The sequence below is a fragment of the Genypterus blacodes genome, unplaced genomic scaffold (genome assembly GCF_046128005.1).
Source record: "Genypterus blacodes isolate CSIRO-AG114 ecotype Tasmania unplaced genomic scaffold, CSIRO-AGI_Gbla_v1 ptg000038l_1, whole genome shotgun sequence".
NCBI lineage: Eukaryota > Metazoa > Chordata > Actinopteri > Ophidiiformes > Ophidiidae > Genypterus > Genypterus blacodes.
This window is the reverse complement of record NW_027466851.1, coordinates 1,096,010-1,230,279: the sequence shown is the minus strand read 5'-3', so window position 1 is coordinate 1,230,279 and position 134,270 is coordinate 1,096,010. Positions and strand designations below refer to the sequence as shown.

The 134,270-nt window shown below is 43.6% G+C and overlaps 7 protein-coding genes, 1 long non-coding RNA gene and 2 pseudogenes across 11 annotated transcripts; 7 read left to right on the top strand and 3 right to left on the bottom strand.

Annotated features, from left to right (window-relative positions):
• Positions 1-1,801: 1,801 nt before the first annotated feature.
• ddr2l (discoidin domain receptor family, member 2, like) lies at positions 1,802-15,709 on the bottom strand. Of its 3 annotated transcripts, XM_076147484.1 has the most exons (21): positions 15,622-15,709; positions 15,330-15,512; positions 14,157-14,404; positions 10,533-10,631; positions 10,345-10,447; positions 10,143-10,218; positions 9,480-9,632; positions 8,218-8,365; positions 7,999-8,108; positions 7,567-7,752; positions 7,028-7,274; positions 6,811-6,900; positions 6,563-6,705; positions 5,874-5,985; positions 5,597-5,713; positions 4,474-4,718; positions 4,238-4,365; positions 3,765-3,962; positions 3,444-3,678; positions 3,104-3,253; positions 1,802-2,819 (listed from the first exon to the last, which is right to left on the bottom strand). In XM_076147484.1, the coding sequence occupies exons 4-21, from the start codon at positions 10,591-10,593 to the stop codon at positions 2,685-2,687; spliced, it is 2,637 nt and encodes an 878-aa protein (XP_076003599.1). In that variant the 5' UTR covers positions 10,594-10,631; positions 14,157-14,404; positions 15,330-15,512; positions 15,622-15,709; the 3' UTR covers positions 1,802-2,684. The 3 variants fall into 3 exon arrangements, with proteins under 3 accessions (XP_076003599.1, XP_076003600.1, XP_076003597.1); XM_076147485.1 differs by lacking the exon at positions 15,330-15,512 and having other exon boundaries at positions 15,622-15,687; XM_076147482.1 differs by lacking the exon at positions 15,622-15,709 and having other exon boundaries at positions 15,330-15,560.
• Positions 15,710-20,278: 4,569 nt separating this feature from the next.
• Positions 20,279-21,316, bottom strand: LOC142996569 (radiation-inducible immediate-early gene IEX-1-like). The gene has a single exon (XM_076147525.1). The coding sequence runs from the start codon at positions 21,245-21,247 to the stop codon at positions 20,645-20,647; it is 603 nt and encodes a 200-aa protein (XP_076003640.1). The 5' UTR covers positions 21,248-21,316; the 3' UTR covers positions 20,279-20,644.
• A 12,434-nt stretch (positions 21,317-33,750) lies between these two features.
• Positions 33,751-38,241, bottom strand: LOC142996580 (uncharacterized). 2 transcript variants are annotated; one of them, XM_076147538.1, is made up of 5 exons: positions 38,182-38,241; positions 36,798-36,877; positions 36,011-36,674; positions 35,028-35,279; positions 33,751-34,820 (listed from the first exon to the last, which is right to left on the bottom strand). In XM_076147538.1, exons 3-4 carry the CDS (start codon positions 36,670-36,672, stop codon positions 35,030-35,032), a joined length of 912 nt encoding a protein of 303 aa, XP_076003653.1. In that variant the 5' UTR covers positions 36,673-36,674; positions 36,798-36,877; positions 38,182-38,241; the 3' UTR covers positions 33,751-34,820; positions 35,028-35,029. The 2 variants fall into 2 exon arrangements, with proteins under 2 accessions (XP_076003653.1, XP_076003654.1); XM_076147539.1 differs by having other exon boundaries at positions 33,751-35,279.
• Positions 38,242-41,500: 3,259 nt separating this feature from the next.
• LOC142996557 (uncharacterized) lies at positions 41,501-110,949 on the top strand. Its single transcript, XM_076147509.1, has 18 exons — positions 41,501-41,665; positions 42,243-42,878; positions 54,454-54,513; positions 54,669-55,307; positions 63,072-63,131; positions 63,286-63,921; positions 84,841-84,900; positions 95,887-96,645; positions 97,250-97,291; positions 97,964-99,127; positions 99,708-101,094; positions 102,815-102,901; positions 103,021-103,090; positions 103,460-103,517; positions 105,541-106,299; positions 106,904-106,945; positions 107,618-108,781; positions 109,364-110,949. Coding segments are annotated over exons 1-18 (8,985 nt in total). The 5' UTR covers positions 41,501-41,664; the 3' UTR covers positions 110,725-110,949.
• Positions 44,285-47,583, top strand: LOC142996534 (GTPase IMAP family member 8-like; annotated as a pseudogene).
• Positions 56,109-61,558, top strand: LOC142996551 (GTPase IMAP family member 8-like; annotated as a pseudogene).
• LOC142996540 (uncharacterized) lies at positions 61,566-63,065 on the top strand. Its single transcript, XR_012961761.1, has 3 exons — positions 61,566-62,236; positions 62,382-62,437; positions 62,682-63,065. It is a non-coding gene; the product is annotated as an uncharacterized LOC142996540 (long non-coding RNA).
• LOC142996550 (uncharacterized) lies at positions 72,392-77,854 on the top strand. The gene is made up of 5 exons (XM_076147504.1): positions 72,392-73,386; positions 74,151-74,185; positions 75,652-75,684; positions 76,330-76,388; positions 77,065-77,854. The coding sequence occupies exons 1-5, from the start codon at positions 72,434-72,436 to the stop codon at positions 77,707-77,709; spliced, it is 1,725 nt and encodes a 574-aa protein (XP_076003619.1). The 5' UTR covers positions 72,392-72,433; the 3' UTR covers positions 77,710-77,854.
• Positions 110,950-112,024: 1,075 nt separating the features above from the next.
• Positions 112,025-117,164, top strand: LOC142996533 (GTPase IMAP family member 8-like). The gene is made up of 4 exons (XM_076147486.1): positions 112,025-112,119; positions 112,976-113,016; positions 113,726-113,785; positions 114,353-117,164. Exons 2-4 carry the CDS (start codon positions 112,992-112,994, stop codon positions 116,737-116,739), a joined length of 2,472 nt encoding a protein of 823 aa, XP_076003601.1. The 5' UTR covers positions 112,025-112,119; positions 112,976-112,991; the 3' UTR covers positions 116,740-117,164.
• Positions 117,165-118,752: 1,588 nt separating this feature from the next.
• On the top strand, positions 118,753-131,021 carry LOC142996581 (uncharacterized). The gene is made up of 5 exons (XM_076147540.1): positions 118,753-118,975; positions 120,918-121,014; positions 121,732-121,776; positions 123,706-123,781; positions 123,898-131,021. Exons 1-5 carry the CDS (start codon positions 118,918-118,920, stop codon positions 130,492-130,494), a joined length of 6,873 nt encoding a protein of 2,290 aa, XP_076003655.1. The 5' UTR covers positions 118,753-118,917; the 3' UTR covers positions 130,495-131,021.
• Positions 131,022-134,270: the final 3,249 nt, after the last annotated feature.

Sequence of the window (134,270 nt, the reverse complement as noted above, 5' to 3'; positions counted from 1 at the left end):
CACCATCATCACCATCACCAACACCAGCAGCAGCCAATCACAAAGCTCCCAGATCAGCTCCAAATGCTGTTAAAGACCCAATGCTGGAATGTTGTAGAACATCACACCTGCATTCAGCAAATGAGACACGTGAGACACGTGAGGACCAACATGTCTGCTGAGGACACATCTGCTGAAGACACGTCTGCTGAGGACACATCTGCTGAAGACACGTCTGCTGAGGACACGTCTGCTGCGGACACATCTGCTGAAGACACATCTGCTGAAGACACATCTGCTGAAGACACATCTGCTGAAGACACATCTGCTGCGGACACATCTGCTGAAGACACATCTGCTGAAGACACATCTGCTGAGGACACGTCTGCTGAAGACACGTCTGCTGAGGACACATCTGCTGAGGACACGTCTGCTGAAGACACATCTGCTGAGGACACATCTGCTGAAGACACGTCTGCTGAGGACACGTCTGCTGCGGACACATCTGCTGAAGACACATCTGCTGAAGACACATCTGCTGAGGACACGTCTGCTGAAGACACATCTGCTGAGGACACATCTGCTGAGGACACGTCTGCTGAAGACACATCTGCTGAGGACACATCTGCTGAGGACACGTCTGCTGAAGACACACTCACACATCTGCTGAAGACACATCTGCTGAAGACAGGTCACACATGCAAATTCACATAAAAGTTACAAACCTAAAGTGCAGGTTTGTATGTAAGTTGGTTTCTGTTCTATTCTAACCACACAATGACTTAAGATTAGAGATAATGTTTGATTCTAATGTTTGAGACCACCTGTAAGTCCTTAAAGTCTTGTTGTCTGGTTGTGTCAATGTAATTCACATTTCAAACATGAATTTGAATGTTCATAGTTTCAACCCAGGTAAGGGGAGCAGACTGAGGTGTGGAGATGTGAAAGAGCTTGGATCCAGACTGATCTGCTCTCTGTGGCTCTAACTGAACTCACACCAAAGAAAACCATCCACCCCCAAACAAAACTCACATTATCCTCATATCTGATATCTGATCATTGAGCTTTAAAGAAGCCCAACCTGTGACAGATAAGAGCCAGAAGGTCTGTGAGAGCTCCTCAGACAGACTGCAGCTCTGCAGGTTTGATGAGTATGTATAACTTCTGCTTTAGGGTGGAACAGTTCTCCAGGATCCACAGGTTTGGACGGAGTTTCTGCCTCTCTGCTGCCCCCTGCTGATCCCCGGCGCATGGACCCTTCACGCAACCTTGGCTTGGAAATTAAACTGTGTGAAAATGACGGTGGGTGATTGAGCCTGAGCCATAATGCAGTGAGCAGGTATCTGATATGACCACACTGATCCTGGACCAGGCTCGTAATTTATCAATCAAGTCTCATGCCACTTATCTGAATGAACAATCGCAGCGGCTACGTAGGTTAGTTAAGAGTCTTGTAGTCTTAGGTAGCCAAATGTTCTACAGGTTGATTGATAAGTTCTGAGCTCCTCAGGTAAGCATGGACTCATACAGTCACTCTGTACTCGCCGGCTGCTTGGCCAGAGGTTTGGTTTGAGACCAATGAGTTTGATTACCAACCTGGCAACCTGCTCACGTCACCATACAAACACATCCTAGCCAAGATGTCAAATGGCTCTGCAACGTTTATGAGCTTCTCCATCATTTTGTAGCTGACAGGACTTGATGTAGCTTGATTTGTAGCTTTGTAGTGTTGTAACAGTGTGGTGTGGTCCATTTGTGAGGTCATGTGACCCTTATGGGCAGCAGGAAGCTCCTCTCACATCATCACAGGTCAGTTTCCCTGGTTTAGAATTTTATTACAACAATGTCTGAAGGTCTCTCCAGACTAACACTCGTATTTCTCTTTGGTAACAAAAAGACAAAACACATCTTCTGATTTCATTTCAACGTTCCACAGTTCACGACCCACAGGTTTGTACCATGTGACCCTCAGACACACATTCAGATCCAGAAAAACACCAAAAATAAGAAATAAAATAGAATAAAAATCTAATACGCTACAACTTGAGCCAAACTCCAGTGTGGGTTAATATGTGGACACCAGTAACTGAAACACACACACACACACACACACACACACACACACACATACACACAAACACACAAACACACACAAACACACGTATACACGTACACACGCACACACACACAAATACAAACCCACACACACACACACACACACACACACACACACACACACACAGTGCTTCACAAGAATCATAACACCACAGGGACACAGGACACACAGACTACGCGTCTCCAAAAGAGGGAAATCAACTATTTGGCACCTTTGTTAACATGGAAACCATTTGTCAAAAAGGTCAGAGAGAAGAAGATGAACTGGTTGGATAAAAAGATCAATCAAAATGTGAGACTGGCAACAAAACTAAAACCAAAAAGGTGATCTTTGCAAGTCTGACATCACCAAATGTTTCTCTGTGAGTCGACTTCTTCCTCTACCTCTCTTTTGTCTCTGAGAAAAGCTCATCCTCACTTCCTGTCTGATGCTGGGCCAGTTTCCTCCTTCCTGTTATCTCATCCTCTGTTCTCCCGCATCAGTCTTTGGTCGCAGGAGTCCTGAGGTGCAACATTCCGCTGCAGAGCAGAGCCCAGACGCTCCGACCCGGCGCTCCGACCCGGTGCTCCGACGTCCCGGCGGCCTGAACTCACTGGTTGACGTGGGGCCTCAGAGCCTGGTAAAGACCCTCGAAGCTGGGTCGGTCCAGGATGTCACGACTCCAACATCGCATCATCAGCTCAAAGAGGGAGGGGGGGCAGAGTGGAGGGGCGTACAGGAGGATCTGAAGGGACAAACAGTTCACGGAGGTCAAGGCACAACAGGGTCACAAGCATGAAACCAAATAAACATTTGAGGACGTTTTCACACTCAGGAGCTGAGTTCCCCTCCAGCTCAGGCCTGTCGTCCATCTGAGACACCAGACAAAACCAAACCAGCTCTAGTGTTCTCTGCGGTTCCTCTTCTCTCACTGCAGCTTTGGCTAACTGCTAGTCTGCTAGCTAATTGTGTACCTGACCCCGTCCCTATTTTGCTGTGTCAGGTGTGGGTGCGTTTGATTGGTCTCACCTGTCTGCCCTGGTTCCTGAAGAACTCTCCAGTGTTCTCTATGACCTGCTCGTCAGACAGCAGACTGTAGGGCTGCTCCTTACACAGGGTGAAGATCTCCCACAGGGTGACACCAAACGCCCACACATCACTGGCTGTGGTGAACTTACCCTGAAGAACAGGTGGGAGAGAGACAGGAGAAGGTGAGCATGAGTGAGTTTAGTGATGAAGAGGAGAGTCTAGGAGTCTAACACCTTCTTCTTCCTAAACAAAGCAGAATCTTTCCCCCTGATCTTCTCTTCCTGTGTTGACCTCCCTTCTTCCCCTCCTCCCTTCCTTCCCTCGCCCTCTCCTCCCTCACCAGCAGGATGCTCTCCCAGGCCATCCATCGTATGGGCAGCACCGCTCGGCCTTGGATGCGGTAGTAGTCGCTGCTGTACAGGTTTCGGCTCATCCCGAAATCTGCGATCTTGATGGTGAGACGGCGGTCCAGCAGGCAATTCCTGGTGGCCAGGTCACGGTGGACGAAGTTCAGGGAGGCCAGGTACTTCATCCCCGAGGAGATCTGCACCGACATGTGGAGGAGGTCGGACAGACTGCAGAGGCAGAAGACACAACGGCTCAAAAACACACACTAGAGCACAAACACAGGTCGTCTAGCTCACGTGTGCTTTGCGTGTACCTGACTGAAGGTATGTTGTTGGCGTGTGTCAGCGTGCTCTCCATCTCCCTCTGTGACAGGAACATGTTCAGGTCACCGTTCTCCATGTACTCCGTGACCATGCACAGCGGGTCGGACGACACGCACACACACAGCAGCCGGATGATGTTGGGATCGTTCAGGCGGGACATGATCTTTATCTCCTTCAGGAAGTCGTTCCTGAAAAGGAAGTGAGATGATGAGGAGGAGGAAGTAGAGGATGAAGCTCTGCCTTTCTGCTCTCTGAAGTGACCTCCTCCCTGTCAGATTATTGAACAGGGGGTAGTAATTGTCCTTACTTAGCATAAGTGCCTCTCATGGGCATGAAAGCCCCGATGGAGGAGCATCAAGCTGCTCTCACCCAGAAATAGCGCTTGACCGCTTGGACCAACACAACAACAGACTGCAATGCTAATGTAACACACACACACACACACACAAACACACCCACACACCTGGCCTGACTGGTGGCGTCGGCCCTCAGCTGTTTCACAGCCACTAGCACTGGCCGACCATCTCTGTCTGGGAGGGGCGATCCCTCCCCAAGGAACTCTGGGAGACCCTCAGCCTCACACAGGTGGACCTGCAGAAGAACACAGACACACACACACACACACATTAATCACAGTTCTCCTGCATGAAACTCTTCCATATTGTTGATGGGCAGTGGCCCCACCCCCTTCGCGCTCACCTCTCCAAACTGCCCCTCCCCCAGTTTCTCCCTAAAGATCAGCTGTTGCCGTGGGAACTCGGCGGCAGAGATGTCCTTCCTGGTGAGTGAGTCCACGGTGAGGGCGGGCACGGCGTACATGTTGCTGCCGGTGACGCCCTGCAGACGCACGATGTCAGTCTCGGCGTAGTGAGGGGCGTTGCTATGGAAACACTGATGCGGTGTGCACTGTGTGACGTCGGGCTCGGCGTAGCCTCCTCCGCACGCTGGGACAGAGAGGGGGAAGACTGGACTTCAGTCGTTTGCTTTGTTTGAGTTGTTCGCCACGTGACAAAAACTTAAATGACACCACACCTTTCAGCTCTTACCACGCAGCCAGCCTGATGTCATGTGACAGGAAGTCAGCAGGAGGAGGTCATAGAGAGGATTACCGAGGAGGAGAGCTGAAAGAGGAGGAGCCCAGGAGAGGGAGGAAGAGAGAGGGAGAGAGGGCTGGGAGGTGAAGGAGACAAGAACCTCAGAGTAAAGCAGCATGCTGAGGAAACAAAGAGATGAAGGAAGGGACTATAAGACATCTGAGGTGATTGAGTCACTGTCCAGCAGGGGGCAGACTGCTGCCACTTACAGCTCTCAGCTCTGAATACAAGCGTCCCATTGCTGTTAGTATAGTTTGAGGTTGGAAGTGAAATGGAAACACTAAAAGTCGCAAAAGAAGTTACTCATTAATCTGTAAGAGACTTGTCTCCATGGTTACATAGGACATGAGGTCTGTGTCTAATGTCCTGGTTGGAGGTGACAGATGTTTCCAGAAGCATGACGTGTTTGGTTAGTGTTGAATTGAACGAGAGACGAAGTTAGAGAGAGACACAGAGTGGAGAAGTCTGAGGGTCCACATGTAAAGAAGTGGAGCAAAGGGAGCTGTGCAGCAGAGGCGCTAGTAGAGAACAGAAGAGGAAATGCAGAAGACATACTGGGCCCACCGCCTATAGTATGTAACTATGGTAACTCTAGCGTCTTCACTCAGTTCTGTTATTAACAGCTGAGCTCGCGTTGAGTTTATTCATGTTTGTCTGAATGTTCTTAGTAGAACATGATGTGATCAGAACTTCTCTTCATTCTTGTGTAGTACTGCAGTCCGGTTTACCTGAGGCCTCGGCGCTCTGTGACAGCTCCGGAAGTTTGTTCCTCAGCACAGCCGGGTTCTGGTACTGAGGGTCCAACAGGAAGACCCTCTCGTAGTGGGGGTCAGTGTGGGCGGAGCCTGGGGACACACAGGATGTACCAGTGAATGAGTGAATCCAGCACAAAGAGAATAAAAGAACCTGTTTTCTCAAGGTTAGCTGATGTAAAAACGCCAAAGTTGCTTGTTGAGGTTTTGCTCCTGCAGACCAATCAGATGGTTTGGATGGACGTTTGCTTACCTGCAGGACTGTGGCCGGAGCGGGGGGGCACAGGGGGGGTCTGGAGGATGATGGTGTCGCTGCAGGAGGACAAGCGAACCGTCACCTCCTCGTCCAGGATACGTCGAGGAGCCTGCAGGACAGCGGAGTGAGCATCAACACGCCACAACAGATACCACATCTATACCATCATGTCATATAAGCATGTGTATGAAAAGAGCAAAGCAACATGTAAACATGTAGCTAATGATACTTTATTGTAACCTTGAAGGCATATATGTGTAAAATGTGGAGCAGAGCGGGAGGTCAAAGTGTCTCCTCCCGACCTGGATTCAAGGTCTTCACAGTTATTTTCTAACTGTAGCAGCTGGATGTTGACATCCTGCAGCCCCACAGCACCTTTGGGTGCGGCTCACTCGGCTTCCTGAACAGCTTTATTGTTCAGCTTATGGCTAAATCATCCCCCAATTCTGCTTGAGTTCCATTTGAAGGGTCTAAGCTCCCGTTTCAAGCAGAGGACAAGTTGCGGTTCTTCCGGTTCTGTTTTTTAACTGGTCATATCTCGTCCAATAGCAAAGTATCAACAAAGAGCCAATGAGTAACAATGAGTGTGTTTAACGAACACACTTGGAGTTATGGCGACCGCGTGAATAGTCGTATGGAGTCGTACCCATAATGCACTTTGGCATGTCGGCCTATCATCTCCTCACCTTCTCCAGCACCTTGCAGACATACTGGCACCACAGGATGAGGAAGATGATGATGACTAACAGGAGGATGATGGTCACCAAGCAGCCAATCAGAACGGGCGTGTTCCCATCCTCTGACGCGTCGCTGCTCGACGGACTGATCGCTGAGGAGAGGAGGTCAGAGGTCAGAGATGACATGGCTGCTGCTCCACGCTAACTTCAGCTACAACCCATATACAAGGTGCATGGTGAGAGGTCAAAGGTCATACATGTTATTAGTGTGGTTGCCATAGTGCTTTCCTCAACAGGCTGCGGCGATGTCACCATCAGGGTCACCTGGGTTGGGAGTACGGTGTCCTCTGCAGGACAAATACAAGGATTATCCATTTCTTTGCATATTTACTATAATTGTACCAGTGTGTGTGTGTGTGTGTGTGTGTGTGTGAGTGTGCGCGTGTGTGCGTGTGTGGGGTGTATGTGTGTTACCTGACTGAAAGGAGATCTCGCTGAACATCATCCAGACATCGGCAAAGTAAAAGCGGCAGCGGATGGATTTGGCGGTGTGGCGGTTTAGCGGTACGGTGACGTAACGGGCGCTTGGGTTTCTGTCGTCCAGCACCGTCCTGAATGTCACAGGCTCCGCCTCCCAGCCAGCAATGAGGCGGGGCTTAAACCAGCAGGAGACAGAGGAGAAGATCTTCACTCCGCGGGAGAACATGTTGTTACTGTGAACCTGGAGGGAAGATGGGAAGCGTGAGCTACCTGCTGTGGTAGCTTCTTATGCTACAAGCTACTTGTGATTTGAAGTAGAACGTGAAAGAAGCATGAAGCCGTTTCTGCTCATCAGTCTGTAACAACTGCAAATGAGACCATGAACCTTCTGGTCTCATTTGCAGGACCGTCGCCTTGGCAACATGTCGGTTCAATTACCTAATTTGGATCAATGTGAAATATTGCATCACAACTCAACTCTGTGCTTAGCTTCACCACAAAGCTTTAGGGGGGAAGTAATCAGCGACTCAAACCTTCATGGAGGTGAAGTTTCTCTGCCTGTCAAACACAAACTCCATCTCCACAAATCCCTGAGTTCCCAGCGAGTCGTTCCTCCAGCCCAGGTAGTCGTAGCCCCGCCACACGTAGTACTGACGTGTCAGCAGGAAGTCGTCCTGGCCAATTACACCGTCCGTCAGTTGGCCCAGACCACCAAACAGCTTCCTATTGGACGAGACAGTCACATCAGGAACCCTGGAACTGGAAAAGAGCCTCCTGAGGATCCAGGTGATGGAGCTGAAGCCACCACAGGACCCTGAAGCTCAACAAGGCCCCGACCCAAAGGGCAGGTTTGTGTGTTGACTCCTTCAAGTGTGAATCATGGGTCACCATAGTTACAAACATCTCACAATGTCAGTGACCTCCTGTGTGTGTGTGTGTGTGTGTGTGTGTGTGGTGTGTGAGACGTGCCTCCTCTCGTGCACTCCGTCGTACGTGGAGTCGTTGAAGCTGGCGATGGGATAACCTGGAGGCATCATGAGCTGACCCTCAGGAGCGCTGTAAGAGATCAAACCGTCTGCCAGGACATGAGAGGAAGTACAGGTCAAAGGTCATGTTTAGATTACATCATCATTGCACATTAAGATTTCCTATTTCAGCTTGTGTGTGTGTGTGTGTGTGTGTACCTTCCCATGGACACCCGTAGAGCTCCACCCTCATGCAGACGGTGGTGGACAGCTTGGTGACGGGGATGAGGCGGACGTAGCGCGTAACCACGGGCGGGTGGAGGTCGTTAATGACAGAGGCGTAGGCGTTTTTGTTTCCCTCCATCACCTGGATGCAAACATGAAACATGCTGAGCTTTCACATGTAAATGCTTCTTCTGCGATGTACAGCAGGTAGGGAGCGCTGTTCTTCCTGACTAACCTGAGCTATGTAATACTAATATTCCTACAAAGTAAAGAGTTTCATTTCATGTCTCCAGTCTGCACCTGCGTCATGACCTTTGACCTTGTGTCATTCAATTCAATCACAAACACATCAGCTAACCAAGGACACGTCAAACCTTCTTCTCCAACTTATTTAGATTGATCCAGATATTAATACATTAACACATGGCCAGAAGAAAGTGATAAACCTAAAGCCAAACAAAGAACCTGTAGGGTCAGATGGAGGGAGACGTTCCTCAGAAACCAGGCAAAGATCATTCACCAATACAAAGTAGAGCTCGGTGGAACATTTCCATTTCCTTTGAACTGTCAGTGTTTCCATGGAGAAGTCTGTCCTGCTGTTTCCTCACTGCACACTCCTGTACAGCAGGTGGCGCCATTACACAGAAAGAGGAGGAGCTTGGTGCTTCATCTCACTCACTTGTACACACAAGACACCTGAGATAATAATGGCACCACTAGGGATGAAATCGGCATCGACTCACCTGACACCAGCATAAATACCTGTTTGTGATATTTGAGGGTTTTTGCTTGGTTTTGGTTCAATTTGCAACTTCAAAATGCACACAACCAAAGTCAAAGTAAACCTATACTATGGTCACCCTGGCAGACACCAAAGGGTTAACGGGTGACTTCCTGGATGAATGGAAACCTGCGGTCACACTGGGAATTCCCCAGGAGGAAACTACAGGCTGGGACAGAAGCAGGACTTTGTGTTTGAAATGTCTGGATGGTGTTGCTGTGGAGACCGGGGACCTCGAAGGCCAACAGGAAGTAGTTGCTGTGTAAATCTCACTTCCTGTGATAGACTCATGAATGACCAGAAACGCCTGAGATTGAAGCACAAACACACACCATTTTCCATTTCTTTCTCTTCCTGTTTGGGCCATTCTTTCCTCCACTGCTCACTTCTATCACTCCATCACCTGCTTCCTCTCCAGATGAGACTCTTCTTCCTGCCTCATTTCTCTCACGACCTGTGAAGTCAAACCTCTCACCCTGTTTCCCAGTCGGTTTCTCCAGGATTTCCACAGCAGACCGTCCCTGCTGTAGTTGAGGCGGTAAGCTCTGGCAAACTCGTTTCCGGAGTTCCTGGCATAACGTCCCTGAGTCCCGACCACTGTGAGGAACGTCAGCCTGCCCAGGTCCACCTGACAAAAATAACACACAGACAAAGATCACAGACCAGGACCTCCTGTATGTTGTCATGGATCTCTATTTATAGTAACTCGAACCTTTGAGCCTGAACCCTCTGTATGTTGTCATGGATCTCTATCCTATAGTAACTCTGACCTTTGACCCTGAACCCTCTGTATGTTGTCATGGATCTCTATCCTATAGTAACTTCCGGGTGCCTTCTCTCATCAGTCTGCAGCTCGTGTGATGTCGCTCCATAACGTGAAGTAGCTGAGAGAATGTAGTGCAGATAAACATGCAGGGCGTCGTGAGGACAAACAGTAGAAGAAGAACTGTAGAAGAAACAACAACATGGATCCATAAGGGTCCATTCAGAGACCTACAGACCTGAAGAGACGCACAAACATCTACATAACAACACAACTTACAGAGGAACACACAGAGGTCAGAGGTGAATGTGTAAAGAATGGACATTAGTATCTTTTTATATGTTTGTATCTTTTTAAAGCCACATGCATGCTGACCTGCAGGTACTGGCTGTCTGAAGGCTCCAGCTGTCCCTCAGGACACCAGGCACCGTCTCCCTCCTCACGGTTTAACCTGCACACACACACACACACACACACACACACACACACACACACACACAGCTCTTCAGTTTCCATCCTCACAGCAGGAAATGGAAAGGTGGAGGAAATGGAGGAAAGGTCAGGAGGTCACACTGACCTGGCGTACTGCGGTCCTGTCGTCTCGTACCATTGGCTGGAAGCTGTGATGTCATGATCTTTGATGCGGCCATCTTCCATGCCCAAAGCATAGCGACAATGTGCTGACGATATAAAACACACAAGTAAGAAACGCTGTACATGTGTCTGCGTGTGTGTGTGTGTGTGTGAGTGAGTGTGTGTGTATACCAGGGTCGATCTGTCCAAAGGCTGCTTTGGCGTGGAGGATCAGCAGTAGGAAGAGGTGCATGATGGTCTGCCGATCACACCAACACACACACTACATCTCTGTGTGTAAGAGAGAGAGAGAGAGAGAGAAAGACAGAGAGGGAGAGAGAGAGAGAGACACACACACAGAGACAAAGCAAAGAGACAGAGAGAGAGAGAGAGAGAGAGAAAGAGAGAGAGAGAGAGAGAGAGAGAGAGACACACACACAGAGACAAAGCAAAGAGACAAAGAGAGAAGGAGAGAGAGAGAGAGAGAGAGAGAGAGAGAGAGAGAGAGAGAGAGACAAAGACAAAGAGAGAGCAAGAGACAGAGGGACAGACAGACAGAGGGATATAGAGGTTTATGTAATGTGTTGCTCTGGCTCAGATTCCTGTGATGTTGCTCATCTTCTTACAGGATGATCACATGACTGAAGAAATGAGAGAGAGAGAGAAAGGGAGAGAGAGAGAGACTTCCTCCTCCCTCCCTTTGTCTCTCGCTCGTCCCTCTTCTCCTCCCCTTCCTCTCTTTTTGTTCCTCCTTCCTCTCCTTCCTTCGTCAGAACAAACTGGAGCCAAAAGCCTCAACATTCCTAACATTCAACGCAACCCAGATTCCTCTGTGTGTGTGTGTGTGACGCTCACACAAACACACAGGAATCTACATGTCTCTCTCTCTCCCCCCTCACTCTCTCTCTCTCCCCCCCTCACTCTCTCTCTCTCTCTCTCTCTCTCTCTCTCTCTCTCTCTCTCTCTCGCTCTCGTTTTCTGTCTGAATTCCTCTTCCTCATCTCGTCTCTTTCTTCTTTGTTCTCTAAGTGTCCTAGCTTCAGCTCAGATGTGTTACAGGAAGTTTGCTTTAGGTGTTTAGTTCTTTCATGTCAGTGTTTGTGTCCATGTGACCTTTGACCTTTACTGGGGAAGTTCAGCTGGTTTCTGGCAGCCTGGTCCAGAGGAGAGCAGACCTGCAGCTCTGTTTGCTGCTGCTGAGCTTGATGCTCTGCTAAGGGCTCTACAGAGCTCCTCCAGCAGGGGGAAGCATGGAGGGACTTTCTCTGGGTAAGGACACTAACTACACCCCTATATGTCCTGTCCCCATACGTCCTGTCCATTAGCTGCAGCGCCACTCAGTGGTCAGTCATGGTTGGGTCTTTATTTCAGGGTTTGGTCTGTTTTTGTGTTCAGTGAGTTTGGATCATTCAGCTCCACGTTTCCTTGCCTTCACCCCAGCAGCTCCATCTGAGCCGCGACCACACAACTACAACAAGGTTTGGACAGAACAACAGAATGTTTTTCTGCTCACACAACTGCTGAGCTCATTCACCTTTGAACTTTGCTTCTTTTTTGCATTAAACTGCGTGGAGTTCACACCTGGTGGCTTTCTTCTCTGCGTTCTCCTGTAGGAGGTGCTGTGAGTCAAGTTTGTCAGAAGCTCTAATGATGATGAAGCTGTGACTGCAGCTCAGAATACGAGCCTGCGGCCACAGAGCAGAGGAATGTTACTACACACACACACACACACACAGACACGCGTACGCACCCACACACACGCACTTGAACACACCTGGAACTCACAGCAGTCAAACACATCTGTGCAGATACAAGCTACTACATGCTTACACTTACACACACACACACACTCTTCTGTATCTCTTATTGTAACTTTTCAGATCTGTGTTCAGATATCTGAAGGTAAACAAACCCACTTAAAGCAATGAAGGTGAAAAAGTATCAAGATGTATCAATCTTATTATCAATATCAGCTTCATAGATTATGCAGTTACGGTTGAAGTTGAACAGGACAGGATGTCAGACTGACAATGACATTGCTATGCATTGTGAGACATCACTCTCCATTTTGGACAAACAAACATCAAACTTTCAGGATCTGTGAGTTTGGACCAAACAACAGGAAGCGTTGAGCAGTTTCCCCTCTGACCTCCTGAAGGTCGTTGACCACCTGAAGGTCGCTGCTCCCCATCCTCAGCGAGCAATCTAGCGAGCGTGTGGCTGTATGCAGGAAGCTCCACGCGGTCGCATCGACTGAGGCACACTATGCAACGCTGTTTTGCGTTTACTCGTCATCTGTTTCTGTTCTGTGGACGTCACAGTGACGTCAGAGCGACTCTATGAAGCACCGACCAGGCCACTGGTTAGTGCACTGAAGTTCAGTTCACTTTGAGTGGAAAACAAAGAATAAAGAACCTCAATCTAGCACTTTATCACACACACACACACAAACACACACACACACAGGCCAAGTGAGAACCTGACGAGAACGTTGGCACTGTAAACGGAGACGCTGAGCTTAGAGGACGGAAATAGATGAAGACACCAGAGAAGGTCAGAAGGTCAGCAACACACACACACACAAACACACACACACACACCACTCACACTTTCCTGATGAAATGTAAAAACTCCTTAATTTGTTTTGACAGCAGCCAGAGGCAGAAGCCGTGTGTTGCCACGGTAACCAGACTTCATCACTCTGCATCCTCATCTTGGCGTATGTCACTTCCTGTCCACTGAGCTCCCCGTGGCAGTCAGCATCTCACACAATACGTGTGCATTATCAGCAGAGTCTCATGTTTCCTCAGACACACGCAAGGTCAGAAACACAGCGACTCCCAACTGCATTTTAATTCAAATCTAAATGATCTACTATAAAGAGAAGAAAGTGGAATCCCGATGATTGAAGGGACTTCCAGGTTCCCTGAAATAAAGACCATAAACCCAGACTGTCCACTGAGTGGCGCTGTAGCACGGAGCAAGTGGAAGGGATATGAAGGGGGGTAGTTACTGTCCTTACCTAGAAATAGAGGTCAACAGAGTGTCTCTTCCTCTTACTGAGAGTTTAGTTTCAGTATTTATGTTTCTTATCTTCTGATATATTTACTTGGGATGAATACTCCTATAGAATAAAGTAAATACTGTAGAATTCTTACAGTTTGTGTGCCTTTGTTTGTTGTTTGTTAATAGTACAAATTTACATGTAGTGACTTAAACTATTTATTCTTTACATTAGTACATTAATGCTGCTACACAGGCATAGAGGACATCCGCAGTCATCGCCTCAGACATTTAGTTTGTAAAGTACCGCAGTGTTTGTTTGATGACTTTGGGCTGTTTCAAACATGGTACTCCTGCTGTATTCCTGCTGTACTTACATATCCTACCTATGGTACTGCAGGGAGAACACACATGCTTGACATATTAGCTCTGCAGTGTTCCTGTAGTATTCCTTGAGTATCCCTATAGTATTCCTGTAGTATTCCGTTAGTATCCCTGTAGTATTCCTTGAGTATCCCTTTAGTATTCCTGTAGTATTCCTTGAGTATCCCTATAGTATTCCTGTAGTATTCCGTTAGTATCCCTGTAGTATTCCTGCAGGGACTTGTTGCGTCTGAGGCCTGGAACTTTGTGGGCTCTGATTACTTTGATCGCATTTATATAAGATTGCTGCAGCAGTTAGTGATGTTTCAGCATTAGTCTGACTTTCTGTTGTTACTGCAGTAAAGCACTCAGTAATCCGCGGCCCTTAAATTGTCTGATCGCCGCTTTGTTTGGACCCATAAAGTGTCGTTAAGTGTCGTAAAGTTCTACCTGTCCGTCGCTCCTCAGCTGCAGCGGCTTTTCTCCACTTTTCCTGCCGTTTGTCTCGCTCCGGCTCCGGGCTGTGTTGTGGTTTCGTCCCGCTGGATTGAGAAGCGCTGATCTCAAAGGATCCGGATCATCGCGGAGGAAGAAGAAGGAGTGATCTTTGTCTTCCTCCCCGCTACTTTCCTTTTCTCTTTCTTCTTCTTTTTCGTGACGTTTTTTGTTCCAGCAGCGTCCTAAGGAAGATCTGCAAACTCCAGAGACACAAAAAAAACTTACTGTGTATTTACATCACATCCCGTTTCCGAGGAGGAGGAGGAAGAGGAGGAGGAGGAGGAGGAGGAGGAGGAAGGCAACATGAGACCCCCGAGCTTCTGACATCTGATAGGCTGCAACAAAGGAATTATGGGAAATACTTTTTAGTTCTTTCCATCTTTCTGACTGTATGTGCGCGCATCGGCCAACAGGGGGCAGCAGAGTTTTGCAGTATTGTAGTATGTGTTTGTGATGAAGTGAAGGGAACGTTTACATTTATACATGTTTGTGTTCCAGGCAAAATCCATCTACAATAATAGAAAATAATATAATGAAAATGGTTCATTGTTGAAGGCATTTCACATTCTTAGTGGGCAGCTATGTTTTTATAAAAAATAGAAGAATTTTATAAAAAATAACATATAAATAAATGTTACTTGTAGAAAGTTTTAGATTTTCTGCTTTGTAGAAAACAAAGCAGAAATGTTAAGACAAGAAAATTACATTTTTCAAAGTGTTCTTATTAATGCATAAAACTGATGGCCAATCAAATACTTACAGATGAGTACAACAGACAGAGTTCAGACGTGTAGGAGATGAAAATCAGGACATTTAAAAGGAGAATCAACCACTTTAGTGTGTTTAGTTTAGACTCACCACCAGGCGACGCATCACACACACTCTATTCGTGTGTACGCGGACCAAAGTGAAGCATATTGAAAATAAAATTTATACCAGGGGGCGACATTTCTCTGTATTGATGCACTCAACTCAAACTGTTACATCACGTCCTATCTTTGCTTTTGTTGCGTGTGTGTGAGTGTGAGTGTGTGCCAGATAAAGGAAGTGATATCACACTGAATGTGTTGTCATAATAAAAGCCCGAAGTTACTCAACCTGCTGAGTTAGAGGAAGGAAACTTACTCTGCCTCTCTCTCTCTTTCTTTCTAGACATTCTGGAGAACCAAAGGAAGAAAAGGAGAAATTCTTCTCACTGACAGCTAGAAGCTCTTCAAACACCCAGTGATCCTCTCAGAGAGTTCCTCCCTCCTGTGGTGTCAGACAGGTCACAGAGGCTCCTGAGCTGTGGAGGCACCAGACGTTTCGCTGTCCAAACATTTACAGCGGTGAGTCATTCATGAGCCTCACACAGCGTAAACAGCAACCAACCTCCAGCTTCCTCCTCCTCCATCCTCTTCATCTTCCACTTACAAACCTCATAAATCACAATCACAGCGTCATCAGCCACATGAACTCCATCCAGCCTTCACGTGAGCATCATCGCTTCACTGCCAGCTGCAGTTTGGCTCATTGGCTCCTTCCTACCAAGCAAACAACAAAAAAAGGTTCAGCATCATGGAAGATTGTGCGATTGTTAACATGTGAACATTATGGAGTTAGTGTTCATAAACCTGCTCAGGTACAAAGGAACAGAAACAAGACAAGAAGAAGTTTGCTGCTTGGAGAGTTTGGGTCTAATTTGTGTGTCTCTTCAGTTCTGTAGGTCTCTAATGGACACTTTTGGATCCATGTTGTTGTTTCTTCTACAGCACAAAGATAGAAGTTCTGCCCTCCACAATAAAAGGGGGGCGGGGGGCAGGCTTCATGATTCATGTGTGTGGGGGGTTTGACTGGACACATTCCAGCTGATGCAACCACACACACACACACACACACACACACACACACACACACACACACACACACACACTCAACAGCAATGGGCAGAAATGTAAATAAATCCCACTCTTGGCGTCACAGAGTCAGAGATGCTCTGATCTCTGTGTTTACTCTCTAGTGGCCACCAGAGAGATCATCATCATCATCATCATCATCATCATGGTCCATCTTATTAACCTGAGCAGCCGCAGGTTCTGGGTTCTGGGTTTTTCCACGCTGCTCCTTTTCTCTCCCTCAGAAGGTCGACGCCCACAGTCGGCTGGTGGGCGTGTGGCGATGGCGAGTTTGGGCCTCCTGCTCTTCGTGTCTCCACTCGTCTCGTCATGGCAGAACATTCCAGTCGCTCCTCCGCAGGCATTTTCTGTGCTACAAAAGGAAGGACAGATCAAAGAAAACAATCCAATGTTTCACCAGAAACTAAAATCTGACTTCTGTTGTCACAGCGACGGAGCAGCTGAAGGTGGAACATCAAAACCATCACTCACACTGCATTTGATCTACTTGAGATGTGGAAACTGACCACCAGATTGTGCTTCTGCTTTGTTGATACACTGCAATGATTGAAATTAATATGATCACAAAGGAATCCATCAAATGAATAAATCAAAGCTCAGCATCGGAATGTGTGTATGTGTGTCTAAGGGAGTGTACAGGGTGTGCGCACACACTAAGTAACATTAGTAACACTAAGTGCATCAGTGAATGTGTGTGACTGTGACTGTGTGTGACTGTGTGTGTGTGTCTGTGTGTGACTGTGTGTGTGTCTGTGTGTGACTGTGTGTGTGAGTGTGACTGTGACTGTGTGTGTGTGTGTTTATGACTGTGTGTGTCAGGTTATTATTAATTCGTACTGTTTATTAATACATCTCATGTAATCTGTGCAGTGATGGTGGCTCATTTAAGTCCAATGCTTCCTCTAGGAGCATGAATGGGTTCAGTAGATTTCGAGGCAATAAGCTCGACAGATGTTATGGGCGAAATGGGAAATGTGTCTGTATGTTAAAATGTAAAGGTTAACATTGAAATGGTTCATCCCCAGTGGAGAGGGAATGTTCTTGATTCTCCAGGTGAGATGTTGGTTTCTGTGTTTCTATTTATAGTTCTGTTAACTGTACAATCGTTAGACAACTGCCTTCATCTGACAGATTATTGTGTATTAAAATACTTGTCATTTTTTGAATACTTTCCAAAGATGTTACCGTTGGTAGAGTTCCCACGGTAACGCTCTGTCAGCTCAGTCATACCTCCACCATGACTGTAACATAAGAACATACCGAACATACCAAACGGCGGCGAGGTGTGAGGACTGTGTGACAGAGGAGGGTGCAGCCAGGACACGGTGATGTAATCCCCAGAGCCCATTACACCTGAATGCATCACCGTCTGCTTTCTCCCATAGAGTCACCTTACATACACAGGCTGTATCCAGTGGAGCGCCCCCTCCAGGCCGTGGCGCTCATGACACTGGATCCTTCCAGTGTCATGAGCGCCACGGCTCGAGCGTAGATACAGTCAGTACAGGAAGTTACGGAAATCTGACTCAACCTCTTAAACTCTCACGGTTTACAAAGTTTGAAGATCTTCATCTCCTTCACCTCTGAAATCCGACCGCTGTGAGTGTGTCTCTGACAGTTGTGTCATTGTGTAGATGTTTGTGCTTCTCTTCTGGTGATTTCGTGCTTTTAAATGGAACTTCAGGCGTCACGGAACGCTTGATTTTACTGAGAAATGATGAGTCGGCTTTTTTCTATTTTTCATGCCTTCCTGTCTGGTGCAGCCACGGAATCTCCCACTACACACACACACACACACACACACACACACACACACACGCACACATACATACACACGCCCACACACGCCCATACACACACACACGCGCGCGCCTTTGTAAACGTGATCCCCTCCTTTGTTTGTCTTCTCAGTTCCGGCGCTCCTTCGTCCTTCCCCTCCTCTCTGAGTGGGTGAGATTCACGGACTCATGCCGCTGGAATGTAGAGCGAGGGGAGGAGGAGGTGGAAGAGGAGGAGGAAAAGGAGGAGGAGGAGGAAGACAACCCTCTGGCCCCTCCTCCGCTGGGCATTGCAGACAGACCTTCACCTTTTTCTTTGTCACTCCTTCCGTTTCCTTCCCGGCACAGAGAATCAGCTGGAGGTTCCAGGAAGAAAGAAAACTCCAAAACTCCAAAACCCCAAAGTTTTATTCTGTACATTCCTGATTTTTTTTTAAAGACATATAAGTGGAGAAATGGTTGAAACGTATTGCTCAAAAGTAGAAAAAAAGTTTGAAAAAAGGCAGAATAACAAGCCCAGAGTCTCCTTGGTCCTTCCTGTGGGCTCGTGGGTCCTTTTCTGTTGGTCCGTGGGTCCTTCCTGTTGGTCCGTGGGTCCTTCCTGTGGGCTTGTTGGTCCTTCCTGTTGGTCCGTGGGTCCTTCCTGTGGGCTTGTGGGTCCTTCCTGTTGGTCCGTGGGTCCTTCCTGTGGGCTCATGGGTCCTTCCTGTTGGTACGTGGGTCCTTCCTGTGGGCTCATGGGTCCTTCCTGTGGGCTCGTGGGTCCTTCCTGTTGGTCCGTGGGTCCTTCCTGTGGGCTCGTGGGTCCTTCCTGTGGGCTCGTGGGTCCTTCCTGTTGTTCCGTGGGTCCTTCCTGTGGGCTCGTAGGTCCTTCCTGTTGGCCCGTGGGTCCTTCCTGTGGGCTTGTGGGTCCTTCCTGTTGGCCGGTGGGTCCTTCCTGTTGGTCCGTGAGTCCTTCCTGTTGGCCCGTGGGTCCTCCCGGTGAGCTTGTGGGTCCTTCCTGTCGGCCCGTGGGTCCTTCCTGTGGGCCCGTGGGTCCTTCCTAAGGGCCTTTGGGTCCTTCCTGTGGGCTCGTGGGTCCTTCCTGTTGGCCCGTGGGTCCTTCCTGAGGGCTTGTGGGTCCTCCCTGTGGGCTTGTGGGTCCTTCCTAAGGGCCTTCGGGTGCTTCCTGTGGGCCCGTGGGTCCAGCTTGAAAGTAGCTCATCTATTTCCAGAACAATGTACCTTTGCCAGTAAGGTACATGAGTAAGTAGTTAAGTGAGTAAGTAAGTAAGTGAGTAAGTAAGTATGTGAGTAAGTGAGTAAGTAAGGGGTCTGAGGTCAGAATGGATCAGAATCTTAATCTGGAGTCACTTTCATCACATTTGTGGACATTTTCACTTATTGGAAAAACTGTGACGATAAGGAAAAATTACAAGATAAGGCTGTGTGTGACCTTTGATGGATTGATCCAGAGCCACATGATCCAGATCCTGATGTTCAAAATGAAGTTCCGGTTCATATTAAATCACAAATTTGGCCCTGTTGTCATGAAGTCTGAGACTCCAACATGGTAACATAAACAGCAGCCAGGTCTTTCCCAAAGCCTGGAGGCGTCGACGACTTCATCCAAACCTCCACCATGACCTCCCACGCTGACCCAGATGTACACACAGCATGTATGAGGAAGAACACACTCACACTCCGTCATAAAGCTGTCACAGATCTTGAATCAGGAATCAGGATCTCCACTTGGGACTCAGATTTATGACCCAGATCACAACCAGCCGGAAAAAGTGAAGGTGAGTCTGCAAAAGTTGCAAAAATCACAGTGAAGCTGATGAAACCTCAGATCTTCCTCAGTGACGCGTCACACAGGCTCATTTAGGCCAGAAATAGACTTTGGGGTTTTTTGGCAGCTGAGCTAAAATAGATTCAAAGGTTTACATTTATACTGATGAAACGTCTCCTCTCAGTCCACACACTGTCCAACTGAGAAATGTGAACAATGACACATCTACACCTAAAATAAGAATAAACTTTCATATGAACATGAAGACGCTTGACGAGAAACTGAAGGATGAAAGCTGAGAACCTAAAACGTTCAACCTGGAGATTTATTTGAATTGCAGCAGTGAAGGAAATCCACACTGCAGAGCTTCTTAGAGCTTCACTTTAAGTGACATCATATTTGTTTTATACTATTTGTCAATATTCCAAATAACACAAGACAATTCTAGTGACTCTATAAAATGACCCAAAATATAAAACCTCAGAAAAGTTTGTGGAAATAAGCTGCGAGTCAAACTCTGAAAACTCTGAAAATGAATGCGTTTGTTATTCCATCAGTGTGAATGTAGAACTGAGATCTGCAATTTTCAGACTGATTTGATAAAGATTGAATAAGAAAATGCTGCAAAGCTGAACGTGTTTTTTTCAGACATTTTTATTACATTAAATAATACAATAAATAGCAAATATTAGAATAAATAACTACATTAGACATTTTCAACAACAACATTGAGTCAGTTTCAAGTGAAAGCGCAGGAGTGGGAGAGTTCAGAGTTCAGCTCCTCAGCCTGCAGCAGCGGTGAGACTTCAAGTTTCATCATTTATGTTCAAGTGTTCAAGCAGCTTTCAGTCCTTCAGTCCTTCAGTCAGGCCGTTGATCCCGGCCTCCTCGACCCTGATCTCGGCCGGCTCGACCCTGATCCGGGCCTCCTCGACCCTGATCCGGTTCTGCCCGACCCTGATCCCGGTCTGTTTGAGCCTGATTCCGGTGGGGCGTTCAGTTCTCGCTGCCCAGCCTGTGGTAGACCAACAGGGCCACCATGTAGCCGTTCCCGGCGCTCTGCTCATACACTCGGCTGAGTTCGTTCTCCAGGCTCGGGCTCGGGCAGGTGCTGTTCAGGAAGTTCTGATCCCACGATGAAGAGTCATGGCCTGTCACATTGTCCGCACAGCTGACCGCTGGGGCCGGAATACTGGCATCGGTGAGCTGCCGAACCTGCTCCTCCACAGACTGGAAGGGGAGAACCCGGTAGTCGCTGGCCGGACTGTCAGCGCTGCCCAGCGGCGTCTCGGCACAGGGCTCCTCGGTGTAGATCTGCCACAGCACCACCAGGCACAGGACCACCAGCCAGCGCTTGGCGGGGCTCTTCTCCACAGGCGGTAGGTACATGCGGACTTTAGCGGGATACATGACCCGAGTGCAGCGTTTCTTCGGGCGGATGGGCACGTAGGAGCGCACGGCGGTGGCCTGAGCCGCCGGGATCCGCTCGAAGGTGAAGATCTCCGGCTCTGTGCTGCGAGCAGCCATCCTGGAGAAGGCGAAGTTCTCCTGCTGATCCGTCTGGACGGACAGCGTCATACTATTGGACCGTGTGTACATGTCAGGCGTGTTTCTGTGTCGGTCCCGGTGCGTTTCGGAGGTTAGATATGCGTAAATGCGCGGAGAGCCCAGGCTTTATACGCTCCTTGTTTGGGTAAAGTTCTTTTGTAGACACGCCCACACACCGCAGGCTCCTGCCCCATTGCCTCCGTTTGTTGCTCAAGTGCGTAAAGAACCGAAACATGAACAGATTAGTAAGAATCCGGATTGACAGGCTGCGGAGAAACTGCCTGTCATACCTGAGCGACTGATCACTTACCACACCACATTCACATTGACTGAGGGGGTCAAAGAGATCAGACTAGAGGCTCAGAACTTATCATTCAACGGTGTACCGTTTGTTTTACACATGCAGCAGTTCTGTTACCTGTTGTATTTTGTGACTTTGTGGTTTACACATAAGATAAATAAAATACAGATTTAAAACCTTTATTTATCAATATTGATTTTTAAATTTAAAAAAGGAAAACATATTAAAAGCACCGAAGAGTCAGTAAGTCAAAAATGAAACAGTGGTGATCAGAATGTTCAGTTGTTTAAATCAATCAATCAAACGATCAATACAATAAAAGAAATAAATAAAATCAGAATCAGAATAAAACACACTTGTCCTTTTCATAACCTCTGATGATGGTTGAATCAAATATCTGAGTTTGTTCTGACGTCTCTCTCTGTGGAGCTTCAGGGGTTTTTCTTGCACCGCCTGTGATTTTTGTCACTGTGAAATCAGCGGATGTCTATGTTGCAAAACTGTTAAGTCACAATGAGGAGGAAGAGGCAGAAACCTGAGTGAGATCAGGAAGAAACTGATTTGAATTTCTCAGCAACTGTTTCACATACTTGTTTTGTACTTGTGGTTCACATTTTGACTTCAAATCTTCAGCGAGGAAACTTGGACTTGGACTTGGACTTGGACTTGGACTTGGACTTGGACCTGGACTTGGACATGTGCCCCTGTAGAACAGCTGGATGGAGGATTTGGCCCCCTTCATGCCTCATGTTAGCTCATCTCTGGGTCAAGTCCGGCACAAGGTGGCCCTCTGCAGTCCTAAGCTGCTGCTTAGACTCAGTCTCTGCAAACATCAAACACCAAAATCGTCGTTAACACATTATAAGTCACACTTGCAGTGATCGAAACATTTTGTAACTTCCATGTATGTGTTATGAGCTTCCTTGTCAATTTTGTGGAAATCAAAGCTTTCCTTAAAAAGTTAGAGCGAGTGTTCACGAGTGGCCACGGTCCTTCCTACAACTTTACTGCAGCTCGCTCCTCCCCCCGCTCCCAGCGAACTCAGAACCATGATGAAATGTGTCAAAGCATCGTGGTCCCGTAGTCCAGACACACACACACACACACACACACACACACAAACATTAAAGTGACTGTATATTCTTTTTATTTTATTGAATGACCACAACAAAATCCATGAAGTGGCATTGAACAAACACCATGGGGGGCTCAGCTGTCAGAGTGAACCCTGAACATCCGACTGTCTGACCTCAGCATGCGTCTACACAAGGTTCCTGGGTCCCATTGGGTCAAAGGTCACTCTTGATGCTCCAGCCGAGGTGTGAACCGTCTTGGTTTCACCGATCCAGGAGACATTTTGTCTTGTTGATCATCTAACTTCATAACGTCTCCATCCTTGATTCTTCTTCATTCTTACACTGCCTGGACAGAAACTTTCCATGGGGCTGCACAGTTGGCAGAGGATCGGTACTCAGCTGGAGATCCTCTGAATCTGTCCTAGCATGTTGTGCTGCTCCCAGCGAAGAAGTGCTGAGTCAGCGCTTCACAAGAAAGTGAGATTAGGGAGAACAAAAAAGGAAGGACGTTAGGAAATGAAGGTTTTGACGTTGATTTAGGCTCTGCAAATAACTCGAAAAATAAAGGATCATCATGGATAGGGTTGACTGATAAGTTGTGAGCCTGGTGTAGAACTAACTAGGCTCAGGATTTATGTAACACTGGAGTGAAAACAGATCAGGTATTACATCACACATCTGCTCACTGCATTATGGGTCAGGCTCAGAACTTAACAATCAACAATGGCTTGATTCACAGATGTTCTCAATGATGAATGTTTATGTATCTCAGCGACTCACAGTGCCCCATATTAGGAAAGGGATGCTCCAGCAGAATGTGTGTGTGTGTCCTGCAGACTCTCAGCGGTTTCAGATTCCTCCGATTCTTTTAGTCAGAGCTCATAGAGAAACTAAGGGAGAGCGTCTGTAAACTGAAATATGTCACAGGTATTCTTAATATGCAAACTCAATGTGAAAGCAAAGCATCCACAGCCACACATGCCAGCAGAAGCTCCTGCAGCCTTCTGTAGGTGGTCCCGTGTCCCTCTCTGGGCGACTGTGGAGGCTCCCAGGGGGCCTCTGGTTCTGTCACGATGGTGTGACTTAGATGAGCCAGTCTTGAAGGTTCTCAAAACCTTCAGAGAAGCTCTGGAGAGCGTGTGAATGTTCATTATAAAACCTTTACAGGAGGTAAATACATTTGAATTTCTAGGATAAAAGACTTCATATATCACAAAGAAGAATTTACTTTAAGTTTCAGTTCCCTTCTAGAATTAATAAGAGACTTACTGAAAAAAAGGTGGAGAGTGTCGACACGGTTGTGATTGGATTGTGCAGTTTTCGGTGGAGTCCCTCTGACTTTCACCAAACAAGAACAGAGAAAGAACATTTGGTTTCCAGGATATTTGCATTTTGAACGACTCCACCATGTTTCCAGGCTGAGTTAATGGTTCAGACGTTTGGCAGCAACCGACGAGTCAAACTGTGGTTTGGGATGAAAACCAGTGGCTCCCTGGATGAATGTTTAATATTTTTTCTTCGATTAGATTAGTTCAGATTCAACCTTACTGTCATTTCACAAAGTACCGAAGAAAGTGTAAAGAGCCTCAAAGTGTGTACATAAGGACAGGATAAATAATACCATATGAAAAGAACAGTGAAGGTAGTAACTATGCAACTGTGAGGTCACTTTGTTAAGTTTTTCCCTCTGTATGACTCCTCCGCCTTGCTTCTGAAAAATAAAGGTTCCTACTGTGTTTTTCCACATTTACTGTAAGTTTAATGACAAAGTGCAATTTGAAATAGATTCCACATGGTTTCTTTTACAGTGTGTGTGTGTGTGTGTGTGCGTGTGTGTGCGTGTGTGTATCTGTCTGTCTGTGAGTGTGTTTGTGTTTCATTTTACAGTAAATGTTTCTGAGGCCTGAAACCACAGAGAGACTCATGGGTAATTTCTGTCATCCAACTGCACACACACACATACACACACACACACACACACACAGACACACACACACACACACACTCTCTCAGGCTCACACTCTCCTGCCAGTTCACACAGAAACACTATTGCGCATTCCAACGCAAGCCCTTTGATTGGTGAGAATAATCACATGGATGTCAGGTTGTCATAACGACCATGTGATTTGGGTCATTGATGTCCTGTAGTTCTGATCAAAGTATCAGCTGACTGGCTTGTTGCCATGTGAACGGGGCCTACGTGCGGGCCAGGGGAGCGCTCTTCAGGCTTTGATCTCTACAGTACCTCCGGTCATAGACAGGGGGCAGCACAAAGACTCTGCCCTTAGGCTGCCCACTTGCCCCTCCCACAATGAAGTTTTTAAAATTTTCATCATCACTCAAATATTCAAATATCAATCAACTGCAATCATTTTGATCTTTTTCTTTCAAATAACTTTATATCTGTCAGTTAGAAGCTAAATTTCGGACTGACAGGAACACACCCACATAGTTTTGGATGAGTTCAGAGTCTGCTGTTCACACCCATACCTACACAAACACACACACTCACACACACACACACACACACACACTACACACACACACACACACACACACACACACACACACACACATATTTGTGTGTTGAATTGTTGCTAGATTGTGTCATTGCATGAAAGAGACAAAGAAGAGGAACAAAAAGGAGCACGACTGTGTGTGTGTGTGTGCATGCTTGTAGTTACACAAGTAGATGATGTAATCTACAGCTACTGAATGTTGAAAGAAGTTAATAATCAAGATGGTTACTCACTGCAGGTGTGTGTGTGTGTGTGTGTGCGAGAGTGAGAAAGTCAGGTATGTGGTAATATTTTGCACAAAGATTCCCAGGAACGTCACATCATCCACACTCAGTGAGCTAAAACGTGGCCGGCGCCCTCTACAGGTGGTTTCCCCAGGTGACCCTGAGGCGACACTTGAGACACATTTCTGCTTTAAATAGCTATATCCCTCACTGTCACCACACACAATAACTTCAAGATCAACTGCAGGCCTGGGTGTAAAAATAGGCGAATTATGTGTAACATGAGTCCAGGTCAGACTCGTCTTCATTCACCTTTGTGCTCTGAAACAGCAGCGTCCTTGTTCTTCTGAAGGTCAGACTGAGTGATGGAGCAACAGAACAGAACGCACAGACTATTTCACCACTACAACACTTAATATTACTGAGCAATAAATTCCATTAAACCATAGAAATCTCCATCTGGACTCAGTGGTTTTCCTGGAAACAACAACATGGAAACAACAACCAAAGGTTTGTTTGTTCCGGACAAATTACAATGACACACTGGGGCCCCGTGCCCCCCTGTGCCCCCCAGTGCCCTCTCCCCTGAGGCCCTGCTGTCTCACTTTGTGTTGTTTTTTGTTGTTCACTGCTGGAGTGTTAACTGTTTGTTCTTTCACACAGTCACATACACACATGCCATCACTGTACTGCCCTGACTGCTGACACACACACACACACACACACATTCAGGACGACCTCACACTGACTGCAGGTAACCTGTGTGAACCTTTCTATTAGTTTACTGCTCCCGTTCTGACTCTACACGTGTTTGCCTGTTTGTTTGTTTGTTTGCACATTTTGGGGGAGGAGCATAGCAGGTTACTGATCCATACCTACTGCCTATAGATAGCTATATTAATAAAGAGCCTTTAACCAGTTTATTTACCCTCTAAAGTCTGAGGTCACTTAAATAATCTTAGTTTTCATCAAATTTGCTGTAACAAAACCCTGTGACAGACAAACAACACTGCTCCTCTGTGAGAATCTTCATATTTCTAACAACAGTAAGGCTTTGAAACAGGTGTCTGCTTCCTGAAACATAATCTGGTCGGTGTGAATGAGTTTGCCTGTCTGTGCTGTGATAGACTGGTGACCTTTCTACGATGCACCGGCCTCACCCAGTGCATGCTGGGAAAGGCCCCAGTCCCTCGTAGATCATATTCAAGTTAGATGATGTCACACACTGAGGACTGAAATTTTCGGCAGCCAACTGACCTACAAACTAATATCAGCTGATCGTATCTGAACAGATCAGTGTGAAACCTCTGGGTGTGTATGTGTGTGTGTGTGTGTGTGTGTGTTTCCTTCTTGTTCTTGGTGTTGTTTCCTAAGGTAGCGTGGGCTGAAAAGAGGGATTACCTCCTTCCTATGAATCACTGACTGACACAAACACACAAACACATACACTCAATAACACTCCTACCCACACAAACAACCACACACACATACACATTATACTGTTTCTTCCACACTGCCTCTTGAACATTTGCAAGCTCATATCAGGTAGCGTCAGGTTACGAGAGGAGAGCCAGTCCAACCAGAAACAACTGACTTAAAAATACACACACACACACACACACAAACAGTGAGAGTCACACAAAACCTTTTCAGTGGATTTATTGATGGATGCCAACAAATTTAACACTACTAACTAACAAAGTAAGTTGTGGAGAGATTTGATACAGACAAAATCCTCCACAGCTGATATGACGTCATCATTTCAGAACAAATGGCTTTCAGCTAAAACCATTTTCATATTTATGAGATGTGAAAGTCGGGGAAGGGTCAAATCAGGACAAACACATTTAACATTACAAACATGTCGGCATGCAAGTCCTGGAGTCAGAGTGCTGGATGTTTTCCTCCTTTGTCCATTTTGTCCAGCTCACAGAGCTTTGGTTACTTCTATCCACCTGCACACTGTGTGATGTGTAGGCTCACAACTTATCAATCAAGTTGTGATCTGATCAATAATCTGAAGGTATCCAAAGTCTTTTTAAAATTTGATTTGATTCCCTACCTTGCTAGATTAAATCATGTTTGCATCTGTTCGTATTTGTCATCAACATATGGCTTCATACATCAGATCACTTTGATTCAGATTTTTTTGTCATGTCTTCAGATTGAAACTGAACCTACTTTGTTCCTAAGCAAACAACATTATGAGCTAAAAATGTGGAAGTTCTGCATAGCATTCTGCAACTGATGAGGTAAAACATGGAGGAGAGAACTTGGCTTGGTCTACAGAAATGCCTCATGGTCTCAGCATATGAGTCAGTCCTGTCGTAATCTGCATCTTCATCCTCACCTCCCACCTCTTAGAGTCTCTCAGTCACTCCTTCTGGAGCCTGTAGTCCATGTCAGAGACCTGTGACGGGAAGTGGCCCATAAATGGACATTGGTGGGTTTTTAGTCCCCACTCAAGCCACCACGCACTCCAGCGGAGTCCCTGAAGCCACGCCCCCTGGCTGAACCCGCCGTGGTTCCTCCACTGCCAAGCGCGGGCTTGCAGCCAGGGTTTCATCGCCCTCCTGGTGCTGAGGGGCTGTCATGTCTGGGTTCTGGCTCTGGAGCTCTGAAAGGACAGCAGAGGAGAACAGAACACAGTTATTATGAAGTCTTTTGTCATCATGTCATGAACTTGAACTTTATACCATTTCAACTTTGAGTGTTTGCTCTTTATACTATTTCAACCTTCAACCTTGAGTGTTTGCTTATTGCTTATTGTATTGTTACTTTATTTTTTATTGAATTTATTTCTCTTTGTCTGCACTATCCCCCTTGCTGCTGTAACACTGTAAATTTGGGACAAATAAAGGAATTCTGATTCTGATTCTGATTCTGATTGTTTCCAGTATATTCCAGTATAATCCAGTATTTCCATTGAGCTGTGTTTTTCCCAATTTGAAGTTACAAACTGAAAACTGGAAAAACACTCAAACTAAGGTTTTGAAGTGGATTTTGTGTTGAGTTGATGAAGAAGAACTCATCAATTTGTAATGTTAACAGACTTTGTGTGTCTGTGGTCTCTGTCTGATGTCCTGGTTGGAGGTGAAGGATGTCTCCAGAAGCATAGCGTGTTTGGTTTTGGTCAGTAAGAGGACAGAGAGACAAAGAGAAGAAATGTCTACGCGTCCACATGTAAAGAGGTGGAGCAAAGGGAGCTGTGCAGCAAATGTTTTAAGTTTTTTTTTGTGCTTAATTTAGGTGATAGAAGGGTGAGAAGTTTTTAGTTCTAGCACAGTGATTTTCCTTATTCTGTTTTGTTTCCAGGTTCTGACTTGTGTTGTGTAGAACTGTCTGGACTCAATTAAAGCCCCCCCAGCCCCTAAATGCCTTAAACTCCCTCCCAGCTCAGTCTCAGTGTCTCACCTGGGCAGGTCTGCACCTCCTCGGTGTAAATCTGGAGGAAGAGGAGCACGGAGAGGAGCAGCAGCCAGCGCTGGGCACGGTCCGGAGCCTCCCTGAGTGGGGGAGGCCTCCTGCTCTGAGAGGGAGGGTAGAGGATCCTCACAGGGCGGCGGCCTCGGGGACGGAGGGGCGGAGACTGACCAAGGCAGGAGGAAGAACATGATGGGGAGGGAGAAGAAGAAGAGGAGGAGAAGCAGGATGTGTTGGTTCCTTGCAAAGGCTCCAGAGCTACAGGGAGCGCCCTGCAGGAGGAAGAGGAGGAGGAAGCCATGGTCCACGCTCAGGATGTCCTCTGTCTGTCCTGCAGCAGAAAAAAGAACAATCTTTAATTCTTTCTTTCCTTTAAACAAAACACCAGCGATATTATAAAGTAAGTAGAGTTGTTCACTACGTTATTGTCATTGTTATTTGTCTCTGTGGGTTGTGTCATTGTGTAGATGTTTGTGCGTCTCTTCAGGTCTGTAGGTCTTTGAATGGACCCTTATGGATCCATGAACACGTGTTAGAGCCTCTGAAGCTCCTCTACATGACGTTTAACTACATACTAACATGTTGACTTCTGACCTTTGACCCTGAACCCTCTGTATGTTGTCATGGCTCTCTATCCAGGGGGTCGTGAGGACAAATTGTAGAAGAACGTAGATGTAAGGAGGGGTTAGCCTCATTATAGCATCACACAGTTCTATTTACTGAATCCAGGAGATACGTTGAGCTTTTATTGTAGATTGTGCTGTAGAAAAAACAACATGGATCCATAAGGGTCCATTCAGAGACCTACAGACCTGAAGCACAGACATCCACACAATGACACAACTTACAGAGGAACACACGGATGTAGTCTTCCTGAAAAATCATTACAAACTGGGTTTTGTTGTTGCTGTACTTTTCTCTATCTGATAAAGTTTTCTTGCTTTCATTATCATACAGGAAACATCAGGAACACTGATCGGCTGCAGGCTAAATCACTTCTCCACTCCTCCACCCCCTCTCCTGCAGAGTCAACCCTTACCTTCTGGTTTTCTCCTCAGGATCTCTTCTGGCTCCTCTGTTATTTAGATCTTTCTGAAATGGCTCTTCAGGACGCATTCATCTATTTTCCACTCTTTTATCTCTCTTTTTATTTCTCTCTCTATTTCTCTATTTCCATCACCTATCTGCTGCCTAATCCAGCTCAGAGCCTGGCTCTTTAAATAGCATCATGGAGGGGTGTGGTCAGATCGCCTCAGGCCAGGTAAGCCCCGCCCACCTCTCAAATTGTTGCTGTGGGTTGAAAATTATTTTTAGATGCACACAAACACCTGGGCCACCCCGCTAACCCTTCCTCTTCCTCCTCCTCTTCCTCCTCCTCTGGTGTCTGAGTCAGTGTGACTGCGAGGCTCCAGGTCTTACTGGGTCATCATCTGCCTTCATGACACAAAGGCAAGAAATCAGGACGCCAGAGTGCAAATTCACACAGTCGGGATCAGGATAGAGCACATTCAAATTCAACCTCCATCTCCTCTCCTCTCCTCTCTTCGACACCTTGTCTCCTCTCCTCTTTCCTTACCTCCTCTCCTTGCTTCCTCTTCTCATCTCCTTGTCTCCTCTCTCCTTGTCTCCTCTACTTGACCCCTCTACATGTCTCCTCTCGTCTCTCCTTGCCTCCTCTCCTTATCTCCTATCCTCTCTCCTTGTCTCTGTTCCTCATCTCCTCCTCTCCTCATCTACTTGTCCCCTCTCCTTGTCCCCTCTCCTTGTCTCCTCTCATCATCTCCTCTCCTCTCTCCTTGTCTCCTCTCCTCATCTACTTGTCCCCTTCTTGTCCCCTCTCCTTGTCTGCTCTCATCATCTCCTCTCCTCTCCTTGTGTCCTTGTCTCCTCTCTCCTCTCCTTCTCGCGTGCTGAGTTCACTCTTGTTGTTGGTTGTTTCTCCTCAGGCCTCCACCACAGAGACTCACAGAAACTTCAGGAATGTTGTTCGCTTTGATCCCTCACTGCCTCACTGTCTGCTCTGCACGCAACACACACACACACACACATACAACACACACACAAATGGTACATTTAAATAAATGTAAAGCTCCATATAAACACACAACTGTGACCAACCAAAAAAACAAATGAGACGTAGATATAGCAGGGATGTAAATCATAAATCACTGTGTGACTGTGGGAGTTTATATCTTGAGTCAGGGAACGTTGGCGACAGGTCAAAGGTCATGGGGATGAAGCAGGAAGTGAAGCTTCACCTTAAAGCAGAACACCTCATGATCAGATAACGTGTCAAACGCTGATCGCTGCATTGTCGTCGTCACAGGAAGTTACCCGTTATCTGTTTGCTCCTCTTCATCCTGAAGAAGCTGATGATACAGAAACATAATGACAGGTTTGCTCTCCTGCCATCTAATCTGCAGCCTGATGATGCTTATTAACACCTGGAGGAGGAAGCAACTAATCAGCATGTTAGGCAACATCTAACGAGCAGGGTGACTGTGTGTGTGTGTGTGTGTGTGTGTGTGTGTGTGTGTGTGATGTCATTGGAATAACTAGCATGATAATCAGCTGCCTGTATAGCAGATAGTGATTTGTCACATGGGCATGTTAGTGAAGCTACTTTGTAGTGAAGCTGTCACTCTTTAAGCTACAAGCTACTTATGGCTAAAAGTAGCTATGCTGTCGTGAAGTTAATCCTTCGCCTCATGTCCAGACCGACGCTATTAAACGGCAGAATTCCAATGAATCTGGTGTCACCATTTAATGTCTACAGCTTTTTGCTCTCACACATCTGCCAAGTCAAAGGTCAATATTCACCCAATCATTTGGGATCATCTGGCTATCGTGCATCTCCTGGAGACTCAGCCAACAGATTTGTATGGAGGAGGTTTGAGACTCATCCCAGGTCAGGTGTCTATGAGGTCAAACCCAGTCCAACATGAGCATCAGTCCAGCTGATTGGGAGATGGGATGAAAGCTATTCACCATCTGCTGGATCGGGTTCGAGACCCTTGGACTGAGCAGACCAACCAGGCTGTGTCTGTCCCATTCCTCACCACTTGATGGCAGTAATGTGTCACTCTGATGTTTACTGAAGGACAGAAACGAGAAGAAGCTTTGGCGCGAATAGAGAACTTTTCTGAAGCACCTGAGAGCAGCACAGACTTCTGAAAACAACCTTCTCAGCTCGGGAAAGCCAGAAGAACATTGAGGCATTGGCGTGAGAGCTGAAGACAAACGTCCTCCACGCCCTCACTTTCCACCACAAACTGCTTTGTGATCCTGCTGGCGTCTCCTCGTGTTTAATCCCGGGGGAAACGCTTCCCTCTCGCTTTCCGTGCGAAGAGCACATTACTGCAGTCTGCCCGCCGCTCAGGCTCAGGCTGGGACGCACACGCAGCCAACACAAACACACGCAACACGGCTCCGCCCACAGGCCAATCAGGCCCCAGGCAGCAGGCCTGTGTAGCGTGCAGGACATCGCCGCTCTTCATCACAGGAGAAACCTCAGCTATGCTAATCGCTCAGCTGCACGCTGGGTCATGGAAGGTCACACCAGGTCAACTGGAGTCACTTTGCGATCTATCTGTCTCGTTTCCATGTTCTGTGGACATTTACATTTGTTGTCATTGTTACTGTGACAACAAACACACACACGTCGGCTCATTGTTTGATGATCGTCATGGCTTCTCAACTCTTTGTCATATTTTCCATGATGGTATATAAAGGCTGATTGTTGTGACATATTTGCTTTCTTAAACATTCTGTATGTGTTTATGACACAGAGTGAGAGAGCAAAGGTGTGTGTGTGTGTGTGAATGTGTGTGTAGCCAGTTTTGATGGCGGCACACACGCCCTGACAACAGACAAAGTATTTGAGCAGGAATGTTGCTATGGAGACAGCTGATTAGAGGGTGGCAGCACCCAGAGGCTCAAACTCACTTGGCGGTGTTGGTTTGATTTCTTTATTATCAATTAATTGAACTATTTCTCTGAGCCTGCGTGGTCACCATGGTGATACAACAGAGTGGAACTTGCATGATGTCCACATGTTCTGTTCACCTGCAGCAACATCTGTTTACTATTTATAGTGCTGCAGTCACACGGATCAATACTGATTAATAGTATTATATGCTGATCAATAGCTTTGAAGCGCTTTGATCATTTTGCAGCTTCAATATGATGGGGGGGGGGGGGGGGGGCTTCCTGCTGAATGTTGAGGTGCTGCAGACTTGAACCTGTGACATCGTGGTTACGGGATGAAGCGGCAGCAGAGATCCAGGAACTGAACCTGCTGCAGACTGCCAACAAACACTGAGGCCTTCTGGGAAACTCCTGTGTGTGCACACCCCCACACACACACACACACACACTCACACCCGTGACTCCACTGCAGCCTGGTGTTACGTCAGTCAGTAACCCCCTCCCCACACACACACACACACACACACTGCTGCCTGTGTTTCCCTCCCGTCACACTGCCTCTCCACATGAGTAACTCTCCCTCTGCTCCGTCAAGTTTGACATTAAACTACACTTCTGTCCACATCTCAGACTAAAGCAAACACACACTCACAACTTTTGTTGTGATTCACAGACAATGAAACTTGGACCGCCGACACACCGGTGACTCAGCTACTTCAGACCAGTAAACAGAGGGACCTCCAGCTGATCCAGAGGGACCCAGAGGAGCCTCCAGTTGATCCAGAGGAGCCTCCAGAGGGGACACAATAAGAAGAACCTGTCTCACCCTCAGCTTGTGCTCCACGCTGCAGTGCCTCGTGTGGACGGATTGTTTAGTGGGTTCATTCTGAGTGTTTGCTTGTGTGACGCCGCTCCTCTCCTGTGGGTTGAGCTGAAGACTTTGCTCCATCATCTTCTGCCATCCAGGATGAAGATCAAACAGCTCACTTTCCTTAGATTGAAGAGTTTCAGCTTCAAATCCAATAAAACTAAAGGAGGCGTATCATTAAAAAAATACATTTATTTAAACTTTACAGGAGGCAAATATGAGCTGACAGTGAAAACTTTGGTAAAACAGATTACACATAAAAATATAAAATGATTTATTTTACATTTCTAAAAACAGACTGCTCTTTAAAAAAGCAAAAAAAGTCATGTGTGTGTCTGTGGCCTTTAATCTCATGTAGGTACCTTGAGCCCATTCCTCTGCAGCCGGAGCATCAGGGCGCCACCTGCTGGCTGATCAGGGAACCGTCCCACAGACACTGACTCAGAAGAAACCATGAGCACAGAATATCAGAAGCACAGCGCCACCTAGTGTCGCGCTGAGGGAATGAGGTGCAGATTTACATTCCAGTTCACTGAATTTCACCTTGAACTTTGGACCGAATTAGAGTTTAACAGCCATCATTCACTTATAAACTCTGTTTTATGGCCTGTAAACAGTCCAACCTGAGCGACTGTCAGACAATTTCTTTACCTGGCTGCCATTTTGTAACTCTAAGTCCACGCAGGGACACTAACTCAACTCAGCTGTTTGTTTGTTCATTCATTGTAATGATCAGCTAAGACTGTTTGGATCTCTGTCATCTGGTCCGAAAGTGTTCCTGCTGTTTAGCTTCTGTCCTGATTGATCCACGTGTTCTAACCCCAGCAGCTCTGGCACTTTGGTTGCCTTTGATAAAGATCTTTAGGGTGGCAGATGTTAAATGCTGCTGCTCCTCAAGTCAACCAGAAATGTGTTCAACCTGAAGGATTTAAATGGAATTATCTGAAGAGTGTTTTACAAAACGTTGTGAGTTCAAGGTTTTGAAAGTTCAGAGCTGCACCACAGATTGAAGTCCACTTCTTCTGACTCTTCAAGACTCGCTCCCTGCTCAGTTATCTTCCCATCAGTCTGAGGTTTCATCAGCTCATCGTCTTCGAAGCTACACAGCGGTGACGTGATGAAACTCGACCCACATCAGCAAGTTCAAACCTGCTTTGTTGCGTAACAGCTTGGTGGGCTGGAAGCATTAAGCTCTGCATCTGGTTTGAGTTCAACATCTGGGCTCCATCTCATGACAACAACAAGGATACACTCAGATCCAAACGCAGTCAGATGGTGGAAGTTTACTGCAGATTTTGTAGATGGAAAACAGGAAGTTGTAATGTGCGAGAAGCCTTTTGTGTTCAGCGCATGTGTTTTGTTTTGTTGTGTGTGTATGTGTGTGTGTGTGTGTGTGTGTGTGTGTGTGTGTGTGTGTGTGTGTGTGTGTGTGTGTGTGTGTGTGTGTGTGTGTGTGTGTGTGTGTGTGTGTGTGTGTGTGTGTGTAAACTCACTGTCAGTTCTGGTCGTTCTGGAAAATGAGCAGGAAGATGAGGATCCCCGTCAGCAGCACCAGCATCATCACCACAGACGTCAGGAGGAAGGCTCTGCACGCCGGCTGGCCCGTCAGTCTGAACAGAGCTCCGCCCACTCCCGCCTCCTCGCCGCTGCTCCGTCTAACGCCCCCTGCAGGCGGACTGGGGAGGCCCACGTCCAGAGAGCGGCTTAACGACTGGCGACCCCATCGACGCTGACCTTCAGATGACCTTTAGGGGGAGTCATTTGAAGTTGTGTATTGAAAAATGTGCAACACAAACATCTTGAGTAAATCTGTCACATAAACAGAGTTTGTGTCTCATGTGGGACAGGAGGTCATGACGAGGAACGACGTGTTTGCTGCTCACCAACAGCAAGCAACCGGAGAAACAACAGGAAGGAACCCTAACATCATCATCATCACCACCATGCTCCTGAGGACGTGAGCTTTGGCACAGAGATGTGACATCACTTCCTGTCTCAAAGCCGAGCGGGCAGACAAACATCTGTAGGCACCAAACTGCAGCCTGGTCACAATATGGAGTCAAAGCTCTTATTGTTTGACACCTTTATTTATGATTTAGCACCATTTTGATTCTACAGATAAGAAAGTTATATGTTGTTCAATAAACTCTGAACTCTTAAACCTGAAATCTTCAGGCACTTTCAGTCTTAAGCGTCATGTGATATGTGGCTGCTATCATCTCGCCCATCAAATCCAAACTGCACCACAGACTAAGCAGAAGGCCTGATGATCAGCTGGGTGACGCCCGCTCACACACTCCAGCTCACATTTGCATCCATTTTGTTTCCCTCAGGAACAAAAGCTCCTGTGTGCACCAGGAAACATGAAGATATGTTGAATTTGTTATCAGGACTAAAGGTTTGATCCTTCTGAAACACAATCCACATCATTGAAACATCTCAGCTCTAACATGCAGCATCACTCGGGGTTCCTGACCTTTTGACCTGCAGCTTCCCTTTGCTGCGCTGGAACCTGATGCTGTAGACCCTCTGCATGGCGGCCGGCAGGTAAGAGACCACGTCAGAGTCCGTGGCCAGTTTTGGCAGCCCCAGAGCGGGCAGAGGCGTCGTGCCGCGGCACAACGGGCACTGGATGGCCTTTGGCTCGGCCGACTTGACGTTGATGCGGGCCAGGCACTCCAGGCAGAAGGTGTGCTTGCACTGAAGCATCTTGGGACAGCGGAAGACGTTGTTGAACTGGCTGAAGCAGATGGAGCACTCCAGGTCCGGGCTGGGCTCCTCCGGGTAGCCGGCTGGGACGGGAGCCAGATGGAGGTCAGGAGACGGGACGATGATGGATACCTGGCAGCGCAGCGCGGCGAGGGCGGGGTACGGGTTTGGCACTGTGGTCCGGCTCGTATCTACTTCAGGAAACGGAGAAGGAACCAAGACTGGAGCTGAGAGTGAGAACAAGTCTGGGGTTTGACAGGGAGGCGTGGCATCTGCATGGATGGCTGGAGGCGACCGCAAAGAGCCTGACACAGATGAATTATGGGAGTGTATGTGCAGGCCCCGGATTGAATACGGATGTGGACTTGGTAAAGAGCCGGGAGAACCAGGATCATGCCGGTGAGACTCTGTGTTGCTGTGTGGATTCATGACTGAGGAGAGCAGAAGAAACGGGACGATTTACACAAAGATGAAACTTATTCAGATCTAGGATGTAAAGAGTAAAACCTCTCAGACAAACAGAGGGAGAGAAAAGTAACGGGGTGAACTCTGACCTGAGGACGAAGAGGACGAAGAGGACGAAGACGCGACGTTGCTCCTTGTTTGGCCTCAGGCAGCGTTACCAGCTCAGAGTCTGAAGAGGAAAAACAGAAACACAGACGAAACCAACAAGCTTAATCTGAGTGTCAAATCCTGTCACACTCCAGTCTCACTGCATCAACACACATTTGCATTATTCCTCTAATCCACAAAAGGGAAATCACATGCAAAGCGACCTGGAGTCCCAGCAGGTAACAGCTACTTTCCTACCAAACACAAACAACATCAACTCCTTCACAGCATTTTAGTGTCATGTTTCACTTTTCATCATGTTTTCCTGCTACATCTCGTCCAGCTGCTTCCTCTCACACTGCTTCATTCACGTTTGCCATCACGGTGTCATTTCTGACTCTAAAACCTGAGAAAACGCTGGATCCTCTCACTGTGTCAGCACATTCACTGTAACATTCACTACACTACATTCAGATGAACCCATGTGGCGGTGGAGCCACACGTCTGCTCTCCATCCTGTGTCCTCATGCAAATCATCAGCAAATGCAAAAGCAAAGTAGCTTGTATTGTGTTACTGTTTTTTAATTCTGAAAGGTTCTTTGCCTTTTAACTTAACAAAACACACACTGGAGTGAGATTTGTCACACTGGGTCAGGGTCTTGACCTCTGCATCTCCAAACAGCATATATTTACAGCCTTCATTCGATGGCCTTGGATTCCTCATCTCCTGTTCACTTGACTCCTAAAATTTCCACAAACACGCAATGTTCTCTTTGCTCCATGGTTATTTAAGTGTTACTCTCTATTGTTTATGAAAATAAGTGACTTTCCCTAGGGAGTCTATATTAACAAAACCATACGAACTCAACCGGACACAGAGGATCAGGGTGGAATTTAATTCTAAACAAAGCAAGTTTAAAACATTTTTCAACCATTGTTCAATTTTTATTTTTTTAAACCGAACTCCATTGAAAAACCTACACCGTATCACATTCTACGCTGTAAACACAATTTAATGAGATTTAAGGGGAGACGCAGGATTCAGTATAAACCAGGCAAGGCGCTCGTCAATTCGGCGTCAACCAAACACGAAATAATACAGATTTCGCTTCAAGATAAACTTAATAAACTTGTTTCCCACACGCTTATGGCGATGATGCACCGGGGCGGGCAGCGGCGAGGAGGGAATCCGATCCGAACTATAAAGGGTCGCAGATCAAATGTGGTGTTGCTGTGTTGGTCTGAATTAGTGCCGAATGGAGCACCGGACTGTAATAAACGGAACCGCATGTCAGCACGGCCGCTTTCCGTGTTTAGCGCCGGAGAAACGCGATCATATTAAACCGGGACGTTTCCTGACGGAGTCCGGCGGGAAAGAGTTCTTACCCCATACGACCTACGCTGCTCGGCTTCATCTTTGAGTCCGTTCGCTCAGATAAAACTCCCGGTTTGTGCACGTTTTGCGTTGCTGACTGTGAGTTTTGAATAACAGAATAATAAAGGAGGAAGTTCAGTCAAATCACCTGCAGGCCGCTTCGTTTCCGGTTTGGCCCCCGCACAGCTGATGAGATTGACGCAGATTCCACTGGAGCCTCCTGATGGGAAACCAGATTAATATGATGTTAATATGACACAAAGCCCCAAAGCAGCCCTCTGTGTGTGTTAGGGTGACCATTTCCATAAGACCAACAAGGAGGACATTATGCGGCATATCAATAAATTACCATGGTGTACATAGGACTCTGGTATACTCTCATTTACAATACAATTTTGTGTGGTTTGAAGATGTTTGTGTAGCTGAATAGGAAAAAATATTAATGAAAAATCAAAAAGTGTTTGTTCACAGTATTTGAATTTATTCAATACATTGTGGTGTTCAAAAACTGATCCCTGAGATGAATCTTTTGTGCCACAAAACATAACATGTGTGGACTCAAATGTAAAAAACAAATAACAGGTAACATATATAATAATAAAAAAATGCTTTTTTGAAAAGCATAAATAACCTTTTATTTTAACAACAAAGGAGATTGTAAAGAAAACAACATTTACATTGAACTGCTCAATAGTATAGCATTTCTAAAGTGCTTCAGTCATTTGGGGACTTGTCTTCAGTGTCTTCATCTGTATGTGTGTGTGTGTGTGTGTGTGTGTGTGTGTGTGTGTTTGTGTCAATATTTGGGTCTCTTCACATGTAGCAGCTCAGGAGACAACAGCACCTCTGTCATCATGGCATCCAAGCCCTCACTGCCCCTCGGCCTGTTTATATCCTGCAGGGACTGGTACAAATAACAACATAGCAAGAATACTGTTATCAACCTTCAAAAATCTGTATTGTTTTCAACCCAATAAATATGAATATTTTATGTAGCCCCTCAGTGAAATCATAAGACTAGTGTACTCACCAAAATAGTTGATTGTCTATCTGCAATACTTCTGTTCTTTCCTGGCTGCATCCAAGAGTTTTTTTTGTTTCCAATGAACTTCTTGTACACCTCTGTGCAGTAATAAGTGAAATTGACACACACTTGCGGAGCCTTGTTTACGTTTTTAACCAATGATATAGCGGATATTTATCTGACACCGCTCTTAGCCAATCAGCCAGCGATACCTCCGCGGCGAATCCGTGGAGTCTTTTTGCTGTGTGTGTAGTGCCTAAAAAAGGAGGACAAATACGCGTCCGGCATGAAGAGCCGCACTGTCCGGCCTAAAGCCGGACGTCTGGCCACCCTAGTGTGTGTGTGTGTGTGTGTGTGTGTGTGTGTGTGTGTGTGTGTGTGTGTGTGTGTGTGTGCGCGTGCGCGTGCGTGTGTGTTTGGAAGGCAGAGGCTCCATGTCTTTCACAGTAACTATGATCAAAGGTCAGGGGTCAAGAGAATGAGCGAGTTGGCACTACCATCCTCAGCCTGTGTTTGCTCGTGGCCATGCTTCTCTGCCTTCAGGGGGCGAGAGAGCCAGGTCATGAGGAAGGTGCCTGAAAGACCCCAACAACATGATGACAAGTCAATATTTAATACAGCAGAGTGAAGATTGAACACAAACACCAGAGGAAGTAAGGAAATGAGCTTTGGGATAAGGACAAAGTTAAGTTATCATATGCTTACTACCAGGGAGAGTCAACAAATATCAGCTCGTCAAGCTAACAAAAGGTCTTCACCAACACAAAGCCATAATTAGCTAGTTTGGTACAATTAGGCAACAATCTTATTCCCCCTCTTCTTCTTCATTTCAAGCTTATTTCATCTTTATGATCTATCTCAGTGGTTCCCAAAATTTTTCTGCAGGGCCCCCCTTTTATAGATCAGAATTGTTTTGTGAACAGAGAGAATTAGTGTTGATGTACTTTATGAACGTTACTATGACACTGAAAGTGTTGATTGATTTATGAATTTAAGGAATGTTCAGTTTGTTTGTTCAGGAAATATTGATGACTATTTATTATATTAGCACATGCGAGTACATACTATATATATATAGACTACATATGGTGTTTTATGTCAATATAATGGGTTGATGATCAGTGAGCTTACAAATAGCTACTGTACTAGTTAGCTGCTGTGAGTTTCTGTCTTCAGTCAGGATGAGTTTACTGTGAGGACGTTTGGTCACGAGGCCTGGAGGCGTGTTCATGTGTGTGTAGAGATCTTCTATTATGTTAGCTTGTATCAAAGGTCAAGGTAATAAATGTGTGAAGCAGGACAAATAAAGGTTGTGTCTTATCTTATCTTTCACTGTCACTGATACACCGTCGCTTTGTGGCGCAGCAACAAATTAACCGGGTAAGTCGATTCAATTGAATATAATCTACAATAAACTACAAATTATAATCAAACTGAAGCTGTTTCAGTCAAATCTGCCTGTTGTGTAACTGTAGGAGGATTGAACATGAACTACTAATAAACGTCACAGAGGAGAACTGTTTCATCTGGATATAATGTGGTTACAATGAGGAAGTTACACACAAATTAAACAACTAAGGTATATGTTTAGACTTTTTGCAATAGAAGGCATCAATTATTTATATAAAGCTGTAATTATAATTGTTTATATGAAGGACAAATATGTTCTCTCTGTGTCTCTCTTTCTGTCTCTGTCTCTGTCTCTGTCTCTGTCTCTCTCTCACTCTCACTCTCTCCAGATTCATTGATGAGCTTTGGTTGGATTAATTAAGTGCCATCATGACATCATCAGGTGAGTCCATCTATCTATCTATCTATCTATCTATCTATCTATCTATCTATCTATCTATCTATCTATCTATCTATCTATCTCAATCGATCGATATATCAGCACACTTCAGAGTAGTCCTTATGTTCTTTGTTCCCCTATTGTATGTACTTCGTACCCCTTATTGTGTGTACTTTATTACCTGCATGCACTCCTGCACAGTTTTAGAAGAAGAAGACAAACTGTTTAAAGGGAAATGTGAGTGTGCTTGATGAATATGAAACTCTGATGACCAGCATACATCTATCCATCAGAAGAAAGAAAGAAAGAAAGAAAGAAAGAAAGAAAGAAAAAGAAAGAAAGAAAGAAAGAAAAAAAAAGAAAGAAAGAAAGAAAGAAAGAAAGAAAGAGACAGACAGACAGACAGACAGACAGACAGACAGACAGACAGAAAGAAAGAAAGAAAGAAAGAAAGAAAGAAAGAAAGAAAGGACCACTGGTAGGTAAAATCAATTTTATTTTACGGTAAAACAAATATTTTCTAATATGAGCTGAGGCACATATGTGAGAAGTGTTCAAACAGTGGACAATAGAGCCATTTTTATATTCTTAAAAAGTTGATGAATCATTTTGTACTTCACAGTGTCTGCTGATGTTCTGCCTCTGAAGCGCAGCAGGAGCTTTGATTTCCTGCCACCTAACAGTGAGTCACAGTTCTAACTACATTACATTACATTACATTACGAGCATTTGGCAGACGCTTTTATCCAAAGCGACTTACATTACATTACCACCCTACGCAGAGGGGGGAGCAATTGAGGGTTCGGTGCCTTGCTCAGGGGCACCTCGGCAGGGGCTCGAACCGGCAACCCTGCGGTTCCCAAGCGGAAGCACTACCCACTGAGCCACTGCCTCCCTTACTCCCTTACTAACTAGAGGTCACTCACCTCCTTAACCAAAATGAATAATGAAATGAACCAAAATGGGAGGCAGTGGCTCAGTGGGTAGTGCTTCCGCTTGGGAACCGGAGGGTTGCCGGTTCGAGCCCCTGCCGAGGTGCCCCTGAGCAAGGCACCGAACCCTCAATTGCTCCCCCCTCTGGGAAGGGTGGTAATGTAATGTAAGTCGCTTTGGATAAAAGCGTCTGCCAAATGATCGTAATGTAATGTAATGAATACATTCATCTATAATATATCCCATTTTATATTGTTTCAGTTCCTAACATGAGCAGTTATTGGAAATTGTTTGGTTGATTGTGTCTCATCCCACTTTTGTTTCAGTGTCTCAGTTAAGAGTTGTGCTGTTGGGAAACAGTTCATCCTCAAGGGGACGTGTGGGGAGAATCATACTGCAGCAGGATGTATTTGATACAGACACTGCACCAGACTGCTTTATACCTGTTAGTGGATATGTAAAGGAGAAAAGTGTTGCTGTCATCAACACTCCAGATCTGTTGCATCCCCAAATCTCCCTGGAGAACCTGAACAAACAGGTACAAACCTGTGTGAGCTACTGTGGTCCTGGACCTCATGTGTTCCTGCTGGTACTACAGCCTGAAGACTTCACTGAGGAACACAAAGTGAGGCTCTGCAGAGTCCTAGAGATCTTCAGTGAGCATTGGTTTGATCATTCACTGATACTGGTGGAACCACCAAGAGAGCAGAATGGTCTCATAGAAAGCTACATGCAAACTCCACCGCTAAAAGATCTGATAAGTAAATGTAGATACAGACACCTGAGGCTGGAGAACCTGGAACATTCTGAGCTGGTAACACGTTTGGGCCAAGTGGTGAAGGAGAACAATGGAGGACATGTAATCTGTGAGGTGTATGAGGATGCATCACCTTCTTTACAAAGCCAGACACAACAGAGAGCAGCCAGTGGAGGAGGTCTGGTGGAAGCTGTTCAAGCTGCTGGTGAGTACATGAACAGTCCTGATGAGGGGAAAACAAAGTTCATACAAAACATCCTTGATTAGAGTCTCACTCTGTAAGGCCGTCAGGGGCAAATTTACTAAGAACCTGAGGCCAAGTGCAAGTTCAAGCCTTGTGTTCATCTAAAGTCATGCTGCTGATGTTATGATGGACACTTTACATGCTAATCACAGATAAAGTGCATCAGTCACAAGAACATTTTTCCTTTGGACTTAAGCTGGGATCCAGTTTCTCTGCTCGTTTAAACTGACAAAACTCACACCAACATTCTATATTCAATAGAATTGACGCTTTGATTTAGATGTTTGATTTGACGATATTTGAAATAATAAAACAAGGGAAAATGGACAAAATCAATTCCAAGAAAATTCTGTGTATGTGTTCACTTTGTGATGCATTCATGTTTGAATGAATTAAATTGATTAATGGAAAACTTCAAATTAATGGTCTCAGGAGCAGGATGGAGAGAGCAACCTGCTGGACTGTCACACTGGGGGGTGGAGCTCACGTGCGTCTCCCCACACAGAGACAAACATCTCATTTTTCATAAAGAGTACATACAGAATATGCTGTTAATGTACTTACATTCATGTAAAGCTGCTTTGGCTCTTAAAGCAGTTTTCTTGATTGCTCTCAACCCTGTAAGGAAACAACATCAAGTCTCAATGTAATGCTGTAAGTTGAAGCTCCACTCTTGAACAAGTTTCCCTGATCAGACACAGTGACACTAACAAGACAAAAGTTTACATGTCTGCATGTCTTCCTTATGTACCAACAGTGATGATATACATTAGCACAGCCTCACTGCAGGGAGGATGAAGTCCAGCTAATGCTTCCATATAATGCAGGATAGCAGCCAACTCTGAACTGCTATTGAGTAAAGTCATAAACTAACTGATGAAGGCAACAGAAGTGTTTTAGATAAATGTGTTCTGTACGTGTGTCTCATCTCATCAGGATGACTGAAGATGAGGAGCTGCAGCCCACTGCAACTCTAACAGTGGGACAAGGCCAACTGACAAATAATGACTTTAGATCAGGGCTCTCTAACCCAGTCCTATAAGGACCGCTGTCCAGCAGGTTTTCTGTCCTGCCTTTAAATAAATTGTTTGCACCTCAGGTGTGCTCTCAGGTACTTGGGGCACCAGGTGTAAGCAATTAATTTAAAGGCAGGACAGAAAACCTGCTGGACAGTGGTCCTTGTAGGACTGGGTTGGAGACCTCTGCTTTAGAGTGTCAGTGTGACACAATAAACTGGACAAAGAAAAGTAACACAGAGAAACAGCTGAAAACGATCCACTGACATCACCACAGTGTAGTGAGGTCGTCTGATCCTGAGCTAATGAAGATCATGGTGAATCATTTTTCTCTTTGTTGTGTTACAGCATCTGAACTCAGGATCGTCCTGTTGGGGAAAAGTGACAACAAAAAGACAAAACTTTGGAACCTCTTCAAGAATGTTGAGGACTTATCTATCCAGAAACATCTGAACTTCAAACAATGTGATGTCGCCCATGGAGAGTGGAAAGGAAAACGAATGACAGTCGTGAAAACTCCAGACATCTTCAGTCTGTCTGTGGAATCAGTGAGAGGAGTGATGAAGAACTGTGTGAGTCTTTGCTCTCCAGGACCAAATGTTCTGCTGCTCTTAGTCAAACCTTCTGACTTCACAAAGGAGAAGAGAGAAACTCTGAAGTTCATCCTGAGTGTGTTTGGTGGAGATGCATTCAAACACTCGATGGTGATCTTCACCCATAAGGAAGAAACAAACGTCTCTGTGACTCAGCTCCTTACAGAATGTGGAGGAAGAGTGTACGCCATGTTTAAAGAGGATCACACATGTTTGATGAGTGAGATTGAGAACATTGTGCTTGACAACAAAGAAACCTTCCTCACCTTCACTGAAGAAACACAGATCATCAAACCAGCTTTGAACCTGGTGCTATTTGGGGGGAGAGGAGCAGAGAAGATCTCAGTAGCTAAGGCCATTTTAGCAGAGACAGAGCGAAGTGATGGAGGAATCACTCAGGTGCATCTCCCTCTGTGAGCCTGAGGGCGTCCATGCTTTCATCCTGGTCCTACCTGTGGGTCCCCTCACTGATGAAGACAAGTCAGAGTTAGAGACCATCCAGAAGACCTTCAGCTCTGCAGTCAATGATCTCACCATCATCCTGTTCACTGTGGAGTCTGATCCCACAGCTCCAGTCTTTGTGGACTTTGTGGATAGAAACAATGATCTCCAGCAGCTCCTTCAGAGATGTGAAGGACGCGTGTTATCCATAACACCAGGGACCAGCAGCAGATCTGTAAGGTGTTGGATGTTGTGAAGGAGATGAGAGACAGAGGAACAAGTTCCTTCACTGCTGAAATGTTCACCAAGGCTCTGATGGAGAGGGTTTCAAGACTTAACAGTGAACTTCAGGATGTGAAGAGGAGAAAGGAGGCAGTAGGTGATTGTAAAAGTCCAGATTGTCTCCGGATGGTGCTGATAGGGAAGACTGGCAGTGGGAAGAGTGCAACAGGAAACACAATTTTAAACACAGTCACCTTTGAGTCTACAGTCAGCTCAAAGTCTGTGACAAAGGTCTGCCAGAAAGAAACAGGACAGATTGATGGTGTGTCTGTAGCTGTGGTCGATACCCCCGGTTTGTTTGACACGTCTCTGTCCAATAAGGAAGTTGCAGAGGAGCTTGTTAAATGTGTAACCATGCTGGCTCCTGGACCTCACGTGTTCTTGTTGGTGCTCCAGATCGGCCGCTTCACACAAGAAGAAAAAGAAACAGTGGAGCTGATCAAGAAATATTTTGGCAAAAAATCAGAAGATTTCATCATCATTATATTCACCAGAGGAGATGATCTGGACGGTAAATCAATCCACAGCTACATTAAAGACTGTGAGGACTCAAGAAATTGATTTCTGACTGTGGGGACAGATTCCACGTCATCAATAACAAGAATCAGACAGACCGCACACAGGTCAGAGAGCTCCTCTCTATGGCCAAAACCATGATTCAAGAGAAAGGAGGAAGCTGCTACAGCACTGAGATGTTCCAAGAGGCTGAAGCAGCTATACAGAAAAATATGGAGAAGATATTGAAGGAGAAAGAAGAAGAGATGAAGAGACAGAAAGAAGAACTTGAAAGAAAACATCAGATAGAAATGGAAAAGATGAATAGAAAAATCGAAGAACAGAGAGCAGAAAGGGAAATGGAGAGAGAAATAAGAGCCAAACAACTCAATGAGAAGGAGGAATACATCCTCATGGAGAGAAAGAAAGAACAGGAAAAGAGAGAAGAAGAAGACCAGAAGAGGATAAAACAAGAGAGAATTCAGCAGCAGGAATGGGAAGATAAATTTGAAGCTTTGCAGAAAAAAATCCAATCAGAATCAGAGTCCAAGGAAAACACTGACAGAAAGTTGGAGGAGAAGAGAGAAGAGATGACAAAAGAACGAGAGAACTGGGAGAGAGAACGGAAAGAACAATGGCAGAAACAAAACCAGGAGGATGAAAAGAGACGACAGGAGGAACAAACCAGGCTGAACAAGCTCCAAGAAGAGTACGAGCAAGAAAAAGAGGCGTATCACCGCAAAGCAAAGGAGGAAGATCGAATCAGAAGAGAGCAAGAGGAAAAAGAACGAAAAGAACTGGAGGAAAACTACAAGAAGAAACTGAAGGACATGAAGAGGAAACATGAAGAGGAGGCCCGAAAACAAGCTGAAGAATTTAACGAATTCAGAGATAAATACTTGACAGACTTCAAAGCTCTGATGGAAAAGCAGGACGAGCAAATGAAAGACCTGAGGAAGCAGTATGAGAGAGAAATGAAAGACAAAGAGGTGAACTGTGACCTCTTACAGAAACTTGGAGCCCACAAAGAAAAAGAGCGTGAGAAGGACAATATGGAACGACTGGAGAGAAAACATGATGAGGAAATGAAACAGCTGAAGGAAGAATACAAGAAAAAATGTCCCATCCTGTGAGAAGGGTGTCCTCGTCCATGCTCCTCCTCTGTGTTCGTCCTCGTCCGTTTACGTCCTCGTCCCGTCCTCCAGAGGATGAGCCACTGCAGCTCCAACATGAGGCGTAGTCATGGAGATCTTTATAAGCCTCATAATAACAGCAGTGTTCTGTTGTATAGGGCCACAGGCACAGCTGACAGTCCAGCATCACTGCAGCGCCCCCTGCTGGAAGCTTTGGAACCTTACATGTGTTTTGATATGATTTCCTATTTTCTTGTACGTCAGATTTATTTATGTTAATTTTACTTTTGAGGTGAGTTTCTAATCAGTCTCACTTTTGTCACTTTGTGTAATTGATCCTTCTGAACTTCTGCTTTTTACATTTACATTTAGTCATTTTCACGCTTTTATCCAAAGTGACACACAAATACACACAAGCAAAGATCAGGAGAGAACAAGAGGAAGAAGCTCAGAGCAAGAGGAACAACAGGGATCAGCAACAAATTCATTTTAAAATCATTCAGCCAACGTACAGAATGACTTCATATAGAAAGTTTATATGATCTTTATCAAGGTTTCCACACAGCAGAGACACAGAAGTCACAACTAAGAAGATTAACGATGTTTTCAGTTACTTTTGAGATGGAGAAGGTGGATTCATGAAACATTTTGTGTTGTCAGTTTGTCTTTTCATTGCTTTTATAATAAAACACCCAAACGACTCAAACAGCTCTGAGTTTTTCACAACAGACATGTTGTTCAATGTGATGTCAGAAATGCAGGAGCTGGTTTATGGTCGCTGTTCTCCAGCAGGTGGCGCTGTAACATCCATGAGCGTCACAGAGCTGTTGTGTGTTTATTCCTCATGTTTCCTCTCCATGTTGTTTTGTGGTAAAATGCTCAGATGGACGTTCATGGAGACACGAGGCCACCTGAGGAGGTTCATCTGCTCATTGCCTGTTTTTCAGACATTTAATGGCTTTATAAATAGTTTCTGTCACACTTTGTTGATGGTGTTACGACACTTCCTCCTCTGCATTGATTCCAGTTAAACTGTTCAGAGAAACATTCTTTCACCAACATGTTGATCAGCATTCTGTAAACATGTGACACCATGTTAAACTGGTTTTTTATCTTATTGTCTTTATGTTCATTTCTCACCTTCATCTTCCATTTGTGGCACAGCAGCAAAATCAGCAGGTGAGTGAATTAAATCTGAACTATGAACTCAAACAAATGACCAATAGATGAATGTGTTAATAACAAATTGATCAGTGATTGGTTGTGAGTGTCTGCTGGTGTGTGTTTGATGATCACAGTAGCATATTGAAGAGCTGCCATATCAAAGGATTACAGCAAGGAAGAGGAGAGAAGTTATTAAACATCCAGGTAAAGTCTTCAATGTGCTGGTTTGGAGGTTTTTATATTTGGATCATCAGTAACATGTTTCATATGAAGGTTAGAGGCTCCAGAGCATTTTGATTAGATTACATTACAGCTAACTGGGAAATGAGTCGATGAAACTCAGCTTTTTAAACTTCAAAGCCCCATGAAAACTTAATTACACACTGATGAAGGAGAACAGTGTGTGTCAGTCTTAACGCACTCAACAGTCAAAATGGTGCAAAGCTGTTGGTCACCACTTGATGGAGACAAAGCCTTGCAGTTCAGTGGCTTAAAGGCTTCATAAAATGGCGATCTGCTGGGGCGGCCCTGTTGCCTCTTCTTTGTTTCTGTCACTTCTATGCTGAAAGCTCACAGAGCACAAACCCTTAATCCCAATAAAATATCTTATGTGCTTTAAAATGCGCAATATATGCAAAATATGGTTATTAGATAAGATTAGATTCAACTTTATTGTCATTGTATGTCACAGGTATAAGCAACAAAATGCAGATAGCATCCAACCCCATGTGCATAAGCGATAATTAAATACTATGTTACATTGATCACATCAATTCATCAAGTATATGATAGAGAGGCTATTTACAGTAAGAGCAGTATATACAGAAGTGCAGTAGCAAGGAAGTGATGTTTAAAATGAGAATATTACAGAATATACAGAAGAATGATTTTTACATTATGGCAACCGGTTCACCAAGTTGCTAAAAGTAGCCAAAAAAATGTCTGAAAAGTTGGTAAATCATCAATCAAATCAAAACTGAAATGTTGTTAAGTTGGCAACAGAAAAAAATAAATCTTCTGGTGAGTGAAAGGACCGTGCTGACGATGCTTACTCCAAACAGATCTATCTGTTTTTACTGTTACAGTTACAACTCTTGGATTGAACATAGGACATTGTGTTGGAGAGATGATTGACTGACAGGACATTTTGCTGGGGGGGGGAAGGCATAGGAATGAGGCGATACTCCTTCATATGGCAGCAGGAGAACGAGCGTCCAGGTAACATTATTGCTCCATGTGTTTCTATCCTCTGTTATCAGGTTTGACTGTCTGTGTTTACTGCGACTCCTCTGTCTGATTGTTTGTTTATTATCAGCGCCGCCTCACTGTTTGTGCTAATCAGCCAGTCGGACACATGGGAGCCGTTAGCTTAGCTAGCCGCTAATTTAGCAATACAAGCCCAGTTGTGAGTGATTTAACTAATTCAAGTTCAAGTTCAAGAGTTCAAGAGTTTATTGTCATATGCACAGAAAAACACAGGTTGATACTGTACATTGAAATTCTTTGTGACGAGTCGTCAGCAGCAGCATAAAGAGAATTGACTGTGCAAAGATTTAAATTTAGTGCAAAAAAAAATTCAGAGTTCAGTGCAAAAGGTTTTTAAGTGAAATCAAAAGGTTTTTAAGTGAAATGCAGAACTGCAGAAAGCCGACCAGACTGAATAGCAGCAGAATAAACTATATATACATAGAAAATATATGTTTAACCGACTAAAAATATACAATGTACAGACTATATATGCAATGTACAGACTATATACCTATAAATAAATCTGAGGTGGCATGAGTGCCAATGAAAGTGGAGTGCAAAGTCACTGGTTGAGAAGCCTGATGGCCTGGGGGCAGAAACTGTTTTTGAGTCTGGTAGTCCGAGCCCGGATGATCCGGTAGCGTCTAGGGGGATGCAGTGGCTCAGTGGTAGAGCGTCCGCTTGGAAACCAGAGGGTTGCTGGTTCGAGTCCCTGCCGAGGTGCACCTGAGCAAGGCACCGAACCCTCAATTGCTCCCCCCTCTGTAACTTACTGGGTGGAAATGTAATGTAAGTCGCTTTGGATAAAAGCGTCTGCTAAATGCTCGTAATGTAATGTAGCGTCTACCAGATGGGAGGAGGGAAAAGAGTCCATGTGAGGGGTGGCTGGAGTCCTTGATGATTTTCTGTGCTTTTCTAAGGCATCTTGTGTGATAGATGCCTTGCACGGGGGGAGGTTGGAGCCAATGATGCGCTCCGCTGTCTTGACCACCCTCTGGAGGGCCTTGCAGTCCTCAGCAGAGCAGCTACCATACCAAGCAGTAAGGCAGCTGGAGAGGTTGCTCTCGACGGTACATCTGTAGAAGTTAGTGAGAGTTTTTGTAGACATGCCGAACGTCTTGAGTCTCCTCAGGAAGTACAGGCGTCTCTGGGCAGTTTTCACTGCCGAGTCAGAATGTCTACTCCAGGTGAGATTGTCGCTGATGTGCACGCTTAGGAATTTAAAATGGGAAACTCTCTCCACCTCAGCCCCATTGATGTGAATAGGGGCTACCCCTCCTGTCGTTTCCTGTCATCCACAATCATCTCCTTCGTCTTGCCGACGTTGAGAGAAAGGTTGTTTTCCTGGCACCAGGTTGCCAGGGCACTGACCTCCTCTCTGTAGGCGGTCTCATCATTGTTGGAGATGAGACCCAGGACGGTGGTGTCATCAACAAATTTAATGATGACATTGGAGCTTCTTGTGGCCACACAGTCATGTGTGAACAGGGCGTATAGCAGGGGGCTGAGTACGCAGCCTTGGGGGGCTCCAGTGCTCAGGGTCAGTTCGGAGGAGGTGATGTTACCCATTCTCACCACTTGGGGCCTGTCCATCAGAAAGTCCAGGATCCAGTTACAAAGGGAGTTGTTGAGGCCCAGGATCCTGAGCTTGGGGACTAGCTTGGCGGGCACAATAGTGTTGAATGCTGAGCTGTAGTCTACAAACAGCATCCTCATGTATGTGTCCACTCTATCCTTTATAATTATCATTATTAACAACTTATATGTCAGCAGGAGAATGAGCAATTACTTGCCGCTCGGTAGGAGAGCCATGAACACGCTGCTAAAAACAAAATAAAGGTCAAAGCTGGACATGAAACTGAACTAAGAGTGTGACAGCTGCAACTAGGATTTGAAAAGATCTGCAGCATAAAGCAGAAGCCACAGCAGCAACTGAGAAGGTGAGGGAATAATAACCCTCGTATTCTCCTTGAGGTCAAATTGACCCCAAGGAGAATCCAATACTAAAAAAGTTGATCAAATGTGTTTTCTTTCATCAAATGGTCTGAAATTTATAGGGGTTGTTTGATAGTCATTTGATTGAATTTTGGGGGTTTTATTGAATTTTATAACTCCTTTGCTCCTGGGGTCAAAATTGCCCCGAAGCACAAAGTGGTGTAATGGGGCAAAAATTCACACCATACTGCTTTCAAACACATCTTTGATCTTGTTGTTTGATGTGTGTGGTCAGGCAATGATTATTCAATAATGGGACAACAACAAGAGGTATGGGCAGCATGTGATGCCAGGTCCATTGAACATGCATTTTTTGCGGCGGCAGAAGCCCAAATCCCTGCATTACTTTACCTACTTTCATGTAAACAAGCTCTATTGGCCCTTAATTCTAAAATTAAGGGAACTTTTTGTGGTAATGGGTTAGACTGGAGTTAAACTAAAGGTTATAAAATGATTAACTAAAATTATACTTTATGCTTTAAATAACAGTCAAACCATTTTGGGGTCAATTTGACCCCAGAGGACAATAGGTGTTAGTATTTGCTGCCATTAAAAAAATTCAAAAAACTAAACTTTGACATATTCCACTCCGGTTCATGTCAAGTAGTGAAGATCATATAAAATATTTCAAAAATATTTCAAAAATATTTCAAAAATATTTCAAAAATATTTACACTTTACTTTTCACTCAATTTGACCCCAGAGGACAATAGGTGTATTCAAAACGGGAGGACATTACGAGGAAAGAACAGGTTCAGGTTTGAGTTTTTTTCTCTCAGGGAGCTGGTAAAGCTTTAAAAGCCTGAGAGGACAGTTAGAGAAAATCTGTTGGAGGCAGAAATGCTTTGACACAGGAAAAGTTACAAAGTTAGACTTTGAACAATTTCACTGTAAAGGTGATTCGTCACTTTATTATTTATTTTGTTTTGTTAAATAATAAGTTGCAGTTGAATGAATTACAATGTTCAAAATAAATGACAGTGGAAGCGAAAGATGTGTGTGTGTGTGTGTGTCATAGTGTGTGTGTGTGTGTGTGTGTGTGTGTGTGTGTGTGCGTGTGTGTGTGTGTGTGTACGAGTGTGTGCCTGTGTGTAACGTTGAATGAATCTAATGTCATGAATGTTTTGCACGCACTCATGCACGCACGCACACACGCACGCACGAACGCACACAAACACACTATGACACAGACACAGACACAGACACACACACACACACATACACACACACACAGCTAGTCCTCACTTTCACATTAACTGTTACGCTCGTCATGTTGTCGATAGAACACATTCATCGGGTAAGTCAGTTAAATTGAATATAACCTACAATAAACTAGAAAGGATAATCAAACTGAAGCTATTTCAGTCAAATCTGCCTGCTGTGTAACTGCAGGAGGCTGTCTCTGTCTCTGTCTCTCTGTCTGTCTCTCTCTGTCTCTGTCTCTCTCTAGATTCGTTGATGAGCTTTGGTTGTATTGAAGTGCCATCATGGCGACTGCATCATCAGGTGAGTCCAGTCAGACCAGTCTAGTCTGCATCACCTGTCTCTACATGTTTCATGCATGTTAAACTATGTTAACACTGCCATGGTCGCGTGACCCAATTCTGACTAGTTGCTCACATTTTAGGTTCAAGGTTCTTTACTTTTCACATTATCAGCAGAGGCGGACGGAGTACACAGCTTCATTACTTAAGTAAAAGTACAGATACCGCTTGTTAAATTTTACTTATGTACAAGTACAAGTACTACAGTCAGATGTTTACTTGAGTAAAAGTACTGAAATACTTGTTTTTAAAAGTACTCAAGTACCAAGTGTACATTATCTAAATATTGTACTATTACTGCCACAGCGCACACCTATAGAAACCTGCTGGATGGAGTTTTTATGGAATCTTTAATGTTAATACCTTGAAGAATGTAACAAATTATGAAAATAAAACCGTCTTGAATGAATGGGTTTATATGCAAGAAGAAAAAAGAAAATGCAGCTAATTTGTGTGTATGTGTGACAACATGCACAAAAACACACACACACACACACACACACACACGCACACGCACAGTATTCCTAAGCCTATGTGTGACAGTGGTGGTAAAGTCTCGGCCTCTGATAAGTTTGACTTTCTTTTTTTATCGGTGTTCTAATTCCAGAACACTTCGGTTTTGCCCCAGGCTATTATATTTCGACTGCCAACGATACCGAGGGCTTCTTTAAGTGACTCCATGCACGAGAAACAGTGAGAACTACGTTTTAACAGGACATGACTGACTACATACATACGATTTTACAGGGTCGTATTCGCTCGGGACTAGTTTTAATCTGAGGTCGTTTTTCCGAACCGTTTTACAGAAGGTAAAAGTCCCCGTAATTCTTTCTGACATTCTCCGGATTGCTTTTAGGCTGTCCCTGTCAATGGCACCTGGACAATCCAATCACCTTATGGATAGAAATGTAGAGGAGTAAAAAGTAAGATATTTGCCTTTCAAATGTACTTGAGTAAAAGTCATAAGTACTCCCCCAACATGATACTCGAGTAAAGTACAGATCCCTAAAAAATACTTAAGTATAGTACTCAAGTAAATGTACTCCGTTACTGTCCACCTCTGATTATCAGAGATACAAAGTCAAAATCTGTCTGTCTGTCTGTCTGTCTGTCTGTCTGTCTGTCTGTCTGTCTGTCTGTCTATCTATCTATCTATCTATCTATCTATCTATCTATCTATCTATCTATTTATCTATCAGAGAGCTTTGGTGTGAGCACACGAATCAGAAGTTCACATTTTGAAGTAGATGTAAACAGATGAGATCGAATCAATCAGACTAAGGCAGATGATCAGAACTGGACATGAAGACGTGCCGCCTAAATGCAGCCTCAGTGAGGAAACATGAGGAGACAAGGATTTTCTATATCAGCACACTTCAGAGTTCAGATCTCTGGAGACAAAGAAAGAAACAGAGAAAGAAAGAAAGAAAGAAAGAAAGAAAGAAAGAAAGAAAGAAAGAAAGAAAGAAAGAGAAGACCATTGGTAGGATTTTGTTTTACTGTAAAATAAATATTGTTTTACAGCTAAACTAGTTGATGCACATATGTGAGAAGTGTTCCATCAGTGGACAATAAAGCCATTTTTATATTCTTAAAAAGTTTATGAATCATTTTGTACTTCACAGTGTCTGCTGATGTTCTGCCTCTGAAGCGCAGCAGCAGCTTTGAATTCCTGCCACCTGACAGTGAGTCACAGTTCTAACTAGAGGTCACTCACCTCCTTAACCAAAATGAATACATTCATCTGTAATATGTCCCATTTTATATTGTTTAAGTTCCTAACATGAGCAGTTATTGGAAATTGTTTGGTTGATTTTGTCTCATCCCACGTTTTTTTCAGTGTCTCAGTTAAGAGTTGTGCTGTTGGGAAACAGTTCATCCTCAAGGAGACGAGTGGGGAACTTCATACTGCAGCAGCATGTGTTTGATACAGACGCTGCACCAGACTGCTGTGTACCTTTTACTGGACGTGTAAAGGAGAAAAGTGTTACTGTCATCAACACACCAGATCTGTTGCATCCCCAAATCTCCCAGGAGAACCTGAACAAACAGGTACAAACCTGTGTGAGCTACTGTGATCCTGGACCTCATGTGTTCCTGCTGGTACTACAGCCTGAAGACTTCACTGAGGAACACAAAGTGAGGCTCTGCAGAGTCCTGGAGATCTTCAGCGAGCGTTGGTTTGATCATTCACTGATACTGGTGGCACCACCAAGAGAGAAGAGATCAGGTCTCATAGAAAGCTACATGCAAACTCCACCGTTAAAAGATCTGATTAGTAAATGTAGATACAGACACCTGAGGATGGAGAACCTGGAACATTCTGAGCTGTTAACACGTTTGGGCCAAGTGGTGAAGGAGAACAATGGAGAACATGTAATCTGTGAGGTGTATGAGGATGCATCACCTTCTTTACAAAGCCAGACACAACAGAGAGCAGCCATTGGAGGAGGTCTGGTGGAAACTGTTCAAGCTGCTGGTGAGTACATGAACAGTCCTGATGAGGGGAAAACTTAGTTCATACAAAATATCCTTGATTAAAGTCTCACTCTGTAAGGCCGTCAGGGGCACATTTACTAAGAACCTGGGGCCAAGTGCAAGTTCAAGCCTTGTGTCCATCTAAAGTCATGCTGCTGATGTTATGATGGACACTTTACATGCTAATCACAGACAAAGTGCATCAGTCACAAGAACATTTTTCCTTATGGACTTGAGCTTGGATCCAGTTTCTCTGCTCACACTTCTGTTGCCTTCATCAGTTAGTTTATGACTTTACTCAATAGCAGTTCAGAGTTGCCTGCTATCCTGCATTATATGGAAGCATTAGCTGGACTTCATCCTCCCTGCAGTGAGGCTGTGCTAATGTATATCATCACTGTTGGTACATAAGGAAGACATGCAGACATGTAAACTTTTGCCTCATTAGTGTCACTGTGTCTGATCAGGGAAACTTGTTCAAGAGTGGAGCTTCAACTTACAGCATTATATTGAGACTTGATGTTGTTTCCTTACAGGGTCGAGAGCAAACAAGGAAACTGCTGTAAGACCTAAAGCACTACATGAATGTAAGTAAATTAACAGCATATTCTGTATGTGCTCTTTATGAAAAATGAACTGAGATCTTTGGGAGACGCACGTGAGCTCCATCCCTCAGTGTGACAGTCCAGCAGGTTGCTCACTCCATCCTGCTCCTGACACCAATGTTTGGAAATTTCCCAGTAATCAATTAACAGAGACAAAGATGAAAGGCTTCTTCTTATATAATTTTTAAACATGAGTGATGCATCACAAGGTGAACGTTGAGAAAACAAAGATTTCAATATCAGAGTTTCCACTTCTTATCAACATTTCCTACTATTGTAGTCCTGGCTGCTTATGTAACTGTGTCTGCAGTGATCATCTCTCTCTCTCTCCTGTCTGATAATGACTTCTATGAACAAAGGACTCCAGAGCTAGTAGGGACTTACAGTTTGTATATATTCTTTCGCATCACAAAATCCAGCAGTGCAAAAAAACAGTAGCCAGTGTAAGTAAATGCACAGACTGGCTACAAAGTTTGAGTCCCATTTTATGAAACGAAAAATAAACACTTCTTTCTCTGAAAGACGTTGCAACTGGCAAAACTTATCAGCATCCACCGTTCTTTATTCAATATTTAAAAACTTACAAATGTATGTTTAAAATGTTACAAATCTTAACAAATTTAAATGACCAGGACAGAATTATTGACACCCCTTGTATATTTGGCATCACTTTGAGCACCAAACTGAACATGGACAAGAGACGGAGGATAAGAAGAGCGCTGTGAAGATGAGAATTTAAATAAGGACCAAGCATGGTGAAGGTGAAGGCCACAAGAATTTCCTTAAAATTTTGAGTGGATCAGTGCAGTCGAGCTGTGAATGAGACTTCTACACCCCCATTTTCTTTCTTTTACCTGAAGCTCTATAGGATATGATTGGAATTCAATCAAATAATGATTTTAGAGTGTCAGTGTGACACAATAAACTGGACAAAGAAAAGTAACACAGAGAAACAGCTGAAAACGATCCACTGACATCACCACAGTGTAGTGAGGTCGTCTGATGTGAACATAGTCTGTGAGCTCCTGAAGATCATGGTGAATCATTTTTCTCTTTGTTGTATTACAGCATCTGAACTCAGGATCGTCCTGTTGGGGAAAAGTGACGACAAAAAGACAAAACTTTGGAACTCCATCATCAGAAATGTTGGCTCTTACTCCCAAAAACATCAGACCATCAAACAATGTGAAGTCGCCCATATACAGTGGAGAGGAGAACAAATGACAGTCGTGAAAACTCCAGACATCTTCAGTCTGTCTGTGGAATCAGTGAGAGGAGAGATGAAGAACTGTGTGGATCTTTTTTCTCCAGGACCAAATGTTCTGCTGCTCTTCGTCAAACCTTCTGACTTCACAGAGGAGAAGAGAGAAACTCTGAAGTTCATCCTGAGTTTGTTTGGTGGAGATGCATTCAAACACTCAATGGTGATCTTCACCCATGAGGAAGAAGCAAACGTCTCTGTGACTCAGCTCCTAAATGATTGTGGAGGAAGAGTGTACGCCATGTTTAAAGAGGATCACACATGTTTGATGAAGCAGATTGAGAACATTGTGCTTGACAACAAAGGAACCTTCCTCACCTTCACTGAAGTAACACAGATCATCAAATCAGCTTTAAACCTGGTGCTGTTTGGGAGGAGAGGAGCAGAGAAGACCTCAGTAGCTGAGGCCATTTTAGGAGAGACAGAGCGTCCTTCAGCCTCCTCACACTGTGTTAAACATCAGGCAGTGGTGCGAGGAAGTCATGTGTCCCTGATGGAGCTTCCTGCCTTGTATGGGAAAGCTCAGGAGGAAGTGATGGAGGAATCACTCAGGTGCATCTCCCTCTGTGAGCCTGAGGGCGTCCATGCTTTCATCCTGGTCCTACCTGTGGGTCCCCTCACTGATGAATACAAGTCAGAGTTAGAGACCATCCAGAAGACCTTCAGTCCTGCAGTCAATGATCTCACCATCATCCTGTTCTCTGTGGATTCTGATCCCACAGCTCCAGCTGTTGTTAACTTCGTGGAGAGAAGCAATGACCTCCAGCAGCTCCTTCAGAGATGTGGAGAACGATATGTCATGTTCAATATCGCTGATAACCAGCACGTCCCTGAACTGTTGGCTGCTGTGCAAAAGCTGAGGTCTGAGGGCAAATCAAGCTGCTTTACAATGAGAACATTGGCCCATGCTCAAACAGAGAAGGTCAGACAACTGGAGAAAGACAACAGTGCACTGCAAGCTGAACTGACAACAAAGACTACTATCACATGTAAGTACTCAATTCAACACAAGTGTGTGTGTTTGTGTGTGTGTGTGTGTGTGTGTGTGTGTGTGTGTGTAATATCTTGTCTAACCACCAAGGGTTTTCTTCATGCCTCTCTTATTTCTCTTCGAAGCCTCAAAGTTTGGGTTCTGCACGGTATCTTTGTTGTTTTTCAGTGTTTTGTCTTGGTGGAGGGTTGGTGATCCTGTTGGGTTCACTCTTCCAGCATCAGTGTCACGCCTGCGAGGGTGCACACCCCAACCGGGACCAGTTTGCCTTTAAACTCCACATTGGCTCACATTCTAGCTTCTCATATTCCTTTAGTCTGATGATGTCATGGGACTATTGTATTTTTCGATTTCTTGTCTACAACCATAATGTCTGAATGGTTTGCAGAACTTATTTGTCCGTCGCCATCGAGAAGTCACACCAGACCATAGCCAAGCAGTCTCAGTCTCAGTCTATGTGATACCTGTTGTTTTATTAATTCATTTTTGAGTATGGAGTCATTTATTTTAACTGTTTTTAAACTGGCCTTGCTGTTCTGTGGAAGCTTATCCCTGCCTACATGTTGCAGCCTGCCTCCACGTGCTGGATCCTGTCTGGGGCCCCACTATCTGACTTGCCTGCTATGGTGCTTTCAATGTCACCTTTGAGTTGTTAAGCATTCACACAGAGTATCTAATTCATGCTCTTTACGCTCATGATCAAACAAAGGCCAAGACAGGACGGGTGAGTCTCTTTTAAATATCTGGGACTTAAATACGTGCTACATCCTTTTATTCTGAGAATTCTATTGAAACTTCTGTTCTTGCTTGGATGTGTCTGCTAGGTCGTGTATGTATGTCATTGACCTATGGGCGTATCCATCCTACAGGTTGCTCGAATACATTCCATTTTCTTGGTAGTACAGTGTCATTAACAAATATCTCGTACAACCCACTGAATTAACTAAAGCGTGCGTCTTCAGATTCTGCAGAACATGCTACAGTGATTCTTCTCACAGTCTCCCTGATTCTATATACTTGATTCTCAGAGGTTCTTGTCCTCTAGTGCCCCCCTTTCAGTCATTGGGAGGACCTCTGGTTGTAAGCCCCTCCACTATCTGCCTATGAAACGCCCTGTGGAGGGGCTTGTCATGGCTCTTCCTCCATCTCTTCTTCATCTTCATGCTGTTGCTTGAGATGCTGTCTTTGCAGTTCATCACTTAGACTCTCTGTTTCCTCCAGGAAGCAGAGATGTCAATGGCTTGGCTCTTGTTCTTTTCATCAAGCTGACTTGTTGGACCGGCCATTGCAGCGCTCCAGGATTTCCAAGATCTATCTTATGTGTCACAGAGTTGTAGGCTCTGTTGCAGTCATTGTGCGTTGTGCTCAAGTTGGTATGTTTGTGCATTAAGTCTTGTGTGGTGAGAGACTAACAGAGGTTTTTTTGTCTTTTAATGTTTCAGGTGATGAAGACAAACGCAGCTCAGAGTGTCTCAGGATTGTGTCAGTGGGAAAGACTGGCAATGGAAAAAGCTCTGCAGGAAACACTATTCTAGGGAGGAAGGAGTTTAAATCAGACTCCTGCCAAACAACAGTCACCAAACAGTGCCTGAAAGCTGAGTGTGTGGTGGACGGTCGTCGTGTCGCGGTGGTGGACACCCCTGGTCTGTTTGACACCACTTTGTCTCATGACGATGTTAATAAGGAGTTGGTGAAGTGCATCAGTCTTCTCTCTCCTGGACCTCATGTCTTCCTGCTGGTGCTGACGATGGGAAGATTCACACCAGAGGAGAGAGAGACTCTGAAACTCATCAACAAAGTCTTTGGGAAAAATGCTGAAAAGTTCACCATCATTCTGTTCACAAGAGGAGATTCACTGGAGCACGAGAGGCGCTCCATCGATGAATACATTGAAACACAATGTGATGATTCCTTTAAGAACCTGCTTGCTGATTGTGGAGGAAGATACCACGTGTTCAATAACTATAACAAACAAAACCCCACACAAGTCAAAGAGCTGATCAGAAAAGCTGAGACGCTGGTGGAGGAAAATGGAGGCAGCTGCTACACCACTGAGATCTTCCAAGAGGCAGAGGAGGCCATACGGAAAGAGATGCAGTGGATCTTAAAGGAGAAAGAAGAGTTGATGAGAGAAAATGGAGGAACTGGAAAGAAAACACAAGGAAGAAATGCAAGAAATGGAAAGAAGGATGGAAGCAGAGAGAGCAAAGATCGAACAGGAGAGAAAAGTGAGAGACAAGAAACTTGAAGAGTTGAAGGAAAACATGAATAAGGAGCGACAGGAGAGAAAGAAAGAACAAGAAAAGAGAGAACAAGAAGACAAGCAGAAGAAAAAACAGGAAGCTATTCAACAACAGGAGTGGGAACGACAACGTGAAACTTTGGAGAGAAAAATCCAATCAGAATCAGAGTCAAAGGAAAACATTGACAGAAAGTTGGAGGAGAAGAGAGAAGAGATGAGAAAAGAACGAGAGAACTACTTCTTCATATGGCAGCAGGAGAACGAGCATCCAGGTAACATTATTGCTCCATGTGTTTCTATCCTCTGTTAACAAGTTTGACTGTCTGTGTTTACTGCGACTCCTCGGTCTGATTGTTTGTTTTTATCGGCGCCGCTTCACTGTTTGTGCTTCAGCCAGTCGGACACATGGGAGCCGTTAGCTTAGCTAGCCGCTAATTTAGCATTACAAGCCCAGTTGTGAGGGATTTAACTAATTCAAGTTCAAGTTCAAGAGTTTTTTGTCATATGCACAGAAAAACACAGGTTGATACTGTACATTGAAATTCTTTGTGACGAGTCGTCAGCAGCAGCATAAAGAGAATTGACTGTGCAAAGATTTAAATTTAGTGGGAAAAAAAATAGAGATTAGTGCAAAAGGTTTTTAAGTGAAATGCAGAACTGCAGAAAGCCGACCAGACTGAATAGCAGCAGAATAAACTATATATACATAGAAAATATATGTTTAACAGACTAAAAATATACAATGTACAGACTATATATACAATGTACAGACTATATACCTATAAATAAATCTGAGGTGGCATGAGTGCCAATGAAAGTGGAGTGCAAAGTCACTGGTTGAGAAGCCTGATGGCCTGGGGGCAGAAACTGTTTTTGAATCTGGTAGTCCGAGCCCGGATGCTCCGGTAGCGTCTACCAGATGGGAGGAGGGAAAAGAGTCCATGTGAGGGCTGGCTGGAGTCCTTGATGATTTTCTGTGCTTTTCTAAGGCATCTTGTGTGATAGATGCCTTGCATGGGGGGAGGTTGGAGCCAATGATGCCCAAAATAAAGGTCAAAGCTGGACATGAAACTGAACTAAGAGTGTGACAGCTGCAACAAGGATTTGAAAAGATCTGCAGCATAAAGCAGAAGCCACAGCAGCAACTGAAAAGGTGAGGGGATTAATAACCCTCGTATTTTTTGGGGCGGCAGAAGCCCAAATCCCTGCCTTACTTTACCTACTTTTATGTTAACAAGCTCGATTGGCCCTAAATTCTAAAATTAAGGGAACTTTTTGTGGTAATGGGTTAGACTGGAGTTAGACTAAAGGTGTAACTAAATTTATGCTTTATGCTTTAAATAACAGTCAAACCATTTTGGGGTCAATTTGACCCCAGAGGACAGTAGGTGTTAGTATTTGCTGCCATTCAAAAAAAATCAAAAACAGCACCCTCATTAAACTTTGACATATTTGACAGAACTTTTAATTATTCCACTGTAAAGGGGATTTGTCACTTTATTATTTATGTTGTTTTGTTAAATAATAAGTTGCAGTTGAATGAATTACAGTGTTCAAAATAAATCACAGTGGGAGCTGAAGATGTGTGTGTGTGTGTGTGTGTGTGTGTGTGCGAGTGTGTGCCTGTGTGTAACGTTGAATGAATCTAATGTCTCATGAATGTCTTGCACACACGCACACACGCACGCACGCACGCACGCACGCACACATACACACACAAACACACACTATGACACACACACACACACACACACACACACACACAGCTAGTTCTCACTTTCACATTCACTGCTACGCTCGTCGTGTTGTGGCGATAGAACACATTCATCGGGTAAGTCGGTTAAATTGAATATAACCTACAATAAACTAAAAAAGGATAATCAAACTGAAGCTGTATCGTCAAATCTGCCTGTTGTGTAACTGCAGGAGGCTGTCTCTGTCTCTCTCTGTCTCTCTCTGTCTCTGTCTCTCTCTAGATTTGTTGATGAGCTTTGGTTGTATTGAAGTGCCATCATGGCGACTGCATCATCAGGTGAGTCCAGTCAGACCAGTCTAGTCTGCATCACCTGTCTCTACATGTTTCATAAATGTAAAACTATGTTAACACTGCCATGGTCGTGTGACCCAATTCTGACTAATTGCTCACATTTTAGGTTCAAGGTTCTTTACTTTTCACATTATCAGAGATACAAAGTCAAAATCTGTCTGTCTGTCTGTCTGTCTGTCTGTCTGTCTGTCTGTCTGTCTGTCTGTCTATCTATCTATTTATCTATCAGAGAGCTTTGGTGTGAGCACACGAATCAGAAGTTCACATTTTGAAGTAGATGTAAACAGATGAGATCGTATAAATCAGACTAGGGCAGATGATCAGAACTGGACATGAAGACGTGCCGCCTAAATGCAGCCTCAGTGAGGAAACATGAGGAGACAAGGATTTTCTATATCAGCACACTGCAGAGTTCAGATCTCTGGAGACAAAGAAAGAAAGAAAGAAAGAAAGAAAGAAAGAAAGTGAGGACCATTGATAGGATTTTGTTTTACTGTAAAATTAATATTATTTTACAGCTAAACTAGTTGATGCACATATGTGAGAAGTGTTCAATCAGTAGACAATAAAGCCATTTTTATAGTCTTAAAAAGTTGATGAATCATTTTGTACTTCACAGTGTCTGCTGATGTTCTGCCTCTGAAGCGCAGCAGCAGCTTTGATTTCCTGCCACCTAACAGTGAGTCACAGTTCTAACTAGAGGTCACTCAGCCCCTTAACCAAAATGAATACATTCATCTGTAATATGTCCCATTTTATATTGTTTAAGTTCCTAACATGAGCAGTTATTGGAAATTGTTTGGTTGATTGTGTCTCATCCCACTTTGTTTCAGTGTCTCAGTTAAGAGTTGTGCTGTTGGGAAACAGTTCATCCTCAAGGAGACGAGTGGGGAACTTCGTACTGCAGGAGGATGTATTTCATACAGACCCTGCACCAGACTGCTGTGTACGTGTTAGTGGACGTGTAAAGGAGAAAAGTGTTGCTGTCATCAACACACCAGATCTGTTGCATCCCCAAATCTCCCGGGAGAACCTGAACAAACAGGTACAAACCTGTGTGAGCTTCTGTCATCCTGGACCTCATGTGTTCCTGCTGGTACTACAGCCTGAAGACTTCACTGAGGAACACAAAGTGAGGCTCTGCAGAGTCCTGGAGATCTTCAGTGAGTGTTGGTTTGATCATTCACTGATACTGGTGGCACCACCAAGAGAGCAGAGATTAGGTCTCATAGAAAGCTACATGCAAACTCCACCGCTAAAAGATCTGATTAGTAAATGTAGATACAGACGCCTGAGGCTGGAGAACCTGGAACATTCTGAGCTGTTAACCCGTTTGGGCCAAGTGGTGAAGGAGAACAATGGAGATGTAATCTGTGAGGAGTATGAGGATGCATCACCTTCTTCACGAAGCCAGACACAACAGAGAGCAGCCAGTGGAGGAGGTCTGGTGGAAACTGTTCAAGCTGCTGGTGAGTACATGAACAGTCCTGATGAGGGGAAAACTTAGTTCATACAAAATATCCTTGATTAAAGTCTCACTCTGTAAGGCCGTCAGGGCCAAATTTACTAAGAACCTGAGGCCAAGTGCAAGTTCAAGCCTTGTGTACATCTGAAGTCATGCTGCTGATGTCATGATGGACACTTTACATGCTAATCACAGAGAAAGTGCATCTGTCACAATAACATTCTTCATTAAGGACTTCAGCTGTGATCCAGTTTCTCTGCTGACACACTGAAGGAAGAGTGTGTACAGTCATTTTTGTGTTCAGTCTTTCTGCTGTTGGCCAAAGTGAAGGTGTAGCTTTGCAGCTGTATACTGCAGGTAGAATCCTCACCCACCACCGCAGACAGCAGGCAAACATCCAGGCTGTGGCTCCTCTGGCTCAGCTGGAGTAGAGAGCTTAGAGCTGAGCTCAGGTTTAGGTCCTGGGAGAAGCACGTCTAAATGAACCAGAGAGAGTGAGATTAGAGAGAGCTGCCTCCTTTATTATAACTATGACATGAAAATATATATTTGACAAGATTGCATTAAATTGCAAAAATACTTTCCACTTTTCTTTCTCACTTCTGTTGCCTTCATCAGTTAGTTTATGACTTTACTCAATAGCAGTTCAGAGTCGACTGCTATCCTGCATTATATGGAAGCATTAGCTGGACTTCATCCTCCCTGCAGTGAGGCTGTGCTAATGTATATCATCACTGTTGGTACATAAGGAAGACATGCAGACATGTAAACTTTGTCTCGTTGGTGTCACTGTGTCTGATCAGGGAAACTTGTTTAAGAGTGGAGCTTCAACTTACAGCATTATATTGAGACTTGATGTTGTTTCCTTACAGAGTTGAGAGCAATCAAGAAAACTGCTTTAAGAGCCAAAGCAGCTTTACATGGATGTAAGTAAAGTAACAGCATATTCTGTATGTACTCTTTATGAAAAATTAGATGTTGTCTCTGTGTGGGGAGACGTGTAACCGTGTAACCGCGTTGTCTCTTGCTTAAATGACGAAGGAGCAGCTGGGATGAATGGAGCTTTATTCTGCAGACTGCAGACAGAAGACATTCATTCTACCGCAGGGTACCCACAATGCCACTGACGTGCCCTAACTTCCAAAATAAAAGCCCTCATCCAATTACGCAGGATTTAACAATACATATACAAATAAAACTTCACTATTTATGAACGTAACTTATTAACCCTTTACAGACGAAAGTGAGCCCCCCCCCCCAGTGTGACAGTCCAGCAGGTTGCTCTCTCCATCCTGCTTGTGAAGCCATTAATATGAAGTTTTCCATTAATATGAAGTTTTCCATTAATCAATTTGATTCATTCAAACATGAATGCATCACAAACTGAACACATGCACTGAATTTTCTTAAAAATGATTTTGTCCATTTTCATTTGTTTTATTATTTCAAATATCGTCAAATCAAACATCTAAATCAAAGCGTTTATTCTGTTAAATAAAGAATGTTGGTGTGAGTTTTGTCAGTTTAAACTTCAGATAAATCTGTTCTGTATGTGTGTTTGTGGTCCAGTATGTAACATCTCATCAGGATGACTGAAGATGAGGAGCTGCAGCCCACTGCAACTCTAACAGTGGGACAAGGCCAACTGACATATAATGACTTTAGATCAGGGCTCTCTAACCCAGTCCTACAAGGACCGCTGTCCAGCAGGTTTTCTGTCCTTCCACGACATAAATTGCTTGCATCAGGTTCCCAGGTGTGCTCTCAGGTACTTGGGGCACCAGGTGTAAGCAATTTATTTAAAGGCAGGACAGAAAACCTGCTGGACAGTGGTCCTTGTAGGACTGGGTTGGAGACCTCTGCTTTAGCGTGTCAGTGTGACACAATAAACTGGACAAAGAAAAGTAACACAGAGAAACAGCTGAAAACGATCCACTGACATCACCACAGTGTAGTGAGGTCGTCTGATGTGAACATAGTCTCTGAGCTCCAGAAGATCATGGTGAATAATTTTTCTCTTTGATGTGTTACAGCATCTGAACTCAGGATCGTCCTGTTGGGGAAAAGTGACGACAAAAAGACAAAACTTTGGAACTTCATCAGGAATGATGACCGATTTTCCCAGAAACATCTGTCCATCAAACAATGTGATGTCGCCCATGGAGAGTGGAGTGGAGAAAAAATGACAGTGGTGAAAACTCCAGACATCTTCAGTCTGTCTGTGGAATCAGTGAGACGAGAGATGAAGAACTGTGTGAGTCTTTGCTCTCCAGGACCAAATGTTCTGCTGCTCTTAGTCAAACCTTCTGACTTCACAGAGGAGAAAAGAGAAACTCTGAAGTTCATCCTGAGTTTGTTTGGTGGAGATGCATTCAAACACTCAATGGTGATCTTCACCCATGAGGAAGAAGCAAACGTCTCTGTGACTCAGCTCCTTAATGATTGTGGAGGAAGAGTGTACGCCATGTTTAAAGAGGATCACACATGTTTGATGACGGAGATTGAGAAAATTGTTCTTGACAACAAAGGAACCTTCCTCACCTTCACTGAAGGAACACAGATCATCAAACCAGCTTTAAACCTGGTGCTGTTTGGGAGGAGAGGAGCAGAGAAGACCTCAGTAGCTAAGGCCATTTTAGGAGAGACAGAGCGTCCTTCAGCCTCCTCACACTGTGTTAAACATCAGGCAGTGGTGCGAGGATGTCATGTGTCCCTGGTTGAGCTTCCTGCCTTGTATGGGAAAGCTCAGGAGGTAGTGATGGAGGAATCTCTCAGGTCCATCTCCCTCTGTGAGCCTGAGGGCATCCATGCTTTCATCCTGGTCCTACCTGTTGGTCCCCTCACTGATGAAGACAAGTCAGAGTTAGAGACCATCCAGAAGACCTTCAGCTCTGCAGTCAATGATCTCACCATCATCCTGTTCACTGTGGAGTCTGATCCCACAGCTCCAGCTTTTGTGGACTTTATAGAGAGAAGCACTGACCTCCAGCAGCTCCGTCAGAGATGTGGAGAACGATATGTCATGTTCAATATCGCTGATAACCAGCATGTCCCTGAACTGTTGGCTGCTGTGCAAAAGCTGAGGTCTGAGGGCAAATCAAGCTGCTTTACAATGAGAACATTGGCCCATGCTCAAACAGAGAAGGTCAGACAACTGGAGAAAGACAACAGTGCACTGCAAGCTGAACTGACAACAAAGACTACTACCACATGTAAGTACTAAATTCAACACAAGTGTGTGTGTGTGTGTGTGTGTGTGTGTGTGTGTGTGTGTGTGTGTGTGTGTGTGTGTGTAATATCCTGTCTAACCACCAAGGGTTTTCTTCATGCCTCTCTTATTTCTCTGAGAGGCCTCGAAGTTTGGGTTCTGCACGGTATCTTTGTTGTTTTTCAGTGTTTTGTCTTGGTGTGTTTTGTCACTCTTCCAGCATCAGTGTCACACCTGCATGCCCACCCCAACCAGGACCAGTTTGCCTTTATACTCCACATTGGCTCACATTCTAGCTTCTCATATTCCTTTAGCCTGATGATGTCATGGGACTATTGTATTTTTCGATTTCTTGTCTACAACCATAATGTCTGAATGGTTTGCAGAACTTATTTGCCCGTTGCCATCGAGAAGTCACACCAGACCATAGCCAAGTCAGTCTCAGTCTATGTGATACCTGTTGTTTTATTAATTCATTTTTGAGTTCATTTTGAGTCATTTATTTTTACTTCCTGGGGACAGGAAACCTTAACTGGCCTTGCTGTTCTGTGGAAGCTTATCCCTGCCTACATTTTGCAGCCTGCCTTCACGTGCTGGATCCTGTCTGGGGCCTCACTATCTGACTTGCCTGCTATGGTGCTTTCAATGTCACCTTTGAGTTGTTAAGCATTCACACAGAGTATCTAATTCATGCTCTTTATGTTCATGATCAAACAAAGGCCCAGACAGGAAGGGTGAGTCTCTTTTAAATATCTGGGACTTAAATACGTGCTACATCCTTTTATTCTGAGAATTCTATTGAAACTTCTGTTCTTGCTTGGATGTGTCTGCTAGGTCGTGTATGTATGTCATTGACCTATAGGCGTATCTATCCTACAGGTTGCTCAAATACATTCTATTTTCTTGGTAGTACAGTGTCATTAACAAATATCTCGTACAACCCACTGAATTAACTAAAGCGTGCGTCTTCAGATTCTGCAGAACATGCTACAGTGATTCTTCTCACAGTCTCCCTGATTCTATATACTTGATTCTCAGAGGTTCTTGTCCTCTAGTGCCCCCCTTTCAGTCACTGGGAGGACCTCTGGTTGTCAGCCCCTCCACTATCTGCCTATGATACACCCTGTGGAGGGGCTTGTCATGGCTCTTCCTCCATCTCTTCTTCATCTTCATGCTGTTGCTTGAGATGCTGTCTTTGCAGTTCATCACTTAGACTCTCTGTTTCCTCCAGGAAGCAGAGATGTCGATGGTTTGGATCTTGTTCTTTTCTTCAAGCTGACTTGTTGGACCGGCCATTGCAGCGCTCCAGGATTTCCAAGATCTATCTTATGTGTCACAGGGTTGTGGGCTCTGTTGCAGTCATTGTGGGTTGTGCTCAAGTTGGTATGTTTGTGCATTAAGTCTTGTGTGGTGAGAGACTAACAGAGGTTTTTTTGTCTTTTAATGTTTCAGGTGATGAAGACAAACGCAGCTCAGAGTGTCTCAGGATTGTGTTAGTGGGAAAGACTGGCAATGGAAAAAGCTCTGCAGGAAACACTATTCTAGGAAGGAAGGAGTTTAAAGAAGACTGCTCCCAAACATCAGTCACCAAACAGTGCCTGAAAGCTGAGTGCGTGGTGGACGGTCGTCGTGTCGCGGTGCTGGACACTCCTGGTCTGTTTGACATCACTTTGTCTCATGAAGATGTTAATAAGGAGTTGGTGAAGTGCATCAGTCTTCTCTCTCCTGGACCTCATGTCTTCCTGCTGGTGCTGAGGATCGGAAGATTCACACCAGAGGAGAAAGAGACTCTGAAACTCATCAACAAAGTCTTTGGGAAAAATGCTGAAAAGTTCACCATCATTCTGTTCACAGGAGGGGATTCACTGGAGCACCAGAGGCGCTCCATCGATGAATACATTGAAACAAAATGTGATGATTCCTTTAAGAACCTGCTTGCTTATTGTGGAGGAAGAAACCACGTGTTCAATAACTATGACACACTAAACCGCACACAAGTCAAAGAGCTGATCAGAAAAGCTGAGACGCTGGTGGAGGAAAATGGAGGCAGCTGCTACACCACTGAGATGTTCCAAGAGGCGGAGGAGGCCATACAGAAAGAAATGCAGAGGATCTTAAAGGAGAAAGAAGAGTTGAAGAGAGAAAAGGAGGAACTGGAAAGAAAACACAAGGGAGAAATGCAAGAAATGAAAAGAAGGATGGAAGCAGAGAGAGCAAAGATCGAACAGGAGAGAAAAGTGAGAGACAAGAAACTTGAAGAGTTGAAGGAAAACATGAATAAGGAGCGAGAGGAGAGAAAGAAAGAACAAGAAAAGAGAGAACAAGAAGACAAGCAGAGGAAAAAACAGGAAGCTATTCAACAACAGGAGTGGGAACGACAACGCGAAACTTTGGAGAGAAAAATCCAATCAGAATCAGAGTCAAAGGAAAACACTGACAGAAAGTTTGAGGAGAAGAGAGAAGAGATGAGAAAAGAACGAGAGAACTGGGAGAGAGAACGGAAAGAACAATGGAAGAAACGATATCAGGAGGACGAAAAGAGACGACAGGAGGAACAAACCAGGCTGAATAAGCTCCAAGAAGAGTACGAGCAAGAAAAGGAAGAGTATCACCGCAAAGCAAAGGAAGAAGATCGAATCAGAAGAGAGCAAGAAGAAAATGAAAAAAAAGAACTTGAGGACAAGTACAAGAAGGAACTGGAGGAAATGAAGAGGAAACATGAAGAGGAGGCCAGAAAACTAGCTGAAGAATTCAACGAATTTAAAGAGAAAAACGAAAATGACTTTGCAACTAAGATACAAGAACACATGGAGGAGGTGGAAAAACTGAAACAACAACATAAGGAAGAGTTTAACAGCTTACAGACACTTTCTACTCACAAAGAAGAGACTCTGAAGCAAAAGGTGGAAGAACTGCATGAAAAACACAAGGAAGAAATGAAAAATATGACTGTGCAAGTCCTGAGCCGGAGAAAAGAAAATAAGGAAGAAATCACAAAAATGCAGGAAATGCACAAGAGAGAGGAGAAGCAATTGATGAAGAAGCTTTCAAATCAATTTAAAGAAAATCAGAAGGATGAAATGTCTAAACTGGAGAAAAAACACAAAGAGGAAATGAACCTGCTGAGCCCAAAAAAATGTGTGGAAGAAGAGTCAGAGCTGAGAAGCAAACATGAACAAGAAAGGACAGAGCTGAGACAGGAACTTTCACGCCAAGAAAAACAAAAGGAGACAGAAGAAGTGAAGAAACTGCAAAATCAACACCAACAACAACTGAATGAATTTCAAGAGAAACTTTTTGACAGAAACAATCGTGAGGAGAAGGAAAAAGTGGAAGAACTGCTCAAGAAACAAAAGCAAGAAAAGAATGATTTGATTGGGAACATGCAGACTGAAGAGGGTCAGATGGAAGGAATTGATGAATTGAGGACAAAACATGAGGAAGAAATGCGTGTGATGAAAGAGGAACTTTTGTTCCCTCCAAAGAAATCATGTTGCGTTATGTGATGAAGATCTCATGATGTCAACATGACAGCCAGCCAGCCAGAAGCAAAGACCATGAAGAACAAAACTTTGCAAGAATTTCATTTACTTCCAGTTTTGCATGGATACAAAAACTCATGTTCATCATTTTTAATCAACCTTAACAAACCAAAAAACAGCAACACTTTTACATTCAAAATACAAAACAAAACTGAACAAACGCACACCATCAGTTTGGTGTTTCTATGGTGCAGCTATGGTCTGTTCCACTGATGTTAATATGATCTTTACAAGCGTCATAATTACAGCAGTGTTCTGTTGTATGGAGGCCACAGGCACAGCTGACGATCCAGCATCACTGCAGCGCTCCCTGCTGGAAGCTTTGGAACCTTACATGTGTTTTGATATGATTTGATATTTTCTTGTATTTTCTTGATATATTTTTCTTTATTTTACTTTTGAGGTGAGTTTCTAATCAGTCTCCCTTTTGTCACTTTGTGTAATTGATCCTTCTGAACTTTTGCTTTTTACATTTACATTTAGTCATTTTCACGCTTTTATCCAAAGTGACACACAAGTATACACGAGCAGAGATCAGGAGAGAACAAGAGGAGGAAGCTCAGAGCAAGAGGGACAACAGGGCAGATCAGCAAACAAATCATTTTAAACCATTCAGCCAACGTACAGAATGACTTCATATAGAAAGTTTGAATGATCTTTATCAAGGTTTCCACACAGCAGAGACACAGAAGTCACAACTAAGATTAACAATGTTTTGTTGTTGATGTTACTTTTGAGAAAGGTGGATTCATGAAACATTTTGTGTTGTCAGTTTGTCTTTTCATTGCTTTTATAATAAAACACCCAAACGACTCAAACGACTCTGAGTTTTTCATAACAGACATGTTGCTCAATGTGATCATATCATTACCATTAGACACACACACACACTGGCTCATCTGCCGCGAAACACGCAGCTACTTGTCACTTTCACTTTCACTGTTACGCCCTTCCGGTTGTGGCGCAGCAACAAATTCATCGGGTATGTCGATTCATTTGAATATAAGATACAATAAACTACAAATTGGAATCAAACTGAAGCTGCTTAAGTCAAATCTGCCTGTTGTGTAAGTGCAGGTTCAGGTTTGAGTTTTCTCTCTCAGGGAGCTGTTAGGGTTTGAAAGCCTGAGAGGACAGTTAGAGAAAATCTGTTGGAGGCAGAAATGCTGTGACACAGTTAAAGTTACACAGTTAGACTTTGAATAATTCCACTGTAAAGGTGATTTGTCACTTTATTATTTATTTTCTTTTGTTGAATAATAAGTTGCAGTTTTATGAATGACAATGTTTAAAATGAATTACAGTGGAAGCTAATGGTGTGTGTGTGCGTGTGTGTGCGTGTGTGTGCGTGTGTGTGTGCGTGCGTGCGTGTGCGCGTGTGTTTGGAACATTGGCTGAATCTAATGTCTCGTGAGTCTCTCGCACGCACACATGCACGGATACACACACACACACACACACACACACACAGGCTCCTCTCACGCGAAACACGCAGCTACCTGTCACTTTCACTGTTACACCAGTGGCGTTGTGGCACAGCATGTTTCATTCATCGGGTAAGTCGATTAAATTGAATATAAACTACAATGAAATAGAAATTATAATCAAACTGAAACTGTTTCAGTCAAATCTGCCTGTTGTGTAACTGCAGGAGGATTTAACATGAACTACTAATAAACATCACAGAGGAGAACTGTTTCATCTGGATATACAAGATAATCATTCTGTTCACAAGAGGGGATTCACTGGAGCACGAGGAGCTCTCTATGGAAGAATACATTGAAACAAAATGTGATGATTCCTTTAAGAACCTGCTTGCTGATTGTGGAGGAAGATACCACGTGTTCAATAACTATAACAAACAAAACCCCACACAAGTCAAAGAGCTGATCAGAAAAGCTGAGACGCTGGTGGAGGCAAATGGAGGCAGCTGCTACACCACTGAGATGTTCCAAGAGGCAGAGGAGGCCATACGGAAAGAGATGCAGAGGATCTTAAAGGAGGAAGAAAAGAAGAAGAAGAGGGAAAAGGAGGAACTGGAAAGAAAACACAAGGAAGAAATGCAAGAACTGGAAAGAAGGATGGAAGAAGAGAGAGCAAAGATCGAACAGGAGAGAAAACTGAGAGACAAGAAACTTGAAGAGCTGAAGGAAAACATGAAAAAGGAGCGAGAGGAGAGAGAGAGAGAACAGAAAAGGAGGGAAGAAGAAAACTTAAAGAGGAAAGAACAGGAAGAATATGAAAGACAAAAATGGGAACTAGAACGTGAAGCTTTGGAGAAAAGAATGATGTCATGTATATGGTCCAAAGGAAATACTGACAGAACGCCGAAGCAAAGCAGAGAAACTATGAGAAAACAAAGAGAGGACCGGGAGAGAGAACAAAGAGAAGAATGGAGAAAACGAGACCAGGAGGAGCAGAAGAGACGAGAGGAGGAACAAAGAAGATACAAAGAGCAAAAAGAAGAATACAAGAAAGAAAAGACAGAGTATGAAAGGAAAAGAAAAGAAGACAATGAGAGGAGAGAACAAGATGTTAAACAGCGAAGCGAATTACAGAAAGAATTCGATGAAATACTGGAAATTATGAAGAATAAAATTGAAGAGGAGGCCAGAAAACGAGCAGAAGACGCCAACAAGTTCAAACAGAATCACCAAGAGCAAGAACAAGAACAAGTCAAGGATTTGAAAGCCAAAAAAGAAAAAGACTGTGTCCTCCTGTGAGGACTACAGGCACTGTGCAGCCAAACTGAGCTGTTCATAGTTTCTAACTAATCAAGCAGTAATCTAGTAACAACAATCAAAGTTCAAAGAGTCTCCTGGATTCACTAATCCAACTGTGTTATGCTATAATGAGGCTAAGACCTTATCACTTCTATGTGCTTCTTCTTCTACTGTTTGTCCTTGTATATCTCAAAGAGGACCTGGTTCTGGGTTTTTCGCATTTTTTTTTACTGTTATAAAACATAAATGATCACAATAAGTTGGGAAAAAAACCTGAGATGATTAAGGGGACGTCCAGGATCATTACCCAGCCTGCCCACTGAGTGAAGGGGGATAGTTACTGTCCTTACTGGACAAAAGAGGCATGGACCATGTAAGATGTACACATACATTTCATTTGTCCATAGAGCGCGAGCGTCAAATCTGAATGGAGTTTGTTGGGTTTCCATCAACAGTTCTGTTGCTTCTGGAATGAACGTATCGTGCTCCTGAAATGTTTGAGGGTTTTTATGAATTTGAGCCTTAGTTACGTCAGTGGAAACCAGGCTGTTGTTATGGTTTGTGGTTTACTGTTTTCTTGATTTTGCCTTTACTCCTGCTAAATAAAGACTAAACTATAAGCTAATGGCCCAGAATCTTTGTTTCTAATACAAAGCCATTTTTCAGTCGTCTCTCCTGAGTCACGTGAGACAGACGATGTGACGCAGACATCAGTCGACAGAATCGTGACCTCTGACCGTATGGTTGGTTCTGTAAGCAGTGTCTGCAGTGTCCAGATCATTCAGGCTGCCAGAGGTGAAGTGTGGAAGTGGACCCTCTGACCCTCTGACCCTTTGGTCAATTGACCCTCTGACCTCATTCACAGTGAGACAAACAGAGTTCATGTTTGTAAAGTTAATCAGGACTTTGTTAAATGTTAATGGACTGAAGTTGAGGTCACATAACCACCTGCAAACACTTCAATGTAGCTTTTTTATTTTTAATTAAAAGTTAACTATTACTGAATGGATTCAACATAGGCGTCCTAACACCTTCTATTCTTTGCTTTGATTAATTTTATCATTAATTGTGTCCAGGTTACGTTTCAACCATTCTGTTTATTGGTAGTAGTAGTAGTAGTAGCAGTAGTAGCAGCAGCTGGTTGGCGCCCTCTGCTGGATGCAGTGAGTTATTCAGGTCAGTATTGAAGCGCCTTCACCAAGACCTGACGTACGACTTTATTCACCGAACATTTGGACTTCGGTCATGAAACCTCCGCCCGAGTCACGTGTTCACCTGAACGACTATACTGCGTGCGCCCGAGTCACGTGTTCACCTGAACGACTATACTGCGTGCGTGCGTGCGTGCGTGCGCGCGTGTGTGTGTGTGTACTTTCACTTTTAATCACGCAGCGACAGTTTCAGGTGAGTGAACTGAACTAAAACTAACAAACTAATTAATCAATATGAGGGCTGATCAATACGGTCGATCATACTTTTAATAGCGTAAATGTTCGTATCATGATCGATACGTTTATTTCCTGTGTTTCTCATACCGAACATTACACGTTATCAACTACGCAACAACATTCATGTCGACTGATAATCAGGAAACAAACAGACAGAAGGAAGGATGATGAAGATTTAAATGAAGATTTGGACTGAATGATAAGAACTGAGTCGATATTCCGTTAATATACAGTATATTTAAATGTGTATGTGTAAATGTATGTATAACGAGGTTTGTGTTAGTCCAGGGAGGAAACAAGCTGCATTTATATCAACGTGAAAAACTCTGAGGAATTTATTGTTAAAAGACAAATGTGAGTTTTTAGCACATTGCAGAATTAAATTATTATTACATTACATTACGATCATTTGGCAGACGCTTTTATCCAAAGCGACTTACATTACATTACCACCCATTACAGAGTGGGGAGCAATTGAGGGTTTGGTGCCTTGCTCAGGGGCACCTCGGCAGGGACTCAAACCGGCAACCCTCCGGTTCCCAAGCCAAGCTCTACCCACTGAGCTACTGCCTCCTTATTGTTGTTGTTGTTGTTGTTACACACGCTGCAGAATTACATATTGAAAATATTTACATCAATGGTTCCTTTGACTCTTCATCATTCTGTGAGTCATGTGAACGTCAACACATTCATTCTTGCCATGATTCACTTTTAATCTTTAATTATTAGAATGAAATGTATATATAGATAGAATACAAACGCATCAATCTGCTTTATAACATCCTGATTCTTTCCTTCATGCCAGCTGATGAGGAGCCGGGACGGCAGGACTCCTACCTGCACCAGGTGAGTCTCACAGCCGAACGCTCAGGTTCAAACTCCTCTTTGAATGACTGAACTCTCAGGGTCTCAATCATTTTTGTCTATTTTCTTGTGTTTTCTTTTTTAATATTTGATCTGTTCCATGGAAAAGCTAAAGCAAAGTGATTAAACTACACACAGAAGAAAGCCGACTGATCAGTTCAGCGTCTACTTATTTTAAATAATTTTTTATTTAATTTACAGTCATTTAGCTAGACTCTTTTATCCAAAGTGACTTACAACACAAACAATTGAAATTTATCTTGCACCCCCTCATATACCAGAAAGACAGAAAGAAAATTGTGTTTTTTTGTGTTTGTTTTCTGTTTGTTTGTATTTGACGGGCTCCAGCACTGTCTGACCTTAAAGGGAAACATGCAACACAACGACCTCTGACCCCATCTGACTGGACTGCGCAAGAGTCAGTAAAGCATAAGAATAATAAACACAACATGGAGATGATAAAGTGTAGCAGGGATCAAACCAACACTCACACACCCTCACAGCGGGGTCACATGACTGACTCGAGCAGCCGCTGCAGGTTCACGAGTCCCATGATGTGGAGATTCAAAGCTGTAGTTGATTAATGTGGATTTATGAGCTGAAAGATGTTTTTCTTGGTTGTTACAGAGGGAAACGCTGGGGGGCGGCTGAGGCACAGCAGCAGCTTGACCTTCTGCCCCCTAACTGTGAGTTACTGCAATGACTCACAGATGAGCAGTGTTTAACAGGAAACTGAGATGCTGAGCTACACTCTCACATACACACAAACACACTCACATACACACTCACATACACACATACACACTCACATACACACTGACATACACACATACACATACACAATCACATACACACTCACATACACACTCACATACACACATACACACTCACATACACACTGACATACACACATACACATACACATACACATACACAATCACATACACACTCACATACACACTCACAGTCACACCCACATACACACTCACATACACACTCACATACACACTCACATACACACTCACATACACACTCACATACATACATGCAGGGCATCGTGAGGAGAAACAGCAGAAGAAGAACAAAGATATGAGGAGGTGTTAGCCTCATTATAGCATAACACAGTTCTATTAGTGAATCCAGGAGATATGTTGAGCTTTTATTGTGGAGGGCAGAACTTCTATCAGTGCTGTAGAAGAAACAACAACATGGATCCATAAGGGTCCATTCAGAGACCTACAGACCTGAAGAGATGCACAAACATCCACACAATGACACAACTTACAGAGGAACACATAGAGTTGTTCCAGTTTATACAATTTCTGTCATCTGACTCTCTGTTTTTGTGATGATTCCTTTAAGAACCTGCTTGCTGATTGTGGAGGAAGATACCACGTGTTCAATAACTATGACACACTAAACCGCACACAAGTCAAAGAGCTGATCAGAAAAGCTGAGACGCTGGTGGAGGAATATGGAGGCAGCTGCTACACCACTGAGATGTTCCAAGAGGCAGAGGAGGCCATACAGAAAGAAATGCAGAGGATCTTAAAGGAGAAAGAAGAGTTGATGAGAGAAAAGGAGGAACTGGAAAGAAAACACAAGGGAGAAATGCAAGAAATGGAAAGAAGGATGGAAGCAGAGAGAGCAAAGATCGAACAGGAGAGAAAAGTGAGAGACAAGAAACTTGAAGAGTTGAAGGAAAGCATGAATAAGGAGCGAGAGGAGAGAAAGAAAGAACAAGAAAAGAGAGAACAAGAAGACAAGCAGAGGAAAAAACAGGAAGCTATTCAACAACAGGAGTGGGAACGACAACGTGAAACTTTGGAGAGAAAAATCCAATCAGAATCAGAGTCAAAGGAAAACCCCCGACAGAAAGTTGGAGGAGAAGAGATAAGAGATGAGAAAAGAACGAGAGAACTGGGAGAGAGAACGGAAAGAACAATGGGAGAAGCGATATCAGGAGGACGAAAAGAGACGACAGGAGGAACAAACCAGGCTGAATAAGCTCCAAGAAGAGTACGAGCAAGAAAAGGAAGAGTATCACCGCAAAGCAAAGGAAGAAGATCGAATCAGAAGAGAGCAAGAAGAAAATGCAAAAAAAGAACTTGAGGACATGAAGAGGAAACAAGAAGAGGAGGCCAGAAAACTAGCCGAAGAACTCAACGAATTCAGGGAGAAAAACGAAAATCACTTTGCAACTAAGATAGAAGAACACATGGAGGAGGTGGAAGAACTGAAACAAAAACATAAGGAAGAGTATAACAGCTTACAGACACTTTCTACTCACAAAGAAGAGACTCTGAAGCAAAAGGTGGAACGACTGCATGAAAACCATAAGGAAGAAATGAAAAATGTCACTGTGCAATTCCTGAGCCAAAGAAGATAAAATAAGAAAGAAATTACAAAAATGCAGGAAAAGCACAAGAGAGAGGAGAAACAAATGATGAGGAAGCTTTCAAATCAATTTATAGAGAGAATCAGAAGAAAGAAATGTCTAAACTGGAGAAAAAACACAAAGAGGAAATGAACCTGCTGAGCCCAAAAATACGTGTGGAAAAAGAGTCAGAGCTGAAAAGCAAACATGAACAAGAAAGGACAGAGCTGAGACAGGAACTTTCACGCCAAGACAAACAAAAGGAGACAGAAGAAGTGAAGAAACTGCAAAATCACAGTAACAACAACTGAATGAATTTAAACAGAAACTTTTTGACAGAAACATTCGTGAGGAGAAGGAAAAAGTGGAAGAACTGCTCAAGAAACAAAAGCAAGAAAAGAATGATTTGATTGGGAACATGCAGACTGAAGAGGGTCAGATGGAAGGAATTGATGAATTGAGGACAAAACATGAGGAAGAAATGCGTGAGATGAAAGAGAAACTTTTGTTCCCTCCAAAGAAATCATGTTGCGTTATGTGATGAAGATCTCATGATGTCAACATGACAGCCAGCCAGCCAGAAGCAAAGACCATGAAGAACAAAAGTTGGCAAGAATTTCATTTACTTCCAGATATGCATGTATACAAAAACTCGTGTTCATCATTTTTAATCAACCTAAACAAACATAAAAACAGCAGTAGATGTCTCACACACCACCAGGTGGGCACATTGATATTGACGTTTCTATGGTGCAGCTATGGTCCGTTCCAATGATGTTCCAATGATGTTAATATGATCTTTACAATACAAGCGTCATAATAACAGCAACCTTCTTTTGAATGGAGGCCACAGGCACAGCTGACAGTCCAGCATCACTGCAGCGCTCCCCGATGGAGGTTTTGGAGACTTACATGTGTTTTGATGCGATTTGATATTTTCTTGTATTTTCTTGATATATTTTTCTTGAGGTGAATTTCTAATCAGTCTCCCTTTGGTTACTTTGTGTAATCGATCCTCCTGAATTTCTTAGTCATTTTCACGCTTTTATCAAAAATGACACACAAATACACACAAGCAAAGATCAGGAGAGAACAAGAGGAAGAAGCTCAGAGCAAGAGGAACAACAGGGATCAGCAACAAATTAATTTTAAAATCATCCAGCCAACGTACAGAATGACATCATATAGAAAGTTTGAATGATCTTTATCAAGGTTTCCACACAGCAGAGACACAGAAGTCACAACAGAGAAGATTAACAACATTTTCAGTGACTTTTGAGATGGAAAAGGTGGATTCATGAAACATTTTGTGTTGTCAGTTTGTCTTTTCATTGCTTTTATAATAAAACACCCAAACGACTCAAACGACTGAGTTTTTCATAACAGACATGTTGCTCAATGTGATGTCAGAAATGCAGGAGCTGGTTTATGGTCACTGTTCTCCAGCAGGTGGCGCTGTAACATCCATGAGCGTCACAGAGCTGTTGTGTGTTTATTCCTCATGTTTCCTCTCAAAGTTGTTAAAATGTCTGCTAGAGCTGGCCCGCCGGTATATAGCGCATGCACAGCTAATACTACACATCCCAGAATGCTCTGCGAGTGCGTTCTCTGTGACATCACAAGCCATCTCGAAGTGCTCAACCTGCAGCTTCAGGGGCGGGCCCGTGTCATCACAGACATGTACGCTGCGGTAAGGGCTCTTCAAAGTCCTTCGCCAATTTAGTTTGAAGTTCAAACTAAGTTGTGCCTGTGGGAGAGTAAGACGCTGCAAGGAAACTCGGGCCATTTTCCGTGCCGCCAGACCAGGAAAGAGCAGATCTCTCCCTGTGTGTTGCCAAGTGCACAGTTTGCTGAAAAACTCTACGTACTCAGCGCCGAGTTAACGCGGCGATTTGCCGACTTTGAAGCCCAGAAATGTAGGTTTGGAGTGCTAATTAATCCGTTTGCATTTGACGTGGAACGCGCATCAACCAATCTCCAAATGGAGCTGATTGAACTCCAGTGTAGTGACGCGCTCAAGTCAAAGTATGACTCTGTTTCCTCGTTTCATCCCAGACACAATTCCCCAACAACTCCGTCTCCAAGCTGCTCAAACGCTCTCTATGTTCGGCAGCACAGATCTATGTGCGTCAGAGTAAATCAGAGCAAAAGCCTTTCTTTCTGCACTTTTCTTGCCTGACCTAGAACAGTTGAGATGTTGGATTTTCATTGAGGGAAATTATTATTTTATTTGGGTTGTTCTGTTGTTCTGTGAAAAAAGGTTTCCATTGAAAGTGAACTTGAAAGGTTACAGATAGAGAGAGGCATAATAATTATTTTCTTTTATTTATTAAGATAAAAATAAGAAACGAATGCCACTGATGTATCTCTTATTTGAAAATCTATTTCTCATGTGTTTATAATATTAAACTGTGCTTGTTCCAGGCTAAATGTTTAAGCTAAACTTAAGTATGTTTCCATATGAAAAAGTTAATCATTATATATCTGGAGAGAAGGGAAAACATACACAATAGTAGTCCATTTTTCAAGAAATATGGAGTCTGGCCCGCGACTGAGTCCCAGTTTTTTTATTTTCGCCCACTGAGTATTTGAGTTTGACACCCCTGGCTTAGATGGGCGTTCATGGAGACACGAGGCCACCTGAGGAGGAGGCACACTTTGTTGATGGTGTTACGACACTTCCTCCTCTGCATTGAATCCAATTAAACTGTTCAGAGAAACATTCTTTCACCAACATGTTGATCAGCATGCTGTAAACATGTGACACCATGTTCAACTGGTTTTTATCTTACTGTCTTTACTTTCATTTCTCACCTTCATCTTCCATTTGTGGCGCAGCAGCAAATTCAGCAGGTGAGTGAATTAAATCTTAACTATGAACTCAAAAAAATGACCAATAGATGAATGTGTTAATAACAAATTGATCAGTGATTGGTTGTGAGTGTCTGCTGGTGTGTGTTTGATGATCACAGTAGCATATTGAAGAGCTGCCATATCAAAGGATTACAGCAAGGAAGAGGAGAGAAGTTATTAAACATCCAGGTAAAGTCTTCAATGTGCAAATGTGCTGGGAGGTAGTAGCTCAGTGGGTAGAGCTTCCGCTTGGGAACCGGAGGGTCGCCGGTTCGAGCCCCTGCCGAGGTGCCCCTGAGCAAGGCACCGAACCCTCAATTGCTCCCCCTTCTGCGAAGGGTGGTAATGTAATGTAATGTAAGTCCCTTTGGATAAAAGCGTCTGCCAAATGCTTGTAATGTAACGTAATGTAATGCTTGTTTGGAGGTTTTTATATTTGGAGCATCAGTAACATGTTTCATATGAAGGTTAGAGGCTCCAGAGCATTTTGATTAGATTACATTACAGCTAACTGGGAAATGAGTCGATGAAACTCAGCTTTTTAAACTTCAAAGCTCCATGGAAACTTAATTACACACTGATGGAGGAGAACAAAGAATATATGAATATAGATGAAATAGATTGAAGATTTCTGAAGAGTGCAGGTGAATCAGCACATAGAAGCTTTAATGCATAAACAGGATCTATGTGGACAGATTACATGTCTGAGTGAAAGTTCCTCACATGTACAAGACTTCTTGAATAGAACTTTGTGTTCATCTGTTTAGATTCATCACTGTTGTCAGTGCGTGCGTCTGTCTTAACGCACTCAACAGTAAAAATGGTGCAAAGCTGTTGGTCACCACTTGATGAAGACAAAGCCTTGGAGTTCAGTGGCTTAAAGGCTTCATAAAATGGTGATGTGCTGTGTCGGCCGTGTTGCCTCTACTCTGTTTCTGTCACTTATATGCTGAGAACTCACAGAGCACAAACCCTAAATCACAATATAGTATCCCATGTGCTTCAAAATGCGCAATGTGTGCAAAATATGTTTTTTAGATTAGATTAGATTCAACTTTATTGTCATGTATGTCACAGGTTTAAGCAGCAAAATGCAGATCGCATCCAACCAGAAGTGCATAAGTGATTATTTACAGTAAGAGCAGTATATACAGAAGCGCAAAGGCAAGGAAGTGATGTATAAAATGAGAATATTACAGAATATACAGAAGAATGGTTTTTACATTATGGCAACCGGCTCACCAAGTTGCTAAAAGTAGCCAAGTGAAATATGAAAGTCGATACATTTGCCAGGTTTGTCTGAAAAGTTGGTAAATCATTAAAACTGAAATGTTGTTAAGTTGGCAACAGAAAAAATAAATCTTCTGGTGAGTGAAAGGACCGTGCTGATGATGCTTACTCCAAACTGATCTAAAGGTTTTTACTGTTACAGTTACAACTCTTGGATTGAACATAGAACATTGTGTTGGAGAGATGATTGACTGACTGTTTACAGGACATTTTGCTGGGGGGGGGCGCGGAAAGGCAAATGACTTTACTGCGACTCCTCGGTCTGGTTGTTTGTTTTTTAAAAGCGCCGCTTCACAGTTTGCCGCTAGTTTAGCATTACAAGCCCAGTTGTGAGGGATTTAACTAATTATTATTATTATAACAACTTCTTCATATGTCAGCAGGAGAATGAGCGATGACCCGCTGCTCGGTAGGAGAGCCATGGCCACGCTGCTAAAAACAAAATAAAGGTCAAAGCTGGACAAGAAATTGAACTAAGAGTGTGACAGCTGCTACAAGGATTTCAAAGATCTGCAGCACAAAGCAGAAGCCACAGCAGCAACTGAGAAGGTGAGGGGATTAAAGAAAGAACAGGTTCAGGTTTGAGTTTTCTCTCTCAGGGAGCTGTTAAGGGTTAAAAGCCTGAGAGGACAGTTAGAGAAAATCTGTTGGAGGCAGAAATGCTGTGACACAGTAAACGTTACACAGTTAGACTTTTAGTAATTCCACTGTAAAGGTGATTTGTCACTTTATAATTTCTTTTCTTTTGTTAAATAATACGTTGCAGCTTTATGAATTACAATGTTTAAAATAACTGACATTGGAAGCTAAAGATGTGTGCGGGTGTGTGTGTGTGTAACATTAGATGCATCTCGCACGCCCCGCCCCCCTCCCACACACGCACGCACGCACACCCACACACACACATTGGCTCCTCTGACGCGAAACACGCAGCAACATGTCACTTTCACTTACACTGTTTCACCCTTCGCGTTGTGGCGCAGCAACAAATTCATCGGGTAAGTCGAGTAAATTGGATATAAACTACAAATTATAATCAAACTGAAGCTGTTTCAGTCAAATCTGCCTGTTGTGTAACTGCAGGAGGATTGAACATGAACTACTAACAAACATCACAGAGGAGAACTGTTTCATCTGGATATAATGTGGTTACAACAAAGAAGTTAAACACTAATTAAACAACTAATGTAAATGTTTAGACTTACAACAGAAGGCATCAATTATTTAATAAAAGTTCTAAATATAATTATTCATATAAAGGACAAATATGTTTGTGAGTGTGTGCCAGATAAAGGAAGTGATATCACACTGAATGTGTTGTCATGTGAAGTTACTCAACCTGCTGAGTTAGAGGAAGGAAACTTACTCTCTCTCTCTCTCTCTCTCTCTCTCTCTCTCTCTCTCTCTCTCTCTCTCTCTCTCTCTCTCTCTCTCTCTAGATTTATTGATGAGCTTTGGTTGTATTGGAGTGCCTCATCATGGCGACTGCATCATCAGGTGAGTCCAGTCAGACCAGACCAGTCTGCATCACGTGACTCTACATGTTTCATGTATGTGAAACTATCTGTCTGTCTGTCTGTCTCTCTCTCTCTCTCTCTCTCTCCATATATATATTATATATAAGATAAGATAAGATGAAATTTTATTATCCTGAGGGAAATTACTGTGCAACAGTTACAGTACAGCATGAAAAACAAGAACCAGAAATCAGAAATCACCCAACTAGTGCAATAATGAAAAGTGCAAGAATGCAAGTAGATACTAAGTACACGATCAGTACAAACAATAAGGGGGTACGAAGTACATACAATGGGGGAACAGTACATGACAGCATAAGTACATAAGGAGGACAAGATTACAAGTGCAATGTGCATCTGACTGAGGTATGAGTAATGACAACAACTACAGCATACAAGTGTGTATATGTGACATACAGTATATATATATATATATTATATATCTCTCTAAAGAGCTTTGGTGTGAGCACACAAATCAGAAGTGGGTCACATTCTGATTCTGGCAGATGATCAGAACTGGACATGAAGACGTGCAGCCTAAATGCAGCCTCAGTGAGGAAACATGAGGAGACAAGGATTTTCTATATCAGCACACTTCAGAGTAGTCCTTATGTACTTTGTACTTGTTATGTACTGTGTTCCCCTATTGTATGTACTTCGTACCCCTTATTGTGTGTACTTTCTTTTTTTTGCACTAGAGGTGATTCTTGTTTCATTCTTCACTGTAACTGTTGTTATTTTCCCTGGGATAATTAACTTTGATCTTATCTTATCTTAGTTTCAGAACTCTAAAGACAAACTGTTTAAATCATCAGGGAAATGTGAGTGTGCTTGATGAATATGAAACTCTGATGACCAGCATGCATCTGTCCATCAGCAGAAAGAAAGAAAGAAAGAAAGAAAGAAAGAAAGAAAGAAAGAAAGAAAGAAAAGAGAAAGAAAGAAAAGAGAAAGAAAGACCTTAAAATCAATATTATTTTACAGTAAAACTAATATTTTCCAATATTAGTTGATGCACATATGTGAGAAGTGTTCAATCAGTGGACAATAAAGCCATTTTTATATTCTTAAAAACTTTATGGATCATTTTGTACTTCACAGTGTCTGCTGATGTTCTGCCTCTGAAGCGCAGCAGCAGCTTTGATCTCCTGCCACCTGACAGTGAGTCACAGTTCTAACTAGAGGTCACTCACCTCCTTAACCAAAATGAATACATTCATCTGTAATATGTCCCATTTTATATTGTTTAAGTTCCTAACATGAGCAGTTATTGGAAATTGTTTGGTTGATTTTGTCTCATCCCACTTTTGTTTCAGTGTCTCAGTTAAGAGTTGTGCTGTTGGGAAACAGTTCATCCTCAAGGGGACGTGTGGGGAGAATCATACTGCAGCAGGATGTATTTCATACAGATGCTGCACCAGACTGCTGTGTACGTGTTAGTGGATATGTAAAGGAGAAAAGTGTTGCTGTCATCAACACACCAGATCTGTTGCATCCCCAAATCTCCCTGGAGAACCTGAACAAGCAGGTACAAACCTGTGTGAGCTACTGTGATCCTGGGCCTCATGTGTTCCTGCTGGTACTACAGGCTGAAGACTTCACTGAGGGACACAAAGTGAGGCTCTGCAGAGTCCTGGAGATCTTCAGTGAGCATTCGTTTGATCATTCACTGATACTGGTGGCACCACCAAGAGAGCAGAGATCAGGTCTCATAGAAAGCTACATGCAAACTCCACCGCTAAAAGATCTGATTAGTAAATGTAGATACAGACACCTGAGGCTGGAGAACCTGGAACATTCTGAGCTGTTAACACGTTTGGGCCAAGTGGTGAAGGAGAACAATGGAGAACATGTAATCTGTGAGGAGTATGAGGATGCATCAACGTCTTTACAAAGCCAGACACAACAGAGAGCAGCCAGTGGAGGAGCTCTGGTGGAAACTGTTCAAGCTGCTGGTGAGTACATGAACAGTCCTGATGAGGGGTAAACTTAGTTCATACAAAATATCCTTGATTAAAGTCTCACTCTGTAAGGCCGTCAGGGGCAAATTTACTAAGAACCTGAGGCCAAGTGCAAGTTCAAGCCTTGTGTCCATCTAAAGTCATGCTGCTGATGTTATGATGGACACTTTACATGTTAATCACAGATAAAGTGCATCAGTCACAAGAACATTTTTCCTTATGGACTTTAGCTGGGATCCAGTTTCTCTGCTCACACTTCTGTTGCCTTCATCAGTTAGTTTATGACTTTACTCAATAGCAGTTCTGAGATGACTGCTATCCTGCATTATATGGAAGCATTAGCTGGATTCATCCTCCCTGCAGTGAGGCTGTGCTAATGTATATCATCACTGTTGGTACATAAGGAAGACATGCAGACATGTAGACTTTTGTCTCGTTGGTGTCACTGTGTCTGATTAGGGAAACTTGTTCAAGACTGGAGCATCAACTTACAGCATTATATTGAGACTTGATGTTGTTTCCTTACAGGGTTGAGTGGAAACAAGAAAACTGCTATAAGAGCCAAAGCAGCTTTACATGGATGTAAGTAAATTAACAGCATATTCTGTATGTGCTCTTTATGAAAAATTAGATGTTTGTCTCTGTGTGGGGAGACGCACGTGAGCTCCACCCCCCAGTGTGACAGTCCAGCAGGTTGCTCTCTCCATCCTGCTCCTGACACCATTCATTTGAAGTTTTCCATTAATCAATTTAATACACTCAAACATGAATGCATCACAAACTGAACACATACACTGAACTTTCTTAGAAATGATTTTGATTATTTCAAATATCGTCAAATCAAACATCTAAATCAAAGCTTTTATTCTATTTAATAAAGAATGTTGGTGTGAGTTTTGTCAGTTTAAACTTATTTCAGATAAATCTGTTCTGTATGTGCGTTTGTGGTCCAATATGTAACATCTTATCAGGATGAGTGAAGATGAGGAGCTGCAGCCCACTGCAACTCTAACAGTGGGACAAGGCCAACTGACATATAATGACTTTAGATCAGGGCTCTCTAACCCAGTCCTATAAGGACCGCTGTCCAGCAGGTTTTCTGTCCTTCCAAGACATAAATTGCTTGCATCAGGTTCCCAGGTGTGCTCTCAGGTACTTGGGGCACCAGGTGTAAGCAATTTATTTAAAGGCAGGACAGAAAACCTGCTGGACAGTGGTCCTTGTAGGACTGGGTTGGAGACCTCTGCTTTAGAGTGTCAGTGTGACACAATAAACTGGACAAAGAAAAGTAACACAGAGAAACAGCTGAAAACGATCCACTGACATCACCACAGTGTAGTGAGGTCGTCTGATGTGAACATAGTCTGTGAGCTCCTGAAGATCATGGTGAATAATTTTTCTCTTTGTTGTGTTACAGCATCTGCACTCAGGATCGTCCTGTTAGGGAAAGATGACAAGAAAAAAACAAAACTTTGGAACCTCTTCAGGAATGTTGACTCATTTTCCCTGAAACATCTGACCATCAAACAATGTGATGTCGCCCATGGACAGTGGAGAGGAGAACAAATGACAGTGGTAAAAACTCCAGACATCTTCAGTCTGTCTGTGGAATCAGTGAGACGAGAGATGAAGAACTGTGTGGATCTTTGCTCTCCAGGACCAAATGTTCTGCTGCTCTTAGTCAAACCTTCTGACTTCACAGAGGAGAAAAGAGAAACTCTGAAGTTCACCCTGAGTTTGTTTGGTGGAGATGCATTCAAACACTCAATGGTGATCTTCACCTATGAGGAAGAAACAAAGGACTCTGTGAATCAGCTGCTTAATGATTGTGGAGGAAGAGTGCACGCCATGTTTAAAGAGGATCACACATGTTTGATGACGGATATTGAGAACATTGTGCTTGACAACAAAGGAACCTTCCTCACCTTCAATGAAGGAACACAGATCATAAGACGAGAGTCTAGACTCATCAGACCAGCTTTGAACCTTGTGCTGTTTGGGAGGAGAGGAGCAGAGAAGACCTCAGTAGCTGAGGCCATTTTAGGAGAGACAGAGCGTCCTTCAGCCTCCTCACACTGTGTTAAACATCAGGCAGTGGTGCGAGGACGCCAAGTGTCCCTGGTGGAGCTTCCTGCTTTGAATGGGAAAGCTCAGGAGGAAGTGATGGAGGAATCACTCAGGTGTATCTCCCTCTGTGAGCCTGAGGGCGTCCATGCTTTCATCCTGGTCCTACCTGTGGGTCCCCTCACTGATGAAGACAAGTTAGAGTTAGAGACCATCCAGAAGACCTTCAGCTCTGCAGTCAATGATCTCACCATCATCCTGTTCACTGTGGAGTCTGATCCCACAGCTCCAGCTGTTGTTAACTTTATAGAGAGAAGCACTGACCTCCAGCAGATCCTTCAGAAATGTGGAGAACGATATGTCACGTTCAATATCGCTGATAACCAGCACGTCCCTGAACTGTTAGCTGCTGTGCAAAAGATGAGGTCTGAGGGCAAATCAAGCTGCTTTACAATGACAACATTTGCCCGTGCTCAAACAGAGAAGGTCAGACAACTGGAGAAACACAACAGTGCACTGCAAGCTGAACTGACAACAAAGACTACTACCACATGTAAGTACTTAATTTAACACAAGTGTGTTTGTGTGTGTGTGTGTGTGTAATATCCTGTCTAACCACCAAGGGTTTTCTTCATGCCTCTCTTATTTCTCTACGAGGCCTCGAAGTTTGGGTTCTGCGCGGTATCGTTATTGTTTTTCAGTGTTTTGCCTTGATGGAGGGTTGGTGATGTTCCTGTTGGGGTCACTCTTCCAGCATCAGTGTCACACCTGCGTGGGTGTCCACCCCAACCGGGACCAGTTTGCCTTTATACTCCGCATTGGCTCACATTCTAGCTTCTCATAATTATTCCTTTAGTCTGATGATGTCATGGGACTATTGTATTTTTCGATTTCTTGTCTACAGCCATAATGTCTGAATGGTGTGTAGTACTTATTTGTCCGTCGCTATCGAGAAGTCACACCAGCCCATAGCCAAGTCAGTCTCAGTCTATGTGATACCTGTGTTTTGATTAATTCATTTTTGAGTATAGAGTCATTTATTTTAGGTTTCCTGGGGACAGGAAATTACTGTTCTGTGGAAGCTTATCCCTGCCTACATGTTGCAGCCTGCTTTCACGTGCTGGATCCTGTCTGGGGCCCCACTATCTGACTTGCCTGCTATGGTGCTTTCAATGTCACCTTTGAGTTGTTAAGCATTCACACAGAGTATCTAATTCATGCTCTTTATGCTCATGATCAAACAAAGGCCCAGACAGGAAGGGTGAGTCTCTTTTAAATATCTGGGACTTAAATACGTGCTACATCCTTTTTTTCTGAGAATTCTATTGAAACTTCTGTTCTTGCTTGGATGTGTCTGCTAGGTCGTGTATGTATGTCATTGACCTATAGGCGTATCTATCCTACAGGTTGCTCGAATACATTCCATTTTCTTGGTAGTACAGTGTCATTAACAAATATCTCGTACACCCACTTAATTAATTAAAGCGTGCGTCTTCAGATTCTGCAGAACATGCTACAGTGATTCTTCTCACAGTCTCCCTGATTCTATTTACTGGATTCTCAGAGGTTGTTGTCCTCCAGTGCCTCCTTTTCATTGTCATTATGTCATTGGGAGGACCTCTGGTTGTCAGCCCCTCCACCATCTGCCTATGAAATGCCCTGTGGAGGGGCTTGTCATGGCTCTTCCTCCATCTCTTCTTCATCTTCATGCTGTTGCTTGAGATGCTGTCTTTGCAGTTCATCACTTAGACTCTCTGTTTCTTCCAGGAAGCAGAGATGTCAATGGTTTGGATCTTGTTCTTTTCATCAAGCTGACTTGTTGGACCGGCCCTTGCAGCGCTCCAGGATTTCCAAGATCTATCTTATGTGTCACAGGGTTGTGGGCTCTGTTGCAGTCATTGTGGGTTGTGCTCAAGTTGGTATGTTTGTGCATTAAGTCTTGTGTGGTGAGAGACTAACAGAGGTTTTTTTGTCTTTTAATGTTTCAGGTGATGAAGACAAACGCAGCTCAGAGTGTCTCAGGCTTGTGTTAGTGGGAAAGACTGGCAATGGAAAAAGCTCTGCAGGAAACACTATTCTAGGAAGGAAGGAGTTTAAAGAAGACTGCTCCCAAACATCAGTCACCAAACAGTGCCTGAAAGCTGAGTGCGTGGTGGACGGTCGTCGTGTCGCGGTGGTGGACACTCCTGGTCTGTTTGACACCACTTTGTCTCATGAAGATGTTAATAAGGAGTTGGTGAAGTGCATCAGTCTTCTCTCTCCTGGACCTCATGTCTTCCTGCTGGTGCTGAGGATCGGAAGATTCACACCAGAGGAGAAAGAGACTCTGAAACTCATCAACAAAGTCTTTGGGAAAAATGCTGAAAAGTTCACCATCATTCTGTTCACAGGAGGAGATTCACTGGAGCACCAGAGGCGCTCCATCGATGAATACATTGAAACAAAATGTGATGATTCCTTTAAGAACCTGCTTGCTTATTGTGGAGGAAGAAACCACGTGTTCAATAACTATGACACACTAAACCGCACACAAGCCAAAGAGCTGATCAGAAAAGCTGAGATGCTGGTGGAGGAAAATGGAGGCAGCTGCTACACCACTGAGATGTTCCAAGAGGCAGAGGAGGCCATACAGAAAGAAATGCAGAGGATCTTAAAGGAGAAAGAAGAGTTGAAGAGAGAAAAGGAGGAACTGGAAAGAAAACACAAGGGAGAAATGCAAGAAATGAAAAGAAGGATGGAAGCAGAGAGAGCAAAGATCGAACAGGAGAGAAAAGTGAGAGACAAGAAACTTGAAGAGTTGAAGGAAAACATGAACAAGGAGCGAGAGGAGAGAAAGAAAGAACAAGAAATGAGGGAAGAAGAAGACAAGCAGAAGAAAAAACAGGAAGCAATTCAACAACAGGAGTGGGAACGACAACGCGAAACTTTGGAGAGAAAAATCCAATCAGAATCAGAGTCAAAGGAAAACACTGACAGAAAGTTGGAGGAGAAGAGAGAAGAGATGAGAAAAGAACGAGAGAACTGGGAGAGAGAACGGAAAGAACAATGGAAGAAACGATATCAGGAGGACGAAAAGAGACGACAGGAGGAACAAACCAGGCTGAATAAGCAAGGAGAGTACGAGCAAGAAAAGGAAGAGTATCACCGCAAAGCAAAGGAAGAAGATCGAATCAGAAGAGAGCAAGAAGAAAATGAAAAAAAAGAACTTGAGGACAAGTACAAGAAGGAACTGGAGGAAATGAAGAGGAAACATGAAGAGGAGGCCAGAAAACTAGCTGAAGAATTCAACGAATTTAAAGAGAAAAATGAAAATGACTTTGCAACTAAGATAGAAGAACACATGGAGGAGGTGGAAAAACTGAAACAACAACATAAGGAAGAGTATAACAGCTTACAGACACTTTCTACTCACAATGAAAACACTCTGAAGCAAAAGGTGGGAGAACTGCATGAAAAACACAAGGAAGAAATGAAAAATATGACTGTGCAAGTCCTGAGCCAGAGAAAAGAAAATAAGGAAGAAATCACAAAAATGCAGGAAATGCACAAGAGAGAGGAGAAGCAATTGATGAGGAAGCTTTCAAATCAATTTGAAAAGAATCAGAAGGAAGAAATGTCTAAACTGGAGAAAAAACACAAAGAGGAAATGAACCTGCTGAGCCCAAAAAAAAGGAAAGAAAAAAAGTCAGAGCTGAGAAGCAAACATGAACAAGAAAGGACAGAGCTGAGACAGGAACTTTCACGCCAAGACAAACAAAAGGAGAAGGAAGAAGTGAAGAAACTACAAAATCAACACAAACAACAACTGAATGAATTTGAAGAGGAACTTTATTACAGAAACAATCTTGAGGAGAAGGAAAAAGTGGAGGAACTGCTCAAGAAACAAAAGCAAGAAGATAATGATTTGACTAAGGACATGAAGACTGAAGAGGGTCAGATGGAAGGAATTGATGAATTGAGGACAAAACATGAGGAAGAAATGCGTGAGATGAAAGAGAAACTTTTGTTTCCAGCGGAGAAACCATGTTGCGTTATGTGATGAAGATCTCATGATGTCAGCATGACAGCCAGCCAGCCAGAAGCAAAGACCATGAAGACCAAAACTTGGCAAGAATTTCATTTACTTCCAGTTATGCATGTATACAAAAACTTACGTTCATCATTTTTAATCAACCTTAACAAACATAAAAACAGCAACACTTTTACATCCAAAATACAAAACAAAATTGAACAAACGCTCACCACCAGGTTGGCACATTGAAATTGACGTTTCTATGGTGCAGCTATGGTCCATTCCAATGATGTTCCAATGATGTTCCAATGATGTTCCAATGATCTGTACAAGCGTCGTAATAACAGCAGTCTTCTTTTGTATGGAGGCCACAGGCACAGCTGACAGTCCAAGCACTGCAGCGCCCCCTGCTGGAAGCTTTGGAAACTTAAATGTGTTTTGATATGATTTGATATTTTCTTGTATTTTCTTGATATATTTTTCTTATTTTCTTCTGAACTTCTGCCTTTACATTTACATTTAGTTATTTTCACGCTTTTATCCAAAGTGACACACAAGTATACACGAGCAGAGATCAGGAGAGAACAAGAGGAGGAAGCTCAGAGCAAGAGGGACAACAGGGCAGATTACATTACATTACATTACGATCATTTGGCAGACGCTTTTATCCAAAGCGACTTACATTACATTATATTACCACCCTTCGCAGAGGGGGGAGCAATTGAGGGTTCGGGGCCTTGCTCAGGGGCACCTCGGCAGGGACTCGAACCGGCAACCCTACGGTTCTTCAGCAGAAGCCCTACCCACTCGACTACTGCCTCCCCGAGATCAGCAAACAAATCATTTTAAACCATCCAGCCAACGTACAGAATGACTTCATATAGAACGTTTGAATGATCTTTATCAAGGTTTCGACACAACAGAGACACAGAAGTCACAACAAAGAAGATTAACAACATTTTCAGTTACTTTTGGGATGGAGAAGGTGGATTCATGAAACATTTTGTGTTGTCAGTTTGTCTTTTCATTGCTTTTATAATAAAACACCCAAACGACCCAAACGACTCTGAGTTTTTCATAACAGACATGTTGCTAAATGTGATGTTAGAAATGTAGGAGCTGGTTTATGGTCGCTGTTCTCCAGCAGGTGGTGCTGTAACATCCATGAACGTCACAGACCTGTTGTGTGTTTATTCCTCATGTTTCCTCTCCATGTTGTTTTGTGGTGAAATGCTCAGATGGACGTTCATGGAGACACAAGGCCACCTGAGGAGGTTCATCTGCTCATTGCCTGTTTTTCAGACATTTAATGGCTTTATAAATAGTTTCCGTCACACTTTGTTGATGGTGTTACGACACTTCCTCCTCTGCATTGAATTCAATTAAACTGTTCAGAGAAACATTCTTTCACCAACATGTTGATCAGCATACTATAAACATGTGACACCATGTCCAACTGGTTTATATCTTATTGTCTTTACTTTCATTTCTCACATTCGTCTTCCATTTGTGGCGCAGCAGCAAATTCAGCAGGTGAGTGAATTAAATCTGAACTATGAACTCAAACAAATGACCAATAGATGAATGTGTTAATAACAAAGTGATTGGTTGTAAGTGTCTGCTGGTGTGTGTTTGATGATCACAGTAGCATATTGAAGAGCTGCCATATCAAAGGATTACAGCAAGGAAGAGGAGAGAAGTTATTTAACATCCAGGTAAAGTCTTCAATGTGCTTGTGTGGAGGTTTTTATATTTGGATCATCAGTAACATGTTTCATATGAAGGTTAGAGGCTCCAGAGCATTTTGATTAGATTACATTACAGCTAACTGGGAAATGAGTCGATGAAACTCAGCTTTTTAAACTTCAAAGCTCCATTGAAACTTAATTACACACTGATGGAGGAGAACAAAGAAGATATGAATATCGACGAATCAGATTGAAGATTTCTGAAGAGTGCAGGTGAATCTGCACATAGAAGCTTTAATGCATAAACAGGATCTATGTGGACAGATTACATGTCTGAGTGAAAGTTCCTCACATGTACAAGACTTCTGTAATAGAACTTTGTGTTTGTGTGTTTAGATTCATCGATGTTGTCGGCTGATGTTCCGACAGACTGACATGATGGCGGCGTCACCTGGTGAGTCCGGTCAGACCAGTGGAGCCTCTTTGATCATGTCAGTGTGTGTGTGTGTGTGTGTGTGTGTGTGTGTGTGTGTGTGTGTGTGTGAGAGAGAGAATGCGTGTGTGTGTGTGTGTGTGTGTGTGTGGTGTCACTTCGTCAGGACACAACTGACAGTCTGATCTTAACACTCTCAACAGTAAAAATGGTGCAAAGCTGTTGACCACCACTTGATGGAGACAAAGCCTTGGATTTCAGTGCTTAAAGGCTTCATAAGATGGCGATGTGCTTTGGCGGCCATGTTGGCTCTACTCTGTTTCTGTCACTTATATGCTGAGAACTCACAGAGCACATGGCGGGCCGTCAGGGCCAGCAAGGCCTTCTCTGCTGGCCTAAACATCATCAGAATATACATTTCATTTTGATTTTTTTCCCCCCCAAAATAATGTTTTAAATTATTCCTCGTAGTCTATTCTCTTCACTTCATAGCTTCCGTCTTGGTTGCGCTGCTTCCAGCCTCAGAAGGAGAGTCAGAGGGGGCTGGGCTTTATGTTAGAGCTTTTATCCAATCATATTTCAGCCTTAATGTGTTGCCAGGGTCCATGAAATCTGCCCTCAAGCCTTCAGAATCAACATTGCGGGCGCCTGTAAGCTTAAAGTGAACACAAACGAAACTGTGGTGTAAACCAATCAGATTTCGAGTTGGCTACTACGGGCCTTCTAGCAGGCGTAGGATAACGTCAGCACATGGACTTCTTTTGATTTGATACGCACTATTGAGAGACAGAGCTATGCAGAGCTAACACACTGAACTTGACAAGCTAATTTGTGTAGATTTCTACAAGGACAAGCTTTTTCTTTTCAAAGAAAAATGGACATTTGTGAAGGCCTAGGTATGAAATGCACGGTCCGCCACTACAGAGCACAAACCCTAAATCACAATGTAATATTTCATGTACTTCAAAATGCGCAATATATGCAAAATATAGTTATTAGATTGAATAAGATTCAACTTTATTGTCATTGTATGTCACAGCTATAAGCATCGAAATGCAGAAAGCATCCAACCAGAAGTACATAAGTGATAATTAAATACTATGTTACATTGATTAAGTATATGATAGAGAGGGTATTTACAGTAAGAGCAGTATATACAGAAGTGCAAAGGCAGGGAAGTGATGTATAAAATGAGAATAATACAGTATATACAGAAGAATGGTTTTTACATTATGGCAACCGGCTCACCTTCACAGGTCCTGGGCCCTGCTCCACTTGGAAGCCATTGGCCTCTTCTCTCCCTTCACACTGGGTGTTTGTGTGGCTCTGCAGCTCCTCCACCGCAGTGCTTCTTCTTATCCTGTTGCGTTTTTAGCTGTTGGCATCAACACCAACAATCACAGCAAAGTTTAAATATGATTTAATGCTGTTAATGAAAGAATTTCTGAATCTTGACAGTATTACCTATACCATATTACCAAGCCTTGAACACCACTGAAGTCCTGCCACCTGACCTTAAGTGAAACTGCGCTGAATCACAGCTGATGTCTGATAAAGTCTCAATATCTAAATATACATCTTTAATGATGGCTTTAAGGCTTTAAGATTGAAAGAAGTAATGAAGCCACCAAGTTGCTAAAAGTAGTGTCATGTTCAACATTCTTCTTCAGGCCAGCAAGAGGGACTTGAAGTAGAGAGAGGCCACATGCTGTTTATTAAGCAATAGAGGTTAAAGTTGCGATGCAGAGTATTTGACTCAGCTGAGATCTCATGCTGCTTCAACGGTCCACAGACTGCAAGCAATTGACTGTCTACATTTACACAACATGGGCCCCTTGAATTTCCATATAATACATACTGTTCAATGTATGTGTGTCTTCTTCGTGTTGGTTTCTGGTTGGTGCACAGGCGCAGTGGCGCCATTAGGGGGGGGCAGTGGCTGGAGCAGCAGCATTTGGTCAAATCAATATCTCTCTGTTTTCTCTTCAGTGTCTGAGCTGAGGGTTGTTCTGCTGGGCAACAACTGGACTGCAAGAGGAGACGTGGGAAACCTCATACTGGATCAGACAAAGTTTGACTCTGAGAAAGCAGCAGATCGCTGTCAGAGAGTCAACGGACGCTTTAAAGACAAAGACGTCGTGGTCATCAACACTCCAGATCTGCTGTGTCCTCACATCTCCAAACACACACTGACCCAACATGTAAACGTCTGTGTGAGATTCTGTGATCCTGGACCTCATGTGTTCCTGCTGGTACTGCAGCCTGAAGACTTCACTGAGGAACACAAAGTGAGGCTGTACAGAGTCCTGGAGACCTTCAGCGAGCGATCATTTCTTCATTCGCTGATAGTGATGGCACCACCAAGAGAGAAGAACTACACCCCACATCCACCAATGAAAGAGCTGATCAAAGAATTTAGCTACAGATACCTGAAGCTGGAGGACCTCGAGCGTCCAGAGCTGTTAACACGTTTGGGCCAAATTGTGAAAGAAAACCATGGAGAACATGTGAGCTGTGAGATGTTGAAGGACACATCACCTGCTCCACCCAGCAATTATCAAAACCTGACACAATTACAAACAAGCTCTAGGCATTTTGATGCCATCAAAGCAAATTCTGATTCAGTGAAGAAAGATTTCAACACAAGAATCACCATGTTTGAAAATGCATCAGCTGCATCATGTGATCTTCCAGGCCGGGGACGGCAGAGAGCAGCCAGTGGTGTTTTATATGAAGGTAAAGCTTCTGGTGAGTGAAAGACACAATCTACAGGTTTTTACTGTTACAGTTACAGCTCTTGGATTGAACATAGAACACTGTGGAGAGATGATCGACTGACTGTTTAATTGAACAATCTCCAATTATGACCTATCATGAGTAACTAAAGCACAAATGCTCATCACATACCGTATGTATTGTATGGGGCCGATTAGAGTTGAGATATGCACACAAGTGGGATTTAAAAATTCAGACTTCAAGCTAATGGGAGGTGGGAAGCTCCTCTCAGGTGAGTGACGTGAAGGGGGTGGAGTTTCCCCTAAAATAGGCCTGTCTTCAGCCATCTGAGAGCCAGGCTTAGGACTTGAGTGGTTTTTCCTTGGCCCTGGTCCTCTGCAGACAGAGCAGGAAACACTTTGTATGGCCGGACACCCACAGCTCACACACAACAACATGGACACTCTAAAATAGCACCAAGGAGGGCAGTTTACACACACCTGTAATATACATATGTTATATTATTAAAAACTAGTAAATGATTAGAAATGTTAAACAGTCACACTTAAGTCACCAACTCTGAATCGGATCCTATGTGAAGAAAGTGTTGTATAATTTGTGGTTTCATCTTTTACAGCATTCACACCCAATCCACCAGTGGAAAGTACCATCAACCAGTGTAAGTAAAGAAATAAGTGTGAGAGAAGAGAGAGATGGAAACAAACCCTGATGAGATAATCAGGCAGTGAAATGTGTGCAGCAGAAATATGGAAAATTGGTCGTAAACCTGAAAAAGAACAGGCATATTTACATTGAGTCATTTATTAGAGGCGTACATATGAGGTTTGGATACAACACAAGCAAATATCTAGACTGGAGGGAACAACAAGAGTAAGAGCCAAGAAACTGAGAACCAGATTAACAACAGGATATGTGTGCCAAGAGGCGGGGCCTGGAGGAGGTATCGATAGAGATATGTATAATTAGTTTTTAATATCCAGTGGAAAGATGCGAAGGCTTCTGTGAAATGAGTCTAACAGGGGAAATGGCAGCAGTGTAGTTCCCTGATGAGCAGCTCAGTACAGAGAGATAAGAGTTTATTATCCTGATAGAAGTCTGTAATTGAAGGAGTGTTGTCTTCTTTTGTAAATACATATCCAATCATGCACACTCATAAGTGATTTTTGATAAAGAATAGTGACATAAAATAATTTGTGAAAATAACTTTCTGATCCAAAGGCACAATAAACAACCACACCAGGTCCATCTCTTTGGTACAGAGACAAATGTTTGTCAATAATAATCAATATCCATTCATTATGTATGTATTTATCTTCTTCATATTTCCCAGTACCTGCACTCAGGATCGTCCTGCTGGGGAAAAGTGACGACAAAAAGATAAAACTTTGTAACTTCATCATCGGGAATGTTGGCTCTTACTCCCAAAAACCTCTGCCCATCAAACAATGTGGAGCCGCCTTTGGAGAGTGGAGAGGAGAACAAATGACAGTCGTGAAAACTCCAGACATCTTCAGTCTGTCTGTGGAATCAGTGAGAGGAGTGATGAAGAACTGTGTGGGTCTTTGCTCTCCAGGACCAAATGTGCTGCTGCTCTTAGTCAAACCTTCTGACTTCACAAAGCAGACCAAAGAAAAGCTGAAGTTCATGCTGAGTTTGTTTGGTGGAGATGCATTCAAACACTCAATGGTGATCATCACCCATGAGGAAGAAACAAACGTCTCTGTGAATCAGCTCTTCACGGAATGTGGAGGAAGGCGGTACAACATGTGTGAGAATGATCTCAGATTGTTGATGAAGCAGATTGAGAACATTGTGCTTGACAACAAAGGAACCTCCCTCACCTTCACTAAAGGAACACAGATCATTAGACGAGAGTCTAGACTCATCAAACCAGCTTTGAACCTTGTGCTGTTTGGGAGGAGAGGAGCAGAGAAGACCTCAGTAGCTGAGGCCATTTTAGGAGAGACAGAGCGTCCTTCAGCGTCCTCACACTGTGTTAAACATCAGGCAGTGGTGCGAGGACGTCGTGTGTCCCTGGTGGAGCTTCCTGCTTTGCATGAGAAAGCTCAGGAGCAAGTGATGGAGGAATCTCTCAGGTGTATCTCCCTCTGTGAGCCTGAGGGCGTCCATGCTTTCATCCTGGTCCTACCTGTGGGTCCGCTGACTGATGAAGACAAGTCAGAGTTAGAGACCATCCAGAAGACCTTCAGTCCTGCAGTCAATGATCTCACCATCATCCTGTTCTCTGTGGATTCTGATCCCACAGCTCCAGCTGTTGTTAACTTCGTGGAGAGAAGCAAGGACCTCCAGCAGCTTCGTCACAGATGTGGAGGACCACATGTTGTCTTCAAAGATAAACAGCATGTCCCTGAACTGTTGGCTGCTGTGGAAAAGATGAGCGTTCTCAAAGGAAGATCCTGCTGCAGCACAAACGAAAGATCTACCTACAGAGAGCGACACGCCAGGCCACAGACTGAACTCCAAAAGAGCAGCTGTAAGTACATCACTGGGCTGATATGCACGCTGATATCATGTGACTCCATGAGGGAATTCATGAGAAGAAGGAATGAAAGCTTGAAGTTATCCAGAGAGGGTGAATTTTGTTAACAAATGGGTCACCAATTATGTTTAGCCAATGACAGGTCCATAAAATAAAAAAATAAAATTCTGGGATGTATTTTGACATATAGTCTGTATAGATCATCTGGGACACATCATCACTGATTTTTGCTTCCATGTGATGAATGTTGCATTTTTTTAATAATTTCATTGAATGCAAAAGGTTTATCTACATGATGAGCAAATATAAAATACTGTGGAGGTGAACTTCCTACTGGACACATGGTGTCAAATGGAGGATGTGGATATGATCCTATGTCATGTATTACCTTCTGTCATGTATGACACATGACAGACCAGAGCGTGCTGGTGAGGGGGTCGCTCCATATTCCCACGAATTCTGTGTTAAATGACATGTTACACACACACACACACACACACACACACACACACACACACACACACACACTTACACTGCTGAGCTACAAGTAACTTGTTGTCTTTTAATGTTTCAGGTGATGAAGACAAACGCAGCTCAGAGTGTCTCAGGATTGTGTTAGTGGGAAAGACTGGCAATGGAAAAAGCTCTGCAGGAAACACTATTCTAGGAAGGAAGGTGTTTGAAGGTAAATCAAGTCAGACATCAGTCACCAAACACTGCCTGAAAGCTCAGTGTGTGGTGGACGGTCGTCGTGTCGCGGTGGTGGACACTCCTGGTCTGTTTGACACCACTTTGTCCCATGAAGATGTAGATAAGGAGTTGGTAGAGTGCATCAGTCTTCTGTCTCCTGGACCTCATGTCTTCCTGCTGGTGCTGACGATCGGAAGATTCACACCAGAGGAGAAAGAGACTCTGAAACTCATCAACAACGTCTTTGGAAAGAAAGCTGAAAAGTTCACCATCATTCTGTTCACAAGAGGAGATTCACTGGAGCACGAGGAGCTCTCTATGGAAGAATACATTAAAACAACATGTGATGATTCCTTTAAGAACCTGCTTGCTGATTGTGGAGGAAGATACCACGTGTTCAATAACTATAACAAACAAAACCCCACACAAGTCAAAGAGCTGATCAGAAAAGCTGAGACGCTGGTGGAGGAAAATGGAGGCAGCTGCTACACCACTGAGCTCTTCCAAGAGGCAGAGGAGGCCATACGGAAAGAAATGCAGAGGATCTTAAAGGAGGAAGAAAAGAAGAAGAAGAGGGAAAAGGAGGAGCTGGAAAGAAAACACAAAGAAGAAATGCAAGAACTGGAAAGAAGGATGGAAGAAGAGAGAGCAAAGATCGAACAGGAGAGAAAACTGAGAGACAAGAAACTTGAAGAGCTGAAGGAAAACATGAAAAAGGAGCGAGAGGAGAGAGAGAGAGAACAGAAAAGGAGGGAAGAAGAAAACTTGAAGAGGAAAGAACAGGAAGAATATGAAAGACAAAAATGGGAACTAGAACGTGAAGCTTTGGAGAAAAAAATTACGTCATGTATATGGTCCAAAGGAAATACTGACAGAACGCCGAAGCAAAGCAGAGAAACTATGAGAAAACAAAGAGAGGACCGGGAGAGAGAACAAAGAGAAGAATGGAGAAAACGAGACCAGGAGGAGCAGAAGAGACGAGAGGAGGAACAGAGAAGATACAAAGAGCAAAAAGAAGAATACAAGAAAGAAAAGACAGAGTATGAAAGGAAAAGAAAAGAAGAGGATGAGAGGAGAGAACAAGATATTAAACAGCGAAAAGAATTACAGAAAGAATATGGTGAAATACTGGAAATTATGAAGAATCAAATTGAAGAGGAGGCCAGAAAACGAGCGGAAGACGCCAACGAGTTCAAACAGAATCACCAAGAGCAAGAACAAGAACAAGTCAAGGATTTGAAAGCCAAAAAAGAAAAAGACTGTGTCCTCCTGTGAGGACTACAGGCACTATGTGCTCCTGTGAGGACTACAGGCACTGTGCAGCCAAACTGAGCTGTTCATAGTTTCTAACTAATCAAGCAGTAATCTAGTAACAACAATCAAAGTTCAAAGACTCTCCTGGATTCACTAATCCAACTGTGTTATGCTATAATGAGGCTAAGACCTTATCACTTCTATGTGCTTCTTCTTCTACTGTTTGTCCTTGTATATCTCAAAGAGGACCTGGTTCTGGGTTTATCACATTTGTTTTTACTGTTATAAAACATAAATGATCACAATAAGTTGGGGGAAAAACCTGAGATGATTAAGGAGACGTCCGGGATCATTACCCAGCCTGCCCACTGAGTGAAGGGAGATAGTTACTGTCCTTACTGGACAAAAGAGGCATGGACCATGTAAGATGCAAAATGACTTTTACTCAAGTACATTTGAAAGGCAAATATCGTACTTTTTACCCCGCTTCATTTCTATCCATAACCATGAGTACTCGTTACTTTTTCTAATAAAAAATAAAAAAGCGGGGAACCCCTGTGGATTCAGTATTTTGTTGTTTCCTTCTCAAACGTGATTGGATTGTCCAGGTGCCACTGACAGGGACAGCCTATCAGCAATCCGGAGAATGTCAGAAAAAATGACGGGGACTTTTACCTTCTGTAAAACGGTTCGGAAAAACGACCTCAGATAATACTATTCCCGAGCGAATACGACCCTGTAAAAAAGTATGTATGTAGTCCGTCATGTCCTGTTTAAACGTAGTTTTCACTGTTTCTCGTGCATGGAGTCACTTAAAGAAGCCCTCGGTATCGTTGGCAGTCGAAATATAATACCCTTGGGCAAAACCGAAGTGTTCTGGACATACGAACACAAGAAAGTCAAACTTATCAGAGGCTGAGACTTTACTACCACTGTTGATGGGTAACATTTATCTTCATTAATTATCATCAACTTGTCACACATAGGCTTAGGAATAATGTGTGTGTGTGTGTGTGTGTGTGTGTGTGTGTGTGTGTGTGTGTGTGTGTGTGTGTGTGTGCGTGTGTGTGTGTGCGTGTGCGTGTGCGTGCATTTTCTTTTTTCTTCTTGCATATAAACCCATTCATTCAAGCACGATTTAATCTTTATAATTTGTTACATTCTTCAAGGTATTAACATTAAAGATTCCATAAAAACTCCATCCAGGAGGTTTCTATAGGTAAAGGTAAGCACTGTGGCAGTAATAATACAATATTTAGATAATATACTCTTGGTACTTGAGTACTTTTAAAAACAAGTACTTCAGTACTTTTACTTGTACTTGAGTAAAATTTAACAAGCGGTATCTGTACTTTTACTTAAGTAATGAAGCTGTGTACACCGTCCGCCTCTGGATGTTAGAAATGCAGGAGCTGGTTTATGGTCGCTGTTCTCCAGCAGGTGGCGCTGTAACATCCATGAGCGTCACAGAGCTGGTGTGTGTTTATTCCTCATGTTTCCTCTCCATGTTGTTTTGTAGTGAAATGCTCAGATGGATGTTCATGGAGACACGAGGCCACCTGAGGAGGTTCATCTGCTCATTGCCTGTTTTTCACATTTAATGGTTTTATAAATAGTTTCTGTCACACTTTGTTGATGGTGTTACGACACTTCCTCCTCTGCATTGAATCCAATTAAACTGTTCAGAGAAGCATTCTTTCAACTACATGTTGATCAGCATTCTGTAATCATGTGACACCATGTTCAACTGGTTTTTATCTTATTGTCTTTACTTTCATTTCTCACCTTCATCTTCCATTTGTGGCGCAGCAGCAAATACAGCAGGTGAGTGAATTAAATCTGAACTATGAACTCAAACAAATGACCAATACATGAATGTGTTAATAACAAATTGATCAGCGATTGAATGTGAGTGTCTGCTGGTGTGTGTTTGATGATCACAGTAGCATATTGAAGAGCTGCCATATCAAAGGATTACAGCAAGGAAGAGGAGAGAAGTTATTTAACATCCAGGTAAAGTCTTCAATGTGCTGGTTTGGAGGTTTTTATATTTGGATCATCAGTAACATGTTTCATATGAAGGTTAGAGGCTCCAGAGCATTTTGAGTAGATTACATTACAGCTAACTGGGAAATGAGTCGATGAAACTCAGCTTTTTAAACTTCAAAGCTCCATGGAAACTTAATTACACACTGATGGAGGAGAACAAAGAAGATATGAATATAGATGAAATAGATTGAAGATTTCTGAAGAGTGCAGGTGAATCAGCACATAGAAGCTTTAATGCATAAACAGGATCTATGTGGACAGATTACATGTCTGAGTGAAAGTTCCTCACATGTACAAGACTTCTGGAATAGAACTTTGTGTTTGTGTGTTTAGATTCATAGATGTTGTCGGCTGATTTTCCAACAGACTGACATGATGGCAGAGTCACCTGGTGAGTCCGGTCAGACCAGTGGAGCTTCTTTGATCATGCCTGTGTGTGTGTGTGTGTGTGTGTGTGTGTGTGTGTGTGTGTGTGTGTGTGTGTGTGTGTGTGTGAGTGAGAGAGTGAGAGAGTGAGTGAGTGAGTGAGTGAGTGAGTGTGTGTGTGTGTGTGTGTGTGTGTGTGTGTGTGTGTGTGTGTGTGTGTGTGAGTGAGTGAGTGAGTGAGTCAGTGTGTGTGTGTGTGTGTGTGTGTGTGTGTGTGTGTGTGTGTGTGTGTGGTGTCACTGTGTCAGTTGTCTGATCTTAACACACTTAACAGTAAAAATGGTGCAAAGCTGTTGGTCACCACTTGATGGAGACAAAGCCTTGGAGTTCAGTGCTTAAAGGCTTCATAAGATGGCGATGTGCTGTGGCGGCCATGTTGCCTCTACTCTTTTTCTATCACTTATATGCTGAGAACTCACAGAGCACGTGGCGGGCCGTCAGGGCCAGCAAGGCCTTCTCTGCTGGCCTAAACATCATCAGAACATACATTTAATATAGATTTTTTTTTCCCCCAAAATTATGTTTTAAATTATTCCCCGTAGTCTATTCTCTTCACTTCATAGCTTCCGTCTTGGTTGCGCTGCTTCCAGCCTCAGAACGAGAGTCAGAGGGGGCTGGGCTTTATGTTAGAGCTTTTATCCAATCATATTTCAGCCTTAATGTGTTGCCAGGGTCCATGAAATCTGCCCTCAAGCCTTCAGAATCAACATTGCGGGCGCCTGTAAGCTTAAAGTGAACGCAAACGAAACTGTGGTGTTAACCAATCAGATTTCGAGTTGGCTACTACGGGCCTTCTAGCAGGCGTAGGATAACGTCAGCACATGGACTTCTTTTGATTTGATACGCACTATTGAGAGACAGAGCTATGCAGAGCTAACAAACTTTGACAAGCTAATTTGTGTAGATTTCTACAAGGACAAGCTTTTTCTTTTCAAAGAAAAATGGACATTTGTGAAGGCCTAGGTATGAAATGCACGGTCCGCCACTACAGAGCACAAACTCTAAATCACAATGTAATATCTCATGTACTTCAAAATGCGCAATATATGCAAAATATGGTTATTAGATTAAATAAGATTCAACTTTATTGTCATTGTATGTCACAGCTATAAGCATCGAAATGCAGATAGCATCCAACCAGAAGTACATAAGTGATAATTAAATACTATGTTACATTGATTAAGTATATGATAGAGAGGGTATTTACAGTTAGAGTAGTATATACAGAAGAATGTTTTTTACATTATGGCAACCGGCTCACCTTCACAGGTCCTGGGCCCTGCTCCACTTGGAAGCCACTGGCCTCTTCTCTCCCTTCACACTGGGTGTTTGTGTGGTTCTGCAGTGCTTCTTCTTCTCCTGTTGCGTTTTTAGCTGTTGGCATCAACACCAACAATCACAGCAAAGTTTAAATATGATTTAATGCTGTGAATGAAAGAATTTCTGAATCTTGACAGTATTACCTAATGTGCAAGCCTTGAACACCACTGAAGTCCTGCGACCTGACCTTAAGTGAAACTGCGCTGAATCACAGCTGATGTCTGATAAAGTCTCAATATCTAAATATACATCTTTAATGATGGCTTTAAGGCTTTAAGATTGAAAGAAGTAATGAAGCCACCAAGTTGCTTAAAGTAGTGTCATGTTCAACATTCTTCTTCAGGCCAGCAAGAGGGACTTGAAGTAGAGAGAGGCCACACTTATGCTGTTTATTAAGCAATAGAGGTTAAAGTTGCGATGCAGAGTATTTGACTCAGCTGAGATCTCATGCTGCTTCAATGGTCCACAGACTGCACGCAGTTAACTGTCTACATTTACACAACATGGGCCCCTTGAATTTCCATATAATACATACTGTTCAATGTATGTGTGTCTTCTTCGTGTTGGTTTCTGGTTGGTGCACAGGCGCAGTGGCGCCATTAGGGGGGGGGGCAGTGGCTGGAGCAGCAGCATTTGGTCAAATCAATATCTCTCTGTTTTCTCTTCAGTGTCTGAGCTGAGGGTTGTTCTGCTGGGCAACAACTGGACTGCAAGAGGAGACGTGGGAAACCTCATACTGGATCAGACAAAGTTTGACTCTGCGAAAGCAGCAGATCGCTGTCAGAGAGTTAACGGACGCTTTAAAGAAAAAGACGTTGTGGTCATCAACACTCCAGATCTGCTGTGTCCTCATATCTCCAAACACACACTGACCCAACATGTAAACGTCTGTGTGAGATTCTGTGATCCTGGACCTCATGTGTTCCTGCTGGTACTGCAGCCTGAAGACTTCACTGAGGAACACAAAGTGAGGCTGTACAGAGTCCTGGAGACCTTCAGCGAGCGATCGTTTCTTCATTCGCTGATAGTGATGGCACCACCAAGAGAGAAGAACTACACCCCACATCCACCAATGAAAGAGCTGATCAAAGAATGTAGCTACAGATACCTGAAGCTGGAGAACCTCGAGCGTCCAGAGCTGTTAACACGTTTGGGCCAAATTGTGAAAGAAAACCATGGAGAACATGTGAGCTGTGAGATGTTGAAGGACACATCACCTGCTCCACCCAGCAATTATCAAAACCTGACACAATTACAAACAAGCTCTAGGCATTTTGATGCCATCAAAGCAAATTCTGATTCAGTGAAGAAAGATTTCAACACAAGAATCACCATGTTTGAAAATGCATCAGCTGCATCATGTGATCTTCCAGGCCGGGGACGGCAGAGAGCAGCCAGTGGTGTTTTATATGAAGGTAAAGCTTCTGGTGAGTGAAAGACACAATCTACAGGTTTTTACTGTTACAGTTACAGCTCTTGGATTGAACATAGAACACTGTGGAGAGATGATCGACTGACTGTTTAATTGAACAATCTCCAATTATGACCTATCATGAGTAACTAAAGCACAAATGCTCATCACATACCGTATGTATTGTATGGGGCCGATTAGAGTTGAGATATGCACACAAGTGGGATTTAAAAATTCAGACTTCAAGCTAATGGGAGGTGGGAAGCTCCTCTCAGGTGAGTGACGTGAAGGGGGTGGAGTTTCCCCTAAAATAGGCCTGTCTTCAGCCATCTGAGAGCCAGGCTTAGGACTTGAGTGGTTTTTCCTTGGCCCTGGTCCTCTGCAGACAGAGCAGGAAACACTTTGTATGGCCGGACACCCACAGCTCACACACAACAACATGGACACTCTAAAATAGCACCAAGGAGGGCAGTTTACACACACCTGTAATATACATATGTTATATTATTAAAAACTAGTAAATGATTAGAAATGTTAAACAGTCACACTTAAGTCACCAACTCTGAATCGGATCCTATGTGAAGAAAGTGTTGTATAATTTGTGGTTTCATCTTTTACAGCATTCACACCCAATCCACCAGTGGAAAGTACCATCAACCAGTGTAAGTAAAGAAATAAGTGTGAGAGAAGAGAGAGATGGAAACAAACCCTGATGAGATAATCAGGCAGTGAAATGTGTGCAGCAGAAATATGGAAAATTGGTCGTAAACCTGAAAAAGAACAGGCATATTTACATTGAGTCATTTATTAGAGGCGTACATATGAGGTTTGGATACAACACAAGCAAATATCTAGACTGGAGGGAACAACAAGAGTAAGAGCCAAGAAACTGAGAACCAGATTAACAACAGGATATGTGTGCCAAGAGGCGGGGCCTGGAGGAGGTATCGATAGAGATATGTATAATTAGTTTTTAATATCCAGTGGAAAGATGCGAAGGCTTCTGTGAAATGAGTCTAACAGGGGAAATGGCAGCAGTGTAGTTCCCTGATGAGCAGCTCAGTACAGAGAGATAAGAGTTTATTATCCTGATAGAAGTCTGTAATTGAAGGAGTGTTGTCTTCTTTTGTAAATACATATCCAATCATGCACACTCATAAGTGATTTTTGATAAAGAATAGTGACATAAAATAATTTGTGAAAATAACTTTCTGATCCAAAGGCACAATAAACAACCACACCAGGTCCATCTCTTTGGTACAGAGACAAATGTTTGTCAATAATAATCAATATCCATTCATTATGTATGTATTTATCTTCTTCATATTTCCCAGTACCTGCACTCAGGATCGTCCTGCTGGGGAAAAGTGACGACAAAAAGATAAAACTTTGTAACTTCATCATCGGGAATGTTGGCTCTTACTCCCAAAAACCTCTGCCCATCAAACAATGTGGAGCCGCCTTTGGAGAGTGGAGAGGAGAACAAATGACAGTCGTGAAAACTCCAGACATCTTCAGTCTGTCTGTGGAATCAGTGAGAGGAGTGATGAAGAACTGTGTGGGTCTTTGCTCTCCAGGACCAAATGTGCTGCTGCTCTTAGTCAAACCTTCTGACTTCACAAAGCAGACCAAAGAAAAGCTGAAGTTCATGCTGAGTTTGTTTGGTGGAGATGCATTCAAACACTCAATGGTGATCATCACCCATGAGGAAGAAACAAACGTCTCTGTGAATCAGCTCTTCACGGAATGTGGAGGAAGGCGGTACAACATGTGTGAGAATGATCTCAGATTGTTGATGAAGCAGATTGAGAACATTGTGCTTGACAACAAAGGAACCTCCCTCACCTTCACTAAAGGAACACAGATCATTAGACGAGAGTCTAGACTCATCAAACCAGCTTTGAACCTTGTGCTGTTTGGGAGGAGAGGAGCAGAGAAGACCTCAGTAGCTGAGGCCATTTTAGGAGAGACAGAGCGTCCTTCAGCGTCCTCACACTGTGTTAAACATCAGGCAGTGGTGCGAGGACGTCGTGTGTCCCTGGTGGAGCTTCCTGCTTTGCATGAGAAAGCTCAGGAGCAAGTGATGGAGGAATCTCTCAGGTGTATCTCCCTCTGTGAGCCTGAGGGCGTCCATGCTTTCATCCTGGTCCTACCTGTGGGTCCGCTGACTGATGAAGACAAGTCAGAGTTAGAGACCATCCAGAAGACCTTCAGTCCTGCAGTCAATGATCTCACCATCATCCTGTTCTCTGTGGATTCTGATCCCACAGCTCCAGCTGTTGTTAACTTCGTGGAGAGAAGCAAGGACCTCCAGCAGCTTCGTCACAGATGTGGAGGACCACATGTTGTCTTCAAAGATAAACAGCATGTCCCTGAACTGTTGGCTGCTGTGGAAAAGATGAGCGTTCTCAAAGGAAGATCCTGCTGCAGCACAAACGAAAGATCTACCTACAGAGAGCGACACGCCAGGCCACAGACTGAACTCCAAAAGAGCAGCTGTAAGTACATCACTGGGCTGATATGCACGCTGATATCATGTGACTCCATGAGGGAATTCATGAGAAGAAGGAATGAAAGCTTGAAGTTATCCAGAGAGGGTGAATTTTGTTAACAAATGGGTCACCAATTATGTTAAGCCAATGACAGGTCCATAAAATAAAAAAATAAAATTCTGAGATGTATTTTGACATATAGTCTGTAAAGATCATCTGGGACACATCATCACTGATGTTTGCTTCCATGTGATGAATGTTGCATTTTTAAAATAATTTCATTGAATGCAAAAGGTTTATCTACATGATGAGCAAATATAAAATACTGTGGAGGTGAACTTCCTACTGGACACATGGTGTCAAATGGAGGATGTGGATATGATCCTATGTCATGTATTACCATCTGTCATTTATGACACATGACAGACCAGAGCGTGCTGGTGAGGGGGTCGCTCCATATTCCCACGAATTCTGTGTTAAATGACATGTTACACACACACACACACACACACACACACACACACACACACACACACACACACTTACACTGCTGAGCTACAAGTAACTTGTTGTCTTTTAATGTTTCAGGTGATGAAGACAAACGCAGCTCAGAGTGTCTCAGGATTGTGTTAGTGGGAAAGACTGGCAATGGAAAAAGCTCTGCAGGAAACACTATTCTAGGAAGGAAGGTGTTTGAAGGTAAATCAAGTCAGACATCAGTCACCAAACACTGCCTGAAAGCTCAGTGTGTGGTGGACGGTCGTCGTGTCACGGTGGTGGACACTCCTGGTCTGTTTGACACCACTTTGTCTCAAGAAGATGTTAATAAGGAGTTGGTGAAGTGCATCAGTCTTGTGTCTCCTGGACCTCATGTCTTCCTGCTGGTGCTGACGATCGGAAGATTCACACCAGAGGAGAAAGAGACTCTGAAACTCATCAACAACGTCTTTGGAAAGAAGGCTGAAAAGTTCACCATCATTCTGTTCACAAGAGGAGATTCACTGGAGCACGAGGAGCTCTCTATGGAAGAATACATTAAAACAAAATGTGATGATTCCTTTAAGAACCTGCTTGCTGCTTGTGGAGGAAGATACTACGTGTTCAATAACCATAACAAAAAAAACCCCACACAAGTCAAAGAGCTGATCAGAAAAGCTGAGACGCTGGTGGAGGAAAATAGAGGCAGCTGCTACACCACTGAGATGTTCCAAGAGGCAGAGGAGGCCATATGGAAAGAGATGCAGAGGATCTTAAAGGAGGAAGAAAAGAAGAAGAAGAGGGAAAAGGAGGAACTGGAAAGAAAACACAAGGAAGAAATGCAAGAACTGGAAAGAAGGATGGAAGAAGAGAGAGCAAAGATCGAACAGGAGAGAAAAGTGAGAGACAAGAAACTTGAGGAGCTGAAGGAAAACATGAAAAAGGAGCGAGAGGAGAGAAAGAAAGAACAAGAAATGAGGGAAGAAGAAAACTTACAGGAAGAATATGAAAGACAAAAATGGGAACTAGAACGTGAAGCTTTGGAGAAAAAAATGATGTCATGTATATGGTCCAAAGGAAATACTGACAGAACGCAAAGCAGAGAAAATATGAGAAAACAAAGAGTGGACCGGGAGAGAGAACACGGAGAAGAATGGAGAAAACGAGACCAGGAGGAGCAGAAGAGACGAGAGGAGGAACAGAGAAGATACAAAGAGCAAAAAGAAGAATACAAGAAAGAAAAGACAGAGTATGAAAGGAAAAGAAAAGAAGACGATGAGAGGAGAGAACAAGATGTTAAACAGCGAAAAGAATTACAGAAAAAATTTGATGAAATACTGGAAGTTATGAAGAATCAAATTGAAGAGGAGGCCAGAAAACGAGCGGAACACGCCAACGAGTTCACACAGAATCACCAAGAACAAGTCAATAATTTGAAAGCCGAAAAAGAAAAAGGCTGTGTCCTCCTGTGAGGACTACAAGCACTGTGCAGCCAAACTGAGCTGTTCATAGTTTCTAACTAATCAAGCAGTAATCTAGTAGCAACAATCAAAGTTCAAAGACTCTCCTGGATTCACTAATCCAACTGTGTTATGCTATAATGAGGCTAAGACCTTATCACTTCTATGAGCTTCTTCTTCTACTGTTTGTCCTTGTATATCTCAAAGAGGACCTGGTTCTGGGTTTTTCACGTTTGTTTTTACTGTTATAAAACATAAATGATCACAATAAGTTGGGAAAAAACCTGAGATGATTAAGGGGACGTCCAGGATCATTACCCAGCCTGCTCACTGAGTGAAGGGGGATAGTTACTGTCCTTACTGGACAAAAGAGGCATGGACCATATAAGATGTACACATATAGTACATTTCATTTGTCCATAGAGCGTGAGCGTCAAATCTGAATGGAGTTTGTTGGGTTTCCATCAACAGTTCTGTTGCTTCTGGAATGAACGTATCGTGTTCCTGAAATGTTTGAGGGTTTTTATGAATTTGAGCCTTAGTTACGTCAGTGGAAACCAGGCTGTTGTTATGGTTTGTGGTTTACTGTTTTCTTGATTTTTCCTTTACTCCTGATAAATAAAGACTATAAGCTATATAAACTATAAGCTAATGGCCCAGAATCTTTGTTTCTAATACAAAGCCATTTTTCAGTCGTCTCTCCTGAGTCACGTGAGACAGACGATGTGACGCAGACATCAGTCGACAGAATCGTGACCTCTGACCACATGGTTGGTTCTGTAAGCAGTGTCTGCAGTGTCCGGATCATTCAGGCTGCCAGAGGTGAAGTGTGGAAGTGGACCCTCTGACCCTCTGACCCTCTGACCCTTTGGTCAATTGACCCTCTGACCTCATTCACAGTGAGACAAACAGAGTTCATGATGGTAAAGTTAATCAGGACTTTGTTATATGTTAATGGACTGAAGTTGAGGTCACATAACCACATGCAAACACTTCAATGTAGCTTGTAGCTTTTTTATTTTTAATTAAAATTAACTATTACTGAATGGATTCAACATAGGCGTCCTAACACCTTCTATTCTTTGCTTTGATTAATTTTATCATTAATTGTGTCCAGGTTACGTTCCAACCATTCTGTTTATTGGTAGTAGTAGTAGTAGTAGTAGTAGCAGGAGTAGCAGCAGCTGGTTGGCGCCCTCTGCTGGATGCAGTGAGTTATTCAGGTCAGTATTGAAGCGCCTTCACCAAGACCTGACGTACGACTTTATTCACCGAACATTTGGACTTCGGTCATGAAACCTCCGCCCGAGTCACGTGTTTACCTGAACGACTATACTGCGTGCGTGCGTGCGTGCGCGCGTGTGTGTGTGTGTACTTTCACTTTTAATCACGCAGCGACAGTTTCAGGTGAGTGAACTGAACTAAAACTAACAAACTAATTAATCAATATGAGGACTGATCAATACGGTCGATCATACTTTTAATAGCGTAAATGTTCGTATCATGATCGATACGTTTATTTCCTGTGTTTCTCATACCGAACATTACACGTTATCAACTACACAACAACATTCATGTCGACTGATAATCAGGAAACAAACAGACAGAAGGGAGGAGGATGAAGATTTAAATGAAGATTTGGACTGAATGATAAGAGCTGAGTCAATATGTGATATTCCGTTAATATACAGTATATTTAAATGTGTATGTGTAAATGTATGTATAACGAGGTTTGTGTTAGTCCAGGGAGGAAACAAGCTGCATTTATATCAACGTGAAAAACTCTGAGGAATTTATTGTTAAAAGACAAATGTGAGTTTTTAGCACATTGCAGAATTAAATTATTATTACATTACATTACGATCATTTGGCAGACGCTTTTATCCAAAGCGACTTACATTACATTACCACCCATTACAGAGTGGGGAGCAATTGAGGGTTTGTTGCCTTGCTCAGGGGCACCTCGGCAGGGACTCAAACCGGCAACCCTCCGGTTCCCAAGCCAAGCTCTACCCACTGAGCTACTGCCTCCTTATTGTTGTTGTTGTTGTTGTTACACACGCTGCAGAATTACATATTGAAAATATTTACATCAATGGTTCCTTTGACTCTTCATCATTCTGTGAGTCATGTGAACGTCAACACGTTCATTCTTGCCATGATTCACTTTTAATCTTTAATTATTAGAATGAGATGTATATATAGATAGAATACAAATGCATCAATCTGCTTTATAACATCCTGATTCTTTCCTTCATGCCAGCTGATGAGGAGCCGGGATGGCAGGACTCCTACCTGCACCAGTTGAGTCTCACAGCCGAACGCTCAGGTTCAAACTCCTCTTTGAATGACTGAACTCTCAGGGTCTCAATCATTTTTGTCTATTTTCTTGTGTTTTCTTTTTTAATATTTGATCTGTTCCATGGAAAAGCTAAAGCAAAGTGATTAAACTACACACAGAAGAAAGCCGACTGATCAGTTCAGCGTCTACTTATTTTAAATAATTTTTAATTTAATTTACAGTCATTTAGCTAGACGCTTTTATCCAAAGTGACTTACAACACACACAATTGAAATTTATCTTGCACCCCCTCATATAACAGAAAGACAGAAAGAAAATTTCATGTGTTTTTTTGTGTTTGTTTTCTGTTTGTTCGTATTTGACGGGTACCAGCATGATATATCAAATGTTTTTCTATAAGATTATCTTATTTTCCTCCAACACTCTGGGCTTCAGTCAGCGTTGTGGTGCATAAAGGGAAACATGCACCACAACGACCTCTGACCCCATTTGACTGGACTGTGCAAGAGTCAGTAAAGCATAAGAATAATTAACACAACATGGAGATGATGAAGTGTAGCAGGGATCAAACCAACACTCACACACCCTCACAGCGGGGTCACATGACTGACTGCCGCTGCAGGTTCACGAGTCCCATGATGTGGAGATTCAAAGCTGTAGTTGATTAATGTGGATTTATGAGCTGAAAGATGTTTTTCTTGGTTGTTACAGAGGGAAACGCTGGGGGGCGGCTGAGGCACAGCAGCAGCTACAACCTTCTGCCCCCTAACTGTGAGTTACTGCAATGACTCACAGATGAACAGTGTTTAACAGGAAACTGAGATGCTGAGCTACACTCTCACATACACACAAACACACTCACATACACACAAACACACTCACATACACACTGACATACACACATACACACTGACATACACACTGACATACACACATACACATACACAATCACATACACACTCACATACACACTCATATACACACTCACATACACATTCACATACATACATTCAGGGCATTGTGAGGAGAAACAGTAGAAGAAGAACAGAGATGTGAGGAGGTGTTAGCCTCATTATAGCATCAGACAGTTCTATCAGTGAATCCAGGAGATAAGTTGAGCTTTTATTGTGGAGGGCAGAACTTCTATCTTTGTGCTGTAGAAGAAACAACAACATGGATCCATAAGGGTCCATTCAGAGACCTACAGACCTGAAGAGACGCACAAACATCCACACAATGACACAACTTACAGAGGAACACATAGAGTTGTGTGTGTAGTTGTCTGTTGTTTATACAATTTCTGTCATCTGGTTTTAATTCTCTCTGTTTTCTCTCCAGTGTCTGAGCTGAGGGTTGTTCTGCTAGGCAACAACAGGACTGCAAGAGGAGACGTGGGAAACCTCATACTGGGTCAAACAGAGTTTGACTCTGAGGAAGCAGCAGATCGCTGTCAGAAAGTCAACGGACGCTTTAAAGACAAAGACGTTGTGGTCATCAACACTCCAGATCTGCTGTGTCCTCACATCTCCAAACACACACTGACACAACATGTAAACGCCTGTGTGAGATTCTGTGACCCTGGACCTCATGTGTTCCTGCTGGTACTGCAGCCTGAAGACTTCACTGAGGAACATAAAGTGAGGCTCTACAGAGTCCTGGAGACCTTCAGCGGGCGATCGTTTCTTCATTCGCTGATAGTGATGGCACCAACAAGAGAGAAGAACTACATCCAACATCCACCAATGAAAGAGCTGATCAAAGAATGTAGCTACAGATACCTGAAGCTGGAGAACCTCGAGCGTCCAGAGCTGTTAACACGTTTGGGCCAAATTGTGAAAGAAAACCATGGAGAACATGTGAGCTGTGAGATGTTTGAACATGAGGATCAAGTAGAGTCTGGACTCATCATACCATCTTTTAACCTGGTTCTGTTTGGGAGGAGAGGAGCAGAGAAGACCTCAGTAGCTAAGGCCATTTTAGGAGAGACAGAGCGTCCTTCAGCCTCCTCACACTGTGTTAAACACCAGGCAGTGGTGGGAGGACGCCGTGTGTCCCTGGTAGAGCTTCCTGCCTTGTATGGGAAAGCTCAGGAGGAAGTGATGGAGGAATCACTCAGGTCCATCTCCCTCTGTGAGCCTGAGGGCATCCATGCTTTCATCCTGGTCCTACCTCTGGGTCCCCTCACTGATGAAGACAAGACAGAGTTAGAGACCATCAAGAAGACCTTCAGCTCTGCAGTCAATGATCTCACCATCATCCTGTTCACTGTGGAGTCTGATCCCACAGCTCCAGCTGTTGTTAACTTTGTGGAGAGAAACAAGGACCTACAGCAGCTCCTTCAGAGATGTGGAGGGCGACATGTCCTCCATAACACCAGGGACAAGCAGCAGATCTGTAAGGTGCTTGATGCTGTGGACCAGATTAGATCTGCAGGAGGAGGAGTAAGCTTCACCATGGAGATGTTTGCCAGAGCTCTGATGGAGAAGGTTTCCAGACTGAAAGCTGAGAGCCCTGAGTGTCTCAGGATAATGCTGCTTGGGACGAATGGCAGTGCGAAGAGCACCACTGCGAACACCATCCTGGGCAAAGATCTCTTTACCTCCACGCCCTTCTTCAGTTTGAAGAATGAACCTTGCCAGCTAGCAACAGGAAAAATGGACGCTCTGTCTTTCTCTGTCGTCGACACTCCCGGTTTGTTCCACGAAATTCTTCCCACTGATGCAGAGTTCAAGAACTTCATCAGTGCGCTGTCTCCAGGCCCTCATGTGATCTTCTTGGTGCTGCAGGTCGGGGACATCACGCAGAAAGATAAAGACCTGGTGGAGATGATCCAGCAACATTTAGGCAAAGAGTCACAAGATTTCATCATGGTTATATTGACCACAAGAGATGATCTGACACAGCAGAGGGTCGACAGCTACATAAAAGACTGTGATGACTTTGTCCAAACACTGATAGAAGCCTTTGGAGGGAGATACCACGTCATCAATAACAATGACCAGAAGAACCGCAGACAAGTCAAAGATCTCCTCACTAAAGCTGAAGAGCTGGTGAGGAAAAATGGTGGCCGTTACTGCAACGTTGAGAAGCTCCACAACATAGTGAGAGCCAAAGAAAACATCGAACGGATCCTGAAGCAAAAGGAGGAAGAGATGCAGATGAAGGAGGACGAGCTCATGAGAGGACACGAGCGAGAAACGCAAGAGCTGAGAAGAAGAATCAACCAACAGAGAGCTGAAACTGAACAAGAGAGGAAAGTAAAAGACAAACTCCAGAAGGAAAAGGAGGAATTCATCAAGAAGGAGCAGGAGGAGAAAAAGAGAGAGCGGGAGAGGAGAGAGGGGGAGGAGGGCAAGAGGAAGAAACAAGAGGACAGTCAACGACAGGAATGGAAAAGACAACTGGAGGCTTTGGAGAAAAAGATCAAATCTGAGAATGAGGTGAAGGAAATGATTGAGAAGAAGCTGGAACAGAGCCGGAGAGATATGAGGAGAGAGCGAGAGGTTTGGGAGAAGGAGAGGAAGGAGCTGTGGGATCAGCGACATCAGGAGGACAAAGACAGTCTGCGGGAGGAGCAAACCAGGAGCACAAGACTGCAAGAACAATACACGAGAAGTAGGAGACGCTGGATGGCCAGTGTGTGTGTGTCGCTCTGCCTGGCTGGAGTTTCTTTGCTTTACATCCTGAGCCCTGCAAACTCAACAGAGGGACGAGGAGGTCTGTGAACATAAACCCTCTCAGGACGCAAGAGAGGGAGAGAGAGAGAGAGAGAGGTTTTAGCCCACACCGTATGAGTGATGATGGAGCTCAAAGTGAATCAGCTGATTGTTTTCAGTGGAACGTTTGTATCCTCTTACTGTTTTCATCACATTGAACATTGTTTTGTGTTTATGTGTTTGATGCCGCTGTAGTTTAGCGTGTTGTCCACCAGGGAGCGTGTAAGGCAGTGTGTCTGTGGGGTCAGCCACTGTGAGTCTGCTGATGACCTTTGACCTGGATGGTGTCATCCTGCTGTGTGTGTGTGTGTGTGTGTGTGTGTGTGTGTGTGTGTGTGTGTGTGTGTGTGTGTTCTGCAGCTTCAAACTGTTCACCCATATATATGTAATATTTGGTTTTACATTTACAAATAAAAGTAAAATATAGATTGACTTTGTCTTTATTTGATGAAGACACCACTGTGGAAAATGAAGTCAAACTCCTTCAAGGGGTTTTCAGAATTCTTGATCTGGAGGAGGTTCCAATGTAGAAGGTCCCAGTTGTTCATCTGGACTCTCCTGCAGTCCTGCAGCTGGAATGTTCCTGCTTCTCTCCAGTGGAGGATGAAGACGAAGGGTCCAAAACTGCCCTGTTTGTTCTAAAAATCTAATTTCTTTCTGTCTTTATTTGTAAACCACCTATGACAGCTGAGTCATGAGGAAACCTGTTTTCACTCAGGTGGATGGAAAGCTGCTCTCTGTAGGAATGCCGACAACACCCTCATTCTTCTATGGCTGCACACATTGAGAGAGAGAGAGAGAGAGAGAGAGAGAGAGAGAGAGAGAGAGAGAGAGAGAGAGAGAGAGAGAGAGAGAGAGAGAGAGAGAGAGAGAGAGAGAGAGAGAGAGAGAGAGAGAGAGAGAGAGAGAGAGAGAGAGAGAGAGAGAGAGAGAGAGAGAGAGAGAGATTAAAAACAGGAACAAGGAAGTCGCTCTCACAATCTTCTTGAGAATGAGGAAAAAGGAAAAAAAATACACAGTGAGACCAGACAGACTGGACATACCTGACTACTGAGAGACACCAGCAGAGGACTTCAGAACTGTGAGACTTTGTCTCATGTCTCATGTACAAATGTATCTACAGACTGACTATACTATACACTACACTAGAAAAATAAACAAAAGAAGTGAAATGGTCGACACAACAGAAGAATCTCTTACAGACGATCAGACCAGAAACAAAGAACCAGAAAGCAGAATGAAGTGACGCCATCATGAGGGATGAGCAGATGTGAGTCTGACCTGAGCTCCAGCAGTAGGTCACATGTCACAGCTGCTTCCTGTACATGTCAGAGGTCATTGGTACTGCCTGCAGGCTCCTCAGGGCCTCTGCCACCTCCTGCACCCAGGCACTGTGAGGTGGACACGTGGCTGCACCAGTCAGCGTCTTCCCTTGGTCCAACCTGTGGTCTAAAGGTGATGGAGCTTTGCAGACTGTTGTTTCCATCGACTCTTCTTCTCTGTGTTGTTATGTGACTGTGAAGCACTTTGTGAACTTCGAGTGTGAAAGCTGCCATATGAATAAAGTTGGAGGTCAGAGGTCACAGTGACATGAATGACATCACATGGGAGAAAAGAACCTTGATAACATGCGTGAACTCAAACAGCCACAGGACAAGCGGCAAGAATTTGATGATTCTTCTTCTATTGAAACACGCTAAGCTCAGTTAACAAGAATGGAGATGTGACGGAAGACAAGCTGCTGTCACATCAAGAATCATGATGCCTAATGTTGGTTTAATGTGGACATGAACCGATGAGAAAGTCTTCATAATCTTTGCCAATTCTATAACTACAAGCAGTCAGAATGCTGTCCGACCTGTCGGCACGTACAGGAAATCTCCCACAGTGAACTTGCAAGGGGGGAAAACCCGGTGGCTCTGTAGGCGTCAATAACCCACTAACACATTCTGTGGGATGAAACAATTGAGGCCCGACCCCCCCGCGTATAAACCAGGAGTCCCTCCTGCACCTGCAGCTCCACCTCACCTGCAGCTCCTCCAGCTCCACATCACCTGCTGCTCCTGAGGCTGAACCTTCAGCTGGGTGAAGTTCAAAGCTTTGCAGTGACTTGGTAGACGCTGAACGTGTGTCTTTGTCTTCTGTTTGACTCTTTGGAGCTTGGCTGGTGATCCTCTGAGCAGCTCCATGGCAGCCTGGAGGCTCTTGATCCTCTGCAGCCTCCTCAGCCTCAGCCAACACTTTGGTAAGAGACTTTCACCCAAAAACACCACAAAGTATTTCAGATCATGTTTGGAAAATGACCTCTGAACTGTTTGTGTGTCAGTTGTGTTATTCTGTAGATGTTTGTGACATATACGTAGCAGGAAGTGTAGTATAGCCTCATGTCTGACTGACATTAGATTAGATTAGATTAGATTAGATTAGATTAGATTAGATTAGATTAGATTAGATTAGATTCAACTTTATTGTCAATGAGCAAGTACAGGTACAAGCCAATGAAATGCATAGCATCCAACCAGAAGTGCAAAAGTGAACTATTATATATACAGAATACAGATTACATACAGAATAAACTATATACACTTTACTGTATATACTAACTATAATTATAAATTAATAAATATGTAAATTGTGCAAAGAGTCTTTCTGCAAAACGGAAGTGAAATGGAAATGATCAGTGGCATGAGGCTATACCACACTTATAATAATTTCTGTCTTATCATCATAAATGTGCATTACATCATAGATCAGCAGCTTCACTCTGCAGGGCAACAAACACAAAATCCAACAAAGCTCAATACTTTTCAATCAGCAGAGCATATGGAAGTTTCTAGTGATCAATTAACTGAGACAGAGCTGAGAGGCTGTCCTCTATAGCATCTAAATAAACACGAGGATTTGGATTATTGTCCCATTTAGTCCTGTGGGCTGCACTTGGGTTTTTATACGTTCCAATTATGTCTTCCACTCTATATATTGATTGCTCGTAGTGGAAAAGGGGCATCCATCCCTTCTAACACCCCTGCGCAGCTCATTCAGTGACAGGCTGCTTCACCTGCGTTGCCTCACTGAGAGATACCGCAGGTCTTTCTTCCTGCTGCAGTCAGACTATTCAATCAGCACCTCTCCCAGTAAACCCTGTCTAATGATCACACTGTGCAATATGTAACGTATTCATTCATTCATTCATCCACTCGAATTTGCAATTTTCTAGTACTTTGTTGTATTGTTGTACTTTTGATAGGCTCCTTACTTTTGTTAGGCTCTTATTATTTTTGTTTTATTTTCATTTTAATGCCCTTTATTGCTTTGCTCTATCCACTTTGCTGCTGTAACATGTGAATTTCCCCGTTGTGGGACGATATAGGATTATCTAATCTCTTATCTTATTTTAGTGAGCCACTGAGTTCTCATGTATCAGTTTTTTACCAGAAAAGTCTTCTTAGCTCGTCCACTGCTTTTGAGCTTTAAAAGTTCAAAGTCAATTAGCCGACTTATTATCTAGGTACCATCCAAAGCCCCTTGGCATCAGTCCAACTGAACAGCGTAAATTTATAAGTAATCTCACTTGAGAGTGCTATCGCTCGACGTGTGTTTGTCTTTGGGTTAAAGACGACTGGCACTTCAAATATCACTCACTCACACGCACTCGCACACACACACACCTCTCTCTCTGTCCGCTCACTTCAGTCCAAGCCAGATGCAGAATTTTACCAACCCAGCGACGGACCTCTGAGCAGCCTATCTCACACAGAATACTATACTAATTAATTGATTAGTTGATGGCCATCTCTGTGTGGGGAGACGCAGGACAGGACAGTTAATATATGCCATAGATATAATGTTTTCTTCAACAACAGTCGCCGTGGTTTTAGCAGAGTGACAATTCAAGTGAAGTCCTGTGCAAGTACAAACTGCTTGATGGACCAGATGTCTGGTAAATGTAAGAGCGGCTCTGATTGGTTTACAATAAAGACAAATGCAACATTCTCTTCTACTAAATTCTGCATTCTTTTAAACTCCATGGTCACGTCTGGGTTGAGGCCTGCACACCTTGGCCCCGCTTCCGTGTAGGAACAGGAAGCTTCAGCTTGGCTTTCTGCGTCCTCTCAGCTTCACATCCTCTTCATCAAGCATGAACACACTTTCACAGCAGAAAAGCTGACGTGTATTTAACCTTGCAGAGGTGACAGAGGACGAGTGGGAGGAGCTGAGTCCAGAAATGGCTGCCCTGCACCGCCTCAAAGGACTGCAGCAGCACATGTCCCAGCACACGCTCAGGTCAGTGACAAACTGCTCTGACCATGACTCAGTCTATGAAAACAAACACGGCGACCGTGACAAGCTGAAGATTACAGTGACACCTGCATCGACCTGACAGGGGGGCCCTGGGGCATGGGTGTGGCACTCACACACACATACACATATTCACATTCACACACACACACACTCCACTCACATAACACACTCACACACACACACACACACACACACACACACACACACACACACACATTCACATACACACACACACTCTCTCACACAAACACACACACACGTTCAGACAGAACAAAGGGTCACACACACATACACACACACACACACACACACACACACACACACACGTTTAGACAGAGCACAAATTCAGACACACACACACACAGTCACATAACACACTCACACATGTGTGTGAGTGTGTTACACATCCCCATTTATCATGTAACATTGTGTAAGTCCCCATATTATATTTTGTCATGATATATTATCATGGTTATCTGTATGATTGTGATCATTATTGCTGCTGTTCATGGTGGTTGTGATTGTTGTTGTTGTTATTGTCTTCCTCGTCTCCTCTCTCACTCCATGGTGGTCTTGTCGTTACTCACTCTCAGAGTAAAACATCAGGTTCTCGTTCTGTCTGAGGCCAAGAGGCTCACAAGACAAAGATTGTTACAATCTGATTCCATCTGTTGTTGATTGATCTCCCCAAATGTGCAGGGATCCGTCCAGGCCTGGAGGCAGAGCCAGGAGGTCCAAGAGGAGGTGAGGATTCACTTATTTACATCTGCACCTCCACCAACGTTGTGTTTTCATTCATGCTGGTTCGTTTGTTTGTTTGCAGGTTTATTCACAGTTCATGTATTGTATTTATTACGGAGGGCTGCTTGTTTGCAGGTAATAACGAACAGTTTCTGATAGAGCGACAAGACTTTGGTTTACAGAAGAGGAGAGGTGACAATCCTGTGTTAATGCAAATAAGATTTCTTGATGAAGGACTTCCTGTCAGGCATAGAGACACATTAGCCCAGAGCAGCAGCTGCCTCCACCTGATCCTAGTTACTGTCATAAAACCAATCCACACAAAGTGGACTAATAAACAGGCAATAATATAACCCTGCCTCCTAAATCATTCCTACTTCAAAACACATCAAAGAATCTTCAGGATTCTGTTGCTTCCGGCTATTGGACAATATCACAAGATCTTCATGGCATTTTCTCGGACTAATGACTAGTGGCCAAGCCTTAATATCTGACCACGCCTTTCTTTCATTAATGATGGAATTCTCACAAAGTCACACATTCCATTTCTTGTCAAATTTAATGCACATTTTCAATTTTTGCAGTAATTATTAAGTTTTTCACATTCCTGTCTTTTGGTCGTTGTATCACATTGCGGTGGTTCAACCTGAAGGAACAAGCAGCCAACTCTTGCAGTGAGACAGTAACGTGCAGTTGATCTCTTTAAGATAAGATAAGATAAGATCAAAGTCTATTATCCCGAGGGAAATTACTGTGCAACAGTTACAGTACAGCATGAAAAACAAGAACCAGAAATCACCCAAACTAGTGCAATAAAGAAAGGTGCAAGAATGCAAGTAGATAATAAATACATGTAACGGGTGTGTCTGGCCCGCTGTATTCTTCGACCAGGCCGGCAGCACATCCGTCACTGTGGCCTCCTCTGCGTTGTGTTCTTTAGTCGGGTGAATGATTCGGACAAGGCAACTGGTGGTTGTTCCCTTTTATTATTGACGATACTCTGTACAAATGAAATAAAATAAAATACAACTTGTAGTCTCAGACACAACCTGACAGCTCCTCTCTTCGTGGCATGTTGCGCGAACTGCGAGTGACGTAGCATTCATGTATACATTACATCATTTAGCAGACGCTTTTATCCAAAGCGACTTCCAATTATTGCAGGGCAGCCATTATTCGGCGCCCTGGAGCAGATGGGATTCAATGCATCACGCACCTCGTGCATCACGCACCTCGTGCATCATGCACCTCGTGCCCTGGAGGCAAACTGGCAACTCACCAGCTACCAGTCCACTTACTTGGTCCATACGGGACTCGAACCGGTGACCCTTGGGTTCGCAAGCGGAATCCCTACCGACTGAGCGACTGCCGCCCCGCTATGTATATGTGTATATGCGTGTATGTGAGTCATAACGAAATAAAATGTACAAAAGTGCAATAAACTCGACCGTACACGGACTAATGGATGCAGAATTACGACCAGCATCAACCGTGAAACAATGAACAAATAAAACACATACCTGTACAAATGAAATGAAATAAAATACAACTTGTAGCGTGGTGCGAACTGAGACGTGACGTCATTAACATGAGACTACTTTGTTTATGAGACTACATAAAATGACAGTACAGGTTTTGTCACACAAAATTAAATATATTCAAATAAGACAAGACATCCAAAACATGAACAATAACGAGACATAGATCAAAGGTTTGGTGAAATTTCAACCAACATATTTACAATTTTAACCTGGTTACATACACAATAAGTACAAGGGGAACAGTACATGACAGGATAAGTACATAAGGAGGACATGGTTACAAAATGCAAATGTGCATCTGACTGTGTTACCTCTGCACCACTTGGCTTTTCACGGTTTTTATTGAATTCCTAGTAATGTCAGTGACACAAACATGTTCCTCTTATTTTAGCACAAACCCGATGAGCTTGCTGGAGGCCTGTGATGGCAGTGAGTGTTTCACATGCTGCGTCATGAAGAACGAGCAGGTTGGTGACTGTTGCAGCACCTGAGTTTAAAGTGTTCATCAGACTGAAACATGAATCTGTTCATAATTAATTTATGGTCTAATCCTTGTATGATCTTTATTTTCATATCTTCTCAGGAGTTTGACACCTTCTTGGAACATATTGATGAACAGAAGACACAGGATTTGCTGCTAAGTGCTTCCGAGGTCGCTCACAGCTACAGCCAAAAACTTCTGGTCATGACTGATCAGGACAAACAGACGTATGAGAGAGTCCAGCAGGAATACCGCATGGACCCTCTTTATTCAGTGATTGTTAGTGAACACTGTCTGCACGATGACTCTTGTCTCCCTAAAGCAGATGCCTACACAGTGGTGAAGATCTTTGGAAATGTTTCAGGAAATGGTCAGAAGTTGTCTGGCCTCCGTGGCTCAGCTCTTGCAGCGCTATTGTCCAAACCCTCACTGGAGGCAGCACAAATTTTTTCCCTCGATGGTGAAACAACCTTGGACTTCCAACATGACTTCATTCAAGGATTTATGCTTAGTGGCATCAGAGCGGTCTTGGAAACTGTCCAGGGGGATCACCAGATCTACCAGGTCATGGAAAATCCTGACTCAGTTTCTGACTACCGAATTCCAAAGAGAGCAGCGGATCACACGACCCAGTATGAGCACCAGCAGATCCTCATGTTGGAAGACAACGCTGTTGTCAGAAAGGCTGCAGCTTATCTATATGAGAAGCACCCCACAGTGAGCTCGCTCTACATTCTTGATGAGAACCAAAAGCCAAAACTAATTCAAGGTGACCAAGTGCCCCTGTCAGAAACCAGCCGACTGGTGCTTGTAGGCCACGGAGCAAAAGACCAGGCGGGAGAAACCAGACTGGCAGGGTACAAAGCACAAGACGTGGCTAAAATTGTGGAAGGAACCTTTAGAGTCGGCAACAAAATCAAGACAACAAGCGTGGTGGCCTGTAAGGTCGGATCAGATGAAGCTTTCATCAAAACTCTCATGACCGAGCTCCATGAGACTGCCCACATCGAAACAGAGCTGCACCTGAGGGACGCAGTGGTCCAGGTCAGGCACACCGGAGAGAAAATCACACAAGAAATCTCCCCGAGTGGACTGCAATGGAGACATAAAGATGACAGCAAGAAAGTGCTCGCAAACATTGATAGGAACGGAGATGTAATCATTAGAACCCAAGCAGGCAGTAAAGGAGAAGCCATTTTCACCAATGAAAACAACCTGCTTGGTCCTCTGAACAGCCGCTTTCTATCAAAGCTATCACCCAGTTGGCCAAAAGCTCCACAGAGATTTATCAACCAGGACGTTTTTAAGATGTATGGAATAAATAGAGTGGCACAAATAAAACATGCCTCTGCTGAACTCGAGGCTTTGTCCTATGGATTTTTTATTCCAGACCAAACTGTTCCACAAAAAATCAATATCGACAACGTGCAACATATAGAGCAACAGTATGTGATGAGAAACCCACATGATCAGAATAAATGGATAAATGACAGAGAGAGTTTAATAGGTGTTCTTGAGAAGTGTTACGAGATTACATCAGGGAAAGATGCTTTCAAAGTCATTCGTCACTTTGCAAAGACTGGAGAACATGAGACCACGTATGTGATGCTTAATGACTGGATATTTAGGTATGATCCAAAAACTTTGTACGTATATCCAGTTGGAAAAAAGCTTGACAACAATGAAATGAATCACCCAAACAGCATTATGAAAGCTATTTATGAACAGAATGGCAAGGAAAGATACACTGACATAAGAGAACACATTACCAACAAAGAGGAATATGTTCAGTATGTGACCGACTCTTTCATTGGAGAGGGCACAACACGCCCACGCTTGTCCACTGAGGCCTGGTACAACACATATTTGGCGGCATCAATAATTTCTGAGTCTGCTCGAAATTTCCGGACTTTCCCTCTGGTTCTCATGGGCCTGGATATGTTTCACAACAATGACCCTGCCATCAGAGCGGAAGGAGTGAAGTTCTTTTTTGAAGACCATCCAATGGCAAAAGGACAAACATGGATTGATCCCAGCAGGCGTGGATTCAGTGGCTCAGCAACACCTGAAGACTCTAGCAAATTATACAACAGGGGCACCTGGAGGAAGAACAAAGCACAGTTAATGACTGCCCTAAAATATCTCTTATTAAGAGAGGAAAACACTTTCACACAGTGGACAAAAATTGTTGGTAACAATGACGTTTCCACTAAGATGTTTGACATTGGTGAAAGATACCACATACTAGATCAAGGTAGGGAGACTTTCTTTGATAGTTATAACAAGATCAAGGAACTTCCAACACCACCTGATAATACAGGACCTCTACCATCTGGGGAATTAGGAGGCTATGATGATGGCTATGTAACATTACAAGACTTAACTTCTGCGACACAGATGGAGAATTCCTTCAAACAGGAATCATTCTACTCCAGGGCTTCCGCCTTGGTGTCTGGAGAGATCCACAGTCAGCTGAAAGCAAAATATGGTGAAAATCTAGCAGGACTACACCTCAAGGAGGGCAGTGCCAAGATCGAGAACGGACAGTTTATATGTCAGCTTGTATCTGAGGATGTGGACGCTAAGCCTGCTGAGTTAAGGCTGGACATACCTGCAGAGGGTAAACTCTACAATGAGAAGATGTTGAAAGGCATTGAGGCTGCAGTTCGTGACCAAGAGACGCATGGTTCTCAGTCCTCCCCCCATGAAGTCAACAAAAACGTGGAGCGCATTGGGACAACGGTTGGGATGGTGGGCCTCGTGCTTGGGATGAAAGGAGCTGTTCGGGCTTTTGAGCAGGGGGACATTAAGGATGGTGTTGTGGCTACTTTGCAGACTGCTCATGGAGTGACAGCGATGACCATGTCTGTGGTTGCAAAAACAGCTCTGTCTTCAGAGACCAGGATCGCCAAAGCTGTGGCAACATCCATGGAAAGCCCTGCAATGAGAGGCACTATGAAAGTTATACCAATAGTTGGGATTGGATTTGGGATATACAATATTAAACAGGATTTGGCTAGAGGGGATGCAATGGGAATCATAGATGCTGTCTTAGATCTTGAAATAGTTGAATTGGATGTACTTGAAATTGTTCAACCTGAATTAGCACCAGTCATAGCACCTATAACTGTTGCTCTATCAGTAGTCCGACTGCTCATTGATGATGTTGCAATGGGCATACAGAATGAACTTAACAGCCTCCCAAAGGACGCAGGAGTTTTGGATAAAGTGGCAGCTGTAATTGTTGGCTTTGGGGAAGGAGTTTGGAATATTGTTATTGACGTGAAAAACTTTTTCTATGATGGCCGTCAGGAAGAAATTGAAGCGGGACACAAAGTTGTTGCACAGATTTCCGACTATCGCAAATATTACAAAGTAACACAGGAACAGGGCGGCATACGTGCGGTCGACTTTACTCGTGGTGACTCTTCTTGGAATGGGGGGGGCATTTACTTCCATCTTTCTGACCAGGGTGCATCTAAATTCTGCCTGCAATATTTTGTGGCTAGTGATGAGCGTTTTGGACAGAAATGTTCAGATGTTGATACACAAGGAAGCAAAGACATTATTCTTGGTCTGGGTGAGTCACATCAAATAGAGTATAAGAAAATAAAGAGGAAAGTACTGATGTTCATCCCAGCTGGTTCTGTGACGGTCCCCTCCGGGTATAAATCTCTATCCTACTCAAGATATGGGACATACAAGGGCAACAGAGATGCAAACCACTTTTTTGCCGTTCAGACAGCAGAGGACAAACATGTGATTGAGATCATGTTAAGTTACTACTACCGGCTTTATGGTGAACCTGGTGATGATGTGTTCTACCTTGGGCCACAGAAAAGCAACGTAGAAGGCTCTGGAGGTAGAGACACTTACATCATTCCAAAGACTGGAGGGAAGACAACCATCAACAACTACGATCCTTCCAAAGCATCAGACACACTTCATTTCAGTGTAGATTACAGTCATATCTCTGTGTCTAAATCTGGAAATGATGTGGTGTTAATGTATGAGGGCAGTCATACTGTAACAGTTCTGAACTGGTTTTCAGGGGAAACATATCGCCACATGAACATGGTATCAGGAGACGGAGTCATGTTTGAAATCTCCACCACTGTGGTTTCCTCAGTGCAGTTGGTGGCCAGAGGGATTAACAAAATGTTCCTCACACATGGTGAGACTGTGGATACATCACAGCCACTGTTACGAACCGTCACAAACATTTTGGGGTCTCGGCACGATGACACACTCATAGGGAATGGTGAAAAGAATTTCCTAGATGGAGGAGGAGGTCAAGATCGTTTGATTGGTGGAGAAAGAGAGGATGTGTACATGGTGAAAGTCAGAAAACAATCGTCGGCCTTGATTGAAAATTACTCCAAAGACAAAGACATAGACTTGGCCATCATCGAAGCAAATCTTCACACCTTTACAGTCCGTGTTGAAGGTGATAATGTCATTCTGAACGCTGTACATGATGGCACAGCAGTCCGTGTGACCTTAGTGAACTGGTTCCGTTCACCAGCAGACAGACACTTGCTCATCGCCACAAAGGATCTTGTCACATTCACAGTCTCAGATCACAAGTCTGACTGCAGCCACAGTGACCCATTCACCAAGTGCATACAAAGTCGAAGCCTCGACTACAGCAAGTCATCATCTGCTCTGGTGGTGGACATGGAGAAGGACCAGGCTTTCCTCAGCGTGACAGAGGTCCGTGGGTCCAACTCTAATGACATCATCAGAGGGAATCAGGAGCGCAATGTGATCAGCCCAGGAAGAGGAGATGATTATGTTCAGGGCAGAGGAGGAGAGGACTGGTATGTTGTCACACCAGGCCAAGGAGTAAAAACAATCAATAACCAATCACCAGATAAAGCTATGGACATTCTCTTCCTGAAAGAGCAATATGAGCACATCACATCTGCCTGTGAAGGACGCAGCATCAAGATTTCAGTCAAAGGCAGAAAAGCTGTTATTTTAGAGGCCTGGTTTGTTTCAAAAACTTATCAGCACCTGCAGATCCAAACAAGTGATGGAGTGACATTTGGACTGCAGTCAAACATCAGCTGGTGTGGTGAGTCTTTACAAGTTCCCCTAATGTTTGACTACAGAAACCAGAAACCTAAACCACTCACTTCTTTACAAACCCAGCGGGTTGCACGGTCCATTTGGGTTCCAGAGAGAACAGGAACAGAGGATACTGATGGCGCCGGAAGTGAGGGCTGTTTCACATATATAAGCAGACATTCACAGAGGAGAGTCTTCTGTGGCCTACAGGGCCGAGTCATGATGATGAAAAAGTTTGTCTCAGTGAAGGAAATGTATGGATCCTCTGGCTTCGACATCATGGTTGGCAACAGCAAAGGGAACATGCTTGATCCTTACACCGGAGGTGCGCTGATGGCTGGAGGTGAAGGAAAAGACACTTACATGATCAAACGTGAGTACAGCAGCCATGTAATGATTGATAACTTTGCAGAAGATCAAATCACAGACACTGTTTTGGTTGACATGGATTTCCTCGATGGCAGCCAAGTCACTGTGGAGCCATTAATGGGAGATCTGAACATCACCATTACATCAAAAGGGGAACACTTGGGAATTTATCTGCTCAGCTACAATAATGGTTCTCAACACCAGCACCTAAACTTTGAGAGCTCAGACGGTGTTCAGTTTAACTTGAAGTTACTTAACACAACTGGAGACCCCTCATATAAGATTGAAGCTTTCAAAGTGACTTTGAAACAAACGGAGGTTGACTGTCGCTTGGATCTTAGCACTCAGAGAAATCTGTCAACAGTGCAGACAGTCCAAGGCTGCCCCTCCCACTCCAACGACATAGTGGGTAATGACCAGAACAATGCACTGATTGGTGGCTGGAAGGATGATGCCTTGGACGGAGGTGATGGAAATGACACACTGATTGGAGGAAAGGGAGCGGACATACTGACCGGAGGATTCGGAGACGACACACTTTACGGCGGCGACGGAGACGACACTATGATGGGAAACTCTGGATGGGACGTCCTTGTTCCTGGACCAGGAGCAGATCTGGTGGATGGCGGTCCAGGGAGAGACACTGTTCTGTACCGGGGTGATCATGAGAAAGGTCAAGGGGTTTATGTTAGTCTCCTGACGGGACAGTGTCTCTATGCTGACGCTGAGGGCGATGTGTTGAAGGATGTGGAGACAGTGATTGGTACCATCTACTCTGATGTCTTGGTGTCCGGCTATGAAGCTGCCCTGCTCAAAGGCTCAGACGGCGATGACATCCTGGTATCCACAGGCGGTGATTACCTGGTCGGGGGTGATGGAAATGATATTTACATGTTGGCTTTCAGCCAAGGCTCCGTTACTATTGACAACTGCGCAAAGGACAAGGCCTTAGATGTTTTGTACTTCAGCTCCACATCTCCACTGGTGTTTGATTGTCAATTTTTATCGGACTCAGTTGTGCTGAAGTTCACTGGACTATACAAAGCTTCTGTTCAGGTCACTTTGCCCGGCTGGATCAGTGACACAAACCAATGTGGTCATCTGCTGCTGGTGTTCAGACAGGAAAAGGTGTCGGTGGACAAGCTGCTGCAAGAGTGTCGAGTAAAACAGAAAGATTCAGTTGGTTTGAATACAAAGAAGAGGGACAAACTGTTTCAGCCTTGTGATCTTTCACGATTTTTGCATGTTTCAGATTTTTGAAAACAAATTAAGAACACAAAGTTAAACATCAATGATGGCTGATTGTCTGTTAGTTTAGAGACTCAATTAACTGGCTTTTTATTGATCTTTTGTACTTATCAGTAATCAATTGGGTTCATATTATTTTTATCTTATGGGTCACATCTGTAATCAAACAGTTGTGATTGGTGATGTTACTAACTTACTGTTTTAGTGTATTTGGAATTAAATCTGTAACCTTTTACATTTTGCTCATCTGCTAATGTGTGATTATGTTCAGCTTGTTTCTGAACTGGGAAGATCTTATTTCTCTCTTCCCAGAGTACATCTGGCCTTGCTGTGACTATGTTGTGACCTCTGGTATGACATGTATTACTGATTGTTCAGAAGGTTCTCATACAATCTCTGGGTATGTCAGCTTAAGCATTTTCTTGTGCTCCTTGCTCGGGGCTCACTCAGACTTTTGCCTCGTAGCATTAAGCTCAGACATTTGGTCTATGTGAGTCCACTTCCACAAATACCTGAATAAAATCTTACCAAATCACAAATTGTTTTTTTCCAGAATCATTTCTTTGATGCCACCACAACATAAAACTGTGATCATTTTGATAATCATCTAGGATTTATTATCACAAATAAAAAAGTGATTCATTTGAAATAATGCTTTTTAATTGATTACTTGTTGAAATAATTTAAAGATTCATGGAAGTATTTATAAACTATTGATCAAACCAACATACATACCATACAGTATAAATAAAGATGTTGTATGGAAACAACAGAATTTACTCGTGAGCACGCGGATGTATTTGATAATTGGGTTGGTTTGATTGGTTGGCACCACAAAGCAATTACTGCCATTATAACAGTTACAGAGATTATACTCACATGAAAGAGTTTAAAACACTTTGGTGCCCTCTAGTGGTGTGTAATATAGTTCACAAACCCTAACTTGAGGCACTTTACATGCAGAGCATTTAAAGAAATCCAACATTGACAGCCGCAAGAAAAAACTTCTCTTTAACAGGAAGAACCCTTAGGCAGAATCAGGCTCTAAGTGGGCAGAGAGAGAGAGAGAGAGAGAGAGAGAGAGAGAGAGAGAGAGAGAGAGAGAGGAGAGACAGAGACAGAGACAGGGGGGGGGGGGGGGTGATTGAGGACAGAGAAAGACTGTCTGTCTTTCTCTCTGTGTGTGTGCCTCTTTCTCTTCCTGCTGGACTGGTTTTTATTTGATGCCTTTTTCGAATTTGGATTGAGCCTAAATATGAAAGGGGGAAGGTGAAATGAAAGCAGCTGATGTTGGTCAGCAGGAGGCAGCATTGCTCCATCCTATGTGTATGATCCCAGTACAGAAGCTTCATATTCCCAAACAGCAGCCAGCATCCATGAGCTTCATCCCCCCATCTCATGATGTGCTCAGCTGATCGGTTGAGCTGTTTCTGTTCTCTCTTCATTAGCTGCTTATTAAAAGACGCTGATAAAACCACACAGGAACCATTTTACATGAAAATGCAATAAAACACTGAATACCTTGAAATGTATTCAGAGTAGTTTAGGATAAGATGTATTTGATTGTTGAGAGGGGATTTGAGCTCGGAACCTTTGTATGGCTGTGGTTGAGCTGTAAACACTAAACACAAAATAGCAAGTAGTCTTTTAGCCTTTAAGGCCCCGGAATGGATTTGAACTCCATACAGTTTGTCTGTTGGGTTGATTTTACAAGGTTTAAAAGACTCAAACTTACCACCTACCACTTAATCCACATAAACAAAATCTGTTTTGATCGCAGTCTAACGCAGAAGACTTCTTGAAATTTAGGGGACAGACTGAAAAATACCTTGAAGATGGGCTTTGAAAGTGTGAAATTCATGCATTGACTATGTTTCTTGTGGGATCTATGACCATGGCAGTCAATTGCAGATTGATCCCATTGAAAATGATTATTGTTTTTGAGTTTAATTTAATAAAGAGGGTTTAAAATCAAATCAATCTCTCTCTCTCTCTCTCTCTCTCTCTCTCTCTCTGTCTCTCGGTCTCTCTGTCTCTCTCTCTCTGGGTGTCTCACTGGCATGGCAGCAGTTTGCCTCAGCTTGCACTTTCCCCGTCCTGACCTGTGATCGTCGCCCTGCAGTCACATTGTCTACATTCTCCTGCTGGTTCAGGCCTGTTAACTTTCCAATCAAACGTTCTATGGGAACACTGAGTAGAGCTGCAGCATGTAAACAATCGTGAAAAATTTCAGGTCTCACCAAAAAAATTGGGCAAAAACTTCTGACTTGAAATATTAATTTTTGAAGGGAAATATTTTAAAAATTTACTTTTTCATCTTTATATCATACTTTTAGAGTTATAGTGGGACACTAGCCTGCAAAGTATTGAAATTACAGTATTTGTAAGTTTACTTAAATGTACGAAATGTTCTTAGTTGTTGATTGTGTCTTTAGTGGAATGCAAATCAGAATCAGAAAAAAGTAGCAAAAAGCCCTTAAAAGGACAGAAGGAGAAGAAGCTCAGAGGGGCGGGGCCACACAGAAATAAGGACCGCCCCAGAACACTGAGACATGATTGGCTGATGTTAGAAGTGGAGAAATCCCAAAAAGGTGAGTACATTTTACCTGTAAACACTGAAAATATGAGTTGTGTAATGCACATAGACCAAATATGGAGGGGAGAGCGTGAGGAAGAGGGAGAGGAAGGGCAGAAACACACACATATGTGGCATTACGCCTGCTACAAAGAAAAGTCATTGACAGTTCATACCTATGTTCAGCTTGGTGCAGACGTTCTACCTGTAACATGCTGAAACTATTGACCCTCTGCTGATAAACAGAGAGGACAGAGAGGCAAAGCCGGGCCAGAAGAACAAGGGAGGAGGATGAGAGGATGAGAAGACAGCATATGACAGAGGAGATGATGACAGGAGAGATGAGGAGAGAGAAGAAAAGGGGGGGTGGACCTGAGTCAAACAGTAGTGAGCTGTTCCTGCAGATTTACATGTCAATTGAACCAGATCAGTAAAGAGAAAAGCAATGTGGACCAAACACACAATGTCGCTGGTCCTGATCTGCTGGATCTACAAAAACCTCCAAACCTCCAGACTGAGGTTCCTGTTTTTGTCCTCACATCAGATACTGACATGCCATGAATATACACCCAAAATAGTTTCACTGGAGAGTTTGAGGCTCTTCAGGAAGGAGCCATGTCTCATTGTTACACCATTCACTCACAGCAAACAGCACAAACATCTCTAATGAGAAAACAACTATCCATTCAATGATTGAATTTCTGAAGAAGTCTTATCAAGCCATTTTATTGTTATTGAGTCCTTAAGGTCTTATTTTCTTCAGAGAGAAACAGATACAGATCGACAGAAATGTTGGAGAATGAGGCAGAAAAGGCAGATCACCGTGCAAGAGCCGAGCTCACACAGGCCTCAGGAGGAAGTCACCTGTCCAGTTTCATCCCTGAGAGCTGGAGGGTGAAGCCTGATGTGAGGGATTCCCAGGAGAGCCTCTGTGAGCTGGACAAGAGAGACAAACAAGACAAAGAGCAGTGATTATGGACCAACTGGCCACTGTCCATGTTTGTGGCTTTGAATGAATTTGACCTGATTTGGCTTCTCACACCTTCACCTCTTCTGATGATGTCATGTCAGCTGCACTGCAGGGACATCAGCTGATGTGTGTTGAGTTATGTTGCAAAACAAACAACTGAAACACCTGACTAAGAGCGCTATATGATGGGCTCACTACTTATCAGTCAACCCTGGTAAAGTGTCCAGACACAAACTGCCTTCA

Excerpts from the sequence above, each read along its gene's own strand:
- ddr2l (XM_076147484.1), bottom strand. The coding sequence starts at position 10,593 with ATGCACCTCTTCCTACTGCTGATCCTCCACGCCAAAGCAGCCTTTGGA. Across the intron at positions 8,366-9,479 it reads GAAACCGACTGGGAAACAGG|GTGATGGAGGGAAACAAAAA; the intron begins GTGAGAGGTTTG and ends GTTTGCATCCAG. Across the intron at positions 5,986-6,562 it reads TCTGCAAGGTGCTGGAGAAG|GCTCCTCGACGTATCCTGGA; the intron begins GTGAGGAGATGA and ends GCTGTCCTGCAG.
- LOC142996550 (XM_076147504.1), top strand. The coding sequence starts at position 72,434 with ATGGAAGAATACATTGAAACAAAATGTGATGATTCCTTTAAGAACCTG. Across the intron at positions 73,387-74,150 it reads GAAAAAGACTGTGTCCTCCT|TGTCTGCAGTGTCCAGATCA; the intron begins GTGAGGACTACA and ends TTCTGTAAGCAG. Across the intron at positions 76,389-77,064 it reads TGACCTTCTGCCCCCTAACT|AACCTGCTTGCTGATTGTGG; the intron begins GTGAGTTACTGC and ends GATTCCTTTAAG.
- LOC142996581 (XM_076147540.1), top strand. The coding sequence starts at position 118,918 with ATGGCAGCCTGGAGGCTCTTGATCCTCTGCAGCCTCCTCAGCCTCAGC. Across the intron at positions 118,976-120,917 it reads CAGCCTCAGCCAACACTTTG|AGGTGACAGAGGACGAGTGG; the intron begins GTAAGAGACTTT and ends TTAACCTTGCAG. Across the intron at positions 121,777-123,705 it reads GCCAGGAGGTCCAAGAGGAG|CACAAACCCGATGAGCTTGC; the intron begins GTGAGGATTCAC and ends CTCTTATTTTAG.
- LOC142996580 (XM_076147539.1), bottom strand. The coding sequence starts at position 36,672 with ATGAATCCACACAGCAACACAGAGTCTCACCGGCATGATCCTGGTTCT. Across the intron at positions 35,280-36,010 it reads GGGAAGCTGCAGGTCAAAAG|GTCATCTGAAGGTCAGCGTC; the intron begins GTCAGGAACCCC and ends CTCCCCCTAAAG.
- LOC142996569 (XM_076147525.1), bottom strand. The coding sequence starts at position 21,247 with ATGTACACACGGTCCAATAGTATGACGCTGTCCGTCCAGACGGATCAG.
- LOC142996557 (XM_076147509.1), top strand. Across the intron at positions 42,879-54,453 it reads GGAAGCTGTTCAAGCTGCTG|TGTCTGCTGATGTTCTGCCT; the intron begins GTGAGTACATGA and ends TGTACTTCACAG. Across the intron at positions 84,901-95,886 it reads TGATCTCCTGCCACCTGACA|TGTCTGAGCTGAGGGTTGTT; the intron begins GTGAGTCACAGT and ends TTTTCTCTTCAG.
- LOC142996533 (XM_076147486.1), top strand. The coding sequence starts at position 112,992 with ATGGCAGGACTCCTACCTGCACCAG. Across the intron at positions 113,017-113,725 it reads AGGACTCCTACCTGCACCAG|AGGGAAACGCTGGGGGGCGG; the intron begins TTGAGTCTCACA and ends TGGTTGTTACAG. Across the intron at positions 113,786-114,352 it reads CAACCTTCTGCCCCCTAACT|TGTCTGAGCTGAGGGTTGTT; the intron begins GTGAGTTACTGC and ends TTTTCTCTCCAG.